The sequence below is a fragment of the Musa acuminata genome, chromosome BXJ1-6 (assembly GCF_036884655.1).
Source record: "Musa acuminata AAA Group cultivar baxijiao chromosome BXJ1-6, Cavendish_Baxijiao_AAA, whole genome shotgun sequence".
NCBI classification, from domain to species: Eukaryota; Viridiplantae; Streptophyta; class Magnoliopsida; order Zingiberales; family Musaceae; genus Musa; species Musa acuminata.
Window position 1 is genome coordinate 38,142,546 of NC_088332.1, and position 104,720 is coordinate 38,247,265.

Here is a 104,720-nt window from a genome sequence, read left to right on the forward strand (position 1 = left end):
CTCTTTCAACTTCAGTTTTTGTGTAGGTGATATCTCCGAAGCTCCATGTTTCCACCTCGAATGCAACTCGAATAATCCTACGCATATGAGTCTAAACTACATTAGGCTAACCAAGATATTAATGATGTTTTGCCCTAGCACAAAGATATGATCTTTCAAGCAAAAACAATTAATTTATACATAAGGCATAGAGAAGAGTATCGTTCAACGATATAGCAAGTCAATTGAATTGGTGGACACTATAACGAGCAACATTTCTTAATGTGAGAATTTTGAAACTTGATCTTTGCATTTATTTTTAACCCTATACTTGACTTTATCTTATTATATTAAATGAACAAGAATAAAATACATGATGATTTAGCAAATTGACTAAGTCAATGTATAAGATTAGGTCAAACATGGTGATACCCAAGTTAGCCCTATTGAATAGATTCTCTTATGGATGTATTATCGCTAACTTAGATTTAAATATTTTAGATAAAGAAAAATAAGTTAATTTTCTCACATGAAACACTTGGAAAATATACAAGTAAAAGGGTGATTTTCCTTTAAAAAAATCCTTTTTTTTTTTTTCAGAAGGTACCTAATTTTTAATTTTTCTATTTGATATATATATTTTTTCCTATAAGACCCTAAATGTCGATCATCGTAACCACCACCTTCTCCAAATGAGCATTATCATACGTTACATTCGTCCCACTATAATTGTCTTTATCTTTCTACTTTGATTTTGTCACATATTTCTCCTCGTGAAGCCCCGATAGATCTTTCATGGGAGGTGATGATCAAAGAACATTTATGGGTGCTAAAGAAAAAGGGACACCAAATTAAAAAAAAAATTAAGACTTGTGATATCTTTTGAGAAAAGCCCAAAGAGATTTTTTTTAAAAAAAATCGGTCCGAAGTAAAATACCAAAAATATAAAATGTATAGATAAGGTAGAATATGAAAATGGAAAATGAGAGTACAACATAATACAAATACAAAATAATAGTAATAATGAAAAAAAAGGAAACTTAATAGAAAACTTAGAAATATAAAATAGTATATAGTCAAATGATATAAAACAAAATATCACATGGACAAGTAAAATGTTTTAAGTTGATAAAATTATATTAGCGACCTAACCATCTTTGATTTTGATTCAGATGTTGGAGTTGAATAAACTAAACATATAAAAGGAGACGTTCTCATTCCAATTTCCAGAACACATTAAGGCTAAGAGAACCAAACACCTTCTAAGATACTAAAACAAATTGTTTACTGATTACTAGTCTCCTGCGGATAGATTGATAGATAGATACACATATATTACACTTTCCAATCTGCTTTCCATCACATCGAAGCTGCAACGTGAGATACGAAGCCTGCTCATTTTTAGAATTTTCGAACAGTATTTCTTATCTAATAATAATAATTACTATATTTTATACTGTGATAGTATTTTCATCAATACCAATAAAATAATATTTTTATCTAAATTTTATAAAAAATATTATATTTATAGTGTTTTTATACTGTGCTATAATGTTTTTAATAATACTAGAAAAATATCATAACACATTAAAAAACACTGTAATGTAGTGCTTTTATTTTTAACAATATTAGAAAAATATCGTAACATGATATTTTTGTACCATGTTATAGGATTTTTTTTTAATTACTAGAAACACTATTGTTCACCTTATGGATCACTTGATAGGAAAAAGAATAAAAATAAAGAAAATATATTAGGCAAAAAGAAGATACTGTTTGGAAATTCTAAAAATGAGGAGTTACTCGAGAAAAAAAAATCCAAAAAGAAGTTTTTTTTTTATGAAAATTTGCCCAAGTTTGAGAGGATCAATACGCACTGCATCACAAAGAGCCAATACGTTCTCGTAATGGTCAGAGAACAGCTATAGTTCTTTCTACTACAGAACGATCAAAGCAGCAGAGTTCTTCCGTAATGATCGCCAACTCAAATCTTTGATTGGCTCGATTCACTGATTAGACTGCTTTAATCGTAAAAGAACTTAAGTATTCTTAACTTTTGTTATTTTTTTTATCAAATATATTCAATTTTTTATTTCAAAAATGTTTTTGTCTTTCTCAAATATTAAAGAAGACAAAATACTGTTAAATCTACTAATCAACCGATGATCAATAATCCAATAATTGATTGGATCTATGCCTGATGCAAATTCAATACATGAAACATCCAAGTAATGATAACATGTTTATTAGTAGTTAAGGTAGGAATCATCCAACATGTGACTGCCTCTACTCATCAAATAAGCACCCAAAGGTTTTCAATAGATATCGATATCGACATTTTTATAGCTCAATATCAGCATATTCATTTTGATTTCTTATTGTATTATTCAATAACGTGAAAAAATATAAATCATTATACAGTCTGACGCATAAGTACACAACATATCTGATTGAGGCACAACAAACATCTCAATGGCAACCACAATGATGATACAAAAATAACATAATACTATGGCCAAGAAGAAATAACTGAGAAACATTTACTCTTCAGGAAAACAAGCAGATGCTTAGCATTGAAACAACACGATCTAGAACAGAGAAGAGAGGTGTCCTAAAACAAGCATTTGGATCAGCTAGAAGTGTTCAGTGCAAAAACACAGCATTCCAAGTGCAAGGTAACCTCCAAGGCAAATTTGTGTCGAAAGAGACGCATAGGCATTTAGTTTGCTTAACGCATGCAATATTGCTACAGAAAGCATGTATAGCTGTGAATAAGTTTGCAGACTTCCACGTATCATTCACCCCTTCCCTTGGTAGACTGCTTCCAGACACTCTTTAGCCCTGTGAACCTTAGACTGGAGATAGAAGCTTCCATGTTTAGCATTTCTCTCAAATAAGACATCGTACTTCTGTGTAGTCAGAATAATGAAAATTCAGACTCGACAAATATAAATATTTTTATAAAAAATTTAAAAAAGCTCGGGACCATAAAAGAACAACTATCTACATCAACAACAGAACTTTTTCTGGGATCAACAACTGTGTATAATTGAGTTGGAGTAGGTAGACTACAAAGGTTAATTTTCTGAGTGAATTATCGGTAACAAACAATGTTATTTGTGTTAAATAAGAAAAATTCTTCACATATAATTAGCTAGAAGTACCCTAAGAATAAATTAGAAAGCTTTATGCCATCATTACGGAGAGAACATATGCTATGCGTAAAAATAACAGCATAACCTCCCATGATAACAATCATAAAATGCAGAAACTAGGATACTGAACCTTCAGGATCTCCTCCCAAGTTGACTGTTCATTGATTCCCAATATCTGCCTAGCTTCTTGTTCGGTCATAGCCTTACTAGCTCTCCGTATATTCTGTATAGTTTCATTTGCAACACCGGTTTTATTTGCATCTGCAGAAAACAATTCAAGAAATAAGTTAAAGAGTTATTCATATATGTGCTCTTATATGCCAGTAGCAAGGAAGGACATATCTGTGAATGAAAAAAAAAAAAATCAAAGTCAATAAACTATGCCATAATTACGAGGAGAAGAATGAAAAAGTGAAAATGAAGGAGAGAGGAGGGGGTAGGTGGGAATGAGCAGTGATCCTTAAAACTACTATGGATGCAGTATGCCCGCTTTAAGATATCCATAAAGAAGAACCGTATGGATATATAATCAGCTGCTGAAAAATCAGAAAACCACAGGCTTGTGTCGTAAATTTATAAAATAATTTTGATTACAAGACAACGACATCAAGCACAATAGGTACCAATTCTCAGAAAAGAAAATTGGCTAGTCTTTCAATGTAGAAAAATGATCTCATTTTAATCTGAAGAAATTTTACAGTAACTGAAATTAGTGCAGCACAAGAAACTCTTGAATCTTAAGCAATTTGAAACTTACCACATCAAACTTAAGACTTTGAAATTCTTTTATCAAAATAAATTCTAGAGATGGTCATTTATTGTTACAATAGTCTGTAAGCACGAGCATCAGGTCTCATTCATAGAACACATTCTTTTAATAGGGCAATTGCATATGCATTATCATTAAGTGGTTCATATTTACAAAGTCAATATCATATGTAAATGTCAAACTCAAGATAACATAGACATGCATATAGCTATCTAGTAAGTCATAACTAAATCATAAGTTGGCATACATTAGATCTCTGATACCCAAAATTTAAATTCATCCCTCTCTTCATACCCATCCTCACCCCTCCACCCTCCATCCACATCCTTCTGCACCATAATTGCTTGGGTGATCGTTCAATGCTCCTCTTTATTCTTAAGCTTCCTGGTTCATGCTCAAGTTGGCTGATCTCAAGCCTTAATCATGTAGTTTAGGCAACAAAAGGGGCAAGAGAGCTAATAATAGTAAGAAAGAAAAAAAGAAGGTTAAAAAGTAAAAAAGGCAAGTTACCTGATAGTTGGGACTGAAGAACAGTTGACTGTCTGATGCAAATTAATGAAGTTTATCATGTTTACAAGGCCATACACAATAATTGCAATTTTTTGGAGTGAACATGAGACAAGGATTCTTACCCAAGAAAAAATGAAAAAGAATTATTTAAAAAGGAACACATGATTTATTTTTCATTTTCTAATTCGATTTCAAACATTTCTCAAGTTGAAGGGTTAAATATCTATGACTGAATCCAGAATGCCAACGAAAACTAGCCCAAGCTTGAAGGACTATCTATTAAACTTGCAACATATAATTTTAAAACTTCACCAAAATTCTTCATGGGTATGAAGAATATTTGGTAAAATGAAAGACAATGCAAATACAAAAGCACAATATGTAGAAGCAAAAAATTAACCAATAATAGTAGAATCTAACTATTTATCGTACTTGACAAGATTGGTATTTTATAAATGGATCAACTAAAGCAGGTCCTCAGCTTCAAGTTACTTTAACTAAAAAAACGTCTAAATATTTCAATATTCCACCTAAGTGAAAGATTGGATCAAACGAGTAGCTAGACTATAAATATCTAGAATTTAAATAATTACAAATTTCACATAACAATGATTTCTAGGAAAATGTAACTCTAGGTCAATTGTATCGTGAGGGTCAAACAACATTTCCATTTAAATAAATAATATTTTTCCTTTTATTATTTTCATCACTGAAGCCTTTTTGTTTAAACAGACTGTTCAATATGATGAACAAGATCATATATCTTTAACGTAGTATAAAATCTTGGTAGGAAAGGAGTAAAGTGCTTCAAAAATTGTCTTCATAAGAGAAGAAAAATCACCAGACATGCTGATGCTTCCAAGTTTCAAAACCTTTATAACCAATTAGTGGCTTATTGCTCTTAAACACTGAATGACAGAGAACAATCACCAGAAATCTTAAAATTCCAAGATTAGAAACCATCCCCAAGTACAACCAATCAGTTGTTTATTGATCTAAGTTGGTAAACAACAATCATGGTTCAAGCATAATCTATATACAATTCATTATTTTTAATTATTTTACCAGACAACAGATATCAGTGTACAGACCGATGCTGGTACCATACTAGATGAATAGTTTAGTGAAACTGATATTGGACCCAGTATTGAAAACCATGATTGCGATCAATGAACATTTCATGCCTGAAAAAAAATCTTAAAATTTTCTCTTTAGAGTTGATACAAATAGATAAGGCACCAGTCCTACTGGTGCTGAACTCAACATCATGTCTTTCAGAACTTCAAAATCCTCTGCACTTGTTATGTATGGAATTCACATGTTTTGTCATCCATTGATTGTGACTTTCAGGTACTAAGTGACTATAACAATTGTAACTTTATAACTAATGACTCAGATACTTGTTTTTTGAATGGAGTAGAACCATCTAAAATTCAAACAGAAAATGAGAACATGACAGAATCTACAAATTTTTTCTCGAAACTAAAAGAAATTTAGCATTGCAAATCAACATCTATAATTTGATAAATCATATATCTCAGCAAACTTACTTTCAAGTGCTTTACGATATGCTTGTAAAACAGCCCTTCCTAATATCCCAGAACCCATAACAAGCAAGTTAGCAAGTATTCTTGCAGCCTGCATTGTCGAAGAATAAATAATTCATTAAAATACACTAGAAAGGATCTATAAAGATCAAATTTCTTAGCAGATGAAGAAAAAGGGAAAAAATGTTAAAGACTGATTTTATAGTGTCAGAGATGCCCCATAAATCGTAGTCTTTTAAAATATTGAAGTAATATCAGCATGATTTCCCCAAATAAAAAACAAATTGTTAAATACAAAAGGGGAACCATTTAATTCTCTATTAATATTCATGGCAAATACAACAATATATGATTCCATGGTAGAAGAAAATCCTTAAACTACGTGATGATGATTGAGTGCCCTCAAGTTGGAATCATGCAGCGCAATGATTTGCAACATACTAGTGCTTCCTACCAATAACTAGTTCTTCCACCGAGACAATTCACAAAATCGATAGTGTAATTAAGTCTAAGATTTAGGCACATTCTACCCGACCATTCTAAAAGATGGTTGAGTCTCAATCATTGAATCAAAGCAAACGATATCATACATAGTAAAAGCATATATCTGAATCAGAAAACCCAAGAAAAGATTACCAAGAAAAGCGTAATCTTTTGCTTTCTCCCATGCCCATTAATAAGATTCATAACTATCTAAAGATCATGCATAATTTCATGTGCGCGCATCTAATAATCTTCTCACTGTTTAGCTATAATCCTCACTATTTTCTCCCGTTTCCCTCTCTTACTTTTTCTTTCCATGTAGTTGGTTCCTTACGCCCCAGATTCAAACATCAACTGATCCCAACGCCGACCAGAGCGCCAGTAGTCGACACCGAATGAGGTGAAGAGATGGGGCTGCTAAATTTTTATCCTTTTCCTCACCGCTACTGGTTGTAAAGACGTCGACGCCGGTCGATTGAGCACGGGACAGGTCCTCCACATCATCCCGCGTCGTCTGAGAGATAGAAGAGGAAGAGGACACCAGGAGGAGGAGATTATGCTTACCATGCCGCCGCTCCCTCCGTCGCACCACCGCTTCCGTTGCTGCCGAGAGAGAGAGAGAGAGAGAGAGAGCGAGAACGCGTGCCACTAGGGTATTCTTTCACACTTGTCTGATGCGACGAGTGGGGTCCACTATCTCGAATCACCAATCAGGTACAGTTAGGGTATCGGTCGGAGCAGTAAAAGATTATTTTGGGGATACATTAATATGATGGAATTATGTAAGCATAAAAATATCTTCGAACAATTACTTGCATTTTTACTAATTAACAATCAGAAACATAATAAAACATTAACACATTGCAAGATGGTAAGTACATACTAATACCAATTTTTTCATCAATTTCTTTCTATCTTATATCATAGAAAATAAAAATAATTTATATTTTATATATTTAAATTTGATTTCATGAAATTGATGAAAAAATATATTTAAAATAAACAAGGCCTGAGATTATTACTATAAAAATATTTGAAATATTATAAATCTAAAATATGTTACCAAGTCAAAACAAAATCTCAAAAATGATTATGCATATGCAAAATCTGATGATCCCTAACATTCATTATCTTTGACAAATAAAAAATGGTTTTATTTTCTTTCATTCATTTATGTTAATTGTTAAAAATTTCATTATGTAAGATATAAAACATAATATAAAATATTTTTGAAAATAATAATATCCTCAAAGAAAGCCTATATGTATGTATTAAAGGGGAAAAGAAGGGAATGGTGTGTTCGATAAGAGCATGAATTCAATCGATACGAGACGATTAGGCTCATTGACATTTCAAACATGACGACGAAAACTCCAATGATATATTTGGTTGCATGGAGGAGATGAATACGTCAAAGCATTCATCCGCCCACCCGTACATTGATGCATGTATTTTGGGCTGTTGTGCGTGGGATCTGTGTGCCGCAGCAGAGATATCATCATCCTTGATGTTGAAGAACTTGGAGAAGACACCCAACGAGTTGTTGATTCGTTATGCTCGATCTGTTTGGCTGATGGTTTGAGCCAAAAAAAAAAAGGTAAGAGGAAAAGGAAAATGATACGAAGAAAGATCGATCCCCGTCTAATTCCCCTCTCGACTGAAGCAAAAGGAAAGACGACCCTTTAATGGTCTGTGCAGGAATGATGACCTCATTCCTGTTCTTCTTTCCTTGACTTCCCTCCTTCCTCGACTCCCTCCATTTGTCCTTTCCCTCTTCTATCAACGGAGGAGCTCACAATCCGAAGAACACGTCGAGAAGATCGAAAAGATGCAATCTTTGTTGTGACGTGCCCATAAAAGTCCGATTTTGTTCGATTTCAGAGCCCAAGATCTCGTCTTTGCGCCATTTAGCACCCATGAGCGAGTCCTCGATCAACCGTCCTCCCCATCGCCCCTCCAGGCACTCGTCGGTCCTCCCTCACAAGACCCCAAACCTGCGGGACCATTACAGCATTGGGAAGAAGCTCGGGCAGGGGGAGTTCGGCACCACGTACCTCTGCGTCGACAAGAACGACGGGAAGGAGTACGCGTGCAAGTCCATCCCCAAGGTCAAGCTCTTCTGCCGCGATGACTACGAGGACGTGTGGCGCGAGATCCAGATCATGCACCACCTCTCGGAGCACCCCAATGTCGTCAGGATCAGGGGGACCTTCGAGGACGCGCTGTTCGTGCACCTGGTGATGGAGCTGTGCGCGGGCGGGGAGCTCTTCGACAGGATCATCCAGAAGGGGCACTACAGCGAGAGGAAGGCGGCGCAGCTAATCAAGACCATCGTCGGAGTCGTGGAAGCATGCCACTCGCTCGGCGTAATGCATCGGGATCTCAAGCCGGAGAACTTCTTGTTCGCCAGCGCCGATGAGGACGCCGCGCTCAAAGCGACGGATTTTGGACTCTCTGTCTTCTATAAGCCAGGTTCTTCTTGATAGCCCCATTACTGAGAAGAGAAAGGGTTTTTCTTCTTTAACCTTGTTTATGTACATTAAAGAAATCTTTCTTTTAAGTAGATTACTATTTGCAAACATTTTTTATTATTTACAACCCATTGAGAACTTTGAATATTCTTCAAGTTATTCCTTTCTAAATATGCTCTTAATTTATACCTTAATTTCAATAAAATCTTTTCGCTATTTACCTAATATTTCTTTCTTTAAGTAGATTACTATTTACAATCTTTTTTTTATAGCCTCGTTAAGAACTTTGAATATTCTTAAGTTATCCCTTTGTAAATAGATATATATGTTCTCAATTTATAATTTAATTCCAATAAAATGACAAAAAAAAAAGAGATGATGAAATGAGACAAACTGAAGATTAAAGAGAAAGTGAGAAATAGTTTTTGACATTTGTTGCAACGAGTCAACCCTTTCAGGATAATGTATATTCTATAATAGTCCAAAAGATATCATGTTCTGAGTCTTACAAACTGCTTAATAGGGCACACAAGTGGTGGGGAGAACCGGTGACAGTAGAGTGCATAAACAAGGGCTGTGGGGAAAGAAAAAAAAGAAAAAAGTGAGAGTAAAAATGAAATTAGAGGGGTTGCAAATAATAAATTATTATTTTATTAATTTTTTAAGGGGTTGTGAATAGTAAGAAAGTGGCTCTAGAGAGTAAGCTCCTTCTTTAATCTTGTTAAGATTGTGGTACTCATATTGATCATGTTGTTCATTCAGTAGTGGAATCTTGTTAGGTATTTTTTTTCTTGTTTCTTGAACGCTACAGGCTCATTGGTTTGGAATTCCTAAAAAGCATATGCTGTTATATGCCCTTGATGATATTTCATAAAATGAAAGGTTCAGGTGATTGCAGGTTTATTTCTGCATTGTTGTCGTTTTACCAGTCCATTTTACATTATTTTTTTCATTAATTTTTTTTTCTTTTTGAAGTTCTTTGTACATGCCAAATTGTAGGACTTGTATGGTTATCATCATATATCATCCATGATCATGTTGGCTATCTCTAATATTTTGGTGATGCATCATATAGTTCAATTTTGTTTTCATGCTTTCTTGGTAGGTATTTTGATAATTACTATCAGCAAGATTCACATGTTTTGACCTTTTCTTTGTTCATTTAGTCTTAAGGAACACCATAACCTTCTTATGTTTCACATTTCTTCTGCATCCATCATTATGGAGTGAACACTCATCATCTTTTAACACAAACCAAGATTCCTGGACTGGATTCAGAAAATAATAGTATAACAGAGCTTAACTGCACGGATGTATGATACAAATGAAGTGATTAAGAGCCTGATATGCTAGTTACAAGAAAGAGGTTTCAGATCTTGTATGTTCCAAGAATATCTATATGATGAATTAAGAAATTTCTGTTCGATGAGATAGTTCATGGTAAAGCTGAAGAGGATTGACAAGGGTAAGAGATGATATCGTTTTGGGCTATGGAAGGGGGTTAGGCAGTAGGTTTTCTATTCTTTTATTATTTAATTAGGTACAGGAACAAGTATTAATTGGTGAAAGAATACATAATTATTTGAACATCTATGAAGGGTAGAAATCAAAGTGGAGATCAAAGTATATGTAATCTTATGGGCAAATTCTATTCAGATTATACTAATGTCATGATTTTGACTTACCATTTATTTCAGTTGATTCTGCAATTCATTAGAGATCCATTATCCACTTTTTTGCTGGTTTTTTCTTGCAAATAAATTGTCTAAGACTCAAGTACATACCAGAAGAAAGACACAGAATACTTCTGATTGCACTATGATTTTGCGAAGAATAATACCCTTCATATCTTGCATGAGTTTTTTCGGAGAACGATAGAATTTACATAAATTCGCCGAAATGGTATCTGAAGCTTGTCAATTTTGGTTTAGTGGGTTGTACAACTGTTGTTTTGGAGAGAAAAACTTGATGTCACAAAATGAGTCCAACTCTAGAGTTTATAGGAAACTTTGGTACCTCTATTGTTAATTGGAAGCCATCATACCTGAACTTTGCAGGTGAAACATTATCTGAGGTAGTTGGAAGTCCATATTATGTGGCACCTGAGGTATTGTGTAAACTTTATGGACCAGAATCTGATGTATGGAGTGCCGGAGTCATCTTGTATATTTTGTTAAGTGGCGTGCCACCTTTCTGGGCAGGTATATTGCTGTTAATTTTTTAGTTTTGCAAGCTAATAACGGATCACTGAATCTGCTTTTTTTTTCTTATTATTATTTGTGGTATGTGATTTTGCTGTCGTACTTCTCTCTCACTCTCTCTCAGAAACTGAAGCAGGGATCTTCAGACGGATCCTACAAGGTCGTCTAGATTTTGAGTCTCAACCATGGCCTGGCATTTCTGATAGTGCTAAGGATCTGATACGAAATATGCTTTGTAGAGATCCAAGGAAGAGATATACAGCACATCAAGTTCTCTGTAAGCATATTGGTCAAGACCTTTGCTTTCAGAAATCAAAGTTCTCTGAAACAAGTTCAGATTCTCTATTGACATGAGGTTTTCTCTACCAGGTCACCCATGGATTCTTGATGACAATGTTGCACCTGATAGACCCCTGGACTCTGCAGTGCTATCACGTCTTAAGCAATTCTCTGCAATGAACAAGCTCAAGAAGATGGCTTTACGGGTAATCTTCTTTTACAATGATCGGTAGATGTGAGATTTTTCATCTTGGCATTTGAGCATACTCCAGAGTCCAGATTAAACTCAAGTCCTGTTTTTATACCTCATCCATATAAAGAATCTGATATTTTGATCAATTCCATAGCTTTGCCATTTTTTTTTCCTGCGTTAAATTTCTCAACTAATTAGAAGTTTTGACTGAACTTATCACGACCTATATGTTATGCTACTTAAAAGTGGGAGATTCTTGGTTATGTTATGGGTGCAGGGACAAGGTATGCCACTTTGTTGTATGTCATGGCATGAGACATTCACTTAGGTCAGTTGCAAAAACCAATAAGTAATTAACTGAAATCTAATTAAGTGAATAATGGTGGTAACTCATACTTAGATGTATAATTAACAGTATGGTGTATAATTCATAGTTTCCAACCATGGGTAGCAAAATTTACTTATATGATTTGTGAATGAATTGGTTTACTTATATGGCATAATACTTTGCGCACCATGATGAGATGTTTTGATCACAGAGTTGTGGTGATGGTTGGCAAATCAAAGTATCAGCCTTAGAAAATTAAAATTTCTCAAACATCCTGTTTGGAAATTTCCATGCTACAAGCTCAAGTCTTCTCTTATATGTGTTGTGGTGGAAATGCATTTAATCAGTTGAGTTTTACTGTGAAAGCTAGAAAATCTTCTCTTTTTTTTTCATTTCATCCTTTTAGTTGTTCTGAATTCAACAAGCTTAAATCTTTCTTCTTCCCTTTTTATGTTTCTGGTGGAAATGCATTTAATCACTGAAGTTTCACCAAATTGTGCTTTATGGATATCATATAGGTGGCATGTCTTCTATACTACACAAGAAAGATGTTATGCTGTTTTGCATGGCAAGACTAGGAACCCTGGAACTTTGATAGTGAATGATGCATTACATCTTATATCATGCAGTCTTGATATTCTAGTATATGCTGCGAGAGTCCAAATAATCAAACACAAATCATGAGAGCAGAATGAACCTTTGTCATCATGGTTGAAAATGCGCACCTCATATGTGCTCCCCTGAAAATTGCATGTTTGTAAGAGCATGCTCTTCTTTATTTTGCAGGTTATTGCTGAAAGCCTCTCAGAGGAAGAGATTGGTGGTCTAAAAGAGTTGTTCAAAATGATTGATACAGACAACAGCGGGACCATAACATTCGATGAACTGAAAGATGGCTTGAGAAAAGTGGGGTCTGAACTGATGGAATCTGAAATTCAAACGCTTATGGATGCGGTATGGATGACCGACATCGGGTGCAATCTACTAAATTATTCTGCATCATTAAATAACTCTTCTTGTTCATTACTTTGGATTAGATTTGCACTGGATCTCTAATTTAGATTGCTTGAAATGGCTGCAGGCTGATGTTGACAAAAATGGCACAATTGATTATGGTGAATTTCTTGCAGCAACAGTGCACATGAATAAGTTAGAGCGAGAAGAAAATTTAGCATCAGCATTTTCATACTTTGATAAAGATGGAAGTGGTTACATAACTATTGATGAACTTTCACAAGCTTGTAGAGAATTTGGTCTTGATGATGTTCGCCTTGATGAGATGATTAAAGAAGTTGATCAAGACAACGTGGGTGTTATCTTTTTCTTCTTTTCTTATTTATTTTTTTTATTTTTTTCTTGGAACTGTAATTGACTTTTTTCTAATTCTATAAGCTGATTATTTTCAGTCTGTTTTGTATATGCAGGATGGGCAAATAGATTACAGCGAATTTGCAGCGATGATGAGAAAAGGCAACGGCGGAGTGGGAAGGAGGACCATGAGGAACAACATAAACTTTAATTTGGCCGATGCCCTCGGGACAGAAGAACACTAATGCAAAGCTATTAATAAGAGGCATCTGAAGGAACTGCAGTTTTTGGAAAGATTGTAGAACTAGATGTTATGATGAGAGCAAACAAAATGAGTCGTGAGAAGTCATGTAATCATGTGATGATGAACTTTACTAGGGATTTCTTGAAAAGATTTGTTTCCATGTCTTATGGACTTAGAAACTCCTTTCAAGGATCATCTATGAACATTTTGCTGATGATGTCTTGAGTAAGCTTTTTGCAGAAAGAGTAATCATTTGCATTTCTTGGATTCTCTTTCTTTCAAGTACTTAATCTGAGGTTTTATTTGCATGCAATCATGTGATGAAGAGCAAGCCAGCTTTGTTTGCATGTTCTTAAACTTACTACTGAAGAGTTCATCAATTGCGATTCTCAGGTCCAAATTGTCTCCTGTTATTTTTATGAAATGTAAGGCTGCCAAATAAAAACAATTTAAGATTTTAGAACTGTCGAAATATTTAAAATGAAAAAGTTGAACTTAATAAATTTCAGGGTGTTATGCAAATTTGCCGCAAAGAAGAAACTCAAATGGATGAGATAAATTTTTTTTCTTTCAGAAAAGACATCCAATTCAATCATAGTGGCAGGCAAAAGACAATGTTAAGATTCATGATCTACTCCACGTCACTAAACAATCGCTGTCTTCATCTCAATTTAAAAAATATGTTTTCCTAATTGTAAAATGCAAGAGTAAGCAAAGTGAGTCCATCAAGGATTCTTAAGTTTCAACTAGAGAAGAAAGAAAGGAACTACAAAGTAGACCAATGTTTCACTCTGTAACAATCAGAAACTACTTGGTTGTAAACCCTCTTTAACTACTTGTAAGATATCTGACACTTTTGCTACGCACACCGGCAGTCCAAGAAAAGATACACAGCATGCACAGAATTGAAGCACAGAAAAAGAATTCTACAGAGGTCCATAATTATCAATACATGGAAGAATGCAGTCTTTCTCATTTTCTAGTTTTCAATGTTTTGGCTCCGAACTTATTTAATCAACTAATGGATATTCCCCACTAGCACGGACTTCCTTGACTCTCTTATCGTACTCATCTTCTTCTTCTTCCTCCTCCTCCTCATTGTTCTCCTGTTTGTCTTGCTTGCCTTCCTCCTCGTCCTCCTCTTCAGTCCAACCAAAGCCTGCCACTGGTGTTGTCGACGGTGGAGGAGTGCGTGCTTCACCCACAATCCTCATTATCTCCTCAACACTCTGCAGGGAGTAGGTAGGGGTATCTCTCTTATAGTACTGCGCTTGTTGTGCTTCAGTTAGCTCCCTAGGCAAGTTCTTCAAGAACCAGGGGTGGTTCCTTATTTCCCTTATAGTAATCCTCTGCAGATAAGCAAAGTCAACAACCAAAATAGCTATAATACAAACATTAAAATTTCTTTTTATCTTTTAAAACGTCCAGCAATATTATATGCTGTCGTTAGATATGCATATGCAATTCTGAGAAGGTTTTCAGTTTACGCAAGTTCAGGTGTAAAGAAATTACCCTTGCTGGGTTAGCAACGAAGATCTTTGATATGAGTTGCCTGCAATCTTGAGAAATATGAACATATTCGGGTATCTTGTACTGTACTGACACTATTCTCTGCAATTCAAACAAGATACTTAAGTGATAAAATCTAAATAATAAACAAAGATGATTTCCAGCTTCCTACTTGAGGAAGACAAAGGAGGTTGTCATGCGATAGAGTAGTAGTAAGAGAGATGGGTGACTCGATAGGTTATGGCATACAAGAGGCTTTTACCCCAATAGTCTTCCTAAAGTTCTTGGGGTCAGCTGGATCCTCAAAAGGGTAGGCTCCCACCAGCATCACATACAATGTTACCCCACATGACCACACATCAGCCGTCTGCAACATTAAATAAATCACTTGACAATTCTATGTATGATAGTTATGCGCATGTCAAATGACCAAATAAGAACAGATACATGACTGCAATGCATTCAGCAAAAAATGATCTAGTATTTATCTAGGAAAGTCATAATATGCCATGTTATTTCAACCAAGATACAGAAATAAGAAAGAGAAGACCATGAAGTTATTTCATTATTTTTAACCAAGATATCAATTAGGATGAAAGTTTAATCTGAAAAAAAGAACATATTAATGAGTAAGTGCAGTCTAGTCAATATTGGAAATACCTTCAAGGCATGCAACTGAAGATTACAACATAAATTGTCTTCTTGTCCAATATAGCTAATTGAATTGCATAACTCCTCAGTATCAGAGTAAGTTATATAAGAAAAATCCAATGTTAATTTCCAAGCATCAAATTGTATAACTCATTAAAAAGCCAACCACAATAATCCATTCTCATGAGAAAAACTGTGCTTAATATGATACAAAAACTCATTACTCAAAGAGTGTGACAAGATACTGTCCATGGATATAGCACTTTGATTGCACAGAGCAAGCTAATAATTGTCCCTGGTACTACTCATTTGTCCACCAATATACTTGAGGGTTAAAAAACACATCAAGATTATATCTAATTCAGGTGTTCAGAGTTTAAGCATCACAAAATAGATGGTTCAGATCTCATCAAGGTCAGAAAGTAGACAAACATTGAAAAGAAAACTGAATTTTCCCAAACTGTCCTCGTTTTCCTTTTATGGCCAAATCTCTCTCTCTCCCCCCCCCCCCCCCTTCTCTCTCTCTCTCCCTTCCACTTATATCCCCAGATGATCAAGGCAAACATCAACCTCTCAAACACCCTATGCAGGATAACATTATTGGAATGAGAAGCTATCGACAATTGAATTAGTCTGTTACATCGAAAATAGAAAAAGACGTGCCAAAAGGAATGGTGCAAAAAGAAAAGGAACCGATATATATATATAGGAGCATCACAAGAATGAACACGGGGAATTCCACCAACGCAAGCGACATAGGTGAAAGCGACGCGGGAAAACGAATCCTCTTTGTCATCAACCTCAAAGCAGTCCAACTTTGCTTGCTCGGTGGCAGCGCCCACCGAAAGCAGTGACAAGGACGCACCCACCACCATGTCCTCGCTCGGAAACAACACGACATTATCCCTCAGCCCTTATAAGCGCAATGATTAAAAAGATGGTCCCACAAATTGCCCAATGGGTTCTATAAGAAATCGTAGCCGCTCATGCTTAAAGCATACGTGGCTTCATAGGATCGGCTTATATTAACACGTGCCAGCCACGCGGGACAGAAGCTGTGCACGTGCTCAGGACGTAGCGAGTCATTGCACGCACCCGGGCTTGCAGAGTGGATACGGAGAGGGAACCGGAGATTACGGAACTGACCTTGCCGTCGTACTCCCGTCGGGAGAGCACTTCGGGGGCGATATATGCCGGCGTTCCCACGGTGGATTTGGGCCGCGAATGAAGTAAAGAAGACTGCTCACACCGACACAATAAAGAAAGGAAATAATAAAAGAATTAGTAGTTGTTTTGGAGATTTTGAGCTAAAAATTTCTTGGAATTGATTGGAGGCGAGTATCGCGGGATGACTGACCTTGGAGTAACCGAAGTCGCAGATCTTGAGGCGAGGCGCAGGGCTCCCGTCCAACAGGGTGTTTTCCAGCTTCAGATCTCGGTGACAGATTTGCTGCAATCATGTGGGTTAAGAATTTGGAGATAGGAATGCTTGTTAGCTATTAAAGATTGGATTTTTAGTATTTTGGGGGAAAGCGAGAGGGGAATTTTACCATGTAGTGGCAGTAGCTGACGCCGCAGATGAGTTGCTGGAAGAAATATCTGGCCTGGAGAAGTGATGATTTGAATTCAGACAAATATTATATTAACGGAAAAGAAAGGGGATTTTTTGTTTAAATGTGCGAGATTAACCTCGTCCTCGCTAAATCTTCCGGCGGTGCAGATCCGGTCGAAGAGTTCTCCGCCGGCGGCGTACTCCATGACGATGCCAAGATGCGTCGGTGTTAGAACAACCTATATGTAACGAAGCGAGACAAGTGCTCTTAGCTCTCATCCGAGGAAAAACATGTTCTTTCGGGAACCTAAAAGGAAAGCGGCGACAAGAGTCTTTCTTGCCTCTTTGAATCGAATAATATTGGGATGGCGAAGCGACCGGTGGTTAATAATCTCTCTCGCCACATTCTCATCGATCTACAGACACAGCAAACGGTAACCAAACAGAAACAACAAAATTACGCTGCAATCGAACGCAATTGGATCGAAATACAGCAAAAAGAGGAAAAAGATCGAACCTTTTGGCCTCTGGGGATGTACTTGATAGCTACGAGCTCCTTTGTCTCCTTGTTCCGCAGCAATCTCGCAACCCCAAAGTTCCCCGACCCCAGATCTTTCACCATCTCGTACTTGTCCATCTTCTTCCTCGCAAATCAGTCCCAAATCACAAGAACTCCAACGACAAAAACCTCCTTTTTTCCAACAGAAGATCAAGCAGCAGCCCCAAGCAAAAGCTCTTTCGAAGCTTCCGAGCCGATGAACGACCCAAACCAAAGAAAAGAATCAAAATGAGGCAACGAACCTTTGGACCGCTCTTCTCAATAAAAAAGCAGAAGAAATCCCCAATTTTAATAGCCGGAATCACGTGACGTGACGGAAGAACTGCCCCGCGTCAGATCGGATCTCCGCCTCCTCTTCCTGCTAATCGTATAATATTGCTCTCTCTCCCTCACCCCAGTCTCTCAGCCTCAGTCGCCGCTTCTCGGGAAGCCGGAACAGAAGAACCAGATAACATAAACCAATGCTTCCACTGAGAGCAACAAAGCAATTAATTGGAGCCTTTTTAATTAGTCGAATCACGATCGTTCATAATATAAATCAACGGTGCGATTTCCTGGAACCAAATGATCTAGGAAGTGGACGGTCAGATTAGAGGACCCCTTCATCTGATGGTGTAATTGACACGGGTGGTCTCCCGGCTCACTCATGTCTATATCCAGTGACATTGTGACGACTGTTACATTGACTCTAATAATTACTCCCGTCAATTTCACATAAAAACTCACATACTAATAGAATAATAATAGGTCACCACTTCATAATATATCTATTTAAGTACATATATATATATATATATATATATATATATATATATATGCGATATTCCATTTGCTACCACTGTGGAAGATTTGACGCCCATAATTTAAGCTACAGTAGCGTACGATGTGATCATATCATATAGCAACGTTATCAAGACATATCGTGGCATGTGATCAGGTGGAGTGCAACTAATCCCACGAGGACTTAATGCATGCAGTCGCGTAGTGATTCGAAGATTGACGGGGAAGTACGTAATGTCATTTACGGGAAGACAACTTGATGTTTGTATCATTCAGCTGTAATGTGAAATAGGAGAGTTGAAAGGAAAATGATTTTTAGGGTAAGATTGTTACATAATATTTCCTCATTTATTCTGCGACTTTGGGTTTGTGTTGGTGGAAGAACTGATGAATTGACCGATTGGTTTAATGGTAAGAATTTAGTGAATTACTCTGCAAAATCTCATATTTTAATGGTGAAAATTAAGGCTAAAAATGTCGCCTCTCTCCGATCGATCCCCTCCTAAAAATGTCGCCCGGTTCCGTTGCCCCCACCACCATCCCAACTTCGTCTAACCTAGCCTCGTCAGATTTATCGATTAGGAACTTGTGTGTCTGTTATTTAGGGGATTGGAATAGTGGGGAGATGACGGGGAAGAAGCTGAGGTTATGGACAGCTTTGACTATCCCGGAGGTTGACGAAGGCCGCGCCGCAAGGTGGACTTCCTCCGCCGAGATCGTCTTTGGTCACGGATAAGGTATATTGAAAGGTGGATTTTGACTTACCTTGATAGTATTGTGTGCTTTGATTATGACAATAGTTTGTTCGTGTTTGGGGTTGCTGGTGTTTGGATGACAAGAACATTGCAACGAGGGCTGTATGTATAGACCAGACAAGACGATTGTTTGGAAGATCATGATTAGTGCCCCAGGTATTTCTCATGACAGATTTTCTTGCCATAGAGGTACTGCAGAAGATGCTCCAAGGTTAGCTTGTTTACGGGTCACTGAAACTGTTGCTTTATATCTTTTTGCTTTCTACAGGGTTCCCTGTTCTGGTGGTGGCGTTGATGGTGAATTTGTGAGTTTATACTGACATGTTTTTTTTGCTTCTTCTGTGCAGTGAAAAATGCAGAACTTCTTAACCGTCGTCTTATTTACTTAAGTTTAATGCATCTTTTAAAAGTATTCCAGAAGGAATTATGAATTTATAGAATTAAATACTGGGTTCTACATCGATTAGGGATCTTCTAAAAGTTTGTTGTAGAAGGATGCCATGATTAAATTTTATTTTTTTCTTTGAAAATGTTCATTTCTCCTGAATTTAGTGGTCCTAATATGGTTTATATTCCTCCCAATAATTCATGCATTGCTTGCCTTTCTGCAACAACACTGCTTGTATGAGTATCTTTGGATCACAGTTCTGACATTCCCTCCTCCCCCTCCCCCTGTCCCTCTCTCTCCATGATTCTTATCTTACCTTGTTTTGTAACATAATCATAATGTGAATATTATTCTGCGGTGCTTTAAAAAGGTTGTTATCTGATTTCTTGACAAAAGATAGTTATATTAGGAAATATTGACATTTAAAGCCTTGAAAGTTGACACCACAGTAGGACACATCCTTTGTGATTTGGGTGAAGGGGACTTTAGTTATCAAAATAGATCTTTTCTTTATAATGTGATGTTCTTCTTTATCTAATACACCTGGGGAGAGTTTACTTGTCTGTTTATCAAATGAGCTATTATGCTGGACTTCTATGATAATTTACTAAGCATTCATCATATTAAGATTCACAGTCCACAAATTAACATTGGCTAGCGTCATTAATAAATACTGTAAATTCTGTGGGCAGACATCCTTAAGAAAGTTTCAAGTGTCAACTGCATTTATAGGTATTGTTAATTAATGCTTTGGTTCTCTATGCTACAACCAGGAGTAATAGTGGTTGATATTGCTAGGCAGATTAGTCATTGAACATATTGGATGTATCTTATGCATGATCTCATTCAGTGTCTGCTATAAGCAACAAGGAAATTTGCAAGTATCATTTGAAGACTGCACTAATTTTCTGTTTCTGCTAATGTTTGTGACAATATAGTTTGATACTAAGAGATTTTTCTGGCTCTTAGTTTGGCTAATGATATTGCACTAATAGATCTCAATGGCGGGAGAGAATTAACTGTTGTTGACCCTAAACATTTGGGATCTGCGGTTACATGTCATCGTTGTTGCTAGTGTTTCTCATTGTTCTGGCTTTCATAAGTTCAACTTCAATCACATATTTGCTCCTATGTTGAAGAGATTTCAATTTATGCATTCATAGCTTGTTATCTTGACTTGGAATTGAGTTAGTCTTTTTGTCATATATTAACTGTTTTTTTCTTGTCAGCAAGAGTTATGTGCATATAGTTGGTCACCATGAAAACCTCGCTTAACATTTGTAGAGTGTGCCTTCATCTGTCTACTTAAGCCATTATAATTATGAGCAGAGCTTGCTTTTCTTTCATTTCAATGTGCTTTTACACCTTTTTATTCGTTGTGGACTTCGCCAATCTGCTGTTTAGTATGACAACTTTTGGTATATTATTAAGTGTGAATGCATTTTTGACTTTTGTGTTGCAGTCAGACCAGTATAAACAAACCTGTTACCTTAGCAAATTAAAAAAATCAGATCTAGATTCATGAAACTTCAATTAAGCTGCTGTGACTTTTTACATGAAGGGAAGTTTGGAAGTGAGGGAAAGATGTAGTTTGAATTCACAAACACCTAGTTGTCATTAGAATAACCACTAAAAAGATTGGGCAATTTTAATAGAGTTGAGTCTCAAAATAACTCGTAACCGCAGATATTAGAACTGCACTGATCATTTACCCTCAGGTTAGTGGGTTATTGGTCAGACATGGGTCAATTGATTGAAGTGCTAATAAAAATTATAAAAATAATATTTATGTAATAAATTTCTCTCTTTTTTTTCCTCCTTTTTCTTTTCCTTTTTTTCTGTTTCTTTTCCTTTCATCTCTGCTTCACCAGCAGATTTTCCCTTCCTCTTTTCTTTTCTATCATCGCCGAGCGATATCTTAAATGCCTGAGCCCAGATGAGGGCTGTGCAATACTCTCATAAAGACATGAAGGGATTTGTGGAAACTATTTCGGTTTTTTGGCCCGTAAAGCCTTGTCTGCGGGATCTTACTGGCCGTATATGATGACAGAGGCACGTAAATACACGAGGAGATGTAGTAAATGTCAGCTATTCTCACCTCAGCTCAAGCAACCAGGCCAACCCCTATCTTCCTCCCTCTTATTTCCCCTTCTTCCTTCTCATGTACAGTGAGAGACAACAAAAGAGTGAGAGATGGCAGTGGCTAGAGAGGGATATAGGGTGGCAACATGTGAGGCAGCAGGACATGGAGGTCTATGGTGAGAGATGGAGAGAAGGCAGCGACAATGGAGAGGGAGAATGTTTGGGCTCAAAGATGAGAAGACTGTGTAGCAACAATTTTTCCCTTGGTATTACCAGAGAAGGAATGAAATCCCCTCAGTAACAATTTAGTCAATTGTGCATGGGTGACAAAGACAGAGTGGTTTACTTGCACTTGGCTGATTCACAAGTTCATCAAAAAATCGACTGGATCAGCCTGTTCAATCTGGTTTTTGTACATAAACTGAACCTGAAGCTTGTGGCTTTCCAATAGCATCTTCGATTTGGGTTTGGTAAATTTTCATGATTGAGAATATTGAAATGTGGTTTGTTCAATTGTCAGTAAATTATTATTTACACATTTGTCTCTCGATTGGTAGGCTTCTAAATATTGCAGCATTAAAACAAGAACTAGATGTAGAATGAACTAATGCAGATTGCAGATGAGTTATTTAACGGATTATCTAACTTCACAGCATATTCATCATGCTCTCGAGTACATCAAAATGAAGGGTGAATTGGTGCTACAGAGTGCTTAAGTTTCTCTCAAGCTCTCCATACACTTAAGTGATGTGGTTTTGCATTAATACTATGGGATATAGTTATCTTTGTTATATACATATACTTGCATTAGAAGATTACTTGTTTCAACTGCAGGGATGAGAGTGATTTTTATACAAGGCCATATCACCATAAAGATGTGCTATAAATTATTGAAGTTCTAGAAAGAAATATTCATCTTTTTATCCCTGTGATAAACGTGAAACTTCATTTTACTTGACCACTTTCCTGACCATACCTACTGCTAGTGGCAAGGTGTGATGAGATTGATGTAGATGTACATCTTTGTCCTCATGTACAAGTAGTGTCACAATAACAGTACCGTTTCTTGTCACTTAGACATGATATTTTTGTTGAATGTATAGCTGGCCCCTGATCTATTGTTTTCTTATTTCAGGCTCTAAGGCTGCATACTGAGTCAGGAGCCGCAAACCAAGAGGGAAGCTACAGGATCATCAAACCTCACAAAAGCCCTAGGAGTGGTGTAACATCTTGCCAGTCTGGGATTTTGGCAGCTACAGTGGCACCGGCTAGCACTGGAATTATGGTAAACTTGAAACAATCCAGTGTGTCTCAATTCAAGTTTATAAGAAGAGAAGTGTTTATAAAGAACAAGCTCCATAAACCCAGAAATGAACAGTACAGCTAGAATGTTACAAGAACTTAAGCATGATCATAGGGTTGCATGAACCTAAAAAGACAGTTCCATGCAATCTTGCAGTTATCACATAGTATGTTGTACCCACTCAGTTATCTTGCAAGGGCCAAGTAGAAGACTCGGTGATGATTTAGGTTGACTGTGTGAAGAACATGTTTTCTGCAAGAAATCTTTTCAGTTGCTTGCAATTTTTATCTTCTTTCCTATATCAAGCATGCTAAAAAAAAGCTTCATGTATCTTTTTTTTTCATCTTCTACATCGGAGCCTCGGTCTATACTTCAGTAGCTGAGACATTCATGTCATACTGTTAAGCTACATTCCAAATTGGCAGTAGTGGTACATGAATACTTTGATGTTCCAGGTGATGTTATATCACTGTTCATTTGCTTGTTTTGTTCGAGCTTCCTATTATTATGAGTCCCTTTCATGCTACATCTATTATAGTACTTTGTCAGTACTTGTTTTTGACAGATTTTTTATGTTGAATCAGTGATCTGCTACCCCGTTCATGGCCCAGCTTGGTGACATGTCTTCTCTGCTTGTCAACCCTTCTCCACATCGAATTCTTCATGTTGGGTGAGTGGCTTACATGTCTACTGCAAGGATATAAAGCCAAGCGTCATTTCCTTGTCTGTAACACCTAACTAGGATGAAGATGCCATGGCGACCACAGAACAGAGAAAGCACAAACTGCTGAAAGATCAATGTCTCAGTCCTTTCCTGGTGTCTCTCTTCTCTGGCTTGGTTGTCCATTGGCACCAACTTTGTTGTGTGGGAAATCATTCACGGGACTGCGTGCTGTTGCTGTCATGGTTGTTGTTCCTTCTTCCTCTTGGTACTGATGGCCGTAGATGGCTCTCGAGGTCACTCTGCCCATGACCATTTAGCTTTTCTGGAAAAAAAAAGGGGCAGAGTTCTATTGTTTCTGTGCTGTCCTCAATGCAGCAAAAACTCATCATGAATTATTGATCCTGATCATGAACAGATCATGAGACCTCATGTTGTTGGAAGCTGAGAAATCAATCATAACTGCATTAAATTGTTACAAGATACAATGTTGTGGTGTTGGATCATTCTGGTTGCTTAAGGTCTGACCAAAGAGATCCTCCCCTTGCTTGAATTGTTTTCTAGTGTCTGAGAAATCATTGTGTTACTGATGATGTTAAAGTTAATTCTTGAGCTACCCAGATTATATTCTTAATTTTAGCTTGCAAGTGTACTGTATCGATGAACAACATTATATAAGCTTGGAAAAGCTGCATTTCCAGAGTCTGCTGCATTCTTTACCCAAACCTCCATTGTCTCCACCTCATTTATAACAACACCTTCAACTCTAATCATATCGTGCAGATGTTCATCATTATCAATAAGAAACTTCTAAATGTAGAGATTCGATGAGCATTAACAGTAAATTAAGCTAGGAGAAGTAAGAAAATGGAAAATTGTACCAGTGGTTTGCAACAGTGCTGCCAACTGCAGGGTTGGCTCCACAAAGCTCAATCAGCAGATGCCTGCACCACATGCACGCCATCTTAAAGCTGCAGCAGGTAGAATGATTCCACGAGGAAGAAGAGGACCATTTGCATTTCTTAGCTTAGGGTTTACCCTTATGCAAGTGATTCGCAGGTGGAAGATGAAAAAAGAGATGCCTGAAGCACCAAAGAGATACATTCCAAAAGATGCACCAAAAAAATACCAGGGAGAATAGTGCAGAACCACATCCACTTGACTCGAGTAGTGTGCCAAGAACATGATGAGCTTGGTGGAATGACAAATCTAGGCAATAGAAGAGGTGATTTGTCAGATCTGCAAGGTACCCCAGTCTGTAACAAATTAAAGAACCCTAATATGACATGGTTGTGTTGTTTGTGGTCTGTGTTCGAAGTGGCATCACAATTATGTGATGCTTAAAAGCATAGGTATCAAAATCTGATCATAGTTCCTAGACAACATTAAGGAGATTAGAGAGCAATGAATATAATAGAGTTCTCTTTTCTTTCATCTTTATGATGATAAAATAAAGAGTTGCAAGTATTATGATCTTTTATAAGATTAAAATGGTGATGATCCAATTTTTTTTATCATGCCTACAAGTAAACTTTAGGGATGAAGAAGCAGCTTATAAACATCCAACTTCCATTGGTGCACTCAACTTGGCATTGCACTGTTTTAGAATGATCCAAGCACCAAAACCTGAGATCTATCATACAAGTAAAGACTTGAAGAACAGCCAAACCTGACATGTACTGCTCCCTCTTTCTGCCATTTAGGTGACACAGAAGCTGGCATCTTTCTGAAATCTTGTCATCAGAAATGTGATGATGGCAAAAGCACAGAAGATTTGGATGTTCATTAGATCCAAATACTTTCCCTTCATCTAATTCTGATTTATTTTCTTTGTCATGGTGATCAGTTTTATATGTAATATATGTAATATCAATGGCACATACATTTACTTGTTCTAAAAGCTTATAGGGTCTAAAACTGGCTCGCATAAGCTTATTAAGATTTATAAATATATCGAGTCTTTCTTAGTAATTTTAAAATTTTGATAACCCAATTAAAATCTTTATCAAGTTATATATGTATTTAGTCTAAAATTTTTTATCTCTATATTTATATTATTATTATTATTTTTTAATGAGGATAGTTGACTTGCAAAGAGCTGTTTGAGAATCATGCTCAAGACATCTATTGGTACCAAAAAATGTTTCTGAAAAGACATTTTAGTTAATAGAGATGGGATTGATTCCCTTGAAATCACATCCAAAAGGAACAGATGAGTTGAGGCATCATTACCTACAACAGCCAGCCATATGAGCGGTACTGCTGCAGTCATCCACGATAAAAGGGAACATCGAAAAGGTTGAGAAGAAACAGTACAAGAAAATATTACGTGATCTAACATAGTCAGTCAGTCAGTCAGTCAATCTTGACTGTGAGACACAGATCGATGCAGAACTGATCAGTATCAGGCAATTTACTATTTGGCCCCTTCGAAAATTCTTTCATATATGTCTTATGTAGCTATGTAGTCAGAACATTGCAGCAGATGGTCTGTAAGGAAGATTACGTTTATATGCTTGCAAAGATCAGAAAAAAAAGTAGAATGTTTCATATTGTAATGTTAATATAGTATAAATCGAAGTATTTAAAGGTATTATGCATCGTAAATGTAAACTAGAATTTTGGAATGATGGATATTTAACTCGAATTTTGAGAAATAAATATGAGAATATACATAGAGAGAGAGAGAGAGAGAGAGAGAGAGAGCAGTAGAACGGAACGAGAAAAGGAAGAGTGTTGAGGCTGACTGTGTCTCTCCTGCGAAGCTAATAATTAGTAGTAATGGCAGAAGGAGAAAGCATGCAGAGGAGAACAGCGCAGAGTGCGCAGCTGCAGCGCCCGAGGGCGGGAATGATGCCGGCGCTGTTTTGAAAGCGTTAAGAAAATGGAGCCCCCCTCGGAAGCAAAGTAAAAAAATAAAGCAGAAAAAGTGTCCCCAAGAAGGCGACTTTCTTCTCCCATTCACATGTGCTGCCTCAGAGAGAGAGAGAGAGAGAGAGAGAGAGGTGGGTTTTGGAGCTCGACTGAAGGGCAATGAACAGTTTTGTAGCCCCAGCATGTATAAAAGATAGGAAATTGAAGGAAAAAATGGAGCGAGAAAGAACAACCCACGCCGATTTCGTGTCTTCTGACATTCCTTTCATCCGGTATGAATGACGACTTCGTGACCCTCTTTATGACTCCAAGCAGAACTCGGGTTGAGTTGTGTTTTCCTTCTCTGTCTGTTTCTCTCTCCTTTTCCTTGTGTGACTATGTTCTCTCTCGTTTTTCATCGATGTGATGTAGTTGGTTGTAAGCGATGAAATTTTGGGATGATGGGTAGTTTCTTTTGGCTTTGCCGCAGAACTTTTTCTTCTACGTTTTCTGTGTTGGGGTTTTCTGGTTTCTAATTGTTTGTCATTTTATTATCATTCTGTTCTGCTGTCTTGGAAAGATCGAATCTTGGATGATTCTGACTGTTTTATGTTGAAGTTCATGGCCATGGTTAACAAGAAATATTTACTTTTGCTTTGTTTTAGTGAGGGATGGATTATATTTGTGTCTTTCTAGCTGCATTTTGCTATTTATTGCGTTTTCCGTTCAATTTAGGTTTAATTATGGTCAGTGGAGTAACGGCTGTCCGATCCTGGATCACTGCTTCTGTGTGTTTGTAGGAATTGTGTGTTCTGCGAGGCGTAAATTTTTGGGATCTTGAGCTACTCTGGAATTGGGGAGGTGGTGGTGAACTATGCAAGCAAGGTGCTGTTGATTCATTTGATGCTTGACATTGTAGAATGGACCCTCGGAGTTGGCTGTGGAAGCGCAAATCACCAGAGAAGAGCCCTGGTGAGACCGAGAGTTCGGGATCAGTATCCTCTCATTCTGAGAGGTACTCGGATGACCAGGTTAGTCTTTGGCCCACTTTAATAATTTTCGCTGCTTGTCATTTAAAATGCACTTATTTGTACTATTATCAGAATTATGCTGCTTTGGATTCTTAAATATCAATCAACTCAAAGCTTCGGAAAGAGACCAAATGAAGCATATGTAATTGTTAATAACTTGTTGGAAAAAGGAATTCCTTGGTTATCATGTTATCCTAAGAGTCTAATCCAGAGCTTGAACTTGTATTCATTTGTCTAATTTTTCTTGAGGATATGGTTGGTTTGAGTCAATCGACCTTGGAGCATACCTTTTTTCTCCCTGCTCTGCAGAACTCTGAATTGTGAGTCAGGCAGGAACCATTAGAGTTTGGTTAGTGAAATTACCTCGTTCATTTTGTAATATGTTTTCTCTCGATTTATAGCATGAAATTTTATTTATTTTCATATAAAATCTAGCTAGTGTCCTAAATATCACAATCTAGATTCTAGTCTAGCTAGTTTTCTGTTGGCCAAGTGCTTACGTGAGCGCTCATGCAGTAGTAAGAAAATATTGTTAACTCTTACCTGAATGTGACTGATGGTTTCATGTTGAAAAATAAAGTCAGTTAGGTGTCTTTAGCAAGGAAGCATATTCCCTATTGTTCATCATCGTCATATCTGATTCAGAATATGAGGAAGCGGCAACCGCAGTGGTAGTAGAGAAGAAAAGGAGGAGGAGAAAGAAGAGTATAAGGAGGCAGAGAAGGAGAAGAGGAGGAGGACTAGGATAAATTAAAAACTGGCCTTCATTATACTCAGCCATGGCAGTTCAGGATTTGTACGTAATATCAAATAGTCTCACGAACCTAGAATTATTGCATTAATTGCTTTAGTTATTGAGATTTGTAATCTCTTACCTGATTTCGTGTCGGCTAGTATAGACTAGCATTTTACCCTCCTTGTTTCATGTATGTTTACACAAATTCGTTGTGTTTACTTTAGGGTAGATTTGACACCTAAAATTTTGTAAGCTTTTATACCTTGTTGGTTAGAATATTCCATGGTTTTCAATGACAATTGAAGCAATCCCATCATTTTTTATGTAAATGTGAGTGGCATTGTGATTGTTGTTAGTAGTGAGAGTGAATTTAGAGCTTTTGATCATGCAAATATCAGTACTAGTATATGATAGTGTAGATAGTAGGATGATATAGTTTTTTATTATTGGATTATTATTATGTCTTGCAACCTATAATGGTCCGAGTAACTGTATATATTATGATGGAGTTGCATTACAGCAGATTTGTGTACACATTTGGTGATTGCATTAGTTACATTTTTGGCACCTGTCATACTGTTGCTTGGTGTTTTTCATGTGATGTCCTTTAAAACTGTGAGATAATTGGACAAGCCAAGAACTGGCTATCATATGATGTACTGCAATCTGACACCTTTGGAAAGATGATGACGGAGCCATCCATGGGCACAGAGGGTATATGGTCAATGATCATCCTTATTTTCTCTAGGAGACATGATCCTTAGGTAGTCTCGGTCTCTTCGGTCTGGGATAATGTGCTCTGTGAGAAAGAAGAGATTCTTCAGAATTAACATGATTCACCACAAGTGGTTAGATTAATGGACGAACTTCAGTGTCTCTTTTGATGCATCCTTGCATGGTTAGATTGGTCAATATTAGTATCTTGTTGGTATGTTTGAACTATGCTGTTTTTTCACGATGGTGAATCTTGATTGTTGCCTTCTTTTACTATATTCTGTGCTGTATCAAAATAATATTATTTAAGAGCTTTCAATTATATTCACGTTACATCATATGAAATTGTTTGAGATCCCGCTCATCTATAGTAGTGTGATACCCTACATCAGAATTATGTGATTTGACTGATCCCATAGGTGACCCTTGACCCGTGTAATTTGCTACCATTTGCTAAGAGCAAATAGTCAGTGGTGCTGTCTTGATTTAAGCACCAATGATTCTTTTGCAATCTAGCCAGGCAAGTGTATTTTGGAAAATGATTATTTTATTTTATTTAGGACATCAGTAGGCAATGTGTTGAGCCACTGATTATGCTTGTTACTCTGCACGTAGACTTGTTTTGGTTCCTTTTCAGGTTATGATTTGCCAATGTTACAGAACATATATAAATACAAAGTTAAATACTGTAAAATGTTTTATGTGCAAACTAGACTTGTGCATGCACGTTGATAATTGCAAATTTGGGTTGAACACTTTGGCTCGAGTGTGATCCATAGTTTTGGTACGAAGCAGTAGAGAGAAAAGCTTCATGTCGATCAGGTGGAGATTCAACTTAGCTTTTAGATTTTTCTGAAAGAAATATGATCAATCCTATCAGTTTGAGTGGGTAATGTTGGATACACCTGAAAATGAGACAACATTTTATCTGGATAGGGTTTCTTGCTTATTGTCTTGGTACTTCTTCACCTTCTATATGTAGAATGTTGAGTGATTGATTTGAGAGAGCTTGAACACTTTGTTTTCTTTTTTTCTCAATCACTCCATCATTCATGAGTAAAATCAATTTCCTTTGTGCATTCTATTGTTTTCTAAACCCAAGGAAAGAACTATAGAACTGTTGAAATAGGGAGGTGAGAAAAGATAACAAGTTTACTACTAGTTGGTGGTGGACGGTAACTTCACTAGCCTTAATGATTTGTTTTGGTTGCCAAATCATATTCAAAGCACCAAGCCAGAGTTTATCAGATACTGATGCCTATCCGTTTATTCTTCTGGCATATCTTTGTCATGTGTGATGTTGTTCTGGCTTCTAGTTTTCAGTGATCCTTTCCTCTATCATTCTTTTTCAGACATGCAGATCATGATCAAATTGTGATGATTATCCTAGGCTGATGCCCATTATGACAGATTCACATTTCCAACGGTATGCTATTCCAGTGATTTAAATTTTGGTCCGATATTAATTCTAGTGACCTACCGGACCATTACAATTTTGGTGTACCAAATGGTATTGTATCTCATATAGAGCTATATATTTTGATACTGGAGCTCACTCGAACTGTTAAATACCGATCTGTACAGGTCAATACAGTAGAGATCTTAAACCTTTTTCTACTCTAGGACAAGGTATCCTTGTCAACATAGGATGAAAAGTTGAGTTTTTATCTTCATGTTCCCTACATAAATATAAGTAAATTTCCACTGACCAGATGTTTTGATATGTGTTTCTAGAGAATTGAATGATGTACTTGGAGATAATTATAATTTAATATACTTGGTTATATAATAGATAAGCTTCAAGACAATAACTAGGCCTGTTCTTTGTTAAGCAGGAAGGCTTAAGGGCTTCTCCAAATGATATTTCAATCCATGCTGATTCGCCAGAAATTTCATCCAATAACTGTGATGGTGAAGTTCATGAAAGTGTGAAGAGATTGACCGAGAAACTGTCAGCTGCTCTTCTGAACATCAGCGCCAAAGAGGATCTTGTCAAGCAGCATGCTAAAGTCACAGAAGAAGCTGTTTCAGGTAATTGGCCCTAGATGTCGTTTGTAGAGAGTGCTATGTTTTCCGAGTGGTAGAGAGAAATGTCATAACCCACATACATGTAGAATGCCTCCTTCAGCAGATACCATGTGACCGAGAAATCAAATATGCCTCTTGTTTGGATATATTTAGTATTTTATTTGGCTTCTTTCTTAACACTATATTAATTATATACAAGTTATGAAGATCAAACAGGTATAGACTAGACATTTTATTTTTCTTTGTCACTTACTCTTCTTAAGTAGGCACTCCCTCTCATTTCAGTTTTAGAAAATTAAATTCTCTAGCTTATGCAGATAAGTTAGTTTCTTTCAATAATTGTGCTTTTAAGATTTATTGTCTTTTACTTTCAGTTTTAATAAGGAAATAAATATTTTACATATTTCAGGATCTTATGATGTCAGCTTTTCTTTGTACATTACTGTAACTCTTCAACAGATAAACTGTTGCTACCTAATGATTAATAACAGTGGAGAAGGCTTTCTTTGGCATCTAGGCTAACAGAGTTTGATTTCCTTCTTCACATGGCTATTTGATTTTTCTTCCGAAAAAATAATCTATATCAATCTTCTATATTTGAATGATGGTATGAGAATATCTTATTTGATCTGTGTCTCATTAAAATAACGGTATCTGTTTTCTATGATTCCCCCAAGTTATCCTGCTTTTATTAGATTGGGGCTCATAAATAAATTGTGCTGCAACTTGCATGACATCTCCATATAAACATAACTTTGCCGCTTTCTTCACATCTGGCGAGATTGATACCTCTAGTAACATGACTTCTACAACCAAAAAAAAAGATGACCTTCATTGCAGTATACAATTATAGTTCAAAAATGTGGAAGAATTCTCTTTTTACTATGACCTATAAATATTTGTCATAATATAACCTTGTACTATCCTCTCTCCTATCTTTCCATCCATGTACAGTCTCCATGGAGACACAGGTACAAAGTGTTGTTGTCAAAACAACAATTATCTTACTATCATGCAGCTGCACTTGCTCTGTGCAGGCAAAGACTCATGGCTTGATGCAGTAAGCTGTATCGGAATAATGATCTATTAAATATGCACATTTAGGACTTCAGAGGGTACATTTAGGGATGTAACATGGAATGAACATTTAATGCTCTTTTGATCTATTTGGTATCTGAACTCTCTTACCCACTTCATAGATAAAATTCCAATAGATTTGGAATTTTCCAATTGTTCAATTACCAGGGCCCATTTACTAAATCCTCATGTTGATTTGTAGTCTAAAGCCTAAAAATCTGGAATTTGATAGGCTGGGAGCAGGCAGAAGCTGAGGTTGCAGCCCTAAAGCAGCAGCTTGAAACTGCAGTCCAGAAGAACTCTGCCCTTGAAGATAATATTAGCCAACTTGATGGGGCCCTAAAGGAATGTGTCAGGCAGCTCCGTCAATTAAGAGAAGAGCAAGAAGAGAAAGTTCGTGATTCCATCACTAAGAAGACACATGAATGGGACTCCGAGAGGCAGGAGTTTGAGAAACAACTCGTGGAACTTAAAACACAGCTTGAAGATGCAAAGACTGAAGCTGCAACACTTGATCATGAATTTCAGGCAAGACTTGAAGCTGTTGAGAAAGAGAATATGGCTCTGAAGACCGAGCTCCACTCTCGATCTGAAGATCTTCAGGTTTTATTGCTAGAGAGAGAGCTAAGCAATAAAGCAGCAGAGACTGCAAGCAAGCAACACTTGGAGAGTATAAAGAAGGTTGGTAAGCTTGAAGCTGAATGCCATCAATTACGGAGTATAAACCGTAGGTTATCATCTGTAAGCAATCACAAGCCAATTGCTAGCTCAGTTTGTGTCAAATCTCTGACTGATAGTCAATCAGATAGCAGTGAGCGGTTGATTGGTATGGATAGTGAACATGGCTGCTCAGACTTATGGGCATCTGCTTTAATTGCTGAGCTTGATCAGTTCAAGAATGAGAAGGGTAGTTCAAGAAACCTCACGACGTCTGTAGAGATTGAGCTTATGGATGATTTCCTTGAGATGGAAAGACTTGTTGCTTTGCCTGAGATTGATCATGGAAGCTCTGGCTTTGGAGCAGAAGCTGATTCCTTCCCAGTTGTCAGGAGAGACAGCCCTCCGAGGGTTGAAAATGAAATTCTGCATCATAGATTGATTGAGTTAGAAGAGAAAATCGAGAGACTGGAACATGAAAAAGCGGAATTAGAGATAACTTTGGCTGACTCACACAATCGGCTGGATATGTCTTGCAATCTTCTGACAGCAGCTGAGGATAAGATAGTTGAACTGCAGAGAGAGATAGATTTGGCAGATGAATCAAAAGAAATGGTCAGAAGTGAAGCTATGAATTTGGAGGGAAGGTGGAAAGAATTGGAGACTCAGCTAGAGTCAGCCTCCTCGGAAAATGTAAAGCTCTATGCGAGGGTATCTTTGTTGGAAGAAAGTTTTGAGGCTGAGAGAGCATTGTCTGATGAACTTAAATCTAGGATAAAGATTTCTGAGGATGCTAGACAGGCACTGGACTCTCAGCTCAAGTCAGCACATCTGGAAGCCAGAAGTCTAAATGAGAAAGTAGGACTATTAGAATGCCAGGTTAAGGAGGGAAGGGCATTGTCTTCAGAATTAGCAGCAAAAGAAGAGGCTTTGGAGGCAACAAGAAAGGCATTGGAATCTCAGCTTGAGCATGCAAATTCAGAAGTCCGGATGCTACAGGAAAAGGCTAGTTTCTGGGAACTAAAAGCTGAGGAGGAGATGATATTATCTGCTGAATTTGCAATTAAACTAGAAGCCACTGAGGCAACAAGAAAGAAATTGGAGCTTGATCTCAAGTCAGCACACGAATTTGCCACCGAAGTAGAGGCTGCGGAGACAGCAAAAAAGGCACTGGAAACTCAACTTGAATCCGCACATATAGAAGTTGTGAAGCTGAGTAAAAAGGTAGTCTTGTTAGAAAGGCAAATTGATGAGGAAAGAGCAATGTCTGCAGAATTTGCGTCCAAGTGTCATAAATTGGAGGATGATTTGTTGAGGATTAAAAGAGAAGCTGATCTTTGGAGCGTTACAAACTCCAACCGAGAACGGAAGATAAAACAGGTGAACCTTCTCATATATTTGGTTTTTCTTTACCTTGTACTCACAGTTAATCTGTCATTTCTGTCTCCTTTGTGCTCCATATCACTGTTTCGCTTATCCTTGTCCGTCACTTGTTATGCACAGGTCAAAGTTCTATGATTCTAATGTGTTGTCTGTGTTGCAGGAGAAAGAACTCGCTCTGGCTGCTGGTAAATTTGAAGAATGCCAGAAGACAATAGCCTCTCTGAATCAACAGTTAAAATCATTGACAACTTTGGATGACTTAATGTTTGAGGCTGTGCAGCCCGAACATAACATTGGCTTGGCAAATCTTAGTGGTACCGAAGCCGATGATCTCTATCACATCGATTCTTCAGAGGTAATTGACAGTTTTACTATTTCCAATGGCAGAGAAAGGAGCTCACCTCAATCTTCTCCGCGCTCTTTGCTTTCTCCTTCATCCTCAAATCTGTCTGAGTTTATGAGAGCATTGTCTTGTAGCAGGAGCACCACTCCTTAGGTCAAATAGGAGATGAAAATTTACAAGTTTAAACAACTTTGCTGTTCAATATATAGCAAATGTACATCAAAGAGCTGGTGGTTACTGGTTTTTTAGGATGCAATCAGCAGTTGATGGTTCTTCCTTTTTATTCGGAATGCAAGTTAATTAGTTTGCGGTGATTCGAGATCTACTTGTGTATTATTGGTGTATTGCACAACTAATGAATGTCTCTCTTTTGAATGGTTCGTGAAATCATTGCTTTAAGACTACTTTCAAGTCGACTACATATTTGTTCCTTTGCATTGTTGTTAGATTCTTGATTTCTATCAGAAGGGAATATGAAGAAATCCACCTATATATATATATATATATAAGCAAACATAGTGCCATTAAAGAGTCACTCATTTGTTTCAAGTAATCACTTAAAAGTAAATTTATAGATAAATCCGAAATAAATAACACAAGAAAACTACCAATTACCAGTAGAGTTGGTTGGAGTAGCTTTCAGGTAGACTGTTCAGAGAGCATATTCTTATGAAGGCATTGTTAAGGAAGGATCCAAGTGGACTTGTGGCCAATATCTTTCCTACCCACAAAAGGAAGAAGCATACCTAAGAAAATTTATCACACTCTTTCCGACGAAACCCAAATAAATACCTTAACGCGCTGATTAGATCACCAATAGAAGAGCGGGTGTAGATTTGGGTGTCGAAATGGAGTATTTTGTTTACTTCCGCAACTCGGGCGTGATCCGAAACGAAGTTGGCTGAGATATCGATTGTCCACGTGGAGATGGATTAATGGTCCGTGGGCTGCGAGCGTCGCCACGTGGAACGGCGAGCCCGGCATCGGGACGTCACGTGGCGGGGAGGGGGAGGACCGGGGAGATCGCGGGCGACGCCCGCCTCTTATCGGCAAAGCCATCGAGAGCCAACAGATATTATATATTTTCGCCGTCAGTTTCCAATTTCCCCGCTTAAATTCTGGTGGTCATCCTCGTTTGTCTTTTGCTTTCATTGCTTTTCCTCCTCCGCCGCCGCCGATCCATTGGATCTCTATGACCATGGTGGCAGCTCTGTCTCCGCTTCCGATCTCGCACTTCCGACCGTCCTCCAGATTCTGCACGCAAAAGGTGCGATTTTTCTTTTGGTTCTGGTCCTAGTTTGATGGATGATCCTTTGATATCTCAGTCTCTGGTTAAAAAAAGGAGGTTTTTTTGATCTGATTTAGAAACCACGGTTTCACGATTAGGAGAGCTTCTTGATCAAAAGGTTGAGCTTCCAGTTGCCAAGAAGGTGATTTAAGCAGTTAAATTATCCCTGAACGATCCATTTCTCCAAGCTAATCGAGAGTTTCATAAGCTTAGGTCAATTAAATGGATAGTAAAGGATCCCAAAAAAATCTCGCAATTTCGTGCTATTCTATGCTTCAAAGATATGCTAAATGAGCTTAATTTCCGAATTTTCACCGTCCTGTTCTGCTTAATTCATCAGCGATGTTGAGTTAGGAGACACCGAATCTTCCGGTTCTCTTCGTGTGTGATGTTTTGTTAATGATCCATGGAATTGCAGAATGTTGGTGGTAGAGGTGGATTCAGAGTGTTGGCCGTGTTTGGAGATGGAGAGGGCGGTGGGACGGACAAGAAGAACACATGGGGAGAAATTTTTGATGTGGAGGTTCCTCGCCCCAGGGTGCAGCCATCGAAGGGCAAATTCTTGGATGTAAACCAAGCTTTGGAGGTGGCCAGGATGGACATTCAGTATTGTGACTGGAGGGCGCGGCAGGACGTGCTTAGCATCATGCTGCTTCATGAGAAGGTACTGTAGTAACAACCCTTGTTGTATGCAGAAAGAATGCTTTTCTAGGGAAAGATCATTCTCATACTAGTTGAGGCTACTCGAATGAATGACATATCCATCAAAATTATTTTTCATGTTGTTGTTAAAGATGTAGAAACTAGATCGTGTTTATTTTCGGTTTAAGGTCTGACTATGATGAACTTTTGGATGTTTTTCATCCCAAGATCATCATCTTCTTGTAACTTCCAAGTGAAAAGTGTCTTGATAAATCTACAAAGATGTGATTGTTTGATCGATGAGAATTGAGCGGAGGACAAATTAGAGAGATGAACTTTGGGATTTAGCCCTCCAATTTCGATATGATGAAGAATTTTGGCTGGCTAACTCTGAGTTGTATCAAATATTTCATGCATGATCAGTAATTTCTAAAGCTATTTGCTAAGATGCTTTTTCCTCTTTCTGTTTCAGGTGGTAGAGGTTCTTAATCCGTTAGCGCGTGATTTTAAGTCGATCGGAACCATGAAGAAAGAGTTGGCAGAGTTGCAAGAAGATCTAGAACAGGCCCATAGACAGGTAATCTTTTAGGTGAAAGAGGTCACTGAAATTTCTTGCTTCAGTTTTTGTTCGATCATACTTATACGAAAACCGACGTGACACGCTTTGGACTTTGGTATAGGTCCATGTATCAGAAGCAAGGGTAGCTGCTGCTCTGGACAAGCTTGCATACATGGAATCACTGGTGAGTGACAGACTCTTGCAAGAAAAGAGCTCATGTGATTCCAGTATCGAGTGCATCACACTTACTCCGAGCACTTCCTCAGCATCTAAAGATCCTGTCAAAAGTAAGTCAAGTAGAAGAAGTCTAAATGTTTCTGGTCCTGTTCAACCATACCATTCCAGCTTGAAGAACTTCTGGTACCCAGTAGCTTTCTCAAAAGACCTCAAAGATGATACTATGGTATGGATGCCCTTTTCTATCTCAAAAATTATAAATTCTGTAGATTTTAGTATGCTGTAGATTTGTTCGACTTCATAATCTGTTCTCCTGAATTCAGATTCCCATCGATTGTTTCGAAGAACCTTGGGTGATTTTTCGAGGAAAAGATGGTAATCCAGGCTGCGTTCGGAACACATGTGCTCATAGGGCATGCCCTCTACATCTTGGATCTGTTAATGAGGGCCGAATCCAGTGCCCTTATCATGGTAAGTGCAAAATATTTCTAATAATAAGTACCAAATCCTTTTCTGAAATGAGTTGATTTCTAGGAAAAATAAATTCATGTCAGATAAAGGCAAGATTCGGAAGCAGTAATGTGAAAAATGCTTCTTAGGTGATTACTCTCTAGCGATATTTATTAATTAAAATTTGGGCTCCCTTCACTTGCACAACCAAATTATTCATGTTGGATAGTCAAAAGTCTATGAAGGCTTGCATATTAAATGTACTTGTTGATCTGTCCAGTCAAAAACAAAGAAGGAAAGGAATTGCAGTGTCATTGAGATAATTCCATTGGGAAGTCCAAACACACACAAGAAAAGAATAATGATAAAACATAATATTGTTTACCAACAGAGTGAATTTTACAAATGTTTGATATACAGAAAGTATACAGAAAACGAAAATTACATGCTTACTCAAACCTTTTTTGTTCTACATGATAATCTTTGATTTTGTTTGGCTTATGAAGACTCTCTACTTTGTAATATAAGAGAATACAAAGAGGCAAGACAAGTTGCGTTAACTTATCCAAAAACATTGTGGCTTATTCGACGAGAAAAAACTCCAAATTCGCATGAGCTTAAACTTAATGAGAGCATCAACATTATCAATCATTTGTTGTAGATTATCCTTTGATTATCTGTCAGGCCATGTCTCCTACAAGTATTGAGATTTTCATATAACTAGTAAAGAGAAGAAATTAAATTTCAGCATTAGGTAGACATATTGGGAATAACTATCAAGCATAAATGGTTGAAACTTTCAGTTGATATCGATCGTGCCTTTTGAAGTGCTTTTGTTTGACAGGATGCCTTTCTCATTATTAGATTCTGCTACATGTTCTCTTTTAAAAGCTTAAGTTATATTTTCATTTTACTTCTGACCACCATAGCATCTGCAAATTAGCATGTTGTTTCAAGAGAAAATACATAAAAATACGTAACAATGACTTGGATGTTGTGACATTTTCAGGGTGGGAATACTCAACTGATGGTAAATGTGAGAAAATGCCATCGACCCGCATGCTTAATGTCCGAATTCGGTCATTGCCATGTTTTGAGCATGAAGGGATGATCTGGATCTGGCCTGGCAGTGCGCCTCCAACAGATACACTTCCATCTTTGCAACCTCCTACAGGATTTATGATTCACGCAGAGGTAATACTAAACATAAGTGGCATAAGACAAATGATAAAATACCAAATGGATACTTGAATTGCAGAAATTTTACTGCAAAACGATCATCTAACATTCGCGTCTGCTCATGTTTTCCATGTGGACAGATTGTCATAGAGCTGCCTGTGGAGCATGGCCTACTGCTGGACAATCTTTTAGACCTTGCCCATGCTCCTTTTACTCACACCACCACTTTTGCGAAGGGATGGAATGTTCCAAGGTTTGTACCAAGACAAATACTGCTTTCGATTTGCTAGTTTCTCTATCTGCACACTGACGAACAAATAATATGATAATATCATGTAACATAGGTAGAAAATAATGAAAGTATAAAACATAATCAAGTTTCTACAGATAATCCCTGTTATATCATCCTAGCGTGACTGCTTCTCGTACCAAGTTTGTCCAAAAACTCCAAATTTTGTAAAAGATGAGGGCAACTTAACTTATGTACTTAACAGAGCTAAACCATGCCTTATCAATACATCAAAGATACACCAATGAAGTGTGATATGTGGAAGGTGACAAAAAGGATACATGTTGCTTTGTGATGATAATAAAGCTGTTCGAATTTATCAAAGAAATATAAGTATATCAATTGTTAAAAAGCAGATACATTCAATTGTACAAATGTTTTCTTGAAAACCCTAGGCATTATCAAAGGCTATGTGTATCATTTTTCCTAATTGACCTATCCTCTTCATGGAAGGATACTTAAAAGCCTACTCACTGGTTTTCGCATATAGTGTGCTAATATTGCGTGTGAAATTTCTTTTGTTGCTTTTCTTTTCAGCTTGGTGAAGTTTCTCACACCTGCATCGGGCCTTCAAGGATACTGGGATCCTTACCCAATTGACATGGAATTCCGGCCGCCCTGCATTGTCCTCTCAACTATCGGGATATCTAAACCTGGAAAACTGGAAGGAAGGAGCACCAGGCAGTGCTCAACACATCTACACCAGCTTCATGTATGCTTACCGTCCTCCAGACAGAAAACAAGATTATTATACAGAATGTCATTGGATTTTGCTCCGTTGCTTAAGCACATACCTTTCATGCATATCTTGTGGAGACACTTTGCAGAAAAGGTGAGTCTTATAACCTATTAAAAGGCTCTGATTCCTTTTAATTTGCTGAATTTTCATTATCTTCATGAACATAAGATAGTGTCGTAGCTGCAGCAAGAGTTGCATATAATTTTTACTAATTATTGAGTATAGTTACTAAGAATGTTCGGAGAATGCACCAAATTTAACGAGTGTAGATGACATTTTCATTGCTAGTAAGAATAAACATGAAGCCATGAAGGCTTTTCTTCTGTTTCAGCAGTGCAAACTAAAGACATGAATGTTTAGGAAAGTGGAGCTGTTATCTAGTCTTATATAAAGGTCAATCTACAAAAATCATACTCTTAGCATTCATCTTTATGTAGATTTTATCGATCATCAGTATCATATTTTAGACCTACAACTCGTCCCATTTTGTCATCCTTGGTTCTGTTTCACTGAAAGGGTTATATATGATACAACTAGTATTCTAAAGGGTGTGATCTTAAGTTAATCAGTATTTTATGTCATGGTATATTTACCTGATGAAATAGAAGTTCCACATTAGTTTCTGAATTGCTTAAGTTATATATATATATATATATCGATTAATTGCTTAAATCAACAGAAATAAATATATCACAAGCAGGTTGAAATAAGAAACCCTTCAAAACTGTAATAGCAGGCTAGTATCTTACCCAATACAGTAAGCTTCTACTGTGCTCTTTCTTCTTAATGTGCTGATGGAATTTTGCCAACAGGTGTTGAATGAGGACCTAAGGCTGGTGGTTGGCCAGCAAGATCGCATGATCAATGGAGCAAATGTTTGGAACTTGCCGGTCTCGTACGACAAGCTTGGAATAAGATACAGATTATGGAGAGATGCACTTGAGAGAGGAGTTGATCATTTGTCATTTACCCAGCAAGACAATTAGATGCTACTCTGCAAGCAGCACAAGTCACCTTTCAGCTCATGTGTCATTATTCTTTGGGGGACAAGGAGATGGTGATGGAATCCAGTGATCTGCTGAGCTCCTACTGTTGCAAAAATTAACCATGAATTGAAGATTTCACTAGTGAAGGCAAGGTAACGACGAAAGGAGGATCATTTCTCGTGACACTAAATTGTGCAATAGCCAGAAGAATCTAACATACCTTCTCTTGCCGTATTTGATTTCCATGTACAGAGCTAATTCTGCTTTTGCTGCTGCATCATTTTTTTTCCTCCTCTTTTGTTTTTTTTTTAGCTTTACTGAGCTCTTGTATGTGAAACAGAATAATAGTAATAGTAATTATTATTATTTTTGAATTTCAGAAAGCTGTTATGGTGTGTAGATATCAGATGTCAAAAATTTCTGATTTATAACTCTTGGATTCATGAAAACAGAGGACTAACAGTTCGCAAGAAGTTTTAACCTGCCACAGGATCAGCAAGCAGGAATGCTCACACTGGAAAACAGAAAGCCTCGGGAATCAACAAGTTGCTATTGGTTCTTAAGCCTCATTTTGTTTGCAGGAAAACTGTCAAAAGAATAAACTGTTCAGAAAATAGCAGATAAAGAGCATCAATCTAGTTGACTTTTTCTTGAGAAGCTTTCAGAGCTTGTATTCTGCATGCATAAAAGCAAATTTGATATTCCAGAGAACCTGCTTTTCTTGTGGTCTGAATTGCAAATGAAGCAGCTTAACACAATCACCATGTGGTATCCAAGATGCATGAGCAGAAGGTCAGTTGAGTCATATATTTCTGCCCCATTCCGAAAAAAGAAAAAAAAATCCAAACAAGGAATTTGGGCAAGCTTAATCTGGAGACCTATTAGACAAAACTCTATCAACCATGGTAAAAATGTCTGAATAGTTTGAACTTTAACATTGATCAACGTTACAATATTCTGACATTAGGAACTGTTGTACAATAGGGTAAACAACTGTACAAGATCAACTATGTCAGTGACAGGTGACACAGAAGCTTGTGGCAAGTTATTTGGGTGACATAATAATACATGTTCCAGGGGCATAACATGTATAAACCAGCTTTCTGTACTGTATACATATTGAGTACATTACAACAAATACAACACAATGTTGTCCCAACTATTTGAGGATACATATGACTACGCTCAATGGGGGATTTCACATAACAAAGGAAACCACTTTGTCTATGACTGTCAATGACTAAACATATTTTTACCATTAGACCGTCGTTGAAACTTCAGAGTACTCGCATTCCAATCTTTCAGCCTTTAACCCACTTTCTTTTATTCTGATCCAATAGATCTTCCATTTCTGAAGCAAACTCCTCCTGCATCATATAAAGAGCATGAGATGACAAAAGGAAATAAAAAAGAAATCAACTATCCATTTTTAAAGTCCAAAGAAAGAACAGCAGGTTCATCACTCAATATTCATGTGTATTTCCTTCTTTTTCAGGTACACGAGATCAATACACAGTGCAGAACTGCAAACAATACATGTTTCTCGGGTTATATAAGTAGCATTCAGGAAGTCTGGTCTTCATGTCCAAATGTGATCCTAATGATCATTCCAATTTGCACTCTAGAATGTGCTTCAGAAAAGTACTTTGCCTATCCAGAATTGAAGTGAGATAGTGCATGCTTTATTAAATTGTCAGCCTATATTCTAAGTCAGTCTTACATAAGCCCATTTGTTTCATCTATATAACAGCCCATTTGTCATTCCTGTTGGATCTCAGTGAAAAGAAGGAATGGTGTGACCATTAGGAATATTTGACCCACAACACTGAGTATGGCAGACCAAGTAGAGGAAAGAATGTAATAATATTGAACTTTACCAGACTGGAAAGGAATGAAGTCACAAAACAAGAAGCAAAAAAGTAACAAAGACAGAAATTGATACTAGTAGTCCAATGCAAGAAAATTTTCCACTTCCAAACAATAATAAAAATGTTCTAGTACCATTTATTTGTCAAATCAAATTTATAATAAAAATAGAAATATTGTAGGCTTCATCTTGTATCACAAGTTCAGAACAAATGTTTGGTTCCGAGCATTTCTTATTTCCATAAAAAAATATTGCAGTATGCTTTATAATAAAAATAGAAAAAAAGATATGCCTTATACACCATATCTTGTGTCAGTACTAAGTAATGTTCAGCCAAATCAGTGCAACTTCATGCATGTTTCACATAAGTATTCTGAATAGCCTAAACTCTCGGTAATGACAAACACTGATTGAAGCAATCAATAACAATGGGCACTTCAGAAAATAAACAGTATTACACTTTTCAGTATGATCATCACAACTACAATGATTGGCAGAAAATTTGTACCTCTCAGGCTCAATGTCTCTTTTTGCAAGCATGAGTGTCAAGAAAACTGGAACCATTGCCGCAAAAAGATGCTTAAGAGTATGCCCACTGACAATGTGATTTGTCCATTTGTAAATCTGTTTATCTTCAGCTTCTTCTACTTTAGCCAAGAGATAAAATCCTGCATTTCTAACAGTCAATATTGTTCTTTTTCACAGTAAAAGAAGATCATATTGCCAAGATATGATTGGTAATTATAATTAGCTGCTTGCTCTACATATCTCATCTTTATGATTTTAAACCAACAATCCATTAAGAAAAAGAACCTCCATTCAAAATGTGTTTATAAATTTAGTGCTAACTCATGAAAATTTATTTGGAGGCTTCTGTGCTTTGCAATCAAAATAATTCCAAAACTTGCCAAAAGTTAGAAGCATGAGATGAATAAGTCAACTTAGATGTTCTACAAACAACGATTGTAAAATTTATTTTTCATGTCAAATTACTGATTCATCAAATGGGATGAAGACAGGAACAAAGCCCTGCAAAACTGACATTTTATCATATTGTAAATAACAAATGATGAACCCAAGACCATAAAAAAGGTAATTTCCCCATGAAATTCTTTCTTCTATTTTAATAGATCAAATAGATTCTCAACCGATAGGATCGAATCATAGAAAAGCATAATCGGTATCATCATAGAAGATACAGAGCCAAATACTACAAAGAAAGAATTGGATCTTGACATGTGATCAAATTCAAATAGATGCAAGCTGAAAGTAAAGGTGAAACACGGACTAAGGGTATCTAGAGATTAATCATCAGGATCTTACTATCCCTTCTTGGAATTGCAATCTGTCTCATTCTCTTAGTTCAGTGTATTTTTGCATCTTAACCATCTGTGGTTGAGATACAGAATGCCAAAATTGAGAGTTGGATCTCATTAAGATCATTCGGTTTTGGAGTTCATTCTCATTTACATCATTCAGTTTTGCATACAAAATCAATAAACATAATTATACATTTTTTACTTGAGCTCAAAGCTACAGAAGCACTATACAAGAAGAAAAAAATCAATGAGTGTATAGCTTTTGGACTTCACAGCCATTACTATTGACCTAATAAGATGAATAGTTAATTTGCAAGACTACATTATGTTACGAATGTAGTAGAGAACTTACATGATCCAAAATCTCCCACAACCCATAAAGTAAGCCGACTAATCTAATACAAAATGTCCCACAACCTAAAAGGTAAGCCAACTAATCCAAAACCTATCATTCAGGAACATAACCAGATGGTGCATCACAGACATCCACACCTGTACCATGGTCTAAAACGATCCACATTACAATAGATATGATTTGACCATTGAACTCTTGTGAGGACAGCAAACAGTAACTAATCTACAGATAACAATGCTTGCCAGACAGATAAAAAGTGGTGCAAGTAAAAAAAGTAACACTATCTTTTAGAAAGAAGAGACTCTACTTGACTCACTTAAAACAAAAGTTATGCATTTAGAAGTGATGACATGCATGAATTAGAACTTATATCAGATTTCAGCTTATGTCAGGAGATTCCATAGAGATCTGCTTAAGTTAACTTTTGGAATAGCATAGTAGCAGTTAATGGCATAAATTAGAGAACAGAAATCAGGATATAATGGATAAAATGGAAGAATTGAGAGGAACAAAAGTGTGTGTGTGTGTGTGTGTGTGTCTACAGAGAGAGAGAGAGAGAGAGAGAGAGAGGCACAAAAACAGAGAAAATAAATGGTTAAAAAAGAAACAAGAAAGCCTTTCATTCTCACGGCCAAAATCAGCTGTGTTTTGTTTTGAGCACCAGCAAGTAACATCTTATAACTAAATTTAAAAAAAATCAAGAATAACTATGACTATCTAATTATATAGGATAGATAGGCTTCAGAAAGGTTGTTCATGTGTTCGTGAATTTTGTTTATGACATAAGAACCTTTAAAGCAGCTGGTACACCAAAATATAAAAGATGTATCCTGTAAAGTAACCAAACAAAGGTAAAAAAAACTAAAACAGCTCACTTGAACCATCATGTGAATATATAGAGAAAAAAGGAAAAATCATATTGTGACTAGGTGTAAAGCTAAAACACTGACCTGCTGCCCATAGCCAGTACGAAGAATGTGTATACATTGGTGGAATTAGTATAGCCATTAAAGGTATAATGATGCAAGGAAGGAACTGGATGAGTGCATAAGGGCGTAAATCATCGAAAAATCTGCATTTATCAAACAAAGTTTAATGAAGATGGATGATATTGTTGTGAACTAACTATTGCACAAAGCACAGAAACAAAAGGGAACAAAGGAAAGAAACAAGAAAAATCGCATGCTTGCCTCCAATACAAGATGGTAACTATACCCGCAATAACAAGGGGTGCAATTGATGTTGTTCCAGTCTTTTCATCAACCCTCTCAATGATGAAGATTGCCATAATAGATGTAAATGCAACAGTCATCTGAGCAAATGAAAACATGACTTTTAATAGTAATGACTAGCTCAAAACATCGAAGTGTAGACTACGCAAAACACAAGAGGAACTAATTGCATACAGTAAGCTCACAAAACATGATATTTTTGCAATAAAAATATGACTACCAATATGACATTCTAAAAAGCATAACAATAATATCAAACAGATGTGCCGATAAAAAAGAAGACTAAATAAGACAAATCTGACAAATTTTTGAAAAATTATGTCTTCACATAGGTTTCAGTCCTTGATGGAAGGTAAGTGAGCTAAGAAACTTATAAAGCTAACTCTAGCTAGATTGCATATCAAATACAGATAGTTGATCTTCCAAAAGAAAAAGCTTAACCTCATCAATTTCAACAACGAGTGAGACTCATCCATGGGAAGAACAAGCAATTAATTGAGATTGTTTATACTAGAATATTGCACTAGCTTATATGAGCAAACAATAAAAAAATACATAAAAACGAACAGATAGAAATAACCAACAGGTAGCCGATCCCAAACAAGTCGAGCATCGTTTGGCTTGAGGTGGTAATAGGAAGAACCAAATGCAACAGCAGTCACACCAAGAAAGAAAATTGACCAACCCCAAATTTCACCTTGCAATCTGTATGAAGAAAAAAGGAAGATGTTCACTGAAAAGCAATCCATTTCTACACAACTGTTCACAGATCAAGCATCACAACATCACCTTAACCTAAAATAGTTTCTATAGAAGCAGAGTGTAAGCCCGACAACGCCAACGAAGAGAAAAGGAATATTTGAAATCACATTTAGTGTATTAGGTATACCTGCAAAAGAATATATGCAATATTAAGCATAAATTCTCCAATGAAACATGGAAATAAAGGTTACAAACTTTACAATCACACTACAAAAGTGAAGATTACATACCAAACTGGAAACATGGGACAATATGATAAGATAAACAAACACTGATTTCAATATACAACTCAATGAGCTCTAAATCACTAAGATTTACGAAAGCAATCTGAGAAATGTCTTTTACACTCATCATCAAACACCTGGCTCAGACACCAATCCATACGGCTATAGTTAAGTATAAATTATCCAATGAAACATGGAGAAAAAGTTTACAAACTTTATAATCACACTACAAAAGTAAATATTACATATAAAACTGGAACCACAGGGACAAAATGATAAGATAAACAAAAACCGGCTTTAATATGCAACTCAATGAATTCTAAATCACTAAAATGTCTAAAGCAATTAGAGAAATGTTTTTTACACTCCTTGTCAAACACCTGGCTGAAACATGTAATCCATACAGTGCAGTCAAATTTCCTTCTGAACAACCATCCCATCCTTTTTATCTGATCAAAAGACATTCCAAACATCATCGACCAATCATGGCTGTCTGTGATGTTATCAAATAATTCTTTGTTAAATTTGTGAGTATTACAAGTGAGATTTGGAAGTACTTATCAAGCAATAAAAAGTAAAGTATGCATGTAAAACTAGCCCTACTTGGTTTCCCCTCATTAATCTTTATTCCTTTCTTGAACATTCTTTCAAAATTGACTCTTTCATATAGAACTTCTCTTCATGCTCAGCTAAAGTTGATGTACAATGTGTCAAAGAAAAGGAAATAACAAATCCTACTAGACGAACATACTAAAAGTTGTTAGAACCTAATATAAATTCGGCCCTTCCCTAAAAGCTTAGGCATAAAAATACTTATCAGCGTATCAAAGCAGGGCAAGAGTACAAAACATGTATATGCTCCTCTAATTCATCTGATGGTTAATCAAATCAGTATTTGTGCAATGTCCTTCCCCCTATTTGGCTTGCACAATGTCCTTAGGTATTGTTCATGTGTCAAGCTTACACGTGAGAGGGAACATTAGACTTAATAAATACATTGGGCCCTTTCTTATTAGCCTAAGTTGCTATTTATCTACATTATAGCAAATTATACTCTCCCACACACTTAAACTTGAACAACAAGACAGATCTCATCCGAATAAGACATAGGTTGAACCAATTTTTCCTTATCAACCAAATAATACCCATCGAAATTTGACTTGCGTTGCCTAGACGTTATCTAGACCACCTGTAAATCCAGACGCCGTGCTTAAAGCAATTATATATGAAACACTCATGAGCCAAAATAATCGAAATAAAGCAGTCAGATGCAACATTTTATCGTAAAAATTGCTTCCTCGGTAACAAGATAAGAATTCATCCAGTGAACAAATTGAAAACAAGAATACTAGTAGTTGGAAATCCCAGTGCTAGAAAAGATTTCAATATGCAGAAGAGCACGAAACCCTCCTGAATTGCGACAAAAACATCGAATCAAACAGGATTGGAAACCCTAAGGCGGATACGGCGTTCACCGAGGAACAACTCGCGTTGGTCGGCGAAATTGTGGTACTCCTCCGATTGCGGGATCGCCGGGGTGACGACCATCAACACGACGAAGATCAGGACGGCCGCTCCCCAAGCGCACAATTGCTTCCCCCTCTCCATAGGCTCGTCCTTCTCCGTCTCGCTGCGCTGGGACGACTTCGACTACCGCGTAGGCCTAATTATCCCCGCTGGAACGGTCACTAATGGGTCAAGTATAAGACAAAAATGGGACTCGAGGAAACTTATATCATCCGTACGATTACGGGTGAAAATACATCAGATTAGATTCAACTTAGACTGAGATCGGCTGACACCGGAAAGCACTTCCCGTCACGCCCGGCCCCGCCCCGACATCCCTAGCGTGACATCCCCTTAGGCGATATAACGGATCGGATTGAATCAGTTACCGGATCCAAATCCTGGAATCCGCAATCCAAACGGATCCCTTGTGATGTTATTATCGATGGGGTAATTGGCCAGCAACACGAAGGACTTCCCTTACGTATGTCGCACTCACGTAGATAGCAACACCAATCTAAAAGAGATCTTCTTCTTCGTTACGATGTCAAAACCATAAGCCTGTAGAGAAACCCAAGAAACCGAGTCCACCATGATGGCCCCGAGTGCAAGAACAACAAGAACAAGAAACACCACCATCGCCTCTTCCTCCTCCTTTGTTCTACCTTTGCTTCTCGTTCTTGTCGGGGTTTCGACGGTGAGAACTGCGGCACCTGTTAAAGGAAGAGGGGAATGGCGACTTCTCCGCGCGAGCATCGGCATCTCCGCGATGCACATGCAGCTCCTCCCCGACGACACGGTGGTGATCTTTGACCGCACCGATTTTGGCCGCTCCAACATCTCCCTTCCCGGCGGCAGATGCCGCTTCGACTCTTACGACCTCGCCCTTACCACTGACTGCACCGCCCACTCTGTCCTCCTCCTCCTCCCCTCCGCAGCCGTCCGCCCCCTCAGTCTCCTCACCGACACCTGGTGCTCCTCTGGCGCCCTCCTTCCCAATGGCTCCCTCCTCCAGACTGGCGGCTTCAACGACGGCGACCGTGTCATCCGCCTTTTCTCCCCGGCGCGTGGCGGCCGCTCCGACTGGGTGGAACGGCCCTTCTATCTCAGCGTCCGCAGATGGTACGCGTCCAACCAGCTCCTACCAGACGGCCGCGTCATCATCCTCGGCGGCCGCCGCCAGTTCTCCTACGAGTTCTTCCCCCGCGAGTTAGCCGGCAGCAGAACAGTCTTTCAGTTCCCGTTCTTGTTGGACACTTGGAACCGCGAGACCGAGAACAACCTGTACCCGTTCCTCCACCTCCTCCCGGACGGGACCCTTTTCGTTTTTGCCAACGACCGTGCCGTCGTCCTTGACGCAATCCGTCATCGCGTTCTTCGACGCCTACCGCCCGTCCCTGGCGGCCCACGCAGTTACCCAAGCTCTGGCTCCTCCGTCCTCCTGCCCCTCCGCCCCGGCGCCGCCCCCGAGGTCCTCGTCTGCGGTGGCACACCGTGGGGATCCTACCAGGCCGCGCTCAACGGCACCTTCCTTCCGGCACTCCGCACGTGCGCCCGTATCAAGCCGGCCGACTCGGACCCCGCCTGGTCCTTAGAGGATATGCCCCTCCCGCGCGTCATGGGCGACATGCTCCTCCTCCCCACCTGCGACGTCCTCATCGTCAACGGCGCCGCCGCCGGCACCGCCGGGTGGGAGCTAGCGCGCAACCCCGTGACAAGACCGGTCCTCTACCACCCGGACCGACCTGCAGGGAGACGATTCGCGGTACTGAAACGTTCGCGGATCCCGCGGATGTACCACTCGACGGCGATCCTGGACACGTACGGGCGGGTGGTCGTCGGGGGGAGCAACCCGCAGGCGCACTACGCCTTCGCCAACGTGATGTACCCGACAGAGCTGAGCCTTGAGGCATTCCACCCACCGTACCTGGCGGCCCGGACTCGTCCGCGCGTGGCGGCTGCGCCGCGGGAAGTGGGCTACGGCGAGAGGGTAGTGCTGAGGTTCGAGGCGGCGGGGCACTACGGAGCGTGGGAGGAGTTGGTGGTAGAGGTGGTAGCGGTGGCGCCGGCGTTCGCGACGCACGCAGTGGGGATGAACCAGCGAGCGGTGGTGCTGGAGGCATCGCGGGCGGTCTGGGCGTGGGGGAACTTCGGGTACGTGACCGAGGCGGTGGCGCCGCCTTCGCCGAAGGTGGCGCCGCCAGGGTACTACCTCTGGTTCGTGGTGCATGCCGGGGTGCCGAGCAATGGCGTTTGGGTCAGAATCCGGTAGTCCAATCTTTTCTTGTTTGCTGCGTTGAGTTCGGAGAGCCCAAACTGCAGAATCAATCGAAAAACCTTCTTTTAATACTTTCGAAAAATATTAAAAATGTAGCGATCATATTTTGGAAACTGAGATTGGGTAGAGATATCAATTTTTTTTTTTTTTTGGAGTTGAAATGTCATAAAAATTCGAGGAGGACGAAACGTTAATGTGATAGCAGTTGAGACCGAAGTTTGCTTTGCTTGCATGCATTCTCTTCGTATTTTGCAGACGGTAGCAGAATAGACCTCCTCAATATGCCTGCAAACCATCACCAATTTCCCTGCTGGATTCAACACAGGTAAGGATGAAGGTGAGTTGTGAGGCAGTTATGAGCAAGCACCAATTCAGTTTACCAATCTTCAAGACCTAACGCTGCACCACCTCAGAACACATTAATAATAAACAGATTCGATGCATCTCGGGTTGTGTAGTTCAACATCTCACAAAGCAGGATTGTCCAATGCAAGACTTTGCAGATAAATCAGAAGAGAACTCGTCCATCCAACAATGTTCTGGAGTCAGAAGAAACGTAGGAATAATAGTGGCTAACAAAATGTTCCGGTAGCAGTGGACATGGATAGTTCCACAGAGTCCATGCTTAGCATCTCTTTCAAGATCTTAATTGTCCTACGGGATGCATTAATTTTGAGCCAAAACTGTAGAATTATGGGTGCATCAAAGACAGAAATTACCGGAGCTGTAACTAAAGACAAGGGAGCAAATTGTCTCCACATTTTTACAAAAAGGAAAAAAGAATTCATCTAATATTTAAGTTGATCCAGAAAAATAAAAGGAAAAGAAAAGATGTAGGCATGATAACACAATTGACCAAACTCCATGTTTTAACATGCTGCTGATTACTAGTATAGCTTCATACACAGACAAAAAAGTCATAAACCATTGCCAGATGATGGACCCAGCATTTTTCTGCTGGAACTATTCATGTGTCGATGGTAAAGAAATCTAAGCTCAAATCACACTAGAAGTGAAGAGCCAAAATGAGCATGTTTTAAGATATTGTGATCTTTAAAGATCAGAGTTAAAGCTCCAACATTCAATGATTATTAGCATGGTTAACGATGCTTTTTTAGTTCACTGTTGAACATCTGATGCAATTGGTAGATGCTCATGCTCTAGAACTCATTGGTTGATCTTAGCTCTTCCAAAGAAGAGCAGCCCATATGATTACCCATTTTCATAAGTTCCTCTCTTGCTAGTAATTCAAGTTATACTATAATGAAAAGTTTCTCTTGCATTGCTTCACTTTATCTCTAATTTTCAAAATAAATATGATGTAAAAAAAAAAATTGCATGTTACTTTGATATTGTAGGATCTGCCTCTTATGAAGGCCTAAGAACAATGTATACAAGGGAACTTTACAATATGCATCAAACACCTACAGTTTAAATCTTGCAATTTAATCCAACAGCTACCTTGAGAAATCAAACGTTCTAGTTAGATGGTTACCCCAATGGTATTAAACTTCTTGTTAGTTAACTTAATACAAACTAAGAGATATAATGCACCAAATTAGTTTCCACCTCATTAGTAATTCTTTTATTATTACAACTAAAATCTGGAATTGAACCAAGTTTCAGTGACCACATTCCAAATGAAATCAATTTTACATCTCGACACCTACAGCATTGAGGAAGATTATAATATTAAAATAAATTTAATATAAGCAAATAATCTGAATCAACGCTATTTGTTACTAACATGCCTTGTATGATCAGGACTTTTGGAGGATTTGTTCCATTCTCATAATGGGTTATTTATACAACCAAGAGGAGAACCTCATTTCTGCAATAGATCTTGTAATCTGCCCCTTGTCTAAACTCTTCCCATGTACAAGTTTATCTTGGAAGGTTGCTTTATAATTGCATGAATTCAAACTAAAACCAAGAGATGAAGATTTGTACCTAGCTGAAGTTTATGTAGTCTCTCAAGAAAGTTCTCCTCCTCCCTAATTTTTTGCATCTCTAAGAACTTGGTACTCATCATTAGCAAGCTATTGTTCAGGTGGCAGTTGATAGTGAAATCTCATCAAATCATCCATTTGAACCTTCTCAATTTTGGGCGGTCTCCTTTAGCCATCAAGCCTATTGTTTATTTCCACATCTGCACATAACAAAAAGTCACCATAAATATAGACAAAAAAATAACTTCCAATTACAAGTTTCGAGTGAGGCCCAAAGTCATTACAAAGATGTCAGAACCAGACTAATCAAGTGAGATTCAGAGGCATTGCAAATTCCTATTTTTCCAATGAATATAGAATGATTTTAGTGTTCACTGGAATTACTAAGTATGAGAAAATGGCATTGTCCGCCACTATATCCTCAAAAAGGATGTAAAAACTCAGAAGGGAGATGTTAAGAACTAAGTTTGATGAACACATCAGATATTTGTGGAAAAAGGGTCAAAATAGTAAGTTCTGTCGATTACTTTGAACCTAGGTCACTGATAGCCACCACTTTCTGATGGATAATGAGTTGGATAATCATGAAAAGGATGCTCATGATGTAAGCACTGTGTGAGCAAGAATTATGAAAAATAAACTAGAAAAAAAGGCAAAAGCAATAGATGGCATAGGAAGACATCTCCAGGATGAACAGCACTTGTGACTAAAAGAGTACCTACACTAATTAGACTAAAAATATAACATGGTCCAGAATGTTGCCGCTCAATCAAAGCCTATCCAAACAACAGAGTTCAAGAGGCTTAGAGAACTACATTCTTATTTTTGCAGCAGGTTTGCTGTACCGCCCGAGTCAATATGGTATGGATGGTACATATCGGTCCGAGTCGCCTTCGAGATAGCTCACCCGAGTCCCCTTTGGCATGCCCAAGCATACCATATGTCGGTACACTGGTACAGACCGGTATGTATCATGTCAACAAATCTCCAAGATGGACCTGGTATCCGAAATGGCAAACAATCATCCAAAGTTCACCATTTGAATCAGATGTCTTTGACCTGCAAGTTGGCTTCTTGACTTTCAAAACAAAGCATAGAAACAAAAAGATCATATGCAGAAACCTCCACAACGGTACCTGTTAGTGTAAACAACTTTATGCCGTGGCCTCGGGGCCGACGCGGCTTGGTTAGGGGTCCAAATGACGGGGATCTCGCGCAGCGTCTCTCGAGGTCTCTAAGTGGCCGATCACTGTGGTCGGTCGGGACGAGGTCGTCGTTTCCTCCGGGCAAGAACTCCTCGCCTGCGCGTCCAGTGGGGACCTTCGGCTTCGCACCTGCACAAAGGTCGAGTCGGAAGCTCGGCCCGACCCCTTCGACGATCGAGTCAGTGGATGCGGCGGGGATTTTTTGTATGAAGGAGACCCCTCTTTTCATCTAGAACTTTGGGGTATTTATAGGTAAGTTTAGTGTTACCTGATATGCCTGCCTGCAGGGGCAGGACCGTACCTCTGATGGCGTCTGACATTGCCGTTGTCGTTGCATGGAGAACCGAACTGCCGCAGGGTATGGGCGAGCCTCGGTCGTCGTCCTCCTCTGCCTCGGTCAAGCGTGCGGGCTCGGGCGACGATGAAGTCGTTGTCTGAGAGCGGGTGACGTCGGCGCACATCGAGTCAGCATTATTGCCCTTCTCCTTGGGCAGAGTGTCGTCCAGGCGTGGCTGACGTCATGGTGCGTCATGTCGCCATTATTACCCTCATCATATTCCCCCCCGGAAAGGAGCTATGCATCGGTTGTTGCAAAATGGGGGAGTCCGAGGCATGGCTTCAGCCTCCGATACCGTGGTAATCTCAGGCGATATGAGGTCAAGCACATCTTGGGCGGGCACGCCGCGCCGAGGAGGTGGTCTTCGGGGCATGGGGCCGAGGAGCACGGCGCAGGCAGGCTGGCTGCGCAGGTGTGGTCTTGGGGGCATGGAGCCGAGGAGCACGACGTAGGCGGGCAGGCCACACAGGTGTGGTCTCGAGGGCATGGAGCCGAGGAGCACGACGCAAGCAGGTTGGCCGCGCAGGTGTGGTCTCGGGCAACATGTGGCCGAGGAGCACGACGCAGGCGGGCTGGCCGCACAGGTGTGTCTCGGGAACATGACGCCGAGGAGCACGGCGCAGGCGGGCTGGCAGCGCAGGTGTGTCTCGGGAGACATGGGGCCGAGGAGCACGACGCAAGCGGGCTGGCCACGCAAGTGTGTCTTGGGGTGCATGGGGCCGAGGAGCACGACGCAGGCGAGCAGGCCGCGCAGGTGTGGTCTCGGGCATCATGCGACCGAGGAGCATGACGCAGGCGGGCAGACCGCACAGGTGTGGTCTCGGGCATCATACGGCCGAGGAGCACGACGCAGGCAGGCAGACCACGCAGGTGTGGTCTCGAGCGTCATGCGGCCGAGTAGCACGACGCAGGCGGGCAGACAGCGCAGGCGTGGTCTCGAGCGTCATGCGACCGAGTGATGAGGTTCGGACGGGAAGGCCGCCCTTAGGGGGGCTCGGTCGTCTACGGCCGAGGCAAGTGGCTCAGGCCGAGGGACACAACTCAGGCGGGCAGGCTGTGCTGTGGTGGACTCGGGGAGTCCATGGCCGAGGGAAGTGGCTCGGACCGAGAGACACAACTCAGGCGGGCAGGCCGCGCTGAGGTGGACTCGGGTAGTCTACTGCCGAGCCGTGTAGAGTCAAAGGGGTTTAAGCTGGGGCCAACCGCGAGCCGAGAGGGGGTCAGGTAGATACTGAACCTTCGCTCAGAAGAGACTGAGGCAGGGCTTAGATTTCTTTTCATGAGGACTACATCGGGTAGCCACCGCAGGTGCTTGGCCTCTCTTATGGAGCCCGCGGTCGGAGGTCGTCCCTTCTCGCGGTCGCCCAGGCCTCGGCTGCGATGTACCGATTAGCCCACTGGAGCATCTCTGGCACCGTAGTGGGAGGTCGCTCCGCGAGGGACCAGAGGATTCTGGAAGGTCGCAGGCCTATCACAAACGCCTGCACTAACAGAGAGGGGTGAGTGTCCGGCAAGCCCCGGATTTACGTGGCAAAGCTATCCACAAAGTGTGAGAGGGGCTCATCCTCCCTTTGTTTGAGTCCGAGGAGCAGTGTCGCGGAGGGCTTTGGCCGTGCACAGGCTACGAAGTGGAGCTCGAAGTCATTGGCGAGCTGGCCGAAGGAAGCGATCGTTCCGGTCTCCAAGCCGCCATACCACGCGTGGGCCGGCCCTCTCCCTTGGACCTGCGAACCTCTTCCTGCACCTCGTCAAGTCGCTGGCTGACGAAGCGCAAATGGGCCCGCAAGGAGTCCAAAGAGAGCACCTCGGGTTCTGGGCGACCGCTCGGGTTTGTCTTCACTGGATCCCCGAGCGAGGCCGGCCGGACCCGAGGCGAAGTGGGGAGTTCCAGTGGTGTCAAGTGGGCCCGAACGGGCGCCTTACGTTGTCGCAGTGGTTCGATCGCGGGCGGGTGCACCGGATGAGAAACGAGCGGGATAATGGTTTGCACCATTTTCATCAGAGTTCGGACTTGACGGGCAAGGTCCTGAAAGGCCTCGGGTGACACGGGCATTGAGTCGGCTGGGGCGTCGTCGGGCAACAACAAGCCCGAGTCGTTGAATATTCGCCAATATCGTTCGGAGGTCGTGGCGGGGTGTTTGTCACGATGGTCTCCGTGCGGGGGATGTTCCCTCGAGGCTTCGGTCGGGTGTGACCTCTCAGCCGTGGGCTCATCTGAGACGCTTGGGTGATCTACCGACATTCCGGGCCCTCCTTCTAGCGCCAATCTGTTAGTGCAACAACTTTATGTCGTGGCCTCGGAGCCGACGCGGCTTGGTCAGGGGTCCGAATGACGGGGATCTCGCGCAGCGTCTCTCGAGGTCTCTTAGTGGCCGATCACTACGGTCAGTCGGGACGAGGTCGCCGTTTCCTCCGGGCAAGAACTCCTCGCCTGCACGTCTAGTGGGGACCTTCGGCTTCGCACCTGCACAAAGGTCGGGTCGGAAGCTCGGCCCAACCCCTCCGACGATCGAGTCAGTGGATGCGGAGGGGATTTTTTGTATGAAGGAGACCCCCCCTTTTCATCTAGAACTTTGGGGTATTTATAGGTAAGTTTAGTGTTACCTGATGTGCCTGCCTGCAGGGAAGGACCGTACCTCTGATGGCGTCTGACATTGTCGTTGTCGTTGCGTGGAGAACCGAACTGCCGCAGGGTATGGGCGAGCCTCGGTCGTCGTCCTCTTCTGCCTCGGTCAAGCGTGCGGGCTCGGGCGACAATGAAGTCGTTGTCTAAGAGCGGGTTACGTTGGCGCACATCGAGTCAGCATTATTGCCCTTCTCCTTGGGCAGAGTGTCGTCCAGGCGTGGCTGACGTCGTGGTGCGTCATGTCGCCATTATTACCCTCATCAGTACCTACACCAATTACTCTAACAAATCTAACATGGAGTAGAATGTCACAGCTTACTCAAAGCCTATCCAAACAAAAGAGTTTTAAGAGGCACAGAGAACTGCATTCTTGTTTTTGCCAACAGTCATCCAAAGTTCACCGTCAAAATTAGATGACTTTGCCCCGCAAATTAGCTTAACTTTCAAAACGAAGGATATAAACAAAAAGAAAATATGAAGAAACCTCCAAAATGGTACCCACACCAATCACTCTAACAAATCTAACATGGAGTAGAATGTGGCAGCTTACTCAAAGCCTATCCAAACAAAAGAGCTTTAAGAGGCATAGAGAACTGCATCCTTATTTTTGCCAACAATCATCCAAAGTTCACCATCTAAATTAGATGACTTTGACCTGCAAGTTGGCTTCATATTTTTTTCCAAGAAAAGAATAGAAACAGAAAGAAAATAAAGGCCGAACAAGAGTTAAATATGTAAGTCCTAAAACCATGAAGTTTAAATTAAAGTACATTTTCAACAAGATTGACCATGGCTTCTCAATCACATAGATACTTATTAATCAATAGGGTTCTCAACCTGCATCATCAGCCGCTTCTCTGCAACCAGCAGCACCAGTTTAATCAGGGGGATCATTTGCAGCACGAAGTAATGATCATTCTAAATAAAATCTAATTAATGCGTAAATGTAGAAGAGCAGATTCAACCCAAAAAGGTCGGAGACCAAATTTACCACGGCAACCAAAAGGCGCCGCCTCCGAGACGACGCGATTCGAAGGAATCAACCTTGAAAAACCCTACACCAACGGATTGATGAAGGCTTACATGTTTTCGTGGTGGAATTGAATCGGAGATCAGGATTTCTTGGAACGACGGCTTCCCTCCGCCCGGAGTGCAACGCTCGCATCTCATCCTCACCCTACGAGATAAGTTGGGATTGCATAGGCTTGCTTGCTTGCTGTGTCATATATAACGATGTAACTATATCATCTCATCCGTCCGTCTCCTTTCCCTCATCTTAAATCTGAGCCATCCACTTATGGGTGAGAGGAGCGAGGCGTGATGGACGGAACTAAGATGAGGAAATTGATCATTGAGATGAGTGCAACCAGCGATCGAGGGACGATCAGAGACGATCGATAGTGATGGACGGACGGATGGACGTCATCAGTCAGAAGGATCATTCAAGTATATAGTGGATTTTATGTCGGTGTTCTTAAGTCAACCAAATTAAACTATTTTGACGAGAATAATTCAAACCCTTATTTAACTCTTGCATGCTGTGGTAGGTTAAATCATTAATCATAAATTTAATAAAATAAAAATGAATAATCCTCTCCCATTCTCTTTCCCATTGATTTCAATAATCCATCATGTTGGATTAAATTGTAAGAAACACAAAAATATTATTAGTCTTAAATATTTTCCCCTAAACCTCCTAGAAAAGTATGATGTTCGAACCTCATATTAAAATAACCTTTACGAGTTCTTTAACATTTCTCAATAAACTTTAACGATTCAAATTATCATAATTTTAATTTTTGATGAAATACGAGTGAGGATTTTGTTAGTGAATCCAATGTTCGGAGGAAAAATTCGTACTTAAATCTATAGGACTCTGTGATAAGATACTGAAAGAACCGGTTGCTTTCTTATCTTAGTTTCTAACTAAATTAAATATATGATAACGTATTAGATTTGAGATCGGGATAATTTTATTAAGATTTAAATATTTATCTTTAACAAAGAAAAAGATATAAATTATTTATAATTATTAAATCAGATTATAAGTGAAAGTCCATTAAGATCCAACTTGATCTTTTTTTTTTTTTACTCGAATTCAAGTCAAACTTCTTTAATTATCAAAATCCTGAAAATTTATGTTGGGTGCTCCCGATAATATACTTAAGTCAATAAGCAAATCGAATAGGCCAAATATAATTTGAGCTTATGTGTGTTGGGATATATATGTGAAATCTTTTTTATAGTGAGTTCTCAAAACTATTACCTTCGTATGGTACGTTACTCATGGGAATTGTGGCATTGTTCTTGAGCATAACTACTGCTAGCCCGCACCATCCAGGGTATTATGTTCTGTCACGTGACGTAAATCGAACAATAGGGCAACTAGTTAGCTAGAGAGGGTGGTGCTATGAGGTGTTAGTATGCCTGCCACATGTGGTCATTTGGCGTTGGGGTGCCATCTACACAAGGCTTGAGCTTTGACCACATGGCATTGTGGTAATGCTGATGTATGGCTTTGGCATGTCAACCACATGACAATACTACGTCAGATGCATGGAGCCAAGGTATCAATCGCCTAGAGCTGAGGTGTCTATCATATGGTGTCAATGCGTTGGCTAAGTGGTGATGACGTGTCGACCACATGGTAGCGAATGTTAGGCACAACGAATCAAGGCATTGGCTATTTGGTCTTGGTGTGTCAATAATGTAGACTTATACGTCGACCATATGAAGTCGATATATTAGCTACATTATTTTACTCATAACACATGCATCTCCCACTTGATGTGTCAATAAAGTTGTGGAGCATAGTGGAATCTGATCGTGAAGTGTTGCTTGGGTGGCTATTACGTCAAGGCCTAAAGGAATTTCTATAGTCAATAGGGGCTATGCTATATGAGGCGATGCTTGATAGGCCACCAAGGCCACATGCAGTGGAGCTCGATGGGTTGATAAGGTCGCGCATGGTGCACTCGATGGGCATATAAGGCCATAGGCGGTGGAGCTCGATGGGCCAACTAGACCGTACACGATTGCATAGTCACATGATGTGGGTGTTCCCTCCCTTGGTAGCTGCACAAATCCTAGCATGTTCTAATGCCTAATCACGAATCATAATAGCCTATGATTAAATTGATATGGCAGAATCAAAGTCGTCATATAGTGATTATGTAGATCATGATAGATTTGATGATATTATAATGATGACGACTTGAATAACCCTTGGTCATTTAGATTATGTCATGTGCCCCTTTGTGACCTCGATCAGGCCACTTTGTCTTCCTTTTTCAATATGTTCGAGAGTTGAGCGGGCAACTAAGGAAGCATTGCCCTTGGCTCCTATAAATAGTGGGTTGATCGATACTCGCTCCCCATAACTATCTGCGATTCAGACCTCCTTAGTCAAGACATTTGGCTTTCGACTTCCGAATGCAAAAGATTTGTAATATTATCCTCCTTAACTTTCTCCTCTAGTTCTATAGACTTGAATAAGTCATCAATTTTGTTACCACTCATTCTGTCAGTGACGAAAGTTTTATCCTCAGAAGGAGTCGAGTCATCCACGCTAATGGAGGATGCCCCTTTGAAAACGAATCCATCGAGTGGTGTGGCTCCATCACCTATAAGCAAAGTCTTTCAATTCAGACTCAATTTTGTTAGCCTCCAACCTAGATATCATCCAAAAGGTTTATTACATTTTGATCGAGTTTGAGTTAGCTTATGCTTGACTAAATTATTGACCTTATATGTCATGTCACTAGGTTGCACATGAACGGATGCCTATGCTTCTTATTTCATCCATAATATTAACTTTGATCAAATTGAATCCTCGTTTACATAGCACTAAAATGATGGATAACCTCATGGAGAATCAATCATGCTAGATGAAAATTGAAATAGAAATTAAGAAATCAAATGTGCCATAAGACATAAATTTAGCTTAAATTAATGTCCAATCTCATTTACGTTACTATTAATCAAACTCACATAATTAAAATTTTAACACAATTTTGGGGATTGTTAGATTAGTAAAATACATTAATCATGAGAGCCTCTACAACAAAATTTTTTTTTTGGTACCTTAGTTTCATACTATGGCAAAAAAATAAATATGTTTTTGTTTATACAGCATAGACTGTACAACGTTCCTTTCTTTCTGTCATATAGCTCAGAATATTCTTGCAAAATAGGCCAACAAATCACTAGATTCTTAAACCATTTATGACTGATTATTATGTATCTCCAATTTCTCTTTAAATAACATAAATTGTAGAAAGTATGATCCATTGGAGCATTGTAGAAGGCACAGAAAGACACAAGAAGGGGATAAATCCATTAGATAGCTAACAAAAGATGACATTAAGTATATATTTTATAAAAAAAAAGAAAAAAAATACTTGCAGTAATTTTATTGATTACGGAAAAAGAAGAATATTATCTTGTATTTTTCCCACACATGCTTCAGGTCTCTGAAAGAGAGAGAGGTATACTTTTAGATGGCATAGACTTCACTGGAAGTATAGACTGTCCCCTTTACAGTGGGAATCTCATTCTACATATGGATTGCATATTGTCAGGTGGACTGAATCACCCCTGAGAATTTTCAGGGGTGACGTACATGGGTCCCGCATGACCCCTTGACGAGCTTCTCCAATCCAAGACCGCCAACTGTGGTGGAACAATCTAAGGGTGCACACCATGATTCTAAGCTCATCTTTAATGAGCATGCCCATGTTCTGCCCAGTGGCTCTGTGGCCCACACGCCCCGAGCGTTCATGGAGTGAGCTCAGAGACCAGTGGAACTGAGCATGTTTTCCTGCCGAAAAAATCAAAGCAAACGAGAACTGAGCTTACCGAAACGAGTGATGTTGAGATGCGAACTGCCTTGACGAAAACCCATAAAGCTATGATGATGAGGAGGAGGAGGAGGAGGAGGAGGAGGATTCATTTAACCAAGGAAAAGTGTTCTACGACTAAAGCATGCACATAGCAGTAAAGGTGCCGCAGGCCAGCTCTCCAAGAGCTACATCTCATCTTTGTGCGTGGTCTTGCACAAGGAAAAAAGCTTCACCTAACAGATAGTTCTCAACACCAAACCCTGGTCCCAAACAGATATCAAACCGCGTGTGTTGCTTCACAAAAGCAAAAGCTGAAAGAGATAAAGGAAGAAAGCAGCACTGGCCGAAAACATGTAATCATTTGTTCTTCCGCACAACAACATTAATTCTGATTTATATATATATATATCATGTAGACTTTCCACGAAGACAAGAATACAGTACTGCTGTTCCTTTATGTTCTGAGAGTTCGAAGAATCGATCAAAAACTTGCATATGTTTTGCCTTGTGAATCGGTTTCGAGTGGAAGTTGAGGGAGGTAGGTGCATGTGACTAAGAACAATGGTGATCATCATGTTAAGGTCATGATGTGGTAGGGTTACGGGTTCACTCATTCTTTCCTTTTCTTAAGAATGCTCTTTGATGAAGAGGTAGTACTGATGTTTGTGTGAGTGAAAGAGAGAGAGAGAGAGAGAGAGTTGCTGGCTCATGATAGTCTCACCAACCCACCGATTGAGATGCAAGTCATAAGAATAATGTTGATAGTAAAGCATACAGTACAAAGTGAAGCTTGGATCCCTAGGAGATATATAAAGAAAAGGATGGTTGCGTCCTGGTTGAGCTCCCTGCAGAGACCCTGTACAATCCCCAAATCAACATGGATATAAGCACCCCCTTACTGTTCCTCGCAGCTTAATCTAATGGAGCCTCCCACTTGTACAACCTGTGCACTAATCATGTGAAGCACCACTCTCGCTCTCCATCTCCACAACGCAATGATTCAGCCCATCTCCGAGAACCAACCTTTTCAGTGACTATTGGCCAACCTCCATGAGTGTTTCCAGCTGCTGGCCAATGATCCGGTGCTGAATGCTGGAGAATTCACCCATCAGAACCATGCGAATGAGCATGCATTCTTCCTACAGTCCGCGGATATATGCACATCCGGGAGGCTGAATCAACCATCGCTTCACTCCATGGCTTTGGTGGGCCAGTCCGCTCGTGTGCTGCCTCGACGGCTCGGTCCCAGTCTCCACTTCGGAAAGAAAGGTGGAGGGAGGAAAGAAGACGAGGAGAAGAAAAGGCCGGAGGAGAAGATTCTTTATAATCACTGAAGGCTCCCCTTTAGTCCCTCCAACTCGCAGCCAGCACGTAGGCGAAAGAGAGAAGAGAGAGAGAGAGATGGCTTCCGAGAAGGTGGAGACCATCGTCGCGGGGAACTATGTCGAGATGGAGAGGGAAGGCGAGGTGAAGGCCTCGAAGAGCAAGCTCTCGCGGTACTTCTGGCATGGCGGCTCCGTGTATGATGCTTGGTTCAGCTGTGCTTCCAACCAGGTGCTGGTCATGGCTCCAAATGCTATCGCTGCAGTCACATGCATGCCCTGTTTGCATTGGCTTAACATGATGGGTGTCTGTGGGTGTGAGTTCAGGTGGCTCAAGTGCTGCTCACACTGCCATACTCATTCTCCCAGCTCGGGATGTTGTCAGGCATCCTCTTCCAGCTGTTCTACGGGCTGATGGGAAGCTGGACTGCGTACCTTATCAGTGCGCTCTACGTGGAGTACAGGACTCGGAAGGAGAGGGAGAAAGTGGACTTCAGGAACCATGTCATTCAGGTATAGATCATTATCAGCTTCTCTGCAAAATTAGCAGAATTCATCAGGTATAGATCTTCGGGTAGTTTAAGGTGAGAGGAGAGTAAACATCATCTAAGTTGTTCACTTCTCTTCAGTGGTTTGAAGTCCTCGATGGGCTATTGGGAAAGCACTGGAGGAATGCAGGTCTGTTCTTCAACTGCACATTCCTTCTTTTCGGCTCAGTGATTCAGCTAATAGCATGTGCAAGGTGATGATGAATACCTTTCCACGATCTTATTTCTGATTCATCCTTGTACGAAGACATTTTTCCCACTTGTTCTTCTTTCTTGCAGCAACATTTACTACATCAATGATAACCTCGACAAGAGAACCTGGACCTACATCTTCGGGGCATGTTGTGCTACAACAGTCTTCATCCCTTCCTTCCACAATTATAGGATCTGGTCCTTCCTAGGCCTCCTGATGACTACGTATACTGCGTGGTATCTAACAGCAGCTGCCTTGCTCCATGGGCAGGTAATGATCCGAAGTCCCACCAATATGCTTCTTCGTCCCTTTGTTTCTCATGTTCTTGATGAGACTTGTAATCTGTTTCAAGGTGGAAGGTGTCACCCATTCAGGCCCATCCAAGTTGGTACTGTACTTCACAGGCGCTACCAACATCCTCTACACTTTTGGAGGCCATGCTGTCACAGTGTGAGACAGCCACCCAACGATCTATATGGGTCTATGGATTCTATATGCTTAGCTTCCTCTGACAAGAGAACTTGTGTTGCAGAGAGATCATGCACGCCATGTGGAAGCCGCAGAAGTTCAAGCTCGTGTACCTGTTTGCCACGCTCTATGTGCTGACTCTCACCCTTCCGTCGGCAGCTGCAATGTATTGGGCCTTCGGCGACATGCTGCTCGATCATTCCAATGCCTTCTCTTTGCTCCCGAGGTCTGGATTCAGGAATGCAGCAGTCGTCGTCATGCTCATCCATCAGGTACCAACGCCAGTGCTCTGCTCGATGCGTCTCTGTTCATCTTGTGCTGATGCATTCACGAACTGATCGATGCTGCGCACAGTTCATAACCTTTGGATTCGCGTGTACGCCTCTGTACTTCGTGTGGGAGAAGGCGATCGGCATGCACAAGACGAAGAGCGTCTGCAAGAGGGCACTGGCGAGGCTGCCCGTAGTGATCCCGATATGGTTCCTAGCAATAATATTCCCCTTCTTTGGTCCCATCAACTCCACCGTCGGCTCCCTTCTCGTTAGCTTCACGGTGTACATCATTCCAGCCATGGCGCACATGATGACCTTCGCTCCCGCTTCTGCCAGAGAGGTAAGCGTTCTCGGAAGCCACACCACCATCGACTTTTCTGTGATCTCAAGTACACACTCCTAAGATCAGTCGATCGCTGCAGAATGCTGTGGAGAGGCCTGCATCGTTTCTAGGAGGCTGGGTTGGCCATTACTGCATGAACGCGTTTGTGGTGGTGTGGGTGTTGGTGGTCGGCTTTGGATTTGGGGGGTGGGCGAGCATGCTCAACTTCGTACATCAGGTGGATACATTCGGCCTCTTCACCAAGTGCTACCAATGCCCTCCAAGGCACTAATGAGTCGAGGGGGAAGCAAGAGAAGTGGATTACGTATGTGTGCGAGTGTGGAAGGATTTGGCTGCTTAGATTGTATGTATGCTTAATGAGGTGCAATTGACCTGGAAAAACCATGTGTTTGTCGTAGCATTCCAATGGGGGTACTGTTACTGCTAATACTACTACTACTACTAATATTATAATATTGGGGCTTTTACATGAAGGAATCAAAATCTCTTTGTAGTTTCATAGGAAAAAGTTAGATAAAGTTGAGCATGCTTATGTTTCAAGAAAAAGAAGATAAAGTTGTACTGGTCCATGAAGGAGGTAAGTTCTTGAGCTGATGGAAGCCAAAAGCTTTCTTCTACATTCTCTTCATCCAGAGTTAAGAGTCTAAATTGCAGCTGTCTCTCTCTCTGTTCTTCGATTCTGGAAAGATTGGAGCAAAACTCCCATCTTCTAATGCTGAAACAACTAAAAGCCTCGAAATGCTCCTCCAATGGTTTATCACTCACTACATCTGTACATGATCACAAGTTGAAATAAGTTGGGCAAGATGTTGTTCACATTCACTGCACTTCAATCGGTTGATTCTCTGCACTTGATTTGATTGAGCATGAAAATGTATGAATGCTAAAAGAAGATAATAATGCTGCCTGGCATTAAACTGCGTGGGGGCAATGAGACTTTCCTTCCCATTGGACCAGAGGCTGTGACATGCTTGGCTGTGCAGACACTGAAGACCCATATCACAAGAAGAAAAGGGTGGAAGAAGATGGACTATGACGGGCACAAGGCCAAGAAAGAGAAAAGCCCCAAGGAGTTGATGCCAAATCTACTTGCTCTCGAGTTGCCATCTCATGTGATCGTTGTAAAGGGAAGGTGGAGCCTCGGAAATGAGGTCTCATCTCGGTGTCCCCTTTTACCAAAAGCCACTTTCCCCCTTAGGAGACCTCCACACAGCGAGAGAGAGAGAGAGATCGTGTTTCCGCACCACCTACCACTTGAGTACTTGTGATCTCGAAGACATGTACTGCTCAAAGAAAACCTCATCTTTCTCAGCAAAGGACGATTTAGAAGTCGCAAAGCTATTCATGTGAGGTTGTCGGTGCCACATCAATCAGCCAACTACTCATGCAATAATCCGAATCACATCGGATCATAGCGGTTGTTCCAAGTTGATGATGGACTTCAAGTACTACCAGTGTTGTGTCATATTGGATACAGTTAGAAATGAAAGGAAGGTGATGATGGTATATAATCCAAATAAATCTACTTCTAGTCCACTGATATGCTGAATCATCCATACTGTAGGAGGGCAAATGTACTGTCTGCTAAGCCACTCATGGCTCACTGTTGTGGAGTCGGAGTCACATAGCTGGCACAGGTTTCTCCAATCTTATCACAGAATTGAAATGGGAGGAACATGACAAGCAAGTACCTGCTTGAAGAGAAGAGCCAAAATTCCAGGAATCAACCTTCTCTTCTCATCCAAATCCAGATGTTCTATCTGCACTGTTGCCAGCTCTGGTTGTGTTCTTGCCCTGCATGACATGATCAGCATCTACTCAGACAGTAAGAATTGGAAGGGTGAGGGCAGCTGAATGCAATGGTTGGAATGTAGCATGGTGCTTGACATGCCTGCAAAAGAAGCAGCTTATCTTCTCATCAGTGATTCATCCAAGGAGTGTGTGAACACATGGAGGCATGTCATTCCACCTTGTTCTTTTCACTTTGTGTCCCCACTTGGAATCCTACATCTTTATTGGCACTGGTAATACTCAATCCATCATATGGGTTAAGGATGGAGCTCTGATATAGAAAGCATCAAAGAGGCTGCAATGTCTTCTATGTGGAACCTGGTTGTCATGATCAATGAGCTCGGATGAAGTGAAAGAAAGAAAGAAAGAATCTATCAGGAAAAATCATGCCAAAAAAGAAAATAACATTATTATGAAACATTGCCAAAAGGAAATTAAATCTCTGGAAAAAAAACACTTTGTTCACATCTCACTGTCTTACTACTTATCAAATCAAGGAAATCGATTTCATACTTGTGCTGGATTTAGTGATTAGTTCTATCACAGTTTCTGAAACTTGTATGAGAAAAGATTCAGGTATCAAAAATTCATACCTGGTTGATCTGGCTCCATTTAGAGTCCTCTTGGTTACACATAATTGATAGCATGGCTTCAAAGGCAAAGTTTCAGTTAACTGGAACCTCAAAAAGACACTACATAACAAGAAGAAAAGAAAATAAAGCAATGAATGGTACAAGGATTTATACAATTATTACTATGAAGTCTAATTTACTTCCTTAGGGTATACTCAACCTTACAGAACAGAAAATATTCACAGACAACACAGACTAAACAAGTTGGATGCAATTGGCAATGTGTTGATTCAGATTGCATGTACCTCTAACTCAAAGAGTACTGAATGCAAACAGTAAGTATGTTATGAATCCAGCTATATAATCTCGTGTTGAGACTGACAAACAATGGATGATTTCCAAGACAAGATTCAAGCTATTTTGCAGCTCAGATGATAATATAAGATTTTCTACATGGAAATGTTATGAAAGACAAATATGGACAAATTTACATTCAAATGAGCACCAAGAAAACATGTAAAATTCAGCATGCTAGCTAATTTCTCCTATTAAAAAATGAGTTCCCATGGTCATTAGAGGGGTGAGATCAGAAGATGATCATGTACATATCAAGAAAACCTCAAACTCGAAAGACAAAAGAGAATCCTTTGGGTGTTTTCTACTAGCATGATTCATTGTGATACCTGCAAATTAGAAGTGACAAAAATCAACCACATACTGATGTCCATATTAGTTTGTCTTCCATGAACATGATTGTGAATGACAGGGGGAGATGCAGCACAGGGAAAGAGTCCAAAGGAGAATAGTTAGTCAAAATTACACAGCCTTTGGATCTTCAGATCAAGTTTTTTTAGGGGTCTTCATCACTCAATCTACAGATTCAACTTTTGAGCTGGCAGAGACTGGATGTGGTGTGGCTTCTGCTGCTGGATAGATCTGATTTGCTGTAGAGGAAGGTCCTGATGATATGTGATTCCAACTAAAGCCAGGACAAAAGAAAGCCAGAAAGAAATCCCAGTTGTATGCATAATTCAGATAACAAAGAAGTTGATGTTCACTATAAATTCTCATCTCAATCCAGGAGCACACAAGAAAGTAGAAAATGCATCTAAAATATAAGGTTTTTTTTTCATATTGATGATGCCATTTGTGATGCCACTTCCTAAACTGGTGCTTGCACTTCATAAACACGAGGCTAATGTCTCTTTAGCAGAGCAGCAGGAAGGATCAAAAGATTAATGCCTCAATTGTTGAATCTAAGAATTAAATCAATGTAAAAAATTATTAGCAACTGGTATGTATGTATATAACTTTCAGCTGTATAACTGTTGTTTCTTGTAGGTACATGTGCAATATAAAGCTTTCCTAACATCACTGTAATCCTGATGTTTCTGATATCAACACAACTTAATGGTTTCATGTTCTTGTAAACCAGTAGTCTTGATTTTGATGCTCATATTTTAACGAAAAACCTTGAGTTAGAATATTCAGGAGCTAAAAGAAGAAGTAACCATATACAACTTGGATGAGCAAAGTTCAACTTTGGGTATGCATCAGCAGAAGTTTTCAATAGGATGATAACACAGTACATCTGTAAAGAATCAATCACCTATCAATTTTTGCAGCTTCTTTGACAAGGTCCACATAAGTCATCCAGACAAGTAATGGAAAAGGACATCTCTGCTCAATGATGATGAAACACTGGATGTTCAATAGCATTGTGTAACAAAATTCGTACAACAAGAACCAAGGTTTGAACACATTACTAGGAACAATCTGCCTCAACTTCGGAATTTTGCACAAGGGTGAGGAAACAAAAGAACATTGTAGAAGCAATGGTGAATAGAGCTCTTGTCAATGGCATTAGACCCACCCACTCTGATTCATCACAGCCACTTGGACTTGTCGTTCTCTCTGGTGCCTGAAACCGAAGGCAGCATAAACAAGTTCATGTGACTGAAACAATCTAAAACGGACTAAATGCCATGTGGGGACTGCGGCGAGTTGCACTCGAGCAAAATGCTTCGACTGCAGTAGGATCTCGAAGTGCTTGAAGAAGACTGAAGACATCTCGCATCTCCACTCAACGCGATAACCTCATTTTCTTGTTGCTTCTCGGTGAATAACCTCCCATCATCATGACAGCCTTCACCTTGTACAGCCTTAGCAAAGCCAGTGTATGAAGCATCCAATCTCTCACGTAGCATTCTGAGAATTTGTTTGATTGATGGTCTTTCCTTCACTTCCCTCTGAGTGCACAACTTTGCTATCCCGACCACCACATGGAGCTGCTCTAAATCGACTGCGTCTGCAATAGCTGGGTCAACCAATTCTGAGAGCCTAAAACTGTCTGCTAGTTCCTGAGACCATTGAACCAGATTTCTGTGATTAAGGCTTGCCTGCTTTCCAACCACAAGCTCTAGCAGCAGTACCCCGTAGCTGTAGACATCACTCTTATCAGTCATCATCTTGGTGACCATATACTCAGGATCCAGATAACCTGTACAACAAGCCACTGATGTCATTCAGTGTTCTGACATCCTCTAATCACAAAGGGATCATAATTTATTTCATTGCATGAATTAGCTTACTGTTAGCATGCACTTGATAATATTTCTAAGGTGCTATGAAATCTCATATATTACAGTTTCCTCATCCATGTTATCTGACTTTTCACTGTAATATAGTCCACATGTCTATAAATTAACAACTGTCACTCAACAAAGGTCAACTAGTATTCTGTATGAAAAGTATCAGCATGGGCCATGCTTGCCTCCGCTGAAGGTGCTGACATATGATTTAACCAATATTGGCCTATGCTAACTGGTACAGGGATGTGCCAGTCAGTGCAACATATAGCTATCCCAGTGTCATGAAATGGAAACCGTTGTTAAAGCCATTGGAAATTTCAAGAAATGATAATAGTATTTTTAATATGGTGCCAATTACCAACACAGAAATCATGCACAGAATCTAATAGGACTCTAACCTGAAGTTCCCAATGCATTACCATTATGCGGTACATGTCTACTTGCGCATCTCGTAGAATGCTCCAAACCAAAATAAGCAACCTATTAAAAGTCAGTATTTATTAGCTCTTTGCATGAATAGAGAGCAATAAGGAATGTATTCATTTTTGCTCATGTAAAGTACCTTTGCTAAGAAATTCTTATCGAAAAGGACATTGCTTGACCTTAGGTCCCCATGACAAAGAGTGTTATCACAATAATAATGGAGGTACTCCTGCATGCTCAATTTAATAAATTAAAGAGCTTCATAACCCTATGCTAGACATTTGGACAATCTAATTGAAATAAGTTGCTCGATTTCATAAAATTTAGAGCTTTGTCATCATATGGACACAGTTGGTCAATCTGAAGAAATAATCTGCATATTACAGAGCTTTCATTCTATGCAGATTATAGGTGTTTGAAACCATCAGTAAAATATATAATATGGATGCAACTGCAACGTATCTTCTTACTTCCAACTAGACCTCATGATGCAAACCAACTGTACGAGGTTATTTGAGGCCTAAAACAGTCCAAAATTCAAGTAATGTAATACATGTGACAACATGGACTTGAGATGTGAAAATGCATCTAGAATCCAAAAACATGCATACTTTTCCCTAGATAGTTAAAGAATAGATGAGAAAGATTGCTGGATTCCAGATCAAGACTTAAGTTAGTTTGGTGAAAAGACCTAGATACCAGCTATTTAATAATCATCAAAAGCTTTTATGGAGTAACAGAGATTGATTAAAATTGATTACTTTTTTGCATACAAAAATAAATACGCACTGGATAAGCACATGAACAGCAGACATAAGACTGCTCCTGAACATGCAGCTAGGTGGACATGCATAATAATTAAAGAAACTAAACTGCACTAATTTGGAGGTAAACATTTGAGATAGTTTGGCATGTCCACTGTTTAACAGATTGAAGTTGTTAACTGTTAGAAAACATAAAGTTAACTTTTTAGACCAGGATGGTAGAAGTAATTTCATAATAACAAATATACCTCCCTGCTCAAAGAGGTTTCCTTTACATGAAACTAATACAAAGTTTACTTAAAAAGCTTTCTGATAAATGAGTTTGATGCACTTTAATTCTTATGGCAGTAGCAAGTTTTGCAATGAGTTACCAGAGCATTAGCAACATCAATGGCTATTTGGATCCTGGTCTTCCATGGTAATGGAGTTCGTCCAGATGCTGCAAAGATAAAAGAACAGAATTTGCCTAACTTGAATTGTAACACCAAACATTGGCCATGAAGAGAAGATAGAGCAGAGATTACAATAGAGTTGATCTTTTAGGCTTCCATTTTCCATGAATTCATATATCATGAACCTGAAAATAAAAAAGAAACTACAGTAATCTGTATCTCAAAAGCACTTTGAAGTTTGAACTACTATATGATCACATAATGAGGTAACTACCTATCCTGTCTAGAAGAACAGAAGCCTCTGAGAGTAACAAGATGACGATGATGCAGTCTGCCAAGAATTTCCATTTCTCGACAAAAATCTTCCTCACTAAGTATTGACATGTTCTTAATCTGTTTCACAGCAGCAACGAACCCATCATCAAATTGAGCTTTGTACAGGATTCCAAATTCACTTTTTCCTAAAATTTTGCTAAAATTGCCTGACGCCTTCTTTATTTCCTTGTAACTGTACCTATGAAACATGGTGGAAGCACCTGTAAAAGGTCAAGGTAAGACTGATTATTCATTTCTTTAATGCACCCTTGCTAATTAGCTTACTCCATTCCTAACAAATAAGCCAAATAAAAAAAAGTGACTCGAAAAAATATAAGGGAATCACTTTGATATGCCAAAAATCCAACAGACCATATGGTCAGCAATATTCTCAAATTCATAACTAATTGTTAGTTTAAAATGGCCTAAAGATATCATTGATCTGAATAGAAGTTCACATCCAGTAGTCCAAGTCAAGACCTAAAATTGTTCATGAAAAGAAAAAGGAAATGAAAGTCACCAAACGTTGACCTAATCCGCCTCATCTACCATTTATATGTTTCTTTATTTGTAAATATCATGCTAAGTACTAATTTAACCAATAAAATTTTAACATCTTCCCTTAGAATATAATTTTCTCAATATTCTCTTTCATCTTGTGTATTCTCCTATCTACGAAACCTTATCAAGAGGACTTAGTGATCTACATCTAATAACCATTAGTTGGATTGCACCATTAGCAACCACATTTTAGAATTGGCATACCTTTCTTATTCTTCCAGACATGTGGGAAAGAGGAGGCATCCGATGTGCTCCTTGTTGGATTGCTGGCACTTCTTAATTCTCTATTTTTCTTATGAATGAGAAGTATCAGGATAATTAGTAATAGAATTGCTGATCCAGTAATCATAATACCAATTCCTGGTATTAAAGTGAGCTGGAATGGATGGTGATGTTCTCTAAATGGTTTAACAAAAAGATCATGAGCACGAATTGGTGCAGAAGCTGGAGAAGTTGCTGGGGCAACAGGTGAAAAAAATGGCTCGGAAGAATTCCCTGCAATAGAATTTCAGTTCACAGAAAATTGTCATGACAAACAAAAAACAATATAAGTAAAAGTGGTTAAAGCCCACTCCATATATTCAAGAAAAAGATAACTAGAGTGTTCAACATTTCCCTAGGTCATCAAAATAAAATGGTTAAAGAGAATAGACTACTTGAACATAAAACCAGAACAGCTTTAAAAGCATAAAAGGATATATACCTGATGGTTATCATTCATAGCTAGTTCATACAGATTAAGTAGACCTCATCAATGTATTAAGCATCCTATATAGGGATACAAACTATGTTGACACAAAAAAAAACAATCGGTGTGAACTAAAATAACACCACCACTGATAACTCAGTCGAGCAATGTTCATACTTTAACATAAGCCAAAACATAAAACTTAGTTGAAGCATGAACATAGTACAAAACACGAGCAATGTTTTCTTATACGAAGAAATTGAGCATCACAATTAAAAGTTAAAATTGACTCCAATAGATTAAATCAAAGGTTTAATTGCATCAATGAATTAAAAACCACGAACCCAGTGCATGAAGCAACCTACACCTATGCAGGCTCACTTCTATAGTCAGTTGCATTAATGAATCACTACAGAAAATGTTGCTCTCATTCAGAAAATAACAATTGGCCCAATTGACATGGGTATGATTATGCCAGCACACTGCATGAGGTTCTGTCTGAGCAAAGGACCAATATTGGACCATATGATCTGGTACTAGTTGACATTTGACTTTTTTTATATTTTCTAGTGATACCAAGAAATACAGGTCATATTGATATTGATTATTGTCCAGACACCACTAATCAAAGCATGTATTATGTTGATTTTTGTCATATATGCATTGATTGGACTAAACTTTTTGCTAGATTCAACAATAAAATATCATACACACCTTAATTTCTTTGTTTGTCTTGTTTTTCAGTTACATTTCAAAATTTTAAAATCTACTTCATGACAGAGTAAGAAGTCTAATGAACAAAATACAAGATACCATTTTTGATATATTTGCTTGATTTTTCAGCTTTATGATTTTATGCAAAATTAGTATTTCATGCGTCAGAGGCTTTGAATATCACTTTTGACTTCATCTTAGGCTACTAGCTTCCTCCATGAATATAATGTGCCATAAAGTGCCAGCCCTACGAAGTCTGAAAGGGAAAATAAATAAGCTCTTTAAGCATAAATTCCTTTTTTTATATGACAAAAAATCTAAAATGGACACACCTTGATGAATGCTGAACCCTTTAACACTGAAGAAGCAAGTTGCAATATCAATTATTGATGAGTTCTCCCCCTGGTTTGCAAGTGCAACAAAAGCTGCATCACGGCAGGTATTCAAGGTAATGTTATCTTGGTCTCCTACAAGATGGCGAAGGTATGACAAACCAGAGTTTAAGCATCTCTTGCAACTATTATCCAGTGATAGTGGCAGCTTGCAGTTTCTGATGACATCATAAAAATTTGGAGACTGCAGCATATCTGAGATAGTTACTCTCCCCTCACATTGATAGGAAATATGAATTTTAAGTCCCAATCCACAGAACATAGTTGCATTAGAAGGTATTCCACCTAATTTCAAGGTGTCAGAGATAGAATTATAGCAGTCATCAGAAAATGCTGATGGAACCCCCAGCTCTCCTGTTGCATTTGCATAATAAGCAACAGAAACTGCAATGAAGGCATTAATATAGCGGCAACACTTAGCTCGTCCATTTTGATCTGAGCATACAGAAGCTGCTGCCGTTAAATTCCACCAACTCATATCCAGGGGACAATCTACGTAAGAAAATACGGTTGTTATCAGAAACACCAACGTATTTTCATCGAGGTGCATCATTCATGTAGTGCTAATGGTATGCATGAAAAAGACTAACTAAATCATTACTACAAAAAAATCCCGACCATGGTTAACATCACATTTTCTTATATGTGCCAATACTGAGAGAGAACTGCCAATGCAAAGCATAATTTGAAATTCTGTATGTAGCACAGAAAGTCTCTAATTCCCATCTTTTCTTAAGCAGCAATAATCCTGACACTCCAATAGTGGTTTTCAATGGACTTATTATTTTAATATTCTAGATTATATGCTATTATATCTGTAGCTTCAAGAAGATATAAAGCTTCCAACAGCAACTTGATTGTAGGAAACATATGATATCGTTTCATCAGACTGATGACATTGATAAGAAGTTCTTGAAAGCAAGGTGCTATATAAACTATATATTATTCTTCAATGACACAGGTTACCAAAGATTTCAGTGAAGCAACATTTTAACCACAAAGAGGAAACCAATGTAATGTGATTCTGGACCAGACCAGCCGGCCGACAGGGAAAACCTGAACTGGACCCTTGGCCAATGTGGTTCACTAATTCGACAGTTTTTATCAATATTGACAATAATACCCTTAAATAAGTACACATATTTACTTATTGATGGTATTTTAGTCCTTTTTGCAAAAAAAAAAAAAAGAGTATATAATTTCTCAAAGCACACATTATCCACTTCTCTTTCTAGTTGCCCCCTCTATCTCTCTCGTCTATCCTTCTTGAAATCTATCATCACTATCATCGGTAATTCTTTTCTTGTCATCCACCCTTATTCTTTTTGAAATATATTCTCTTTCTTTTTTTTAACCATTGTCTTTCTTGCCTTCTTTCACAAACATTTTTTTTCTTATCATGACGTGTCATATGCTGACCTCTTTTTCCTGTCAGCTAATTCATTAGAGTTTAGATTTTGATTTGTTGATCATCAAATTTCATCAACTCATTCTCTAACAAAACAAAATTTCATAAGTATATTTTTATTATATATCTTAATATATTTTTAATACAAAAAAATATTTATCTCTCAAATATATAATAGATACATATATTTATTTTTAGATATTTTATATCGAATTAACAACCTGATTACTTAAGCCACCAGTCCAACCAACGATCAAGTGACCCAAGCAAGGCTTGCTCAAGTTGTTCAGCCAGACATAAAACTATGCTGTGTAGTTTATGTTATGGATAAGATGCAGAAACTTTTGCACAAGAAACAAAGTGAAAATTAGCAAATCCTGCAACATAGCAAATCCTCAAAAGCAATTTCAGTCTTCGGGCTCAAAAGAAAGTATGCTCTTTATAACAGAAATCTTCTAATTGCAGAGAGATCACAATATTGTTATGGATCAAAGAGAAAGTGCTTACTTTTTAAAAGTGGGAGTAACACTATCCTCCGAAAGGTTGATAACTCTCACGTAAAATAATGAGAACAAAAATGTATCAATCGCTAAACAATTAATGGAAGTAAATCTATTCAGCTAAGCCATACAATAGTATTTACATCAAGGCCAATACCAAAAAGGGATTCACAAGCTGTCAGAGAAATTATACAAAAAAAAAAATACTAGTTGTATACTTGTATGATACATAGGAACGGCTGGGCAAGGCCTGTTAAGTTAATTGAACGAGGAAGGACAACAAATATTCAAGGAAAAAAGAACAAACTAGGAACAAAACTGGGCCCTTCAGTTTCGCTTGCCAAGCAGGCGAACAGAAGAAAAAGACAAGTGATGATTAATGCTTGGTGACTGTGTGTCTGAAACAACTGGCATGAACGAGTTCTGGACAGCTCACGCTCCAGGCTATGCAGAAACACATGGCAGACTAGAACGATAACAATAGTAAAAGATCAATGACTAGACGAAACCTAGTAATTTCTACTTGGTCAATCCGTATTACTCCAAAATATGGTTTCATTACTCCACTGAACCGTGTTCCATCTACTTTGCCATCCAGCAATTACCTTGTTAGGCAAATAAAAAGGAAGGAACTCGGCGAAAACGACACCTTTTAGAATTAGCGTCGAGTCATGAGTCGTTTGTTCAAAAGACTCAAGAGCATGAGACCAAGTATGCTGCCAAGAAAAATGCAGCAGCTATAAGTCATTCTCACAATGAACATCGACATCAAGCCGTGATGCTAACGTTTCAAAATCCATGTGATGCCCTAATCTGGAAGTAAGGAAAAGCTTGCCCACCAAATGGAACCATTTTGAGGAGCAAATGCTGAGCGAACCGAAGCGTATCTCGGAAAACAACAAATGACCTTGGACCATTCTCACAACAAGCCCCTACATAACAAAATGAGCTCGCACCGAAAAGATGAGAAAGAAACAAAAGATCATAAAGATAGCCATGAGAACCGCAAAGAACCAAAGCCAGAACCCACAAATCGTCAGAAACAACGACAGCCGGCAATAAACGGAACTTCGACATGGATCCATCGACGAGAGCAAAGGAAAAGAACCTCCTGCGGTCGCCGGCAAGAAGCTGGGCCCCGCAAACACTAGCGCTACCAGGAAGGAGGATAGCAAGAGGTACGGCCGCATCGGAGACCAGCCAAGGAAAGCAAGAAAGGCGAACAGGGCAAGCGAGAGAGAGTGGGAGAGAGCAGTGGGTAGCGAGAACCACACTTCCTGCCTCCTTGCTTGCCTAATTTAACAGCTCCACCAAAGTCCTCCTTTCGAGTCTTCTCCAAGCCTCGTTTCGAATCTTCGCCTCGTCTCGGTCCGGAAAGCGCGACAAGGGAGGGAGCGCGGCGGAGGTGGCGACGAGTGGGGGTGCCTTAAATGGTGCCGAGGGTGAGCGGAACGGGACGCGACAGCCACGGCACGTGCGGTGGTCCCGTCTGGTGGGGCCAGCGGAACCGCGGGCGTGGGGGCCCCAAGCATGTCGTGCGTCGGGAGGAGAGGTATTATCGCGAGCAATACGTTGTTGCATCCCCGCCGACGCCTTACCTATCACTGTCCGCCCGAAGTGGGACCGACATTCTGTCCAATGAAAAACTAGGTAAATTTGAAAGGTGCGGCGCAAGAGTTTGCTCGTCGACAATGATTCCGCCGTGCGCTGCAATCAAGTTTGATAACGGGCTTTAAGTCAGGCCTCAAGTTAAAAGTACGATCCAAGCCGTTTACAGAAGTCCAGCCCGTTAAGGGTCAAAATTGACTGAGACTCGTCATACGGGTCAAATTAGACCCAAAGACATTTAGTTGATCTAATACTCGAACTCAGACCTTCAAATGAATACAAGTTAGGTCTTCTTCCCACATGAGTTATTTGCTTATATGAGCTTAATTTATAGATTTTTTTGGTATTTAAAATTTAATTCTTTTAAAATCCATTGATAATGGACTGTATTGGACGGAAGCCAACGATATATATATATATATAATAAATGTGTGAGCCCAAATGTTGCCATCATGCGAGTAGTTGAAGGGGGACTTAACTAACACACTAATCTAATCATACATTTGGCAAATAGACTTATTGCCACTCATGCATACACACACTGCACAGCACAGATATTAACTTATCGTTCCTATCATTTAAGCGAAGCATAATTGGGGACAGGCAGTGCAGAGTCACATGCTATTTTAGGGCATCGTGTGTCATCCCACCTGTGTTGCATCTATCAACACCGAGGTGGCGCCACCTGGTACATCCCCCCGGTGCTACAGTAACTTTCGTCATCTCTCTCCCCCACGTCATCGTCCGAGATAGCATTGTTAGTTTAGATGATTTTATTTAATTGAATAAATTATATTATATATTTAATTAAATTTTGATTATGATTATCCTCGAACCTCCTTCCTCGTTGTATTGGATATTATTTTATCGATCCTTCCTTTTATCATATAAGTATTATTCCTTCTACAAAGAATAATACTTTTGGTAGTGTTCAACTTTAACACTATCAAAAGGAATAACATTTTTATTAGTAAGAGGTTTGGGTCTAAGAAATAATTATTTCCATCTGTATTATCTAAGAAAACCTAATTTCTCTTTCAAAAAGATGTATAATCAAACAAATCTATTTCTAAATTCAATAGAAGTATAAAAAATGAAGTGAATAAAGTATGGTAGATATGTCAAAAGTACGTTGGATTACACTAATTTATATAGAAAAAATTTAATTATGATATAATTCCTTAGAAGATGATCTTAACGAGAAAGACTTTTTTGATTAATTATTCTAGACCCTCTACTCTCCTTATAAATAGACAATGTCTCGTAGGGACTAAAAACTTAATATTATTTAGAAATTACATATATTCTCTTATCTCTTCTTAATTTTTATTTCATCGTTTATAGTGATTTTACGAAGGATAGGAAGAGAGAACAAGATGACTCTAGTTCTCCTTGTAGATCAATATTGTTGCTCCCTTTGGATCGAACAATGGTACACTTGCAAATCAGGTTTTTCGATAGAATCAAAAAGTATATAATCCTAACCTTAATCTATCGTTATTTGATTTCGATTTTGACGTTAATATTTTTTTTCACATAATAAAAGCATGATTATAGTTTTCATGCTTATAATTAGTATCAATACTGTGTTTTAAAATCAAATACCTTAGATTATAGTTTTCAGACCAAGCATCTTGATCCACGGCAACAGGAACTCCATTGGAAGCTTGAACCTCTAATGGATTCTTGTCGCCTGCAGATGTTCTAGAAGATGCAGCATGAGTTCCATCAACAGGGAGGGAGGGCCTCTATTTCCAGTCTGGTCGAAAGAAGATGTGTGATTGATGAGACTCGCCTAACCATGATAGTTGCACACGTAGACATGATGGAATGTCATAAAGACTAATCAACTGCAAAAAGGGTCCGAGTAAGTGACACACAAGCAACGGACAATCGTTCCCCACAGCTATCGCATACTACACGCAGGACGAGAAGGGACTAATGTTATTACATATTAAAGGAATACTTTGTCCTTCTAATTTTTTTTTTTTTTTAGTCGATGTCCACTTGATAGTTATACCTTTTAAAAAATAGATATTTATAGTATATATATATATATATATATATATATATATATATATATATATATCCTACCAAAATTATAAAATTGACCATTTTTGACATGTTACTTTGATCGGATTTGATTCGGATTGTATATTGATTACTTAATTAGATTTAGATTCGATTAATCTCATTTTGACTTGATTTGATAAAAATTATATTTTGACCAATTTTTTACTTTGATCAATTTTAATTTTAATTGACCAAATTATGTCAATGTTTACCCAAATCTATTAGCTCATGTTTGGGTAGTCTAATCTTACGCTTGCCCAATTCAATAAAGTTGACTAATCTGATTTAGGATTTCATACGAAATTAAGAAAAAAATAAATTATAGTTTTCTTTTATAATTTTCTTAATGGCATATTCATAAAATTTTGCTAATGATAATTAAATTTTAATTTATTATTTTGGATATTTTATTTATTTATTCACTTGTATATATTTTAAAATTATAAAATAATATTTATTTTCACATAAATGCATGCGTTGATTTATGTTTTATCATAATTATAATTATCATATGAGTTTTATTTTAAGTTGATTAATGTTCAATAATTATTATAATTATTGTTTTATTATTATTAAACTAATTCTACTAAAGTGGCTTAGGATAGTAGATTTATAGGATGTGAATTATAATAAAATTTTTATCATTTATAGGATATTTTAAACTATATTTATATTATTGTATTGATTTTGTATCCATCAAAGTGATTTAGACTAATAACTTTTAAATTTATATCAAAGATTTTAGTCTTAAATAATATTAACAAAAATAATATTTATATTGATACATATAGAAGATTTAATTCTAAATGAGAATTTATTTTAAATAATCATGTGATGGAGTAGGATGATATTATTTTGAAGGTTGTATACCTAAATATATTAATATTATTCTACAAGAATGATATTCATCCTTCATAAATAATTTTGAGTGTATACTTAATATGTCAATATTTCACCATATTGACGATATCAAATAGTTCATCATATTTTAAAATTTTAATATATTAATATTATTTTATATTTTATAATGATACTTCCTTCCCTATACTCTTATACTTCTAGTATCTCTATAGTTTTTGGATTAATTAAATTTAAATGGCTTAAGTATATACAATTTATAGAAAAAATATATAAAGTAATGTATTATTACATTATCAATAATAGAAGTTGAATTTGTGGTATACTTTGATACCAATAATGAAGCTTTATGACTTCAAAATTTTATCTTATGACTCAATATGGTTAGATTTAATTACTAAGTCATTGAAAATACTTTACAAGATATCGTGGTAGTTTTTTTCTTTAGGAATGACAAGTACTCTAGTAATTCGATACATTATAATATAAAAGTACTTGATGGTCAAAGAAAGAGTCCATAAATAATAATTATTATTATTAATTAAGAACTTGAGTTACATTGTATTGATTATTAATTTACTCACTAAGGTCTTACAACGTAAAGTGTTTAAAAGAACATATTCTTATAATTAAGTATTTGAACAACCTATAAAAGATATTATAAATGATATTTTTACTTACATAATTAAAGATATTTGTTTCTACTTTCCTGTTCATATTTATGTATATACATATTATGATTAAATATAATAATAATATGATATTAATATAATAAATTACAAGGGTCATTTTGAACTATGAAGGACTAATAAAATTATGATACATAAAAAAAATATATGACATTGATAATATGTAGTCACTATGACCTGCATTGATAGTCACACTTAATGTATTATTATTATATTTATTTAACTTATTAGTATGTTTTATAAAATTCATGCATATATATACATGTATATTTTTTTTAAGCTTCATAATCTAATTAAGTAAAATTATTCTCAAATAACCTTTTATTTTTTTTTTATTATGAATTCTTTTATATTTTACCAATTAATAGACTAAATTGAAGAATGTTAGATTATTTTGGCGAGATATATTATAGATTTGATTGGATTCTCATTATGATTATCGACTAATAGAAAGAAAGTTGAATTAGTATGATTCCTTAGGAGATTACTATGATCGGAGGGACTCCTAATTATTTATCCTGGACCCTTTACTCTTATCAGGACCTCCAAATGACTCAAGACATGTTATTAACATATCATAGATATTCTTTTATTTTTCGTTGATCCCTGTTTCAACGTGGTTAGATTGGAAGAAAAAAGAACACAAGTCTATCATTGTTCTCTTTGCTTGTAGGTCGTTATCATTGTTTACTTCGGATCGGACCATGGTATGTTTCTAGATCATATAAAGAATTTTTAAATAATATTAAATTATAAACAATCTTGATCTTAATCTATCATTGTTTGATTCCGATTATTATATTAAAAAAGTTTACATAATAAAAAAATGATTACAATTTTTATATTTATAAGCATCATTATGTCCCCCGTATTCCTAACGATACAAGACAGGTGGCGGAGAAGGTCACAATGAACAGACGCATTGCTGCATACATGTTTTTGAGAGTTATTAAGCCACAGGGAGTTTGCTTGCTGCTTCAGCTGCTGTTACTGCTTCAGCTATCAGCGCTTACTTCTCCTGCTGCTGCTGGGAAGGTTCTTTCACTTGCTCATCTCTATCTCCCTTATCATGGATTGTTTTGTGTTTCAGTAGGTATAGGTATAATTTCTTCTTTTCTTTGTTCATCAAATTAAGCTTGGACACATGTGCATGTCGAATCGAAACTGCGACGCCGGGCTGCATTGCGAGGCATGCATCGCCAGCGGCGACGGATTGTTCAGGTGCACGCGAATTCAGCCCTCCGATCCCAAATCGAAGGTCTTGATCTCCTCTCTCTATCTCTCTCTCTCTCTCTCCCTCTCGTCTTCCCTCACTGCTTACCGTCCCTCTGCAACAGGAGACCGGTTTGCCGTTTAATAGGTACTCGTGGTTGACGACTCACAACTCGTTCGCGAAACTCTGTCCCGAATCGCGCACCGGAATACCCGTGGTCACCCTGGAGAACCAGCAGGACTCCATTACTGATCAACTCAACGTACGCACTTAAACACCGACACCATCTTCTTCTTACTCCTTCTCTACCATTCTGTCTGCTTAACTCGGCGGAGGATCGTCGAAGATGGGTCACCGTCGACCCACCTTACCCACCGAGTCGTCGCACGGGAAGCGCTGAGTCGAGCTATCTCGGCCCACCGCTCACGCACCGTGCACGAAGCTGGCAGCCATGTGTTACACGTGTGGTAGAATTTTAATTATCTCAATTAAAATAAATTCCGATTTTTTGGCAATGAGTAGCTTAGCTATATAGAAAACAATGACATAAAATAGTGTAAATGAGATTGATTATTAGACACATCACCTGAATGTCCATTTCCTGCAATGAGTGTAGAATGGCGTAAGGGGGTTGATGTTGGACATGTACGACTTCCTGGATGACATCTGGTTGTGCCACTCCTTCGGTGGCAAATGCCACGACATCACTGCCTTCGTAAGCCCCGCTACTGTTACATTACCTGCATGCATCATTCGGGTCTTCTTCTTCTTCTTCTTCTTCGTTAAATCACTCCATTTCCTGGTTCTTCAGCAACCGGCGATCGATGTGCTCAAGGAAATCCAGGTTTTCCTTGAAGCAAACCCTTCGGAGGTCGTCACGATAATTATCGAGGACTACGTCACCTCCCCCATGGGCCTCACCAAAGTCTTCAACGCTTCCGGACTGTTCAAATACTGGTTCCCGGTCTCAAGAATGCCCAAGAATGGCGGGGACTGGCCGCTGCTCAGCGACATGATCAGCCGAAACCAGCGCCTGCTGGTGTTCACCTCCAAGTCCGCCAAAGAAGCTTCCGAGGGCATCGCGCACGAGTGGACGTACATCGTGGAGAATCAATGTGAGAAGAAGGCGTTGCCTACTGCTCGAGCTTCGTCCTCACCAGCTGAAACCTCAACCTGTTTGATGTTATTGCAGATGGAGACGGAGGCATGGAGGCAGGCGCGTGCCCAAACCGAGGGGAGTCGTCGCCCATGAACACCACGTCGAGGTCGCTGGTGCTGATGAACTACTTCCCCACCATTCCAAACCCTGTGACGGCCTGCAAGCACAACTCCGCCCCGCTTCTGAGCATGCTGAACACCTGCCATAACCTGTCGGCGAATCGCTGGCCCAACTTTATAGCCGTCGACTTCTACAAGGTCAGTGATGCATTCCTTATGGAAATTCTTGTAGAGGTTAGGGATGACGTCCTCGTGATCTCCGCTGCAGAGAAGTAATGGAGGTGGAGCACCGGAAGCCACGGACGTAGCCAACGGGCACTTGGTTTGTGGATGCGACAACATTGCCTACTGCAAGGTACGTCGGAGATCGTATGACACGGTGATCAAAGCACTAAAATTTCATGGATCACATGGCGGTTCTTTGTCACAGGTAAATGCCTCGTTTGGGGTCTGCGAAGTTCCACCTCCGCCGGCGCCGACGGGCGACTCTTCCGGCTCGTCGATCGCTTTGCTTCTTGCACATCAACTCCGATACTTGTGGTTGGCAGTGATCATCTCGATCTCCGTCAGCATTAGATAGTCTGGTTTTGGATGTGTGTGGATTCGAAGGCATTGTGTTTGGCACAGAAATTGTTTCTGCCCAGTGCGGGTCACCCAATGGTTGCGCGATGGTCGAGTGCTAAGCAATGGCTGTAGGGCTCGTCGGTCAATAGTAGATGAGATATGTGGCCGATAAGACTTGCATAACTATAATAGTCGTACGTTTTGACATGGTGGAATGCCATAAAGATTAATTGGCCACAAAGGGAGTTCGAATAGTTGGCGCATAGGCAATAGATAGTCACGCACCGTGTCGACCGCATACTACGCGTAGACTGAGGAGGGATTAGGGCTGTTTGACCTATTTAAAGGACTAGTTTGCCCTTTTAAACTGTTTAAATTCTAGTTGATGTCCTCTTAACAATTCTACCCTTTAAAAAAAGATATTTTCAATATGTATCCCAACAAAATTATAGTGTTAACCTTAGAAAATTATTATTTTTTACTTGTGTCCTCAACCATGAAATTGATCAAATTGACCAACTATTTTGATGGGACTTAATTTTTAATTGTTTGATTGGACTTAGATTCAATTAATCTCATTTTAACTAAATTTGAGAAATGTCAAATTTCAACTAATTTTTTTTACTTTAATCAATTTTTATTTTAATTGACCTAATTAGGCTAATGTCTATCTCAAATCTATCAGTTGTCCAATTCTTGGCTTATCCAATTGAACAAGATTGATTGGTCTAATTTAGAGTTACATACGAAATTTTAAAAATTTATAAATTATAATTTTTCTATAGTTTTTTCATATGACATATTCATAAATTTTTACTTGTAATAATTAAATTTTAATTACTATTTTAGATATTTGTTTAGTTATTTACCTACATATATTTTAAAATTATGAAATAATACCTATTTGTCACATAAATATTTTATTTATATTTTATCATGATTAAGGCTATCATATAAGTTTTCTTTTAACTTGATTAATGCTTTATAATTATTATAGTTATTATTTTATTATTATTAAACTATTTATGCATAAATTAGATTTGAACTATTCTGCTAAAGTGACCTATGATGGTAGATTTATGGGATGTGAATTGCAATAAATATTTTCTAATTTATAAGATATTTTTAAGCTATATTTTATATTATTGTATCGGTTCTATAATAATCAAAGTGATTTCAACGATAACTTATAAGATTACATTGAAAGAATTAGATCTAGATAATATTAATGAAAATATTATTTATAATAACATTCATAATAAAGATATTTGGATAATTGTAAATGAGAATCTATTTTGAATAATTATATAATAGGGTAAGATAATATTATTTTTGATATCCTTATAGTTTAGGATTATCTACCCAAAGATATCATACTATTCAATAAATGATGGTATTAATCCCTCATAAATAATTTTGAGTAAATATTAGATTTTTTTTTCTTAAAGTGAAATATTGATGATGTCGATCATTCATCATATTTTAAAATTTTTAAAATATTAATATTATTTAATATTTTATAATGATATTTCCTTCTATAGACTATTATACTTCTAGTGTCCTTATCATTAATTTACACTAGATGTGTTAAGTCTTGATCCGACTAGTTGAAAGAATCATAGTTATAATTATTAAAAACTTTATGAAACAAATAATTATGATAAATGATTTAGAATGGTCTAAAAGACTTAATTTTATTATACTTGCTAATAATATTTAAATTTCATTATAGTTTACAACTAACACATTAGAATATTTAAAGATTAATTTAAATTTATTAATAAATTATTAGTTAACATATTAATAAAAAATTGATTAAAATTCAATATAATATATTTAAAATTTTAAAATTATATCTTCAATATAGCTAATAAAGCTGGAAAATTGAGGACGAATGTAGTTGAGCGTTTTTTTGTACAACTTATTCTTAATTTTATTCTTTTTAGTTTGACTCATTTAAAATTTACTTTAATAAAATTAAAAATAAATATAACTTAAATAAGTTAAATATTATACGTATTTAGGAATTATTTAAATTAAAATATGAAAGACTTATAATATTTTAGGTATTACTCAAAGAGTAGATAATAATAAAAAAACATAAATCCTTTGAGTTTATAAATACTATATAAACTCATAAAAAAAATCTCTATAGTAAAATGTGATACGAAAGAAGACTATAAGATTTTAAATCGAAAAAAAAAGTATAAGTATGATATTTGTATGTTTCGAATTAAACGTTACATAAGTCCTTTTCTAATGTGGTGAATTAATTATTATGTTTCAACTTTTATTATTAATAATAAATTTTTTTTAATATTAAAATTAAAAATATATAAAATATTTATTATTATAAGAAATAATCTTAAAGTGAAAATAATAATAATAGATATTTATCACCTATGTTTGGATTCATTTGATTAATATTGTACATGCTGAAGCCAAAAACGAAGCATCTCGTGCTACTGCGAGGAGAGGTATTATTATCACGAACGAACCGTTTACAGAAGTCCAACCCGTTAAGGGTCAAAATTGATTGAGACTCGTCACACGGGTCAAAATAACTCGAACTCTGACCTTCAAATGAATATAAGTTAGGTCTTCTTCCTACATGACTTATTTGCTTGTATGAGCTTAATTTATAGATTTTACTTCAATTTTTTGACCAGTTATATTTCACAATTATTCGTTACCGTGTTTCGTCATGTGGGGTCCATTTTCTAATCCATCCTCAACATCTAATGGTGCGTTTCGTATCTTTATGCGAATAGTTGACGGGGGACTTAATTAACTCACTAATCTAATCATACATCTTGCTAATAGACTGGGGACGGTCAGTGCAGAGCCACATGTTATTTGAGGGCATGTGTCTATCGACACCGTGGTGGCGCCGCCTGGTACGACAACGGGGTTGCAGACATGTAACTTTCGTCATCTCTCCCCGACGTCATCGTCCATTAAACCGACGGAGACAGCATGGCTTCTTGTTCTTTATTGCCATTGTGACCTACTGGTATTCCTGACCATCCAAGCAAAGAGAGGTGGAGGAGAAGGTCTTAACAGCGAACAGACGCAGATATGCAGGCATGTGTTTGATGAGGCTCTTCTGTTCTCTGTGCCTTGTACTGTGTGCTTAAGAGTCGTCAATCCACAGGGACTTCGCTTGCTGCTTCAGCTGCAGCTGCTACTGCTGCTGCTTCGGCTATCGGTGCTTCCTTCTCCTGCTACTGCTGCGCAGGTTCTTCTTTCGCTTGATCATCTCGATCTCCCTTATCTCGGATTGCGTGTGTTTCAGTAGGTATAAGTATCATTTCTTCTTTTCTTTGCGCATCAAATTAAGCTTGGCGACATCTGCGTGTCGAATGGAAACTGCGACGCCGGGCTACATTGCGAGACATGCGTCGCCAGCGGCAACGGGTTGTTCAGGTGCACGCGAATTCAGCCCTCCGATCCCAAATCGAAGGTCTTGATCTCCTCTCTCTCCCTCTCCCACTCCCTCGCGTCTCCCCTCGCTGCTTATCGTCCCTCGGCAACAGGGGACCGGTTTGCCGTTTAATAGGTACTCGTGGTTGACGACTCACAACTCGTTCGCGAAACTCGGTCAGAAATCGCGCACCGGAACGCCCGTGATCACCCTGGAGAACCAGCAGGACTCCATCACCGATCAACTCAACGTACGCACTTAAATCTTCTTACTCCTTCTCTACCATTCTGTCTACTTAACTCGGCGGAGGATCGTCGAAGATGGGTCATCGTTGACCCGCCTTAACCACCGAGTTCGTCGCACGCGAAGCGCTGAGTCGACCTATCACGGGCCACCGCTGAAGCACCACGCACGAATCACGAAGCTGGCAGCCAGAATTTTAATTATCACAATTAAAATAAATTCCGTTTGGACCAAAAACATGCTTCAATTATTCGTTGATATTTTTTGCCAATGAGTAGCTTAGCTGTATAGAAAACGATGACAGGGAGTTGGTGTGACACCAACCAAGCTGTCTTTAGAACCCACCTTGAGAGAGAAATCCACTATAAAATTAGAGTATATTATGCTAACTATATGAAAGCATATTTATCTGTTACATTCTCATGTGTTTGGTGATTGAGATCATGAGCTGAAATAGGCTTTGTGAAGGAACAGATATCAAGTTGACTGCATCATATTGACCATGTTATAATTGTAAACAAATTCCAACCAGTATTTGAGTTGTCTTTTATGATCCATTTGGTGGTTGGAATGAGAGTGTCCACATGGTCTTCTTATCCAACCAACAAGTAAATAAGTCCAAGATGCATTAAATGGTGTAAATTAGATTGATTATTAGACTATTCATGTCTGTCTGACCCGTCACCTGCTTGTCCATTTGCTGCAATGAGTGTAGAACGGCGTAAGGGGGTTGATGTTGGACATGTACGACTTCCTGGATGACATCTGGTTGTGCCACTCCACCGGTGGCAAATGCTACAACTTCACTGCCTTTGTAAGCGCCGCTACTGTTGCATTACCTTCACGCATCATTCGGGTCTTCTTCTTCTTCTTCGTCAAATCACTCCTTTTCCTGGTTCTTCAGCAACCGGCGATCGATGTGCTCAAGGAAATCCAGGTTTTCCTTGAAGCAAACCCTTCGGAGGTCATCACGATAATAATCGAGGACTACGTCACGTCCCCCATGGGCCTCACCAAAGTCTTCAACGCTTCCGGACTGCTCAAGTATTGGCTCCCGGTCTCAAGAATGCCCAAGAATGGCGGGGACTGGCCACTGCTCAGCGACATGATCAGCCGAAACCAGCGCCTGCTGGTGTTCACCTCCAAGTCCGCCAAAGAAGCATCCGAGGGCATCGCCTACGAGTGGACGTACATCGTGGAGAATCAATGTGAGGAGAAGGCGTTGCCTACGGCTCACCAGCTGAACCCTCAACCTGTTTGATGTTATTGCAGATGGAAACGGAGGCATGGAGGCAGGCGCGTGCCCGAACCGAGCGGAGTCGTCGCCCATGAACACCACGTCGAGGTCGCTGGTGCTGATGAACTACTTCCCCACCATTCCAAACCTAGCGACGGCCTGCAAGCACAACTCCGCCCCGCTTCTGAGCATGCTGAACACCTGCCATAACTTGTCGGCGAATCGCTGGCCCAACTTTATAGCCGTCGACTTCTACAAGGTCAGTGATGCGTTCCTTATGGAAATTCTTGTAGAGGTTAGGGATGACGTCCTCGTGATCTCCGCTGCAGAGAAGTAATGGAGGTGGAGCACCGGAAGCCACGGACGTAGCCAACGGGCACTTGGTTTGTGGATGCGACAACATTGCCTACTGCAAGGTACGTCGCAGATCGTATGACACGGTGATCAAAGCACTAAAATTTTATGGATCACATGGCGGTTCTTTGTCACAGGTAAATGCCTCGTTTGGGGTCTGCGAAGTTCCACCTCCGCCGGCGCCGACGACCGACTCGTCCGGCGTGAATGGGAACTCTTCCGGCTCGTCGATCGCGTTGCTTCTTGCACATCAACTCCGATACTTGTGGTTGGCAGTGATCATGTCGATCTGCATCAGCATTAGATAGTCTGGTTTTGGATGCGTGTGAATTTGAAGGCATTGTGTTTGGCACAGAAATTGTTTCTGCCCACGAAATAATTGATGATTGAGCGACTGTATTTGATAAAATTATATATTTTTTTTAATATGGTTGCCAATAGCAAAGGGTTACTAATAACAAACTTCTTGCTTTTAGCAAACCATTAAAAATAATAAAATATAATTTGATCTCCATGAATAATAAAATAATAAAACGTCTTTCTTTTGACAACCATTAAAAATAATAAAATCTCACTCTTTCTTTGACCCAAAGAAAATAGACAGTGTAAAGTGTCAGATGATGATAAAGGAGGAAGCAATAGTGAATCTGGTAAAACTATTGACGACAATGAAGGAGACGATATAAGTAAGATAAAAAAAAGAAATATAATTTGGATATTGTTTGAATTATAGATATGATTTGGAAAAAAACTAAAATGAAGATAAAGAAATACCTAAAATAAAGATATGATTTGAATATTTTTATAAATTTTCTTAATTAACTTATCACAGCTCGTAAATATTGAAATATTAAATTAAATATTAACTGCTTGGGTTGGGATCCACTATTACCTCTATGCTTACATCAGTTTGTTCTCTTACATTAATTAAAAATGGGAAATGAATTTTTACCTTTCTTCTCTTACACATGTTCCATATGTAATTAGTCGTCGATGAAAGAAGATGATGATGCACGTCTCTTTCTTAATTAAGTGAGCCAATTTGAGTGCATTAAAAAATGTGCTGGACTAGTATCACACGATTAACCTAACCTTATTGTATCATCTTCTGCATGCAGGAAAATGTTTTACCCGTTTTTTTGGGGGGAGAAACTGAGAAGAAAAAGAAGGGAAGAAAGCAGCAGATCCAAGCCGTTGGATCGACCGATGTATCATCAGACGGCGAAAAGCGCTTCGAAACCCACAACGAAGACTTCGCGGGCACGGGGGCGCCGAAGTCATTTACTAAAGGAAATTTCCTGACCCGAGACCGGTCAAAATGGGCCGGAGCGTGACAGCTGTCAACACGTGAGGCCAGGTTCCGGCACGTGTGGACGAAGGCTCGAACCCGGTTCCCGAGGTAATCCTGCCGGGTTGACCGGGGACAAACCCCGGCCCCGGTATCCGGTGACTCCCCCGTTCGCACGCGCACGCCTTCTCCGCCCGAGCATCGCGCGACACGTCACCCCCGTGCGGACTCCATTTTGTACACCGCGCGTACTGTTTGGACTGGCTAAGGATGCTGTACCCTGTATTCCATCGCTCAACGCGTAGCCTTTTCACTGGCCACGAGCTCCGATGCCCCGGATGTTTGACTGACACTCTTTGATTTGACCCATATCATCGCAGCCGTCCAATCTATTGAAGTGTCAGTTCCGCATTCATCGATTGACGGCTCTGATGTGCTTGAACTGCCGACATTTCAAGTCAGTCCAACCCCACCCAACCGAAAGGCGCGCAGGAACCCGATTTGGTGTTACGGCTCGGCGACCGCGCCCCTCCTCGGGAAATGACGACCGTTCGATGGGTGCACATCATGCAAAAACGTATAACGCGCGCGTGTCACATGAAAGCCTGGCAGCCGTTGTGATAAGGAGCCGCACGTGTAGAGGGCGAAAGCATAAGAGGCGCTCGACTCACGCCTCCTCCTCCGCCAAACCAACAAGCGCAAAGCTTTGAGCGTTGGCTCGACTCGTTACGCGGAGAGACAGGGAACGAGGAGGCGAGGATCGAGATTGGTGATGCCGGGGAGCGTAGCGCCGTTGGATCTGGCGGGGGTGACGATACCGCACCACTTCCGGTGCCCGATCTCGCTGGAGCTGATGCGGGATCCGGTGACGATGTGCACGGGGCAGACGTACGACCGGGCGAGCATCGAGTCCTGGATGGCGACCGGGAACACCACCTGCCCCGTCACCCGCGCCCCGCTCACCGACTTCACCCTCATCCCCAACCACAACCTCCGCCGCCTCATCCAGGACTGGTGCGTCGCCCACCGCTCGCTCGGAGTCGAGCGCATCCCCACTCCGAAGCAGCCGGCCGACCCTTCTCTCGTCCGCTCCCTACTCGACTCTGCTGCCGCCTCATCCTTCAACGCCTCTCGGGTCGCCGCGCTTCGCCGGCTCCGCTCCCTGGCGCGGGAGTCCGACAAGAACCGCGCAGTGATCTCCACCCACGAGACCCGCTCGGCCCTCGTGGAGATCGCGTTCGAGGGTGGGGAACAACTAGAGTTACCGGAAGCGGACCAGCCGGCATTGGAGGCCATGGCAGTGCTAGCCATGCTGCCGTTGACGGAGACCGAGAGCGTGGCGGTGGCATCGCGGCCTGAACGGTTGTGCCGACTGGGGGAAATGGTGAGAAGGCACGCGTCGATGGAGGCACGGATCAACGCCGCGGCGGTTATCGAGGCGGTCGCGGTGGGGGCGCGGTCGGCCGAGACCAGGGCCTCGGTCGGCGGGACGAACGGGGTGGTGGTGGGTCTGGTGGCGCTGGCGGAGCAGCGAGGGAACCCACGGGCGGTGCGGGTAGGGATTCGTGGGCTCTTCGCTCTTTGCCTGGCGAAGGAGAACCGAGGGCGGGCAGTGGCGGCTGGGGCGGCCGCAGCGGTGGTGGGCAGGCTGGGCGAGCTGGCGTCGAGCGACGCGGAGCGGGCGCTGGCGACGGTAGAGCTGCTGTGCCGGGTGGAGGGGGGCAGGGAGGCGGTGGTGGCGGGGTGGGGCGGCGGCGAGGCGGCGGTGGTGGCGCTAGTGAGGGCGATGGCCGGGAAGGCGTCTTGGAGGGCGGCGGAGCACGCGGCAGGGGCGCTCCTGGCAGTGCTCGGCCCGTCGGAGGCACTACAGATGGTGGCGGTGGCGGCTGGCGTAGTGGGCCATCTTCTGATGTTGGTGCAAGGCGGGTGTTCCGACAGGGCCAAGAGGAAGGCACAGCTCCTCCTCAAGCTCCTCCGCTCTGCCTGGCCTCATTACGACTCCATCGCCAACTCCGACGACTTCCTCCGGCCATTCTAAATACTCTCTCCATCTCTCTCTAACCCAAACTTCTCTTCCAGTAGGAATCACTACCCCCCTCCCCCCCCAAAAAAAAAAAAAATCAAAACAAAAAGAATATTAATTTCCTCATCTTCACTTTCTTCCTTTTTTTCCTTTTTCCCAAAAGAAAATTCCAATACAATGCCAGGATTCTCTCTTTATCAGTGTGTGAGTTGGGAGTGTTGAGGAATGTGAAATGTGGATTGTTCCTTGGATGACTGTAACTATGGACATATATTATAATTGCACTTTTCTTTTTCTTTTCCAAAAAATTGTGAATGCTCTACTGCTGCTGCTCTTCATGATATTTTCATTTTATTGGTATATTATTATTATTATTCTTCCTGAATGTTTTAAGTACTTGTATATATATGTATATATATACATATAATAATAATAATAATAATAATAATAATAATAATAATAATAATAATAATAATAATCATCAGTAATATTTGTAAGGAAATCAAGTCAAAATGACTCTCTGAACATAAGAACACTGGACACAGGGGGAATGGCATCATGTGGATGGTTCCTTCCCTTGTCTTTCCTCACCGTCCTTGAACTCAAAATTGTCTCAGGCATGAAGCCAAAGTCCACAGAAGATGGCAACAGCAGGAAAAAGGAAGGGGGGAGGCATAACACACCACAGAATAAAAGGAAGGGTTTGCTGGAGTCTTGTGACCCAAAAGCTTGGCTGTGGTGGTCATCACATGAAAGAAGAAGATGATGGATTGCTTCGATGGGGTCACATGGCTGCCTCATTCATCACTCCAACTCGAGTGTCTGTCCGTCACATGAAATGGAAGAGGAGCCCTTTTGTCCATGGATCCACTTGTCTGTGGTCCTAAGGTGGAAGAACATGTCCAAATCTACTTTGTTCCAGGATGAAAATATCAGGAACTTCTCTTTCTCTGACTTGACAATGGAACTAAATCTGATGGAGCAAAGACTAGGATTGAGCGAAGATCTTGATGTCACCTCCTTGTTCATGTCCCAAAAAGTAGTCTTTCAAATAGTGAAAAGCTAGATTCTTCAGGATTTAGCAGTCTATCTAATTTGGTTGCTTTGTCAAAAGCTGTGATGATGAGCAGAAAAAAGTTGAGATAGCTTGTCACTGCTTCTTTGCCGCCTTCATAATTATACGTCGGTGACCATCTTTTTCAAGTTCATTCGAGTAGTGGTTCTTGAGCTACACCACAGAATGCTAATTAAATGTGATGAATTGACATGATTCAGGTCTACTGTGGAGTAAGTTGATTGGTCATGGCTGATCACTGGTTCATGTCATTGATTTAAGAGACTGATTTCGATGTTTCTGGGATTTAAGCGCCCACCATGTCAGGTCTTGATAACACCTGCACCATAGTTTCTCATGTTCTTCTTCTCTCTGAGCAAGTGCACCTGAAACAGGTAGCAGATGAATTGCTTTATGGACCAACTGATGTCTATAAGATATGCATGACTAAACTATTGTCAGAAAACCTAGCTGAATGTGTTTGATCCATACATGGACTGCTACAACCAAGGATTTATTTCTCAGAAGATTTGAGTATGTTGGGTTATGTTTCAGCCTGTTTCATGATGTTTTAGGCTGTCTCAGGCCTGTTCTGATCCTTCTGATTGAGCTGGGCTGTTCATCTTATGAACTGGAACAACTCTCCTTGGCACTAGAGATCAATGTTGCTGTTCATGCATGAGAAATGTTTTGGATTACTTGGAAATCAAGAAAGCCAGGCTTGAGTAAACCAATGTCATCTTTGTTGTGTTTATTCTTGTGCAGGTAATTTAGGATAGTACTTAATTGCTAGAAGGAGACCTTAGATTCCAATTAGGCATTATCTGCCATGATTAAGAGAATGGGAGGGTGGATATGTTTCGGTGAAAAGAAATCTGTTTTAATTAGATAATCACGGATTATAATTTTTAATTAGGATTGCTTCGTATTTTCATAATCTAACATGTTTGGGGTTCCAAGTAACTTAGGTCGTATGTTCGAGCTTGCCACTAGTCTCGTGTGGATCGTTCAATAAATGTTCATTCAATTTTAAATTAATAAGAATTCAGAGAATTTGAGAATAAAATTATATGATTTTTTTAGATTGGTTAGTAGATGCTATCTATTATTCTTTTTCTAGAAAACTTGGATAATCGTTAAAATTGAATTAGATAGTTAATTCATGAGATGATTATATAAATTATTCGATCATCATTGAGTCATGATGACATATCTAATTATAGTACAATGGATTACGTTGATATCGAGGGATACAATATTATTAGTGATCATTTGATATCAGACCCACAAGATGATGTGTCTTCGGGTTGTACACGTGTTATTTCCCCAGTGAATTATATATTATATCTCATGTTATTTTTTTTTTAAATTATCTCTAAAAAAGATAATAATAATAATAATAATATCAATTATTTTTAATAATAATAATAATAATAATAATAATAACACGAAGGAAATGTTGATTTTTCTTTTTGAAAAAAAAAGCATAGTGATGACCTAATTGTTTTATCATCTTCCTATATTTTAAAACGGAATAAATATGAATTAGAGGCCTCGGTCAATTTGATTGGGCAACACAGGCCGCGGGGTCCACTCGTCGAGTGGGCCACGACGAGGTCAGGTCAATTTGGCTCAGCTTTTCCGTGGTCAATGCCGCGGAATCGATCCCAATGTGGTCACCGCCTCTTTCCTCCACCCATCTCATGTCCAAAAACGACTTCCCACCAGAGCACAGTCGACGTTCAGCCATGCAGAGTCCACCACGAGAGAAGCCAATTTGAACTCCAACTATGGATACAAAGTATCTGTCCCTGCAACGATGACAAGAAAAGTTTCTCTTTTCCCTTCTTCGATGATCCTTTTGCCAAAGCTCTTCAGATTAAGCATGGATAAACCATGCAAGAGGACAAGCCATTGAACGAACACAACCGTGAAACTTGGAGTACAGGACAGGACGCATGCAAGGAGAAAAGGAGAAAGAGAGATGAGAGATGGAACACTATTCTGGGGACGAAGATGGTCTATGTTGGTTGGACTCTATCCATGATGCCTGTGGAAGATAACCCATGTGTTGATCTGTGGAAGAAGAAGAACCGGCACGGTTAGAAGCCATGGAGGACTTGGAATCCGTAACTGGACGATGCTCTGCTTCTCCGGGCAGCCTTGCTTGCTCCCAAGAGCCCCTCCAAGGCTGGGATTCTGGCCACCTTGCCGCCGCCACGCCAGGCTGCGGGGGCCCGAGACGGGCGTCCTCGGGAAAGTTGAGCTTCGCTCTGCTGCCCCGGAAGCGGAGGGCAGCTTCGTCGTACGCCCGGGCGGCGGCCTCAGCGGTCGCGAAGGTGCCGAGCCAGACGCGGGCCGCCTTGTGGGGATCCCTGATCTCCGCCGCCCATTTGCCCCACGGCCGCTGTCGAACGCCTCTGTACTTCCTTCTTTCTCCTTCCTCCGCCAACAGCGTGGCGGAAGGGGTGGCTTCTGCCACCGGAGCTGGAGCTCGATGATGCTTGTATGCCCTCTCTCCCATCAACTCGTCCGGCTCCCTCTTATACCCGATGACGCCGCCACGACCACCACCCCGCGATGGCGAGAACGATGGAGCATCCGCGGCAGTGTCTCCTGCAACGACTCGCCTCAGCGCCGACACGATCGCCGCCATCTCTCGCGCCCGTCTATGCTCCAAAAACGGATCCGCCTGCGCCACCGCAGCATCTCTCGCAGGAATCGGCTGCATGGAATCGCCGGGTCCGGCGTCGGAGTCTCGCCGCCACCTCGAACCAATTCAGGCAAAGCCCAAGAACAACATGACATGAATGGCTATGTATATATAGATACTCTTCGCATATGCACGTCAAGACTTCACCAACGCCGCCTTTGCTGAGTTCGTCATCGCTACGTATTCAACTTACGAATTCGAATTCGATACGGTCTTCCCGACACGGACACGATGGTGGCTTAGAAGGAAGAAAAGCATGAGTGGAAGTCAAAACAATTGTGATCTATAACATGTGGAAGTCAACCCAAAGAGATGCACTTTGCTAACCCAACTAAAAGCTAAATATTGTCTTTTTATAATCTTTTGACTTGTATGGGAAGCATTCATTTGTAGCTTTGAACTGGTTTGACCTTCGAGTTTTGACTCTCACAACAACCTTGGTCTTATTGTTTAATCCATTTGGGATTCTGGACGACGAGTATGCGAGGAGTGACGAGTTCCAATGTTTGAACTTCGACTCTTTGGTCCACGCCGAGGGACCAAACATGGAGGCTTCACGAAGTCAATGCATGTCCATCCAGAATCTTATGGATGCTCAACCCAAAAATGGAACTCGCATATACCCTTCTAGAATCGAAACCGAAGGTGATGGTTTAATTCCGATTCATAGAATCTAGACCGAAATCAAAATCGATTTGATTTCAAATAAATCAAAATAAAAACTCAGATGATCAAATATCCCTCCAAATGATTATTATTATTTATTCCAATAACTTAATATATGACTAATTAGAGAGATGTTTTAGAAAAAAATTAAAATTAAAATAGGTGATTTCGATTTCATCGAAATCAAAATCATCGATTTCTGAATCGGGATTAAAATTATCTGAAATTTGTATGGTTCTATTTTCAAATTCAGTAGAACCAGAAAAGGCTATATATATATATATATATATATATATATATATATATATATATATATATATATATGCTCAGCACATATGATCAGGTCATGATTGGATTACAAAAGGAAATCTAAACGTTAACAGCTGTTTTTTAAGATCATAAGGTTGATACAAAAATTGGAGCTAGCCATGTCCATAAAATACAACCACCATTCTTAACAGAATACAGCCATAGTTCTTCCGGAAATATAACCGCAGCAATTCTGCAGTGATTTATATTTTCTAGCACGGTAACAAATCTATGACTGCATCGGTCATCAGCTAATCCCATTTTTGTGCACCCCATGGAAACCGAAGGATATGACTCTGCAACTTTCTTTTGTTTCTTATGTGAAGAAAACCAAGACAAAAAGAATTATGAAGAGCACGATCAAGAACCCTATCATCATGATTTGGCCCTTTGCGCCGGCCTTCTTCATCACCACAGCGACCTTTTTCTGGACAAAAAAAATGTTATTTCCTACATTATTAGTACCACATAAAAAAACAAAAAAGTAACAACAAAATTTTCCTTTCGACGACAAATCAGTTATAACAGAATTATATAAAGGTCGAGGGAAATCGATTTCCACCAATTTCCAATCTTAAATCTAGTTAGAGATCTGTGCAAAACTGCAAAACAAGTATGCAATCGTAAATTTAGAACCCTAATCAGGTTAGCTTTCGGATAAATTTTACTGGATATGGATAGTAATTTGCAAATTACTGTGCATCAAGAAGCCGTTAAATGCTAACCTGAACAAAATCCAGCCGGTTTGAAGTAGTATCCATCTCCAAACTTAAGTCACCCAGAATCCTTTCCTATATCACATAATGAATTATGCAGATTAAAAATAAAAGTCATTCAATTTGGAACTCCCATGATCGACTATGGAACAATCAAGAACAAAACCAGCCTTTCGAATGAAATGGTTTGTAAATTCTATCAGGTAGCAGCAATCTAGCAACTAGCAGAAAATACATTCATTCCTACAGCATGCTGCAAAATCATACTATGACATAGACATGCAACATCATATTACCTAAGAGAAGGACGGCATAACTTTTAAGTTAGAACATCCACAACTTTTCCAAGAAATACAGGCACTAGAGGTATTTATGTGCCAGACATTATCATGAGATGAAAGCTAATGAAAGAAATTTATACCAAATCACTAAAAAATTATGCAATAAATAAAGTTAGAGGATTTGTAATGATACACAAGAATTGCTGGACATTTTTTTATAAAGCGGGTTTATCATTCAAAGAGAATAATATTTAAGTTACACCATTTTGAAGAAGAATCATATTAAGGTCTAACCAATCAGCTTCTCAGGTTTGGTTTAACCATTTTTCCATAATCGGTTTTATATAAATGATATAAAGAAGTGAAGTAATATTTTCAACGTTACCTGCCCAACTAATTCATCATGTATAGTAAGCCCTATGCCACCTATTCTCTCAACACTAGCACTAAGCTCATCCAGCTCCTCATCCTGTTGCCTGAAGTACAAATGACAGTCACTCATAATGCCAAAAAATAAAATTATTTTCTTGACAGCTTTAACAGAACACTGAACAAGTCAAAATAAGAATACAAAAAAAGGTGGTTAAGGTCCTTGATCAACAAATAAAATTGATTCCCTCCATAATCTGTGATCACACACACACACACACACACACACACACACATACATACATACATACATACATACATACATACATACATACATACATACATATGTTGTAGCCCTTTTCATCAATATTTATTTGGCCATCTTCTCTCAAGTGTCTAACCAACAAACAGACCTTATAAAATGCAGCATTTCTTATCTAGTTAGACAAGATTGAGATAATAAAATACACAATTAAGTTATATGTAAACTTGTAAAACAGCGCTATGCCAACAGACTGCTAGTGTCTTTATTGAACGAGTAAAATCTAAAACCTACGACATCTGGTCTATTTATCATCTACTTCTAAACCATATCCAAAATAGTAACAAAAGATAACATTTGGGAACAAAAAATAAATTACTTTATAAGAAGTAGCTGCCTATCTGATTCTGAAGAGATGAAATCATCATCATCTTGTGATGTGTTGTAACCCGATCTCCCTGCCTTGGACGCATAATCATTTGGAAGCCTCATGAGCTCTTGGCGAACACCATTTAGACTAGGAGTGACTGAACTGCCCTTAACTCCAGATTCTTCTAAAGTTCTTCTGATGGTACCCACCTGCATAACCATTATGCAATACAAATACAATTTCAAGTTCAGGAATTAAAATAGAAATGGTGACAAACAAAGAGTACACATTTAAGATGCTGCTGAATATAGTATCTCCAATTCAAGGCAAAAACACAGAAAGCCTTGCCCATATAAAAATAAGAAAGGAATGAAGTGATAGTCAACTGTAACCACCATAGAAAAAGCACAAAAAAACATATACATGCCTGCTTACGAGCAATGCTAGTCCATTTCCTACGTTTTCCAAGTTCAGTTTCATCAAGACTATATCGAGCTGGATCCTTTGCAGCAACGGCAATTGCTTTGTCTAACTCATCAACCTTTGCCATTAACATAAAAAACACATTCAACAAAAAATTGCCATAATATGAATCAGAAAGTATTGCAATAAATCCTTCCATTGCTGAACTTGCTCTTTGCTATCAACATGCTTTTATCATGATAGACAATCGACATACAAGTATGTTCATAAAATGGAGGACTCCTAAACAAAAGGTTGCAGAAATGAAAAACAAATACTTTGTTTCCATCACACTGATACCTGCCAATCAAGGCTTTCACAGCTGGCTAGGAGCTCTTTGGTTAGACGTACACGCTCTCCGATATCTAAAGATGTCTGTTCCCATTGGCGAAAACTAGCTTGCAATTTATCAATCTGCATCCAGGAAAAAATTCAAGAAGAAATGATGAACAGAACAGTTTGTAAGAACTACTCTATCTTGCAGATTAAAGCTGCAACATGAGGTGAACATATTTTCTGGAAGATAAATTCTTATTCATAAATATAGGCCTCCATTTTTTGTCCAGGGGAGGGGTTCAAGGGTGTATGAAAATATAGCTTTTGATGTGATCACAAGGATGTCAAACAACAAAGGTAGCTTCGGTCACAAACAAAGAGGATCAGTGCCTTAGATGCAAACATATCTATAAGATAATTTCTGAGCATCTTTAGTGTATATGCAAAGCCTTTTTAGGTAATATACAGCTCCAAACCATCAACTTCAATCCAAGAGGACCATGCATTTCTTGAAAAGTAGGACCTACACCTCGTCCAATGTGTGTTTGATAACTTTCTGTTCTTCATCCTCAATTAACCAAAATTAAACTTATAGAATTCTTTCCAACTAAGACAATACTGCTAAGCAAATTTCTGACTCAGCACCATAATATGCAAGTATGCAACACACGCTGTTAACTCTCCCAAGATTTGAACCAGAATTTTTCAACATAAGCTGAAGAACAGAGAAGAGGCTGTTGGTCACTTAGTGGATGCACTGTTAAAAAATGAGAGTAAAACAAAGCATTGGTCAGCTAGCCATAGTGTATTAATAATGAAAGATGATCAGTCACATGAATTTGTAGCATTCAGCTTTAGTTTTCTGTCTATATAAAATCTATTTAATTCGAAACCTAAATTACAAACATTTGAACATTGAAAAAAAAAATTCTAACTTAATTTAACATTCAGATTTCTGCAAGTTCCTATTTTCACAAGTTGTTTGATTCATTGTTAACAATCAACCCAAATCTGAAATTTGGCATGCATTCTTAAATGTCTTACATGGAGAAATAAACTCTTAATCTTTTCGTAAATCGTAGTATATCCAAATCAAAGCTGTAGAAGGCTATGGTCGTTGTTCCTAAGTAATCTGAAGTTACAAATCACAAGCAAAACTTAGTTCTTTGGCTTTCAATTTTAATGCATTCCCACATTAGTTTTTAATCTAAATTCTTGTCCTCATAGTACGTAGTATGTCAAAATTTAGTTCAAAAATAGAAAATCGAACAAGGATATGTCGCAAAGTCAAAATCGGGAACATGATTGGTCAGTGGTGATATGGCATATCAACTGGATGAGATTGACAAGATTGTAATTTCCCCAAGAAGTAAATTCAGATTTGAAAAAAAAGAAAAGAAACCATAAACTAAGGAAAATGTGAAAATAAAAAAGAAATATGTCAATATACTTTATTAGAACTAGATAACTTTGCAAGCATATGTTAATACTTAATATACAACATGCTGAGTTCAGATCGAGGACCAAAAGAAAATCAGAATAGTATTGACAATGCTAATGCATTCCTTATAAACAGTAACAGCACAAATCCTCTTGCAACGAAAGGTTATCCAAAATCACTTACTATAAACTTCATATATTTATCACAAAATACATATCATCATCCTTATCCCCATCACATGTCTCACTACTAAAAGTGCCTCTACGCTTGACTTCTCTCCTAGTTCTGGCAATCCACAAGGTTAATTAATTATATAGGTTTATAAGAGATACCAAATTAGTATTTTTAACCTTTCACAAGCAACCAAAACTAAAGTGTACATCACTAGACGAATCAGGCATTCAACACTCCCTTTCGGACATAAACATTAATGTATTAAGCAATCAAATCAGTTAAACATACCGAGCCCTGAATTTCCTCCTTAACAATGTAAAAAGGATCTCGAGCGGGAGTCATCTCAGTGCACTCTTTGGACCAAGATCAGCTTCTCCCAAGTGGTGCATCAACCAAATATGATCCTACATGTACAAGCAGCAGACAGGAAAACACATCACTAACAATAACATGCGGATCTAAACAACAGTATATCATGGAATCGGTCCCTCAAATGGCTAACACAGGTATATACAAGCTTCGCCGAAGAACAAAATCGCTGATCGGAGGTCTCCGATCCTACCAGAGGGAGGGACCTCAAACAAAATCCGCCCTCCCAATGCGAGACAGGAGGGCACGTGACGCCTAATTTTAGGGATCATCCCCAGCATGGACGTCAGACTAAGATTCGTAGGTGAGCAGAAGAGAAGGGATCGATTCGGAGGTGGAATTGGTGCGTGGACGCCGTGGATCTGGGAATAATAAGGGGTTTCTTTTCCTTATTACCTTTTTGTCATGTGGAGGACCAGATCGCTGCCTCCGCCGTAGTAACCGAATCGATGAATGATGGATCAGCAGCGGCGGCGGCGGCGGAGGAGGAGGAGGAGGAGGAGGGAGGAGGGAGGAGGGCAAGAGGAGTTCGCCAGGGAACAACGAGGTCGGGAGCAAGCGGAGTTCCTCCACGGCAACAACAGGTTTTGTAGAATGGCTAAGCGACGGGTGGATTCGGTCCGTCGGATTTGCTATGATGCAGTAGCAAATTGGACCCAAATCAATCATCTTAGGTACGTCAAATTAGAGGCCATCAAAGGTTTTAACGTAGGAATAGCAATAGCGTATTTATCACAACAAAAAAATATATTTAGTTCCTTAAAATAATATAAATATCCTTATTATTCTTACCGATTGTTTTATTTTAATTGCATATTTTATGCACTGTAATAAATGTAAAAAAGAAATTGATAGAAATTACATCACTAACAGCAGAGGAGATAACCAATCTGATGGAAGTTGATGTTGATTGAACCTTTAAAGAACCAACGAAAATTGACTAAGTTGCATATCATCGAGATTTTATATTTGAGAAATTTATAGCCATAAATACAAAAGTCACTGCAAGTTCCTATTTTGAAAAGCATCCAAATAATGCTCCTACTTAAAAAAAAGATAATATTAACCTTAAAAAAATTATATGAGTTTATATAAAATTAAATCATATAAAATACTAATTTAACTTGAACATATGTTTTTTTTTTACCGCAACTATATATCCATGCTTCATATTTACCAATCGTCATTATCGTTATCGTATTATATTACACAACATTCACGTATTGTCAATTTCGTACGTTATTATATCTAGAGTTGAGTTTATCGTCTACGAGCATCGAGTTTTACTGACGATAACACAGACTCTTTTGAGCTTTTATTTCATCGTCGCTACATTGTTTATGATATTATTTCCTCAAGCTTCGAGGATTCTTTAAGATATGTCTCCATTTCTATTAAAGAAAAATTACTAGAAAACTAAAACTTTTAGTTTATTATGTAGCTAGGGTTATAGGGTTACGTTGATGTCTACTATTCTAACAATGCTATTAAAGCTTGTTGTTTTACTATCAATATTTTGAGTATTCTTTATAAAAATAAAGTCTTCATCCATAACAATGCATTATTTTTTAACTTATTTATTTTATTTAAATAAATTATAATTCATGCATGTAATGTTTTTTCACATTTGAGTCTATAAAAAAGCCCTATATATATATATATATATATATATATATATAGAAAATTTAGCCCATGAAAAATTTTCCCAATAGATGATGAACTATTATTGAGGAAAATTCAAAAATAGTGTGCATCGCATGAATGCAATATTTTTTTACATGTTAATTTATCAACAAATCAATAATATATGTAGAAAATTTGGTCCAGAACAATTTTTTTCTAACAGATGATGCACTGTTATTGAGAAAAATTAAAAAAAATAGTACATTGTAAAAAATGTTTTTAAAATGATATCAAATTTTTAGAAAAGCTTTGAATAGGGCATGTCATTGGTTTTTAATTTAAAAAGTTATTTTGATGTTTTTATGGATTTTTAGCATCTAAATAATATATTGTTTTTCTATTTTCTACTTGTTTTTTATTTATAATAAATTAGAATGCATTTATATAATATTTTTTCACATTTGAGCTTAAAATTTGGTCTAAATTTTTATTTTGATAGGCAATTCACTATTTTTGAGGAAAAATAAAATATAGTACATCACATAAAAGCACTGTTTAAAATGATCTTAAATTTTTAGAAAAACTTTGAATATAACACATGTGGACATATGCCATTGGTTTTTCATTTTAGAGATCTTTTTGGGTATTTATTTAGATTTTTGATCATTTGATCATTTGAACATTGTATCATTTTTTATTTTCTCCTTATTCGTTGTATTTCTAACAAATTATAATACATCTATGCAATATTTTTTCACATTTGAATATTTAAATAAGTCAATAATATATTATAAAATTTGGTCTAGAAAAATAATTTCTAATAAGTGATGCATTGTTTTTGAGGAAAAATAAAACATAGTGCTCAAAATGATCTAATTTTTTAAAGAAAGTTTTGAATAGGACACTTAGACATATGTCATTGGTTTTCCATTTCAGATTTTTTTAAATATATTTTTATATATTTCTGAGCATCTAAATAATGTGTTATTTTTTATTTTCTCCTTCTTTTTCTATTTAGATAATTTTTTATTGAATCATTAACTCTAATATCTTTTGGCTTTAAACACAAAATAATCATGTCATTAAAAAATCCATAATAGTCCATTCATTTATTTCTAAGAGGATTCTAATAGCTGGAGAAAGAATGTAGGGGTTCAAAGGAAATAAAATTTCAACTATTGATTATTTGAAATGATACCTATCCATATTATATATGATTTACAAATTACTATATCTTATTTTTTGTG

General features: G+C 39.0%; 14 protein-coding genes, 1 long non-coding RNA gene and 2 other non-coding genes across 32 annotated transcripts; 9 read left to right on the top strand and 8 right to left on the bottom strand.

The window, feature by feature from the left end:
- Window positions 1-2,467: 2,467 nt before the first annotated feature.
- Window positions 2,468-7,127, bottom strand: LOC135585490 (mitochondrial import inner membrane translocase subunit PAM16 like 2-like). 2 transcript variants are annotated; one of them, XM_065188457.1, is made up of 4 exons: window positions 7,008-7,127; window positions 5,964-6,051; window positions 3,265-3,395; window positions 2,468-2,888 (listed from the first exon to the last, which is right to left on the bottom strand). In XM_065188457.1, the coding sequence occupies exons 1-4, from the start codon at window positions 7,008-7,010 to the stop codon at window positions 2,778-2,780; spliced, it is 333 nt and encodes a 110-aa protein (XP_065044529.1). In that variant the 5' UTR covers window positions 7,011-7,127; the 3' UTR covers window positions 2,468-2,777. The 2 variants fall into 2 exon arrangements, with proteins under 2 accessions (XP_065044529.1, XP_065044528.1); XM_065188456.1 differs by having other exon boundaries at window positions 6,885-7,015.
- A 700-nt stretch (window positions 7,128-7,827) lies between these two features.
- On the top strand, window positions 7,828-13,676 carry LOC135676834 (calcium-dependent protein kinase 24-like). Of its 2 annotated transcripts, none has more exons than XM_065188459.1 (7): window positions 7,828-8,915; window positions 10,972-11,115; window positions 11,252-11,392; window positions 11,485-11,600; window positions 12,702-12,869; window positions 12,997-13,221; window positions 13,340-13,676. In XM_065188459.1, the coding sequence occupies exons 1-7, from the start codon at window positions 8,360-8,362 to the stop codon at window positions 13,466-13,468; spliced, it is 1,479 nt and encodes a 492-aa protein (XP_065044531.1). In that variant the 5' UTR covers window positions 7,828-8,359; the 3' UTR covers window positions 13,469-13,676. The 2 variants fall into 2 exon arrangements, with proteins under 2 accessions (XP_065044531.1, XP_065044530.1); XM_065188458.1 differs by having other exon boundaries at window positions 7,829-8,915; window positions 11,240-11,392; window positions 13,340-13,674.
- Window positions 13,677-14,184: 508 nt separating this feature from the next.
- LOC103989078 (serine/threonine-protein kinase SAPK7) lies at window positions 14,185-18,206 on the bottom strand. Of its 2 annotated transcripts, none has more exons than XM_009407829.3 (10): window positions 17,981-18,206; window positions 17,697-17,816; window positions 17,521-17,595; window positions 17,317-17,418; window positions 17,178-17,231; window positions 16,985-17,077; window positions 16,774-16,866; window positions 15,239-15,343; window positions 14,980-15,078; window positions 14,185-14,816 (listed from the first exon to the last, which is right to left on the bottom strand). In XM_009407829.3, the coding sequence occupies exons 2-10, from the start codon at window positions 17,814-17,816 to the stop codon at window positions 14,478-14,480; spliced, it is 1,080 nt and encodes a 359-aa protein (XP_009406104.2). In that variant the 5' UTR covers window positions 17,981-18,206; the 3' UTR covers window positions 14,185-14,477. The 2 variants fall into 2 exon arrangements, with proteins under 2 accessions (XP_009406104.2, XP_065044532.1); XM_065188460.1 differs by having other exon boundaries at window positions 17,697-17,819.
- Window positions 18,207-18,682: 476 nt separating this feature from the next.
- Window positions 18,683-24,200, top strand: LOC135676835 (uncharacterized). Its single transcript, XR_010514443.1, has 5 exons — window positions 18,683-19,255; window positions 19,358-19,429; window positions 19,542-19,578; window positions 22,879-23,028; window positions 23,631-24,200. It is a non-coding gene; the product is annotated as an uncharacterized LOC135676835 (long non-coding RNA).
- Window positions 24,201-26,694: 2,494 nt separating this feature from the next.
- On the top strand, window positions 26,695-34,845 carry LOC135676836 (filament-like plant protein 3). The gene is made up of 5 exons (XM_065188461.1): window positions 26,695-26,853; window positions 27,361-27,591; window positions 30,877-31,072; window positions 32,379-34,183; window positions 34,347-34,845. The coding sequence occupies exons 2-5, from the start codon at window positions 27,481-27,483 to the stop codon at window positions 34,680-34,682; spliced, it is 2,448 nt and encodes an 815-aa protein (XP_065044533.1). The 5' UTR covers window positions 26,695-26,853; window positions 27,361-27,480; the 3' UTR covers window positions 34,683-34,845.
- Window positions 34,846-35,628: 783 nt separating this feature from the next.
- LOC135676837 (chlorophyllide a oxygenase, chloroplastic-like) lies at window positions 35,629-41,212 on the top strand. The gene is made up of 9 exons (XM_065188462.1): window positions 35,629-35,796; window positions 36,236-36,481; window positions 36,932-37,036; window positions 37,140-37,421; window positions 37,519-37,666; window positions 38,655-38,839; window positions 38,965-39,077; window positions 39,651-39,945; window positions 40,665-41,212. Exons 1-9 carry the CDS (start codon window positions 35,722-35,724, stop codon window positions 40,836-40,838), a joined length of 1,623 nt encoding a protein of 540 aa, XP_065044534.1. The 5' UTR covers window positions 35,629-35,721; the 3' UTR covers window positions 40,839-41,212.
- Window positions 41,213-41,750: 538 nt separating this feature from the next.
- Window positions 41,751-57,719, bottom strand: LOC103989082 (uncharacterized). 11 transcript variants are annotated; one of them, XM_065188469.1, is made up of 10 exons: window positions 57,582-57,701; window positions 53,467-56,765; window positions 53,146-53,389; window positions 52,332-52,530; window positions 46,401-46,500; window positions 46,196-46,316; window positions 45,570-45,691; window positions 45,330-45,451; window positions 43,214-43,373; window positions 41,751-42,205 (listed from the first exon to the last, which is right to left on the bottom strand). In XM_065188469.1, the coding sequence occupies exons 4-10, from the start codon at window positions 52,411-52,413 to the stop codon at window positions 42,097-42,099; spliced, it is 816 nt and encodes a 271-aa protein (XP_065044541.1). In that variant the 5' UTR covers window positions 52,414-52,530; window positions 53,146-53,389; window positions 53,467-56,765; window positions 57,582-57,701; the 3' UTR covers window positions 41,751-42,096. The 11 variants fall into 11 exon arrangements, with proteins under 11 accessions (XP_065044541.1, XP_065044539.1, XP_065044544.1 ...); XM_065188467.1 differs by having other exon boundaries at window positions 53,467-53,700; window positions 53,804-57,695; XM_065188472.1 differs by having other exon boundaries at window positions 53,467-56,719; window positions 57,582-57,680.
- On the top strand, window positions 48,834-50,687 carry LOC135676839 (aldehyde oxidase GLOX-like). Its single transcript, XM_065188463.1, has one exon. It carries the CDS (start codon window positions 48,873-48,875, stop codon window positions 50,373-50,375), a length of 1,503 nt encoding a protein of 500 aa, XP_065044535.1. The 5' UTR covers window positions 48,834-48,872; the 3' UTR covers window positions 50,376-50,687.
- On the bottom strand, window positions 56,803-56,923 carry LOC135677958 (small nucleolar RNA snoR86). Its single transcript, XR_010514787.1, has one exon. It is a non-coding gene; the product is annotated as a small nucleolar RNA snoR86 (small nucleolar RNA).
- On the bottom strand, window positions 57,034-57,154 carry LOC135677957 (small nucleolar RNA snoR86). Its single transcript, XR_010514786.1, has one exon. It is a non-coding gene; the product is annotated as a small nucleolar RNA snoR86 (small nucleolar RNA).
- A 4,949-nt stretch (window positions 57,720-62,668) lies between the features above and the next one.
- LOC103989084 (auxin transporter-like protein 3) lies at window positions 62,669-64,958 on the top strand. Its single transcript, XM_009407838.3, has 8 exons — window positions 62,669-62,893; window positions 62,989-63,174; window positions 63,291-63,403; window positions 63,489-63,672; window positions 63,755-63,852; window positions 63,935-64,142; window positions 64,225-64,482; window positions 64,565-64,958. Exons 1-8 carry the CDS (start codon window positions 62,741-62,743, stop codon window positions 64,754-64,756), a joined length of 1,392 nt encoding a protein of 463 aa, XP_009406113.1. The 5' UTR covers window positions 62,669-62,740; the 3' UTR covers window positions 64,757-64,958.
- Window positions 64,959-68,536: 3,578 nt separating this feature from the next.
- On the bottom strand, window positions 68,537-76,983 carry LOC135676841 (probable receptor-like protein kinase At1g49730). 3 transcript variants are annotated; one of them, XM_065188477.1, is made up of 10 exons: window positions 76,705-76,983; window positions 76,202-76,312; window positions 73,629-74,180; window positions 72,099-72,389; window positions 71,293-71,554; window positions 71,151-71,203; window positions 70,998-71,065; window positions 70,002-70,091; window positions 69,838-69,919; window positions 68,537-69,348 (listed from the first exon to the last, which is right to left on the bottom strand). In XM_065188477.1, the coding sequence occupies exons 3-10, from the start codon at window positions 74,164-74,166 to the stop codon at window positions 68,825-68,827; spliced, it is 1,908 nt and encodes a 635-aa protein (XP_065044549.1). In that variant the 5' UTR covers window positions 74,167-74,180; window positions 76,202-76,312; window positions 76,705-76,983; the 3' UTR covers window positions 68,537-68,824. The 3 variants fall into 3 exon arrangements, with proteins under 3 accessions (XP_065044549.1, XP_065044548.1, XP_065044547.1); XM_065188476.1 differs by lacking the exon at window positions 76,202-76,312 and having other exon boundaries at window positions 69,859-69,919; XM_065188475.1 differs by lacking the exon at window positions 76,202-76,312.
- A 4,750-nt stretch (window positions 76,984-81,733) lies between these two features.
- Window positions 81,734-83,892, top strand: LOC103989786 (PI-PLC X domain-containing protein At5g67130-like). Its single transcript, XM_065189878.1, has 8 exons — window positions 81,734-81,859; window positions 81,942-82,082; window positions 82,162-82,299; window positions 82,654-82,752; window positions 82,849-83,152; window positions 83,230-83,453; window positions 83,524-83,610; window positions 83,686-83,892. The coding sequence occupies exons 1-8, from the start codon at window positions 81,734-81,736 to the stop codon at window positions 83,833-83,835; spliced, it is 1,269 nt and encodes a 422-aa protein (XP_065045950.1). The 3' UTR covers window positions 83,836-83,892.
- A 2,857-nt stretch (window positions 83,893-86,749) lies between these two features.
- On the top strand, window positions 86,750-89,473 carry LOC135676842 (PI-PLC X domain-containing protein At5g67130-like). The gene is made up of 9 exons (XM_065188478.1): window positions 86,750-86,903; window positions 86,974-87,057; window positions 87,160-87,282; window positions 87,356-87,493; window positions 88,202-88,300; window positions 88,391-88,694; window positions 88,759-88,982; window positions 89,053-89,139; window positions 89,215-89,473. Exons 1-9 carry the CDS (start codon window positions 86,898-86,900, stop codon window positions 89,383-89,385), a joined length of 1,236 nt encoding a protein of 411 aa, XP_065044550.1. The 5' UTR covers window positions 86,750-86,897; the 3' UTR covers window positions 89,386-89,473.
- A 1,564-nt stretch (window positions 89,474-91,037) lies between these two features.
- On the top strand, window positions 91,038-92,555 carry LOC135676843 (U-box domain-containing protein 25-like). Its single transcript, XM_065188480.1, has one exon. It carries the CDS (start codon window positions 91,138-91,140, stop codon window positions 92,401-92,403), a length of 1,266 nt encoding a protein of 421 aa, XP_065044552.1. The 5' UTR covers window positions 91,038-91,137; the 3' UTR covers window positions 92,404-92,555.
- Window positions 92,556-95,198: 2,643 nt separating this feature from the next.
- Window positions 95,199-96,249, bottom strand: LOC135677813 (ethylene-responsive transcription factor ERF110-like). The gene has a single exon (XM_065190220.1). It carries the CDS (start codon window positions 96,171-96,173, stop codon window positions 95,442-95,444), a length of 732 nt encoding a protein of 243 aa, XP_065046292.1. The 5' UTR covers window positions 96,174-96,249; the 3' UTR covers window positions 95,199-95,441.
- Window positions 96,250-97,191: 942 nt separating this feature from the next.
- LOC103989089 (syntaxin-61) lies at window positions 97,192-102,448 on the bottom strand. Its single transcript, XM_065188481.1, has 8 exons — window positions 102,247-102,448; window positions 101,770-101,885; window positions 99,891-100,004; window positions 99,556-99,669; window positions 99,138-99,337; window positions 98,513-98,603; window positions 97,856-97,921; window positions 97,192-97,557 (listed from the first exon to the last, which is right to left on the bottom strand). Exons 2-8 carry the CDS (start codon window positions 101,821-101,823, stop codon window positions 97,447-97,449), a joined length of 750 nt encoding a protein of 249 aa, XP_065044553.1. The 5' UTR covers window positions 101,824-101,885; window positions 102,247-102,448; the 3' UTR covers window positions 97,192-97,446.
- Window positions 102,449-104,720: the final 2,272 nt, after the last annotated feature.

Coding starts and splice junctions, on each gene's coding strand:
- LOC103989078 (XM_009407829.3), bottom strand. CDS start 17,816: ATGGACAAGTACGAGATGGTGAAAGATCTGGGGTCGGGGAACTTTGGG. Junction 17,596..17,696: donor ACATCCCCAGAGGCCAAAAG/GTTCGATCTTTT, acceptor CTGTGTCTGTAG/ATCGATGAGAATGTGGCGAG. Junction 17,078..17,177: donor TCAGCTACTGCCACTACATG/GTAAAATTCCCC, acceptor ACATGATTGCAG/CAAATCTGTCACCGAGATCT.
- LOC103989082 (XM_009407835.3), bottom strand. CDS start 48,205: ATGGAGAGGGGGAAGCAATTGTGCGCTTGGGGAGCGGCCGTCCTGATC. Junction 46,501..48,072: donor CCAACGCGAGTTGTTCCTCG/GTGAACGCCGTA, acceptor ATTCTTTTGCAG/GTATACCTAATACACTAAAT. Junction 43,374..45,329: donor GTACTGGCTATGGGCAGCAG/GTCAGTGTTTTA, acceptor TTAGAAATGCAG/GATTTTATCTCTTGGCTAAA.
- LOC135676834 (XM_065188458.1), top strand. CDS start 8,360: ATGAGCGAGTCCTCGATCAACCGTCCTCCCCATCGCCCCTCCAGGCAC. Junction 11,601..12,701: donor TCAAGAAGATGGCTTTACGG/GTAATCTTCTTT, acceptor TTTATTTTGCAG/GTTATTGCTGAAAGCCTCTC. Junction 13,222..13,339: donor AAGAAGTTGATCAAGACAAC/GTGGGTGTTATC, acceptor TTGTATATGCAG/GATGGGCAAATAGATTACAG.
- LOC135677813 (XM_065190220.1), bottom strand. CDS start 96,173: ATGCAGCCGATTCCTGCGAGAGATGCTGCGGTGGCGCAGGCGGATCCG.
- LOC135676841 (XM_065188475.1), bottom strand. CDS start 76,786: ATGCGGCCGTACCTCTTGCTATCCTCCTTCCTGGTAGCGCTAGTGTTT. Junction 70,092..70,997: donor TTGATGTTGCTAATGCTCTG/GTAACTCATTGC, acceptor TTGAGCATGCAG/GAGTACCTCCATTATTATTG. Junction 69,349..69,837: donor TAATGCATTGGGAACTTCAG/GTTAGAGTCCTA, acceptor CTTGTTGTACAG/GTTATCTGGATCCTGAGTAT.
- LOC103989084 (XM_009407838.3), top strand. CDS start 62,741: ATGGCTTCCGAGAAGGTGGAGACCATCGTCGCGGGGAACTATGTCGAG. Junction 63,673..63,754: donor CTGCCTTGCTCCATGGGCAG/GTAATGATCCGA, acceptor ATCTGTTTCAAG/GTGGAAGGTGTCACCCATTC. Junction 63,853..63,934: donor GGAGGCCATGCTGTCACAGT/GTGAGACAGCCA, acceptor CTTGTGTTGCAG/AGAGATCATGCACGCCATGT.
- LOC135585490 (XM_065188456.1), bottom strand. CDS start 7,010: ATGGTAAGCATAATCTCCTCCTCCTGGTGTCCTCTTCCTCTTCTATCT. Junction 3,396..5,963: donor ATATCGTAAAGCACTTGAAA/GTAAGTTTGCTG, acceptor TGTTTTCTGCAG/ATGCAAATAAAACCGGTGTT. Junction 2,889..3,264: donor CTTGGGAGGAGATCCTGAAG/GTTCAGTATCCT, acceptor CTGACTACACAG/AAGTACGATGTCTTATTTGA.
- LOC135676842 (XM_065188478.1), top strand. Junction 87,283..87,355: donor CCTCCGATCCCAAATCGAAG/GTCTTGATCTCC, acceptor CCTCGGCAACAG/GGGACCGGTTTGCCGTTTAA. Junction 88,983..89,052: donor TAGCCGTCGACTTCTACAAG/GTCAGTGATGCG, acceptor TCTCCGCTGCAG/AGAAGTAATGGAGGTGGAGC.
- LOC135676837 (XM_065188462.1), top strand. CDS start 35,722: ATGACCATGGTGGCAGCTCTGTCTCCGCTTCCGATCTCGCACTTCCGA. Junction 39,078..39,650: donor AAGGGATGGAATGTTCCAAG/GTTTGTACCAAG, acceptor TTTTCTTTTCAG/CTTGGTGAAGTTTCTCACAC. Junction 39,946..40,664: donor GGAGACACTTTGCAGAAAAG/GTGAGTCTTATA, acceptor TTTTGCCAACAG/GTGTTGAATGAGGACCTAAG.
- LOC135676839 (XM_065188463.1), top strand. CDS start 48,873: ATGCACATGCAGCTCCTCCCCGACGACACGGTGGTGATCTTTGACCGC.
- LOC135676843 (XM_065188480.1), top strand. CDS start 91,138: ATGCCGGGGAGCGTAGCGCCGTTGGATCTGGCGGGGGTGACGATACCG.
- LOC103989786 (XM_065189878.1), top strand. CDS start 81,734: ATGAACAGACGCATTGCTGCATACATGTTTTTGAGAGTTATTAAGCCA. Junction 81,860..81,941: donor CTCCTGCTGCTGCTGGGAAG/GTTCTTTCACTT, acceptor TTTCTTCTTTTC/TTTGTTCATCAAATTAAGCT. Junction 83,454..83,523: donor TAGCCGTCGACTTCTACAAG/GTCAGTGATGCA, acceptor TCTCCGCTGCAG/AGAAGTAATGGAGGTGGAGC.
- LOC103989089 (XM_065188481.1), bottom strand. CDS start 101,823: ATGACTCCCGCTCGAGATCCTTTTTACATTGTTAAGGAGGAAATTCAG. Junction 100,005..101,769: donor AGGAGGAAATTCAGGGCTCG/GTATGTTTAACT, acceptor TCCTGGATGCAG/ATTGATAAATTGCAAGCTAG. Junction 98,604..99,137: donor AGGCAGCTACTTCTTATAAA/GTAATTTATTTT, acceptor TTTGTACTTCAG/GCAACAGGATGAGGAGCTGG.
- LOC135676836 (XM_065188461.1), top strand. CDS start 27,481: ATGGACCCTCGGAGTTGGCTGTGGAAGCGCAAATCACCAGAGAAGAGC. Junction 27,592..30,876: donor AGAGGTACTCGGATGACCAG/GTTAGTCTTTGG, acceptor TTTGTTAAGCAG/GAAGGCTTAAGGGCTTCTCC. Junction 34,184..34,346: donor GAGAACGGAAGATAAAACAG/GTGAACCTTCTC, acceptor TCTGTGTTGCAG/GAGAAAGAACTCGCTCTGGC.